This window comes from Oncorhynchus tshawytscha, linkage group LG26, assembly GCF_018296145.1.
Source record: "Oncorhynchus tshawytscha isolate Ot180627B linkage group LG26, Otsh_v2.0, whole genome shotgun sequence".
NCBI lineage: Eukaryota > Metazoa > Chordata > Actinopteri > Salmoniformes > Salmonidae > Oncorhynchus > Oncorhynchus tshawytscha.
Genome location: NC_056454.1, coordinates 29,976,876 through 30,121,054, shown reverse-complemented (window position 1 = coordinate 30,121,054; position 144,179 = coordinate 29,976,876). Strand labels below are relative to the sequence as shown.

Below are 144,179 nucleotides of genomic sequence, written 5' to 3'. Positions count from 1 at the left end.
GATGTTTTGGGGCTGTTGCTGGGCAACACAGACTTTCAACTCCCTCCAAAGATTTTCTATGGGGTTGAGATCTGGAGACTGGCTAGGCCATTGAAATGCTTCTTCACTCCTTCGTTGCCCGGGCGGTGTATTTGGGATCATTGTCATGCTGAAAGACCCGGCCATGTTTCATCTTCAATGCCCTTGCTGATGGAAGGAGGTTTTCACTCAAAATCTCACGATACATGGCCCCATTCATTCTTTCCTTTACATGGATCAGTCGTCCTGGTCCCTTTGCAGAAAAACAGCCCCAAAGCATGATGTTTCCACCCCCATGCTTCACAGTAGGTATGGTGTTCTTTGGATGCAACTCAGCATTCTTTGTCCTCCAAACACGACGAGTTGAGTTTTTACCAAAAAGTTCTATTTTGGTTTCATCTGACCATATGACATTCTCCCAATCTTCTTCTGGATCATCCAAATGCTCTCTAGCAAACTTCAGATGGGCATGGACATGTACTGGCTTAAGCAGGGGGACACGTCTGGCACTGCAGGATTTGAGTCCCTGGCGGCGTAGTGTATTACTGATGGTAGGGCTTTATTACTTTGGTCCCAGCTCTCTGCAGGTCATTCACTAGGTCCCCCCGTGTGTTTCTGGGATTTTTGCTCACCGTTCTTGTGATCATTTTGACCCCACGGGGTGAGATCTTGTGTGGAGCCCCAGATCGAGGGAGATTATCAGTGGTCTTGTATGTCTTCCATTTCCTAATAATTGCTCCCACAGTTGATTTCTTCAAACCAAGCTGCTTACCTATTGCAGATTCAGTCTTCCCAGCCTGGTGCAGGTCTACAATTTTGTTTCTGGTGTCCTTTGACAGCTCTTTGGTCTTGGCCATAGTGGAGTTTGGAGTGTGACTGTTTGAGGTTGTGGACAGGTGTCTTTTATACTGATAACAAGTTCAAACAGGTGCCATTAATACAGGTAACGAGTGTAGGACAGAGGAGCCTCTAAAAGAATAAGTTACAGGTCTGTGAGAGCCAGAAATCTTGCTTGTTTGTAGGTGACCAAATACTTATTTTCCACCAAAATTTGCAAATAAATTAATTAAAAATCCTACAATGTGATTTTCTGGATTTTCTAATTTTGTCTGTCATAGTTGAAGTGTACCTATGATGAAAATTACAGGCCTCTCTCATTTTTTTAAGTGGGAGAACTTGCACAATTGGTGGCTGACTAAATACTTTTTTGCCCCACTGCATGTTAAAATAACATGGCATGCTACAGTAGCTCGTCCTGGTGGGGCAGTGGACTAACTCCATGTATAAAGAAGAGAAGATCATAGGTTCAAATGTCACTGATGTGTCCACGGGTCCTATCTGTGGTTGGAGTTCAAAACAGTAAACCTAAGCTAGCAGTCTTATTAAAACATGTTGCCAGAACAGGCCACCTTGTTACTTCCATTCTCAGAACTTTTTACCAGTCAAGAAACAGCTTCATTCCTAGAACCAATTGGGAACCGAAAACGTACATTCCCACAACTTCCAAGAAACCAAATGTGCTAGCTCCGAAAGCAGTGTTCAAATAACAAAAATGGTCTCAAATAAGAAGTTGTGCCAATGCTGAGACAGATGAGAGAAGTTAGAACTCTTAGATGAAGTTCTAAATTCCTCAACATTCTGCCTGTCTGCACGGAGTAGCCAGGAAACAGTGTTTCTTTAGAGCGTTAGGTATTGTTAGACTTTCAACTTCCTCTTATATAGAACTTACTGTCTGCAGCCCTAACTCTATACCCTGGCTAGGCATCATACCCTGGGCTTGGCCTGACTAGAGAGAGAAGGTGGGCCTCACTGCAGTGTGGACCGGTAGAGTCTTGGACCGGGTACAGTGGTATAGATCTGTTGGCAGGGCTGCAGTGTGGATCTTTCCACTTCCCCTCTCTAACTAATGCTGAGGCTGTAGCTAGCAGCTTCAACACACCTGCAGGAGAAGAGCTGCCCTAACGACACACACTCAGACTGAATGTATAGATATAGAATTGGAATTTTATCGGCACATATTTGTCTTTTCCCTGGATGTCATATATCTAATTGAAGCGATGGAGTGTGCTTTCTCTAGTAAGTAGACCAGAAGATAAAACAGAAACTCTGGATCTGGTCCCAGAGAGACTCATCGTGTATGCACTGCTCACTGTCCTCGTCGAGAGGAGAGAAGGAAGGAGGGAGTAGAGCGAGGGGAAGAGAGAAGGAAGGAGAAAGAAGAGAGAAGGAATGAGAGAGGAGAGAAGGAAGGAGAGAGAGGAGAGAAGGAAGGAGAGAGAAGAGAGAAGGAAGGAGAGAGAAGAGAGAGAAGGAAGGAGATAGGAGAGAAGGAAGGAGGAAGGGGAGAGAGGAGAGAAGGAAGGAGAGAGAGAAGAGAGAGAAGGAAGGAGATAGGAGAGAAGGAAGGAGGAAGGGAGAGAGGAGAGAAGGAAGGAGAGAAGGAAGGAGAGAGAAGAGAGAGAAGGAATGAGAGAGAGAGAGAAGGAAGGAGATAGGAGAGAAGGAAGGAGAGAGAGAGAGAAGGAAGGAGATAGGAGAGAAGGAAGGAGATAGGAGAGAAGGAAGGAGGAAGGGGAGAGGAGAGAAGGAAGGAGAGAGAAGAGAGAAGGAAGGAGAGAGAAGAGAGAGAAGGAATGAGAGAGAGAGAGAAGGAAGGAGATAGGAGAGAAGGAAGGAGAGAGAAGAGAGAAGGAAGGAGAGAGAAGAGAGAGAAGGAATGAGAGAGGAGAGAAGGAAGGAGAGAAGAAGGAATGAGAGAGAGGAGAGAAGGAAGGAGAGAGAAGAGAGAAGGAAGGAGAGAGTAGAGCGAGGGGAAGAGAGAAGGAAGGAGAGAGAAGAGAGAAGGAATGAGAGAGGAGAGAAGGAAGGAGAGAGAGGAGAGAAGGAAGGAGAGAGAAGAGAGAAGGAAGGAGAGAGAAGAGAGAGAAGGAAGGAGATAGGAGAGAAGGAAGGAGAGAGAAGAGAGAAGGAAGGAGGGAGTAGAGCGAGGGGAAGAGAGAAGGAAGGAGAAAGAAGAGAGAAGGAATGAGAGAGGAGAGAAGGAAGGAGAGAGAGGAGAGAAGGAAGGAGAGAAAGAGAGAAGGAAGGAGAGAGAGGAGAAGGAAGGAGATAGGAGAGAAGGAAGGAGAGAGAAGGAGAAGAAGGAAGAGAGAGGAGAGAAGGAAGGAGATAGGAGAGAAGGAAGGAGGAAGGGGAGAGGAGAGAGAAGGAAGGAGAGAGAGGAAGGAGGAGAGAGAGAGAAGGAATGAGAGAGAGGAGAGAAGGAAGGAGAGGAGAGGAAGGAGAAGGAGATAGGAGAGAAGGAAGGAGATAGGAGAAGGAGGAAGGAGAGAGGAGAGAAGGAAGGAGAGAGAAGAGAGAAGGAAGGAGAGAAGAGAGAGAAGGAATGAGAGAGAGAGAGAGAAGGAAGGAGAGGAGAGAAGGAAGGAGAGAGAAGAGAGAAGGAAGGAGAGAGAAGAGAGAGAAGGAATGAGAGAGAGGAGAGAAGGAAGGAGAGAGAAGAGAAGGAATGGAGAGAGGATGAGAGAAGAGAAGGAATGAGAGGAGAGAAGGAAGGGAAGGAGAAGGAAGGAGAGAGAAGAGAGAAGGAAGGAGAGAGAAGAGAGAGAAGGAAGGAGAGGAGAGAAGGAAGGAGAGAAGGAAGGAGGGAGTAGAGCGAGGGAAGAGAGAAGGAAGGAGAAAGAAGAGAGAAGGAATGAGAGAGGAGAGAAGGAAGGAGAGAGAGGAGAGAAGGAAGGAGAGAGAAGAGAGAAGGAAGGAGAGAGAAGAGAGAGAAGGAAGGAGATAGGAGAGAAGGAAGGAGAGAGAAGAGAGAAGGAAGGAGAGAGAAGAGAGAGAAGGAAGGAGATAGGAGAGAAGGAAGGAGGAAGGAGAGAGGAGAGAAGGAAGGAGAGAGAAGGAAGGAGAGAGAAGAGAGAGAAGGAATGAGAGAGAGGAGAGAAGGAAGGAGATAGGAGAGAAGGAAGGAGAGAGAGAGAGAGAAGGAAGGAGATAGGAGAGAAGGAAGGAGATAGGAGAGAAGGAAGGAGGAAGGGGAGAGGAGAGAAGGAAGGAGAGAGAAGAGAGAAGGAAGGAGAGAGAAGAGAGAGAAGGAATGAGAGAGAGGAGAGAAGGAAGGAGATAGGAGAGAAGGAAGGAGAGAGAAGAGAGAAGGAAGGAGAGAGAAGAGAGAAGGAATGAGAGAGAGGAGAGAAGGAAGGAGAGAGAGAAGAGGAATGAGAGAGAGGAGAAGGAAGGAGAGAGAAGAGAAGGAAGGAGAGAGAAGAGAAGGAAGGAGAGAGGAGAGAAGGAAGGAGATAGAGAGAAGGAAGGAGGAAGGGGAGAGAGGAGAGAAGGAAGGAGAGAGGAGAGAAGGAAGGCGAGAGGAGAGGAGAGAAGGAAGGAGAAGAGGAGAGAAGGAAGGAGAAGAGGAGAGAGGGAAGGAGAGAGAAGGGAGAAGGAATGAGAGAGAGGAGAGGAGAGAAAGAAGGAGAGAGGAGAGAAAAGGAATGAGAGATGAGAGAAGGAAGGAGAGCTGGGGTACAGGTCATCAAGTTCGTTTTGGCAGACACAGTCCGGTGGAAAGCCCAGTAACTCAGCCATGTCTCCCCCCCTCCACACTGCAGAGAGGAGAGATACAGATAGGTGAAGTGTGTAGAGCGAGAGGGAATACTAAGGTGATGCTGCCAGGGCTTGAGTGAGTGAGTGAGTGAGTGAGTGAGTGAGTGAGTGAGTGAGTGAGTGAGTGAGTGAGTGAGTGAGTGAGTGAGTGAGTGAGTGAGTGAGTGAGTGAGTGAGTGAGTGAGTGAGTGAGTGAGTGAGTGAGTTCACGTCAGCTCTGCAATGAGGGTAAACACACCAGGGATGTTTTTCTCTAAATCCTGTTCCTTTCCCTCTCTCCTACCTCTCCTTCACTATCTCCATTTTTTTTATCTCTCTCTCTCTGTCAGCAGATCCTGCAGCACGAGACAGATGAGGGGGTGGTAGGTAGAGATGAAGGGACCACGGTGTTCCAGCTCTGTGACCTGGGCTGACACCTGGCATGGCCACATCTGGGGTTTGCCCATCTGGCCAGGCATATCATGGCTCTACCTTTTCCTCTCCTCTCTTCCCCAATTCACTTCCACAAAGAGTGTCACATGTGCTGTAAACCCCAAAAGAAACAGACCCACACACTGTAGTTTTCTTACATGTGATGTTCTCTTTTTGTAACGTAAGGTAAAGCAACTTGAGCCTCCATATTGAGGGTGGGGGTCCGCTCTTCTCTTTTCTGTCCCACAACCCTTATAGCGGCACCCCCTCCACCCCACGTGTGTGTGTGTAGTGGTCTGTTTAGGAATATCTAGGTCCAGACCCTTCACAACATACAATACACAACACACAACGCACAAAACACAACACAAAATACACAACACAAAATACACAACACACAATATACAATACACAATATACAATACACAACACACAACTGTCCACAGGCTCTACAGACAACAGTTCAGTTTATGCTTTACAACCACCTCTTTATGACGTGTGTGTGTGTGTGTGTGTGTGTGTGTGTGTGTGTGTGTGTGTGTGCGTTCCAGGGCAGGTCTATATCAATGTCATCTACTGTAATGAGTGCGAGTGTAATTGGAGGGAGAGCCTCTCTGATAAGGAGAGCAATCAGATTGATTAGATTCAAATCATATGAATCACTAGCATTACCTTGTTAGAGTGTCCATCTGTCTGCCGCACTGGGGAGGGAACTTTAGGGTCTGACGCATGAAGAATAGCACAGCCACATCGGGATTCCTTCGGGTGTGGAGGACAATAATGTACTTGTGTGTGTCTATGTTTGTGAGAGTGTGATTGTATCTATGCAACCAAAGTCAAAACTGTACCAAGGAATTTGACTTCAATGTAAAGACAAACAATAAATGATGTCATAGTCTCCACAGACACACAGGCCCTCATTTGAATGTTATATGAGAGAGAAAGAGAGGAAAGATAGTGAGGCAAACAGAAACTGGGCCACTCTGCACATACTGTAGCTGTCAATCATTGTCTAATTCAGGGAACACTAAATGATGTCACCATTAGTTATATAGTCACATCTATATTCTTCCTCTTAGGAAGAGGGAGGCAAAGAGGAAGAGGGAGCAGAGGGAGGGAGAGAGAGAGAGAGGGAGGCAGAGAGGGAGAGGGAGCAGAGGGAGGGAGAGAGAGAGAGAGGGAGGCAGAGAGGGAGAGGGAGCAGAGGGAGGGAGGGAGAGAGGGAGAGAGAGGGAGCAGAGGGAGGGAGAGAGGGAGAGGGAGCAGAGGGAGGGAGAGGGAGCAGAGGGAGGGAGAGAGGGCGAGAGAGAGAGAGAGAGAGAGGAGCAGAGGGAGAGAGAGGGAGCAGAGGGAGGGAGAGAGAGAGAGAGGGAGGCAGAGAGGGAGAGGGAGCAGAGGGAGGGAGGGAGAGAGGGAGAGAGAGAGAGAGGGAGGCAGAGAGGGAGAGGGAGCAGAGGGAGGGAGAGGGAGCAGAGGGAGGGAGAGAGGGCGAGAGAGAGAGAGAGAGGGAGGCAGAGAGGGAGAGGGAGCAGAGGGAGGGAGAGGGAGCAGAGGGAGGGAGAGAGAGAGAGGGAGGCAGAGAGGGAGAGGGAGCAGAGGGAGGGAGGGAGAGACGGAGAGAGAGAGAGAGAGAGAGAGAGGGAGGCAGAGAGGGAGAGGGAGCAGAGGGAGGGAGAGAGAGAGAGGGAGGCAGAGAGGGAGAGGGAGCAGAGGGAGGGAGGGAGAGAGGGAGAGAGAGAGAGAGAGGGAGGCAGAGAGGGAGAGGGAGCAGAGGGAGGGAGAGGGAGCAGAGGGAGGGAGAGAGAGAGAGGGAGGCAGAGAGGGAGAGGGAGCAGAGGGAGGGAGGGAGAGACGGAGAGAGAGAGAGAGAGGGGGAGGCAGAGAGGGAGAGGGAGCAGAGGGAGGGAGAGAGAGAGAGGGAGGCAGAGAGGGAGAGGGAGCAGAGGGAGGGAGGGAGAGAGGGAGAGAGAGAGAGAGAGGAGGCAGAGAGGGAGAGGGAGCAGAGGGAGGGAGAGGGAGCAGAGGGAGGGAGAGAGGGCGAGAGAGAGAGAGAGGGAGGCAGAGAGGGAGAGGGAGGCTGAGAGAGGGAGGCAGGGAGGGGCGGAGGGAGAGAGAGAGAGAGAGAGAGAGGGAGGCAGAGAGGGAGAGGGAGGCTGAGAGGGAGAGGGAGCAGAGGGAGGGAGAGAGGGAGAGAGAGAGAGAGGGAGGCAGAGAGGGAGAGGGAGGCTGAGAGAGGGAGGCAGGGAGGGGCGGAGGGAGAGAGAGAGGGGGGAGAGACAAACACAACGCATATTTATGTTATCTTCCCTTTTGTACTTAACTATTTGCACATAATATGACATTTGAGAGAGGGGGAGAGGCTGAGAGAGAGGGGGAGAGGGAGAGAGAGAGGGGGAGAGGGAGGCAGAGAGAGGGAGGCAGAGAGATGGAGGGAGGGAGACAGAGGGCAAGAGAGAGAGAAGGGGGGGGGGGAGAGGGAGGCAGAGAGAGGGAGGCAGAGAGATGGAGGGAGGGGGAGAGAGAGGGAGACAGAGAGGGAGAGAGAGTGGGGGAGGGAGGCAGAGAGAGGGAGGCAGAGAGATGGAGGGAGGGGGAGAGAGAGAGAGAGAGAGAGAGAGAGAGAGACAGAGAGACAGAGAGGGAGAGGGAGAGAGAGAGAGAGGGAGTATGATAAATAAAAGATCAGAGGCTGAACAGAAGGTCTGTGTTTTAGAAAGAGAGTGAGAGGGAGACAGAGAAAGGAGCTCCCGAGTGGCACAGCAGTCTAAGACACTGCATCTCAGTGCTTGAAGTGTCACTACAGAGACTCTGGTTCGAATCCAGGCTGTATCACAGCCGGCCGTGATTGGGAGTTCCATAGGGCGGCGCACAATTGGCCCAGCATCGTCCAGGTTTGGCCGGTGTAAGATGTCATTGTAAATAAGAATTTGTTCTTAACTGACTTGCCTCGTTAAAATAAAAGAGAAGGGGAGAGTTGTTGTAAGCAGGACAGGTGGGGATGTTAGTTAATCAGCTGTTCCCACACAATGTGCTTGTTAGGGTGATCAGTGACAGTGTCTGGTGTCACTAAACACAGGCCCAGGGACCACACACGCAGAATATCCCTCACACGCTACTATACACAATCCTACAATAAACTAGACTCACATACTATCCCATAAACACACACAGTGCTACCTAACCCTAAGACTCAGGTGTCAGTAGTGCTACATGATAAGAGCAGTGTGTTTGTTGGCTCTATCACCTATATTGCTGATAACTTATTAATGCCTTCAGCACTCTGTTCCCTCCCAAAGTATAGGTCTGGCTATGTGGTCCCTCCCTAATCTATCCCCATTGGACTCGTCTCTATGTGCTTTGTCTGTTGAAGTGAAACTACAGAGCAGTACCTGAGCAGGGCAGGGGGAGAGAGAGAACTGAGCACCAAAGAGCTACACATACACTACCGGTCAAAAGTTTTAGAACACCTACTCATTCAAGGGTTTTTCTTAATTTTTTACTATTTTCTACATTGTAGAATAATAGTGAAGACATCAAAACTATGAAATAACACATATGAAATCATGTAGTAGTAACTAAAAAAAGTTTATTTTACATTTTATTTTTAAGATTCTTCAAATAGCCACCCTTTGCCTTGATTACAGCTTTGCACACTCTTGCCATTCTCTCAACCAGCTTCATGAGGTAGTCACCTGGAATGCATTTCAATTAACAGGTGTGCCTTGTTAAAAGTTAATTTGTGGAATTTCTTTCTTAATGCCGTTTGAGCCAATCAGTTGTGTTGTGACAAGGTAGAGTTGGTATACAGAAGTTAGCCCTATTTGGTAAAAGACCAAGTCCATATTATGGCAAGAACAGCTCAAATAAGCAAAGAGAAATGACAGTCCATCATTACTTTAAGACATGAAGGTCAGTCAATACAGAACATTTCAAGAACTACTATACACAATCCTACAATGAAAGGAAGACCCAGAGTTACCTCTGCTGCAGAGGATAATTTCATGAGAGTTACCAGCCTCACAAAGTTCAAGTAACTGTCATGTGTCAGTTGTGCAGAGGTGAGTACGGAGTCAGGCGCAGGACACAGAACTGAGGAAAATAACGTACTTTACCCTGAAAAATAATCAGCCAATAAATCCACGCAGGGAATAACAAACCCTAACACAAAAGACTAACACACAACCAGGAACAATCACGCACAAAACATAATGAGAACCAGAGGGTTAATTAGGGAAATAATAATCATGTAATGGGAACCAGGTGTGTACAATCAGGACATCACAAATGGAAAAAGAAACGTGGATCGGTGGCAGCTAGAAAGCCGGTGACGACGACCGCCGAACAAACAAGGAGAGGCACCAACTTCGGCTGAAGTCGTGACAGTAACAGATACATCTCAACTTCAACTGTTCAGTGGAGACTGCGTGAATCAGGCCTTCATGGTCGAATTGCTGGAAAGAAACCACTGCTAAAGGACACCAATAAGAAGAAGAGACTTGCTTGGGCCAAGAAACACGAGCAATGGACATTAGACCAGTGGAAATCTGTCCTTTGGTCTGCTGAGTTCAAATCTGAGACTTTTGGTTCCAACCGCCGTGTCTTTGTGAGAAGCGGTGTGGGTGAACGGATGATCTCTGCATGTGTATTTCCCACCGTAAATCATGGAGGAGAAGGTGTTAAGGTGTGGAGGTGCTTTGCTGGTGACAATGTCTATGATTTCTTTAGAATTCAACGAACACTTAACCATCATGGCTAACACAGCATTCTGCAGCGATAAGCCATCCCATCTGGTGTGGGCTTAGTGGGACTATCGTTTTTTTTCAACAGGACAATGACCCAACACACCTCCAGGCTGTGTAAGGGCTATTTAACCAAGAAGAAGAGTGATGGAGTGCTGCATTAGTTTACCTGGCCTCCACAATCCCCGACCTCAACCAAATTGAGATGGTTTGGGATGAGTCGGACCGCAGAGTGAAGGGAAAGCAGCCAACAAGCGCTCAGCATATGTGGGAACTCATTCAAGACTGTTGGAAAAGCATTCCAGGGTGAAGCTGGTTGAGAGAATGCTAAGCGTGTGCAAAGCTGTCATCAAGGCAAAGGGTGGCTATTTTTAACACTTTTTTGGGTTACAACATGATTCCATATGTGTTATTTCATAGTTTTGATGTCTTCACTATTATTCTACAATATAGAAAATAGTAAAAATAAAGAAAAACCCTTGAATGAGTAGGTGTTCTAAAACTTTTGACCTGTAGTGTACAACTACACTACTACTGTAGTGTACAACTACAGAGGATATAGGTCTGTTTTACCTCAGGAGGATAATTAGCAGGAAAAAATGTTTGTGTGTTTGTAGCTTGTTGTCAACTGGTTGTCTATCAATGTGAGTGGCATCACCTTCCTGAGAACTCTTGACTCAATTGTCACTCCCAGAAAGAGAAACTAGTAACTAACTCTCTAAAATAATATTTGTTTATTGTGTTTTGAGAATGGTAATCCTGATATGGAATGGTGCATACATGTGTGTTCAGGTAAATATATACTTGAATTCTTGTAAGACTGGTTGTCAGAGTGTTGGGTTATGGGTAATAGGGTTAGTATTGTTGTGTCTGAAAGAGAGGACTGTGTGAAAAACCTCTCAGATGACTGAGCAGAGAAGACAATGTTCTGAGCACTCTTCCAGCTCACATACAATTACAATCAAATCCACAGGTGGCTGTGTGTGTGTTCTGTTCTGGTTCTTCCTGATACAACAGTCCATTAGCAGTTATAGCAGATGAGGATTCCTTCGGATGGAAACCAGCAGAGACAGCTCACCCTGTCTCTCCCTGCAGCCATATCAGTCCTTGGTGAACATTACCTGGCCATTCATATTGCAGTACATTCCACTACTGTTCATGTGGAAACGCTATGTGAGAATGTTTTTCATCGACTACAGCTCGGCATTTAACACCATAGTGCCCTCCAAGTTCGTCATCAAGCTCGAGACCCTGGGTCTCAACCCCGCCCTGTGCAACTGGGTACTGGACTTCCTGACGGGCCGCCCCCAGGTGGTGGGCAACAACATTTCCACCCCGCTGATCCTCAACACTGGGGCTCCACAAGGGTGCGTTCTGAGCCCTCTCCTGTACTCCCTGTTCACCCACGACTGCGTGGCCACGCACGCCTCCAACTCAATCATCAAGTTTGCGGACGACACAACAGTGGTAGGCTTGATTACCAACAACGACGAGACGGCCTACAGGGAGGAGGTGAGGGCCCTCGGAGTGTGGTGTCAGGAAAATAACCTCACACTCAACGTCAACAAAACTAAGGAGATGATTGTGGACTTCAGGAAACAGCAGAGGGAACACCCCCCTATCCACATCGATGGAACAGTAGTGGAGAGGGTAGCAAGTTTTAAGTTCATCGGCATACACATCACAGACAAACTGAATTGGTCCACCCACACAGACAGCGCGGTGAAGAAGGCGCAGCAGCGCCTCTTCAACCTCAGGAGGCTGAAGAAATTCGGCTTGTCACCAAAAGCACTCACAAACTTCTACAGATGCACAATTGAGAGCATCCTGTCGGGCTGTATCACCGCCTGGTACGGCAACTGCTCCACCCACAACCGTAAGGCTCTCCAGAGGGTAGTGAGGTCTGCACAACGCATCACCGGGGGCAAACTACCTGCCCTCCAGGACACCTACACCACCCGATGTCACAGGAAGGCCATAAAGATCATCAAGGACAACAACCACCCGAGCCAATGCCTGTTCACCCCGCTATCATCCAGAAGGCGAGGTCAGTACAGGTGCATCAAAGCTGGGACCGAGAGACTGAAAAACAGCTTCTATCTCAAGGCCATCAGACTGTTAAACAGCCACCACTAACATTGAGTGGCTGCTGCCAACACACTGACTCAACACCAGCCACTTTAATAATGGGAATTGATGGGAAATGATGTAAAATATATCACTAGCCACTTTAAACAATGCTACCTAATATAATGTTTACATACCCTACATTATTCATCTCATATGTATATGTATATACTGTACTCTATATCATCTACTGCATCTTTATGTAATACATGTATCACTAGCCACTTTAACTATGCCACTTTGTTTACATACTCATCTCATATGTATATACTGCACTCAATACCATCTACTGTATCTTGCCTATGCTGCTCTGTACCATCACTCACTCATATATCTTTATGTACATATTCTTTATCCCCTTATACTTGTGTCAATAAGGTAGTAGTTTTGGAATTGTTAGCTAGATTACTTGTTGGTTATTACTGCATTGTCGGAACTAGAAGCACAAGCATTTCGCTACACTCGCATTAACATCTACTAACCATGTGTTTGTGACAAATAACATTTGATTTGATTTGATACATCACGGCCCTATTATGTTTAAAAATAATTATTTTTAACTAGGCAAGTCAGTTAAGAACAAATTCTTATTTACAATGATGGCCTACTGGGGAACAGTGGGTTAACTGCCTTGTTCAGAGGCAGAACGATAGATTTTTACCTTGTCACCTTTTGGTTACTGGCCCAACGCTCTAACCACTAGGCTACCTGCCGCCTCTACACTCTAACCACTAGGCTACCTGCTGCCTCTACACTCTAACCACTAGGCTACCTGCCGCCTCTACACTCTAACCACTAGGCTACCTGCTGCCTCTACACTCTAACCACTAGGCTACCTGCCGCCTCTACACTCTAACCACTAGGCTACCTGCCGCCTCTACACTCTAACCACTAGGCTACCTGCCGCCCCGTGCCATCCCATGTATGCCATTCCAGGAGCTGGCAGGCAGGAGTGGGGAGGGGAGTGTCACATACCTTTGTCATGTCCCATTTACAAACATTGGTGCACCGTGTATGGTTCCCCTCTCACACCCCAATGAGGAATGGCCAGTTCAAACATTTCAAACACACACACACACATCAAGAGTGAGAGTGACAGAATCTGGTATGAGCCAGCCTGTGATCACAACCATCCTAACCATCTCATGACATCGTCACAATGTAATATTGTTTCCGAAATGTTTCAGACCGAAGGCGCAGTGTTGAGAGGGTCTAAGTCAGTTCTGTGTTTATGTTAGACTTGATTCAGGGAAGGTAAGCTGATCCTAGATCTGCATCTACAGGCAACTTATGTCTAGGGCTCTCCGGCATGAAAGATCTGGTCGACTGGTCCAGTAGACAGGATGGTGTGTGTTTTTAAAACAGTCTGAGAAGTGAGGAAGTTAAGCCTTGGTTCAGTCTCTGTGTAGCTGAGAATCCTTGAATGCAGGGTTAATAAGGGATATCTTTGGAATCAGCTTCCCTTTGTGTGTCCTGTTTTGAAAGGCTGGCACACACGCGTGTGTGTTGTGGAAACCTGCCTGGTGTGTGTGTGTTGACCTTGGCTGCTTGTAAGAGATCCAGCTGCCTTTGAACAGGCCTCAGCATTTTGCAGCAGGGCAGGGCCATGGAGGGAAGTCATTTACCAGTCTGTTTACCTAAAACACACCGACACACACAGGGACTGATTGTAATTCTATTTCTCCAATCTGATGCTAATTTTGTTATTGCTGCTATTTCTGTCTGGTAGAGAGGCTGCCTGTCTGATGTGTCTTTGAGCAAATCTAGGCATCTGATCATGGTGGGTTTGTGTGTACTGCCTCATGGCTGCAGAATGATGAGCAGGGTCTTTGAAAACACACACACACACGGTGACAAACTCAGACATGGTCACACACCTCCAGACGCACACATGCACACATAGAGATTCACTCAGATTTACACACACACACACACACACACACACACACACACACACACACACACACACACACACACACACACACACACAGCACACAGCGTGACAGGATACCGTTGCAGAATTAATGATGTTGCAGACTGCAAGAGAGGGGAGGGAGGACTGTGTTGAGCTGTTACATATTCATAAGGTCATTAAAACGAGACCAGGCCTTTAAAACCTTCCATTAACACAGGAGGGCACTGTAATATCTCAATCAAAGCTTGTTCCTTGACCAGTCATGCCAATGAAGCATATTTGATACAATAAAAGTGTTATTATTGTTAAGAGAAGGAATGTTAAACTGAACTCAGTGGTTGGATACTACTACAGGAGAAAAGGGGGCGGGGTAGAGGGGGACAGAGAGAAGGGGTGGGGTAGAGGGAGGGACAGAGAGAAGGGGTGGGGTAGAGAGAGATGGACAGAGAGAAGGGGCAGGGTAGAGGGAGGAACAGAGATAAGGGGGCAGGGTAGAGAGAGAGATGGACAGGACAGAGAGAAGGGGCGGGGTAGAGGGAAAGGGAGGGACAGAGAGAAGGGATAAGGGGCGGGGTAGAGGGAGGGAGGGAAAGAGATAAGAAGGGGGCGGGGTACAGGGAGAGACAGAGATAAGGGGGCGGGGGATGGGGTAGAGGGGGAGGGACAGAGAGAAGGGATGGGGTAGAGAGAGGGACAGGGAAGGGATGGGGTAGAGGGAGGGACAGAGATGGACAGAGAGAAGGGGGACGGGGGGATGGGGTAGAGGGAGGGACAGAGATAAAGGGATGGGGTAGAGGGGACAGGAGAAGGGATGGGGTAGAGGGACAGAGAGAAGGGATGGGGTAGAGGGAGGGACAGAGATGAAGGGATGGGGTAGAGGGGACAGGGATGGGGTAGAGACAGAAGGGATGGGGTAGAGAGAGGGACAGAGAGAAGGGATGGGGTAGAAGGAGGGACAGAGAGAAGGGATGGGGTAGAGGGAGCGACAGAGAGAAGGGATGGGGTAGAGAGAGGGACAGAGGTAAGGGATGGGGTAGAGGGAGGGACAGAGAGAAGGGATGGGGTAGAGAGAGGGACAGAGAGAAGGGATGGGGTAGAGAGACAGGGACAGAGAGAAGGGATGGGGTAGAGGGAGGGACAGAGAGAAGGGATGGGGTAGAGAGAGAGAGGGACAGAGAGAAGGGGTGGGGTAGAGAGGGACAGGGACAGATATAAGGGATGGGGTAGAGGGACAGAGAGGGACAGAGATAAGGGATGGGGTAGAGAGAGGGGACAGAGATAAGGGATGGGGTAGAGAGAGGGACAGAGAGAAGGGATGGGGTAGAGAGAGGGACAGAGAGAAGGGATGGATACTGGGAGGGACAGAGATAAGGGATGGTGTGAGAGAGGGACAGAGAGAAGGGGGGACAGGGATAGAGAGAGGGACAGAGATAAGGGGCGGGGGGGTAGAGAGAGAGGGACAGAGATAAGGGATGGGGTAGAGGGAGGGACAGAGATAAGGGATGGGGTAGAGAGAGGGACAGAGAGAAGGGATGGGGTAGAGAGAGGGACAGAGAGAAGGGATGGGATAGAGAGAGGGGGACAGAGAGAAGGGATGGGGTAGAGGGAGGGACAGAGAGAAGGGATGGGGTAGAGAGAGGGACAGAGAGAAGGGATGGGGTAGAGAGAGGGACAGAGAGAAGGATGGGGTAGAGAGACAGGGGACAGAGAGAAGGGATGGGGTAGAGGGGGATGGGACAGAGAGAAGGGATGGTGTAGAGAGAGGGACAGAGAGAAGGGATGGGGTAGAGGGAGGGACAGAGATAAGGGATGGTGTAGAGAGGGACAGAGATAAGGGGGGACAGAGATAAGGGATGGGGAGAGAGGGACAGAGATAAGGGGATAAGGGGTAGAGAGACAGGGACAGAGATAAGGGATGGGGAAGAGAGAGGGACAGAGAGAAGGGATGGGTACTGGGAGGGACAGAGATAAGGGATGGGGTAGAGAGAGGGACAGAGATAAGATAGGGTAGAGAGGAGGGACAGAGATAAGGGGCGGGGTAGAGAGAGGGACAGATATAAGGGGCGGGGGGAGAGAGGGACAGAGATAAGGGATGGGGTAGAGGGAGGGACAGAGATAAGGGATGGGGTAGAGGGACAGAGGGGACAGAGAGAAGGGATGGGGTAGAGAGAGGGACAGAGAGAAGGGATGGGGTAGAGAGAGGGACAGAGAGAAGGGATGGGGTAGAGGGAGGGACAGAGAGAAGGGATGGGGTAGAGAGAGGGACAGAGATAAGGGATGGGGTAGAGAGAGGGACAGAGATAAGGGGCGGGGTAGAGAGGGACAGAGAGAAGGGATGGGAGATACAGTGAAAACAACGAGAGGAATGCGGTTGTGAATACAGGTACGAAAGAGGCCATGTCTCATCTTACTGAGGGAGGAACATCAAAGTAGCAGACAGTCTCCCAGTTTATACTGGCACACACCCTGGATAGAGGGGGAGAAAGACAGGGTGAGAAACGCACACAGTAATGGCAAGCTTCATCCTTCCATATAATGCTGCGTGCATGCGTTTCAGCATTTGAGTGTGTGTGTGTGTGTCACATCTTCCTGAACTTAGATATCCTTGTGTGTGTGGTGTGTGTGTGTGTGTGTGTGTGTGTGTGTGTGTGTGTGTGTGTGTGTGTGTGTGTGTGTGTGTGTGTGTGTGTGTGTGTGTGTGTGTGTGTGTGTGTGTGTGTGTGTGTGTGTGTGTGTGTGTGTGTGTGTGTGTGTGTGTGTGTGTGTGTGTGTGTGTGTGTGTATCAGCGTATGTGCATCAGCGTGTGTGAGCCCTTGCCAATGCGCACTCTGGGCCCGCTGCCCCTCATTCTTGCGTTCTCTGGGTTTTTCAGGCCTGTGGTCATTGTAGTTCTGTTGTCCAGTGCTGCTTTATCCCGGTAAAGGTTAGCAGCTAAATCAGACCACAACGCTGGGGTTTTGCCATGCACTGCAGTGTAGAGAATGTGAGCTGAGCTGAGCTGAGCTGTGTGTGTGTGTGTGTGTGTGTGTGTGTGTGTGTGTGTGTGTGTGTGTGTGTGTGTGTGTGTGTGTGTGTGTGTGTGTGTGTGTGTGTGTGTGTGTGTGTGTGTGTGTGTGCGCACATTATGATCCTGTCTACACACACATAAAAAAACACTACAGTTTACTATAGAATACTACTGTACTAACTATAGAATTCTGTAGTAAAATGTAGTATACTGTAAAATACTATACTACACACTGTAGTGTTCCTCGGTCATGTGCAGTACTTACTATAGAATGTTGTAGTATCCTGTAGTAAATACAACAGTATAATCGGCAAAAAAAGCACTGTGGTAAATACTACAGTAATGTCAGAAAAAAATACTACACCTTTTTAAATATAGAAAATACTACAGTATTTAATTTGCATACACATCCTGCCCATTTCCCTCCCCCAAATCACAGTTTGTGTCTCCCATAAGTAAGAAACCTACATGCCAAGTATACACCATATATTCTGTTACTTACAGGTTATAGAAAAGAGCAGAAGTACTGAACAATCTGTTCAGACCCCAGTCTATGCTCGCTCTCTCTCTCTCTCTCTCTCTCTCTACTCACTATCTCTCTCTCTATCTCTATCTCTCGCTCTCTATCTCTCTCTATCTTTATCTCTATCTCTCACTCTCTATCTCTCTCTATCTCTATCTCTATCTCTCACTCTCTATCTCTCTCTATCTCTATCTCTCTCTCTATCTCTCGCTCTCTATCTCTATCTCTCACTCTCTATCTCTCTCTATCTCTCTCTCTCTATCTCTATCTCTCTCTCACTCTCTATCTCTCTCTATCTCTCTATCTCTATCTCTCTCTCTCTATCTCTATCTCTCGCTCTCTATCTCTCTGTATTAGCTGATTATACACTGCTCCAAAAGATAAAGGGAACACTTTAACAACACAATGTAACACCAAGTCAATCACACTTCTGTGAAATCAAACTGTCCACTTAGGAAGCAACACTGATTGACAATACATTTCACATGCTGTTGTGCAAATGGAATAGACAACATGTGGAAATTATAGGCAATTAGCAAGACACCCCCAATAAAGGAGTGGTTCTGCAGGTGGGGACCACTTCTCAGTTCCTATGCTTCCTGGCTGATGTTTTGGTCACTTTTGAATGCTGGCGGTGCTTTCACTCTAGTGGTAGCATGAGACGGAGTCTACAACCCACACAAGTGGCTCAGGTAGTACAGCTCATCCAGGATGGCACATCAATGCGAGCTGTGGCAAGAAGGTTTGTTGTGTCTGTCAGCGTAGTGTCCAGAGCATGGAGGCGCTACCAGGAGACAGGCCAGTACATCAGGAGACGTGGAGGAGGCCGTAGGAGGGCAACAACCCAGCAGCAGGACCGCTACCTCTGCCTTTGTGCAAGGAGGAGCACTGCCAGAGCCCTGCAAAATGACCTCCAGCAGGCCACAAATGTGCATGTGTCTGCTCAAACGGTCAGAAACAGACTCCATGAGGGTGGTATGAGGGCCCGACGTCCACAGGTGGGGGTTGTGCTTACAGCCCAACACCGTGCAGGACGTTTGGCCTTTGCCAGAGAACACCAAGATTGGCAAATTCGCCACTGGCGCCCTGTGCTCTTCACAGATGAAAGCAGGTTCACACTGAGCACGCGACAGACGTGACAGAGTCTGGAGATGCCGTGGAGAACGTTCTGCTGCCTGCAACATCCTCCAGCATGACCGGTTTGGCGGTGGGTCAGTCATGGTGTGGGGTGGCATTTCTTTAGGGGGCCGCACAGCCCTCCATTTGCTCACCAGAGATAGCCTGACTGGCATTAGGTACCGAGATGAGATCCTCAGACCCCTTGTGAGACCATATGCTGGTGCGGTTGGCCCTGGGTTCCTCCTAATGCAAGACAATGCTAGACCTCATGTGGCTGGAGTGTGTCAGCAGTTCCTGCAAGAGGAAGGCATTGATGCTATGGACTGGCCCGCCCGTTCCCCAGACCTGAATCCAATTGAGCACATCTGGGACATCATGTCTTGCTCCATCCACCAATGCCACGTTGCACCACAGACTGTCCAGGAGTTGGCGGATGCTTTAGTCCAGGTCTGGGAGGAGATCCCTCAGGAGACCATCCACCACCTCATCAGGAGCATGCCCAGGCATTGTAGGGAGGTCATACAGGCACGTGGAGGCCACACATACTACTGAGCCTCATTTTGACTTGTTTTAAGGACATTACATCAATGTTGGATCAGCCTGTAGTGTCGTTTTCCACTTTCATTTTGAGTGTGATTCCAAATCCAGACCTCCATGGGTTGATAAATTTGATTTCCATTGATCATTTTTGTGTGATTTTGTTGTCAGCACATTCAACTATGTAAAGAAAAAAGTATTTAATAAGAATATTTAATTCATTCAGATCTAGGATGTGTTATTTTAGTGTTCCCTTTATTTTTTGAGCAGTGTAGTATCTGAGCCCCTGTTGCTGCTCACATGGAATACTGCTGCTGCACATATGAAGATGCTACTGATGCTAACCACTTTTTCTCACCCTCATCTCTCCTCTCTCTCTTTCTCTTTCTCTTTCTCTCTCTTTAAGTGGCAGTTCAAAATCTGTCAGTTGTTCTGAGTAGCAGCTGAGGCAGTTTTGTTGCCTGTTATTAAATATTGTTTCCAGACGTGTGTGTGTGTTTTATGATCCACTGTGGTTTCATTAAACCCTGTATTTACTCAGATAAGTGAAGAGAGAGAGAGAGATAGAGAGAGGGAGAGAGAGAGAGAAAGGGGGAGAGAGAGAAAGAGGAAGTGGGAGGGAGAAACAAATACAGAGACAGAAACAGAGGGAGAGGGAGGGGGGGGGGAGGGGAGACACAGAGAGAGAGACAGAGAGAGACAGAGAGAGAGGGAGACAGAGAGAGAGGGAGACAGAGACAGAGGGAGGCACAGAGACAGACAGAGGGAGAGAAAGAGAGAGAGGGAGACACATAGAGACAGAGGGAGAGACAGAGACAGAGGGAGAGAAAGAGAGAGAGGGAGACACATAGACAGAGGGAGAGGGAGACACAGAGAGAGACAGAGAGAGAACGAGAGAAAGAGGGGAGAGAGAGAAAGGTAAAGAGGGAGGGAGAGACAAAGACAGAGGGAGAGACAGAGACATACAGAGAGGGAGACACAGAGACAGAGACAGAGGGAGAGGGAGAGACAGAGACATAGGGAGACACAGAGACAGAGACAGGGGGAGAGACAGAGACATAGGGAGAGGGAGAGACAGAGGGAGATAGAGACAGAGGGAGAGACAGAGACATAGGGAAAGACAGGGAGAGAGGGAGAGAGAAAGAGAGAAAGGGGGAGAGAGAAAGAGGGAGAGAGAGACAACGACAGAGACAGAGGGAGAGGGAGACAGAAACAGAGACAGAGGGAGAGACAGAGGGAGAGACAGAGACAGAGACAGAGGGAGAGGCAGAGGGAGAGACAGAGACAGAGACAGAGGGAGAGACAGAGGGAGAGACAGAGACAGAGGGAGAGGGAGAGGGAGAGACAGAGACAGAGACAGAGGGAGAGACAGAGGGAGAGACAGAGGGAGAGGGAGAGACAGAGACAGAGACAGAGGGAGAGACAGAGGGAGAGACAGAGACAGAGACAGAGGGAGAGACAGAGGGAGAGACAGAGACAGAGACAGAGGCAGAGACAGAGACAGAGACAGAGACAGAGGGAGAGGCAGAGGGAGAGACAGAGACAGAGACAGAGGGAGAGACAGAGGGAGAGACAGAGACAGAGGGAGAGGGAGAGGCAGAGGGAGAGACAGAGACAGAGACAGAGGGAGAGACAGAGGGAGAGACAGAGACAGAGACAGAGGGAGAGACAGAGGGAGAGACAGAGACAGAGGGAGAGGGAGAGGCAGAGAGAGAGGGAGAGGGAGAGGCAGAGAGAGAAAGGGAGGAGAAGGAGAAAGAAGAAGGGAGAGACAAATACAGAGACAGAAACAGAGACAGAGAGAGAGACAGAGGGAGACACAGAGACAGAGGGAGAGACAGAGAGGGAGAGGGAGAGAGAGAGAGGGAGAGACAGAGAGAGAGGGAGAAACAGAGAGAGAGGGAGAGACAGAGAGAGAGACAGAGGGAGACACAGAGACAGAGGGAGAGACAGAGAGGGGGAGAGGGAGACAGAGACAGAGGGAGAGACAGAGAGACAGAGAGAGAGGGAGAGGGAGAGACAGAGGGAGAGAGAGAGGGAGACACATAGACTGAGGGAGAGACATAGAGAGAGGGAGAGACATAGACAGAGACAGAGAGAGAGGGAGACACATAGACAGAGACAGGGGGAGAGACAGACTAGCCCATCTGGTTGTGGCTACAGAAGGAACCTGTTGATTCAGCCTCTGACTGAGGGAAGATAGTGAATCAGTAACTAATGAATAAGTAACTGAATCTACTAGAACACTGATCTCCTCTACCCTGCTGGCCTCTATAACGCTGACCTCAATCACCCTCTTAAACATCCCATCCCTCTTTCACCTCTTTCTCTCTCCCCCTTGTCACCTGCCCTAGGCCTTGTTTCCTCTACCCTTCTTAGTCTTTACCCCATATCCTGTTTTTCTTTCTTTTTCCTACCCTTTTTCTCCTCGCTCATGTACCTGTGTGACTGGTGTGAGGTGAGCTTCAGTCAAAACGTCTGGGGCCACTGGAGGGTGTGTATGCATGCCTGTGTATGAGTCCACGTGCACTCTTTTAAGATCAGCTGCGTTCCACTTTGTCACCCAGACAGCCTCAACAACTCATCATCGACAGCTTCAGATATCCTAACAATAACATTCACTAGCAAACCCTCTATTAACTAGGACTGACTGTCCTGTCTGTCAGCTGCCACATGTACATGTAGAAAGCTTTGTGTTTGTGGTTGCAGCCCCAGCTCCATCTCCAGTCACAGCACTAGCTCTACTCCAGTCAATCACCTGTAGCCAGACAAGCCCATTCCGGGTCCTAGTACAGGACATGGTGCATGTGTCCCGTACATCAGCCTGTCAGCTTTCTATTAAGTCCCTAATGGCCCTGAAAGAGAATAATCCACAGTGGATAGACACCCAAGGGAGGGGTGGGAGGGGGTCTGATGGAAACACTTGTCCCACTTTCCACTTCTGACCTAAATATCTGCTGCATCTGCTTGCCTTCTCTTTACTAGCCTGCTGCGTCCCAGATGTAACTGCCAAGAGACAATGGGAGAGAGACGGCGGATTCTCTCCGGATATCTGGCTATGCCCCTTACAAAAAAAATAACGGGAATTTTTCATGTGAGAAAAAAATGCATGTGGTTGTCAGACACGTTGTAACGGCTCTGGTGAAAAGGAGAGGACCAAAACGCAGCGTGGAAAGTGTTCATGATTTTATTTTCAAAAAACACTCAAACAAAATAACCAAAGTGAAAGCGTACAGCTGTCAGGTACAGACACTAAACAGAAAACAAGATCCCACAAAACCCAAAAGGAAAATGACAACTTATATGTGATCCGCAATCAGAGACAACGATAGACAGCTGCCTCTGATTGGGAAACACACGGGGCCAAAAACAAAGAAATAGAAAACATAGACTTTCCCACCCGAGTCACACCCTGACCGAACCAAACATGGAGAACAATAAGGATCACTAAGGTCAGGGCGTGACACACGTGTGGAGTTTTCGCATGTTCATGTTTTCATGTGTACGTTTTTAACATGGGAAAAAAATACATTCACGTTTTTTTTGTAAGGTCGCAGAAAGGTTTCTAGTTTTCAAGTTAGATGAACATTCAATCAAAGGATGTTGCCACAGTGGATGGCTGTGCCTGCAGGTACAGAGTGATTAGGTGGTCTAGCTCAGGATATTGTTGAGTGCCTTATGAAAAGGGATAATGACAAGTTGTGTCCTGTGGAAAACACTGTACATGAAGAGAGCAGTAGAACTTCAAACGTAGGCCCACACCAGAACCAAAACAGTCACTAGCTTATGTCATACCTGACACACGTGCATTGTTCCTTTCCTACTTCTCCCCTTACCTCTCTGTCGTTCTCTTCAATGCTTCCATGGGGTTAACTCAGTTCTCAATTCAGAAAAAAAATCTGAAAATGCACTTAATTAATACAAAAAATGTGGCATAGTGGGATGCAGAGCCAGTGTGGTAGTGTGGCAGGTTGAACCCAGGACATGAGAGTACTGAGAGACAGAATAGAACAGCAGCATGTAAAAGCTGGAGCTGCATTTATGTCATCTCTTATTCATCACTAGAGCAGAGTAGCCTACCATACAGGGTCTGGGGAGAGTGGCAGGGAGAGCAGCACACAGAGGCATGATGAAGAAGATTAGCTCAAACAATACAGCAGGCAGAAGCTGAGAAAGACTTTCTTCCTTCCCAATTACAATGCTGGATAGGAATTGGGAAAGTGAAGGAGAAAAAAACCCATTGTTTCTCTCAGATCATCATATAGCATTTGTGTAGGTGTGTGTGACATTTAAAATGTCATCTGAGTCACTGGGGGTATTATATGATCCCCAAGCAATTACTGTAGCATTTAGCCCTGGAGAGAGGGACAGTGTGTGTGTGTGGGTGTGTGGGTGTGTGTGTGTTGGTGTGTGTGTGTGTGTGTGTGTGTGTGTGTGTGTGTGTGTGTGTGTGTGTGTGTGTGTGTGTGTGTGTGTGTGTGTGTGTGTGTGTGTGTGTGTGTGTGTGTGTGTGTGTGTGTGTGTGTGTGTGTGTGTGTGTGTGCATCAGTGTGTGTGTGCCCTGTGTGTGCGCACTCTGGGGGTTCTCTGGGTTTTCAGGTGTGTGTGGGTGTGTGTGTGTGTGTGCCTACTCAGAGACCTAGCTTTCTGTTCATCTGACACCTTCACCCCTTTACCATCCTGTCACACACAAAAGCACCCACTCCCACACACACACACACACACACACACACACACACACACACACACACACACACACACACACACACACACACACACACACACACACACACACACACACACACACACACACACACACACATATCCTCCATATCTGCCTGACATTACCTGGATGCCTCTCCTGTTTCAGGCCTGTGTTCAGCTAGCAGTAGCTGCTATTTACCTTCCTCTCTGATCCTGTAGTAAAAACATAAACACTTGTTAAATCCACTTCATCAGTGTAGATGATGGATTGTGTATGTGTGCCATTCAGAGGATGAACAGGCAAGACAAAATATTGAAGTGCCTTTAAACGGGGTATGGTAGTACAAGGCTTGTGTCAAGACCTGCAACACTGCTGGGTTTTTCATCCTCAACAGTTTTCTATGTGTATCAAAAATGGTCCACCTCCCAAAGGACACATAGCCAACTTGACACAACTGTGGGAAGCATTTGAGTCAACATGGGCCAGCTTTCTACACATTGTAAAGTCCATGTCCCGACAAATTGAGGCTATTCAGCGGGCAAAAGGAAGGGGTTCTTAATGTTTTGTACACTCAGTGTACATATGCTGTGCATACATATACACAGATGTCTGTAGAATGGGGGGAGCAACAGCAGCATAATTAGGGGTAAAGTGGAGGTAAACTGGTCTGAAAGTGGGTCAGATATTCTCTCTGTTTCACTGCAGAAATAGATGGTGTACTATAGAGGGTGGAGTTGTCTTACAATGACAGGGTTTTACTGTCACAAAGGATGGGGTTGAACTGTATAGTGTGTTATTAGCTCTGCATGTCAACATTCCTGCGTGTATGTGTGTGTGTGTGTGTGCGTGTGCGCGTGGGTGCGTGGGTGCGTGGGTGCGTGTGCGTGCGTGCGGGTGTGCGTGCGTGCGTGCGTGCGTGCGTGTGTGTATGTGTGTGTGTGTGTGTGTGTGTGTGTGTGTGTGTGCGTGCGTGTGGGGTCTATGGGTCTGGGAGTGTACACTGTAACAGGTTGAGACTGCCGTCCACATACAGAAGCAAGGTAGACCACACACACTCACTACATAGTCACAATAAACACACAACAACACATCTAAGTGTGTCAAAGCTGAGTTGTTCCTATTGGAGGTTGTTGCGCTGCAATTTGGCTGAATATAGGCCTAGATACTCAAATAAAATAAAATACAATTTTACAGATACTGTGGGGAAGAGGAGACAAACTGTTGTTGCAAAGTGAACTGATGCATTTGACTTAACGATGTGCAGTGCTGTGCAACACCATTAATAAAAAAAGAGCCAAAATGACACTGTGAACAGAGAACACACAATTCATTGGTTGAAATGACTGGAAATCTTACATAGGCTGTAACAGACTTTTAATAGATAAGACAATGTTATCAGACTTTATTAATTGTATATAAAGTAAAGTAAATAGAATGGAATCCATCGGTGGGTTGAGCTATGTCTGAGTCCTCCCTGCCCAGGCACAGTGCTGCTGTGAAACCCTGGCTGGCCCACCCCTAGATGCAGTTGCTAGGCAACCACTCATTAGCACCATGGGTCCCATTGTACCACTGCTGACTACACTGACGTTATCTCAAACCAAATCAAATTTTATTTGTCACATGCGCCGAATACTAGAGGTGTAAACCTTACCGTGAAATGCTTACTTACAAACCCTTAACCAATAATGCAGTTCAAGAAATAGAGTTAATAAAATATTCACTAACTAAACTAAAGTTTAAAAAAAATATTTAAAAAATGAATGAAAAGGTAACACAAGAAAATTACATAACAATAGGGAGGCTATATACAGGCGGTACCGGTACCGAGTCAATGTGAGGGGGTACAGGTTAGTCCAGGTCATTTGGGGGGGGGGGTCAATGTAAATAGTCTGTGTGGCCATTTGATTAATTGTTCAGCAGTCTCATGGCTTGGGGATAGAAGATGTTAAGGAGCCTTTTGGTCCTAGACGTGGTGCTCCGGTACCGCTTGCCGTGCGGTAGCAGAGAGAACAGTCTTTGACTTGGGTGACTGGCGTGTCAGGAAGCTTGGCCCCAGTGATGTACACGGCCGTACGCACTACCGTCTGTAGCGCCTTACGGTCAGTTGCTAAGCAGTTGCCATACGAGGCAGTGATGCAACCGGTCAGGATGCTCTCGATGGTGTAGCTGTATAACTTTCTGAAATCTATTCAGTCTCCTGAGGGGGAAAGGGTGTTGTCGTGCCCTCGTTCAAACTGTCTTGGTGTGTTTGGACCATGATAGTTTATTGGTGACGCGGACACCAAGGATCTTGAAACTCTGGACCCGTTCCACTTCAGGACTGTCGATGTTAATGGGGGCCCCCTTTTCCATTAGTCTACGATCAGCTCCTTTGTCTTGCTCACATTGAGGGAGAGGTTGTTGTCCTGGCACCACACGACCAGGTCTCTGACCTCCTCCCTATTATCATTGTCGGTGATCAGGCCTACCACTATTGTGTCATCAGCAAACTTAATGATGGTGTTGGAGTCGTGATTGGCCACACAGTCGTGGGTGAACAGGGAGTACAGGAGGGGACTAAGCATGCACCACTGAGGGGTTCCTGTGTTGAGGATCAGCATGGCAGATGTGTTGTTGCCTACCCTTACCACCTGGGGCGGCCCGTCAGGAAGTCCAGGATCCAGTTGCAGAGGGAGGTGTTTAGTCCCAGGGTCCTTAGCTTAGTGATGAGCTTTGTGGGCACTATGGTGTTGAACACTAAGCTGTAGTCAGTGAACAGCATTCTCACATAGGTGTTCCTTTTGTCCAGGTGGAAAAGGGCAGTGTGGAGTGCAATAGAGATTGCGTCATCTGTGGATCTGTTGGGGTGGTATGTGAATTGGAGTAGGTCTAGGGTTTCTGGCATGATGGTGTTGAAGTGAGCCATGACCAGCCTTTCAAAGCACTTCAAGACTACCGACGTGAGTACTATGGGGTGGTAATTATTTAGACAGGTTACTTTTGCTTTCTTGGGCACAGGGACTATGGTGGTCTGCTTGAAACATGTAAGTATTACAGACTCAGTCAGGGAGAGGTTGAAAATGTCAGCGAAGTCACTTGCCAGTTGGTCCGTGCATGCTTTGAGTACACGTCCTGGTAATCCATCTGGACCCGCGGCTTTATGAATGTTGACCTGTTTAAAGGTCTTGCTCACATTGGCTATGAGTGATCACACAGTCGTCCGGAACAGCTGGTGCTCTCATGCATGCTTCAATGTTGCTTGTCTCGAAGCGAGCATAAATGGCATTTGCTCATTTGGTTGGCTCGCGGCACTGGGCAGCTCATGGCTGGATTCATCTGAGGGCATAGCAGGATTTCTTATAAGAGTCAGATTAGTGTCCCACTCCTTGAAAGTGGCAGCTCTATCCTTTAGCTCGGTGCGGATGTTGCCTGTAATCCATGGTTTCTGGTTAGGAAATGTACGTTCGGTCACTGTGGGGATGACGTCGTCGATGCACTTATTGATGAAGCCAGTGACTGAGGTGGTATACTCCTCAATGCCATTGGATGAATCGCAAAACATATACTCAGTATATGTTGTGTATACAAGCTCATTCCACAGAAAACGGCAGAGGGAAGCAGTACCACCCAGCAGTTATGTTATGGCTCAAATTGGCTATCGATAATGCTGCTCATCTCTTTCGTCACATCAGACTCGGCATATTGTATGTAAAAAAGGGCTTTGATGTAAAAAGGGCTTTATAAATACATTTGATTGATTGATTCCACAGTGTAATCAGCTATGCTGGGGCCGAGGCCACACTGCACTTCCTGGTGCCTGAAACAGTCATTGTTCTGGGTTTGGTCCTGTATAGTGCAGGGGCAAGTCTGGCGGCAGAGCCTCCTGAACAGGACGTTAGCATTTTCGTGGTGGCGTCCTGAATGATGTAAGTTATACTCCCCAAACTTCTCGAGCCACTTCGCCAGTTGACCTTCTGGTTCCTTCATCCTGGACGAGCCCCCGGTGTTACCTTTCCTGCCTCGCCTCCAGACCACAGTCGAGACGGCTCAGGGGAGCCTTCACTTGCTAGCTCCTGGGCCAGAGCAATTCACGGATGCTTTGGGGTAATTCCCACCTTTGTGGATCCGCTGCTAATGACGAGTTAGTCTGGAATTCCACTTAAGTAGTTAACATTTATTACATTTGTACACCGTGTGAGGTAGTCTGAATGACAAAATAAAATAGTGGGCAAACGGAGAAAAAAAGCGCGTAGCTCACAGTTTGGTTACATCTCTGCCACCACAACAACTGGGTCAAAAACTAAAGTTAAATTACTACGTTACCCATAATGCACTTCGGTATTTTAAATCTGTACCCCTACTTTACCAACATAATCACATCTAAAGATATTATATAATTTTGTGAGTATAAAAAAAACAGAAGCTGTTAGTTATATTGTAACGGCTTTCTTCTATCTCCTCCTCGGACGAGGAGGTGTAGCAAGGATCGGACCAAAATGCAGCGTGGCTATTGCAATCCATGTTTATTTAATAATAAAGAAACACGAACTTTACAAAAAACAATAAACGTAATGTGAAAACCGAAACAGCCTAAACTGGTGCAAACTAACACAGAGGACACTAAGGACAATCACCCACGACAAACTCAAAGAATACGGCTGCCTAAATATGGTTCCCAATCAGAGACAACGATAAACACCTGCCTCTGATTGAGAACCACTCCAGACAGCCATAGACTTTACTAGATACCCCACTAAGCTACAATCCCAATACCAACACCAAAACCCCAAGACAAACACACCACAATACAAAAACCCCATGCCACACCCTGGCCTGACCCAATACATGAAGATAAACACAAAATACTTCGACCAGGGCGTGACATATATGTTAGTTATAAATGGTGGAGAGGGTTGAAATTCAGACTTAAACTATTCTGTATTTAAAATATAAAAAAAACAGGTCACTTAAATGTTTCTAACCTAATTTTGCATCATTGTCTAGACCACCATAGTCACTGTCCTGTACTGTATGTAAGGTTTGTCAAATAAACACATGATGCTCTTTCTCCAGACACCCCAGGCATGTGCAGCTCATAGGCAAGGCCCTGACAACAGCTTCTGTCTGAGAAAGGTAGAATAACTTAATAGACCACTGATTGTGCATTGGTGACAACTGAGACTACAGTTAAAAGTGTTTTTCTCTGGCAAATAGCATAACTATTAATCCATTACATTTTTCAACAATAAATAGTTTGACTAAATGGCTGGTTAGATTGAGAGGTGAGGCAGAAAAAAAACAGTTTAGCAGAGCGCGCGCGCCCAGCTCCATGGAAGCGCACTTCCGTCCACGCGCACGTCAGCAGGTGCAGACAGAGAGAAGTGGGGTCTCGTGGCTTCATCATCACTGCATCAGAATAACGCCGGTATATAATACTTTTACATCAATATAACATTCTCAGAAGATGGTAGCAAAACAAAGGATCCGTATGGCAAACGAAAAGCACAGCAAAAACATCACGCAGAGAGGCAACGTTGCAAAGACCCTGGTGAGGCGACGCTTTTCTTCAGGCTGTGTGGGTTCCATCGTCAGACGAAAGGAGGTGCAAGCATGATGACACCGATTCAGTTAATCGTCACTTAGAATGGCATCATTTCAATAAATGTGACCCATCCATTTCATAATGATAAATTATTAATGATGTATCTGATGTTATGTTATGGCTCAACTTGGCTGTCGATAACGCTGCTCATCTCTCGTCACATCAGACTCAGCATGTCATATGATTCATTTTAAATCGTTCGGATCAATCACAAACCACAGGGCGCAATGAACGTGAGTTCAAGCCCTTCTCCATGTATTGTTATTCATGGACCATAAGTTAACGTGTTGGTATGTTGATCATTGATGGCTGTATGTTTCCTTTATGGTCTGGTGGTCTTCATGCCCAAACCTGTGGTTTGCCGCTCGGTTTACAGCCCGCGATTCTCCTGATCAATAATTTCTAAGAAATCAATGCCACGTAGATAACGGTCTAGATTGTCGATTTGGATGGTGTCATCATCTGGCTGTTCAGTCCATGAAGAGAGCCTGAGGTTGTTGATGAACTCTATGGTCCATCCTGACCAGGTCCCACACACACACACACACACATACACACATACACATACATACATACATACATACACACACACACACACACACACACACACATACACACACACACACACTTACATACATACATACACACACACACACACACACACACACACACACATACATACATACGAACACACACAAAGGATGTATGACAGATGGTAATACTGATTATTATGTAACCCTGGGATGTATGTTTCCCTTCCTGTTATGAATAGGTTACACTGTCCTGTATTAGTTTAGATAGAGATACTGTACACTTTTTAAATTGTGTGCTGTAATAACCTATAGCCTTAGAGAAATGGGAGGTGTGAGTAATTTTACTACGTTGTCATTAGGGATGCACCGATAGGACATTTCTGGCTGATACCGATGTCCGATATTGTCCTTGCCAAGAAAAAAACGATACCGATACCCGAAATGTAACATTTTAGCGCCCTTTTAATCATTCTAGTACAGTTAAATAGTTAACACACACATGGACGCAGCGGTCTAAGGCACTGCATCTCAGTGCAAGAGGCGTCACTATAGTCCCTGGTTTGAATCCAGGCTGTATCACATCCGGCCGTGATTGGGAGTCCCATAAGGTGGCGCACATTTGGCCCAACGTTGTCTGGGTTTGGCCAGGGTAGGCCGTCATTGTAAATAAGAATTTGTTCTTAACTGACTTGCCTTGTTAAATAAAGGTTACGCACACACACACACACCCACACACACACACACACACCCCCACACACACACACCCCCCACACACACACACACCCCCCACACACACACACACCCCCACACACACACACACACCCACACACACACCACACAGGCCAAATAGTTATTTTGTTGCCATTTACATATGTCCCCTTTACCAGTAAAACATCATCAAAACCTATTTCTTTCACTTACTTGCTGTGCTGTTTCGTTGTTAATTCGTTCAGTCGTTTCATTCTCAACCAGGATTTCATCAGACATGTCAAGCAGGGAAGGTTAAGCTCTGTCTGTCCGTGGCCTCTCTTCCTCGGTGCTCACAGCTGTGTATGTAACATTTCACGTAAACCCTGTTTCTTGTCTGCATCGAAGTAGCGGTCCTTGTACTTAGCATCTAGTATGGTGGCAACACAGTAAAGAGGCTTAGAGAGAATGCTACCAAATCGCTTGTTCACAGCCTTAAGTACTTCTGTAAGTTTTAACCCCATGGTCTGTATCGGCAGTTTTGTTGAACAGGCGTTTCAATGCCATGACAGAGGGTATCACGTCTGCTGCAGACGCAGTTGGTTAGCTTATTTCTCAAGTCAGTTGTTCAAATGGCGCTAGGAGTGTGTTCATGTTTCCAAGTTTCAAACATGTTCTCAAAAGCCACTGAAATGGCAGCAGCGGTATGAGAACCAGCACATTATTGAGCAATACGTCTTTCCTCAGTATGAAATCCTTGTGGACCCACTGTGCAGTCAAACTCAGCATGCTCATGGGGCTGACATCGCTGGTCCAAATGTCAGTCGTGAAGCTGATAACAGTTACGCCCATAGCAAGTAGCTCATAGATGTACGTTTCAACAGTACTGTGTAACTCCGGTAGGGCAACATCTGAAAAATAGTGTATGCCGGGGATTGACCAGTCGGCAAAAGCCAACATCATCCACGACAGAGGACGATTGACTGTAAAGGGCAATGAATTCCATTATCTTGGCGTTAGTGGATTTCGCCTTTGAGTTGTCTCGCTGAAATGTTCTTACTCTTTTAAATGACTGCTGGACTTGAACTTGTTTAGTTGTTGGACGTTGGCGCTTAGTATTTTTCTGCTTTTGTTCTGTGTAGCGCTGTATTTTCCGTGGCGTCATTACCTCATCTACCTACGTTATATAGGTATGTACCTCATCTACCTACGTTATATAGGTATGTACCTCATCTACCTACGTTATATAGGTATGTACCTCATCTACCTACGTTATATAGGTATGTACCTCATCTACCTACGTTATATAGGTATGTACCTCATCTACCTACGTTATATAGGTATGTACCTCATCTACCTACGTTATATAGGTATGCACTTCATCTACCTACGTTATATATGTACCTCATCTACCTACGTATGGTATGTACCTCATCTACCTACGTTATATAGGTATGTACCTCATCTACCTACGTTATATCATCTACCTACGGTATGTACCTCATCTACCTACGTTATATAGGTATGTACCTCATCTACCTACGTTATATAGGTATGTACCTCATCTACCTACGTTATATAGGTATGTACCTCATCTACCTACGTTATATAGGTATGTACCTCATCTACCTACATTATATAGGTATGCACTTCATCTACCTACGTTATATAGGTAGGTACCTCATCTACCTACGTTATATAGGTATGTACCTCATCTACCTACGTTATATAGGTATGTACCTCATCTACCTACGTTATATAGGTATGTACCTCATCTACCTACATTATATAGGTATGCACTTCATCTACCTACGTTATATAGGTAGGTACCTCATCTACCTACGTTATATAGGTATGTACCTCATCTACCTACGTTATATAGGTATGTACCTCATCTACCTACGTTATATAGGTATGTACGTAAGCTTTGATATCAGTTTTGCAGATCGGCATTAAACTAGACATTGGGCCAATGTTGGCATTGTTATTGAATATCGTCCTATTCCAATATGCTCACCGATATATCGTGCATCCCTAATTGTCATAACTGCTGAATATAAAGTTACAGTATTTGGTTCCCAATCTATCCACCCTCTAACATTCCTTTTAAGGCTGGCTGATTTGTTCTATTGGTGCTCCTTGAGATGCCTGCTTTTCTTCTGTCAACATTGAATTATGAAACTATACCAGAAATCTTTACCTGCCGTCAACAAGACTGCATTGTGTAAGGTGACACTGTATGGAATAGCTAGCTCACTGGGGGATACAGATTGTTGTCATTGTATGTATTAGAATGAAGGAATACTTGGGGTTTACACTGTATATTCTAGATAGCTATTGTATTTAGAGGTCGACCGATTATGATTTTTCAACGCCGATACCGATGCCGATTATTTGAGGACCAAAAAAGCCGATGCCGATTAATCAGCCGCTTTTTTTCTAGATGTATTTGTAATAATGACAATTACAACAATACTGAATGAACACTTATTTTAACTTAATATAATACATCAATAAAATCAATTTAGCCTCAAATAAATAATGAAACATGTTCAATTTGGTTTAAATAATACAAAAACAAATTGTTGGAGAAGAAAGTAAAAGTGCAATATGTGCCATGTAAGAAAGCTAACGTTTCAGTTCCTTGCTCAGAACATGAGAACATATGAAAGCTGGTGGTTCCTTTTAACATGAGTCTTCAATATTCCCAGGTAAGAAGTTTTAGGTTGTAGTTATTATAGGAATTATAGGACTATTTCTCTCTATACGATTTGTATTTCATATACCTTTGACTATTGGATGTTCTTATAGGCACTTTAGTATTGCCCGTGTAACAGTATAGCTTCCATCCCTCTCCTCGCCGCTACCTGGGCTCGAACCAGGAACACATCGACAACAGCCACCCTCGAAGCAGCGTTACCTATGCAGAGCAAGGGGAACAACTACTCCAAGTCTCAGAGCGAGTGACGTTTGAAACGCTATTAGCGCGCACCCCACTAACTAGCTAGCCATTTCACATCGGTTACACCAGCCTAATCTCGGGAGTTGATAGGCTTGAAGTCATAAACAGCGCGATGCTTGAAGCATTGCGAAGAGCTGCTGACAAACCGCACGAAAGTGCTGTTTGAATGAATGCTTACGAGCCTGCTGGTGCCTACCATCGCTCGGTCAGACTGCTCTATCAAATCATAGACTTAATTATAACATAATAACACACAGAAATGCGAGCCTTAGGTCATTAATATGGTTGAATCCCGAAACTGTCATTTCGAAAACAAGACGTTTATTCTTTCAGTGAAATACGGAACCGTTCCGTATTTTACCTAACGGATGGCATCCCTAAGTCTAAATATTGCTGTTACATTGCACAACCTTCAATGTTATGTCATAATTACGTAAAATTCTGACAAATTAGTTCGCAATGAGCCAGGCGGCCCAAACTGTTGCATATACCCTGCAATGAACGCAAGAGAAGTGACACAATTTCACCTGGTTAATATTGTCTGCTAACCTGGATTTCTTTTAGCTAAATATGCAGGTTTAAAAATATATACTTCTGTGTATTGATTTTAAGAAAGGCATTGATGCTTATGGTTAGGTACACGTTGGAGCAACGACAGTCCTTTTTCGCGAATGCGCACCGCATCGATTATATGCAACGCAGGACACACTAGATAAACTGGTAATATCATCAACCATGTGTAGTTATAACTAGTGATTATGATTGATTGATTGTTTTTTATAAGATAAGTTTAATGATAGCTAGCAACTTACCTTGGCTTCTTACTGCATTCGCGTAACAGGCGGGCTCCTCGTGAGGCAGGTGGTTAGAGCGTGTGACTAGTTAACCGTAAGGTTGCAAGATTGAATCCCTGAGCTGACAAGGTAAAAATCTGTCGTTCTGCCCCTGAACAAGGCAGTTAACCCACAGTTCCTAGTCCGTCATTGATAATAAGAATGTTTTCTTAACTGACTTGCCTCGTTAAATAAAGTTGTAAAATAAAGAATTCAACGTCCAAAAATACAGATTTCCGATTGTTATGAAAACTTGAAATTGGCCCTAATTAATCGGTCGACCTCTAATTGTGTTATCCACAATAATACACACCACCACCAGTAAGCACATGAGTGCTGTCCAACTGTATGACATCACCCAGACCAGACCTTGTAATAGCTTATGTTGGCGAGTCATGTGCTACAGGTCTAGACAGCCATGCTAACTCTGCATAACTCAGATTATTATTAGATACACTCAGGCCTATTCTGGTGTGACTGTGTAAAAAACACCTACACAGTGATGAGGGTTTAAAACCTGATCAGAAACTTGCCCTATTCAGCACTTACTCTTGATGTAAGTCTAGAGATAATAGCATTGTAAGAACCTTCCTCCCTTGGATGTTTGTTCAACCTGGTTGGTCTTCCTCCACCAAGTTCTGTTTCCTGCAGGGCCATATTCTGCCATGATATGACCGCCCTTAAACAACGTCTGACCTTGATCGTCATACTAACTTTAACCTTATGTCCAACCTTCGGTGTTCGGTGTGTGTGGCCAACATTAACCAACATTTTGGGGTTTTAAACAACTAATTGACTCACATAGGTTCAATTATTTGAATTCCATTTTTTTATATGAGCGCAATGTGCACATTACACAGTTTCTCTAGAGATAAATCAGATCATGCCCAACTGGGAATTGTAGTTTCCAACAGGCCAATATTCTACATAGAAAACGTGGTATTTAACTACAATGACCGTATTCCATTGCGCGCCTACTGGCCAGTCTGTGGGCGAGTTCATCATTGCAGCCGACTTTAAAGGCGAATTGAGACTGATTGATCTACAAATCATCTTGCATCCTAAATAACTACTCAATATTATTTGTAGATTAGTCAGTCTGTCACAATTTACCCATGATACACCACAGTTTTGAAGCTATCGAACGCGTCCCATGTGTTTCTTTTATGCCTGCTCCATTCGGTTAATGTGGGGAAGACACGGAGAGAGAGGAAAGTGGGATTGAGAGCTGTTGCTTTGCGAGGCGTCTACCTGAAAATACATGATCTAAGTGATTGGTAGTTGGTATTCAGCAGTCATGAAAATGTTCCTTATTTACTTTGAAGAACTACTAAAATAGAGATTTTGTCAGACATCATAGGCAGCCACTCTATAGAGACGATGACTTGGAATGAAATAAAGTCATCAAATAAAACATGCAATATACACAAAATAAATATTTTATTAAAGTAATGTGAATAACTGATGGTCAATTAGTGACAAGGAGTAAAGGTCAGATTTTCTACAGCAGTGTTGTGGCGAGTGTAGTGTGCTATTCCATTGTGTGCTGGAAAGGAAACGTAGCCAAGGAGGACTTAAACAACCTTGACAAAATCATCAAGAAAGCCAGTGCTACAATTTGCTGCAGCCTGGAATCAATGCGGGACATGTTTATAAAAAGGCTGCAAGCAAAAGCACACATGATCATGGACAATGACACACACCCACTCCACCCTAACGCAACACAGGAGGATAAGCTTCAGTAGCAGGTTCATCCTGCGCAGGAGTTCCACAGCGGATTAGATGGCCATTTTTACCCACAGCCATTTATAACGAGTGTAATTGATTAACAGTTTGATGTCTTCCTATTGTAAACAGTGTTTTTGCTTGTTTTTCCTCCTGAGTAAGATAGAAAACAGCACTTGAAATTGACTTTATTATTTTACAGATACTGAGGTGCATGTACTTTCATGTGTCAATGTGTTTTTTTTATGTGTCCGTCATTGTTGTTGTTGTCCTTGTAAGTTATTGATGATGCATGCTGTGATACAACAAGTTCCCAGTTTGGGATTACTAAATGAATACCCTACTCTACCATCATGGGACTTTTATGAAATGTTTTATTCTGTGTTGTTACAGCATTCAACCCACATAATACATAGTGCATGTAATGTTTAAAACAATTATTGAAACAAATCGAAAACCATGATCATTTGTAATAATCGAAACTGAACCGACCTCAAATGGCACTAATTGCTCAGCACTAAAGACAACCCATATCACATAGTGAAGTTTTTAATGACATTTGACCTATATGTCTCAGTGGTTGAACATTGTTGTTTTCTCTCCCCACTCCCTCTCAGCGACCTCAGGAGGAGAAGTACCCCGTGGGGCCGTGGCTCCTGGCTCTGTTCGTCTTCGTCGTCTGTGGATCAGGTAATGCCCAGATTCTGTGGAGATGTGTGAGAGAACTGTGGAAACTCATTCATTCAATCAGGAGTTCAACTTTCTGATACACATTAGCCTTGATATTACTCACGTAGGGAACTAACCAGATTTCAGTTTCTCTTCAGTTCCTGCTCAGTGACTTCACCTGACTGGATGTTGTTCTGTGTAACAGCAGCCACGTTCTCTCTCAGCCATTTTTCAGATCATCCAGAGCATCAGGATGGGAATGTGATCCAGAGGCCCCACCAGACTCCCCTTTCCCCCTCACACCCTTTCACCAGACCTGGGGCTGCTTGCCACCCTACGTTCCTAACACCTCCAGGAGGCCCGACTCAGGACAGCTCTTTGTCCATCAGGGCAGGCCTGGGAGAGGAATGGACCACCCCCCTTCCCCCCTGCCATCCTCGATCACATTTACAGAGTTCCAGGGCAGGAAGATGAAAGCTTTTCTACTGACAGTTTGAACCACAACAACTGGCTGGATGAACCTTGTACAGTGTGTCTTATACCTGCTCATATGTGTGAGTGTATGTGTGTGTGAGAGAGTGTGTGCAGTCCAAGATGTGACTGGCTGCTGACGATGTGCCATACTGCTGTGTTTCTATATTTATCTGTGTTGCGTGAGAACCTTTTTTTAAATAAATGTGACTTTGTTTGGGAAATGTCTGGTTTCAGTTCCACTTTGGCTGCTCCTATCCCAGTGCATGTTGTCTGCAAATGAAGCCTGTTTACAGTGTGGTTAATTTGGGGATTCCTAGCTATTTGTTTCCTGGTGTGTGTACAGTACGTGTTATATACAGTGCAATCGGAATGGATTCAGACCCCTTGACTTTTTCCACATTGTTACGTTAGTCTTATTCTAAAAAATGTTGTTTTTTTTAAATCCTCAGCAATCGACACACAATACCCCATAATGACAAAGCGAAAATTGGTTTTAATACATTTTTGCTAAATTAATTACAAATAAAAAACAGAAATACCTTATTTACAAAAGTATTCAGACCCTTTGCTGTGAGACTCAAAATTGAGCGCAAATGCATCCTGTTTCCATTTATCATCCATGAGATGTTTCTGTAACTTGATTGGAGTCAACCTGTGGTAAATTCAATTGATTGAATATGATTTGGAAAGGCACACACTTGTCTATATAAGGCCGGACAGTTGACAGTGTATGCCAGAGCAAAAACCAAGCCATGAGATCGAAGGAATTGTCCATAGAGCTCTGAGACAGGATTGTGTCGAGGCACAGATCTGGGGAAGGGTACCAAAACAATGTTGCAGCATTGAAGGTTCCCAAGAACAGAGTGGTCTCAAAATGAAATAAGTTTGGAACTACCAAGACTCTTCCTAGAGCTGACCACCTGGCCAATCTGAGCAATCGGGGGAGAAGGGCCTTGGGCAGGGAGGTGACCAAGAACCTGATGGTCACCCTGACAGACCTCCAGAGTTCCTCTGTCGAAATGAGAGAACCTTCCAGAAAGACAACCATCTCTGCAGCACTCCACCAATCAGGCCTTTATGGTAGTGTGGCCAGATGGATGCCACTCCTCAGTAAAAGGCACATGACAACCCGCTTAGTTTGCCAAAAGGCACCTAAAGGACTCTCAGACCATGAGAAACAAGATTCTCTGGTCTGATAAAACCAAGATTGAACTCTTTGGCCTTAATGCCAAGCGTCACGTCTGGAGGAAACCTGGCACCATCCCTTCGGTGAAGCATGGTGGTGGCAGCATAATGCTTTGGGGATGTTTTTCAGTGTCAGGGACTGGGAGACTAGTCAGGATTGAGGGAAAGATTAACGGAGCAAAGTGCAAAGAGATCCTTGATGAAAACCTGCTCCAGAGTGCTCAGGACCTCAGACTGGGATGAAGGTTCACCTTCGTGCAGGACAACGACCCTAAGCACACAGCTAAGACAACGCAGGAGAGGCTTTGGAACAAGTCTCTGAATGTCCTTTAGTGGCCCAGCTAGAGCCCGGACTTGAACCCAATTGAACATCTCTGGAGAGACCTGAAAATAGCAGTGCAGCGGCTCTCCCCATCCAACCTGATAGAGCTTGAGAGGATCTGCAGAGAAGAATGGGAGAATCTCCCCAAATATAGGTGTGCCAAGCTTCTAGCATCATACGCAAGAAGAATCTAGGCTATAATTGCTGCCAAAGGTCCTTCAACAATGTACTGAGTAGAGGGTCTAAATACTTAATGTAAATGTGATATTTCAGTTTTGTATTAATACATTTGCTAAAATTTCTAAAAACCTGTTTTTGCTTTGTCATTATGGGGTATGGTGTGTAGATTGATGAGGGGAAAAAACAACAATTGAAACAATTTTAGAATAAGGCTGTAACGTAACAAAATGTGGAAAAGGTCAAGGTGTCTGAATACTTTCCAAATGCTCTGTAACTTATCATCATGGAACCACACCCTTGCGGAATGCAGGTGTCTAAATTCTAGGTGCTAAAGTACCATGACTAATTACCAGGATTCTAATGTCATGCCCTTTCTCCAACTAACATACAGTATCTGTATGAACGGGTATGTCTTATTACTCAGCTTCTCAACCTTATATCTCCTTCTGGAGTGGAAAAAGTACCCAATTGTCATACTTGAGTAAAAGTATAGATACCTTAATAAAAAATAACTAAAGTAAAAGTTAGTCACCCAGTAAAATATCAGTTGAATAAAAGTTTTGAAGTATTTGGTTTCAAATCAACTTTTGACACTTAAGTTTATGCCATTGCTAAAATATACTTAAGTATCAAAAGTAAAAGTATACATAATTTAAAATTCCTTATATCAAGCAAGCCAGATGGCACAATTATCTATTTTTTTTATTTTAAATTATGGATAGCGGGGGGCACACGCCTACACTCAGACATAATTTACAAAGGAAGCGTTTGTGTATAGTGAGTCCGCCAGATCAGAGGCAGTAAGGATGACCAGGGATGTCCTCATGATAATTGTGTGAATTTGACCATTTTCCTGTCCTGATAAGCATTAAAAATGTAACTAGTACTTTTGGATGTCAGGGAAAATGTATGGAGTAAAAAGTATATTATTTTCTTTAGGAATGTAGTGAAGTAAAATTTAAAACAGTACAGATACCCCCCAAAACTACTTAAGTAGTACTTTAAAGTATTTTTACTTAAGTACTTTACACAATTGGTCTCCCCAAACCATCCTACTTCAAGGCAAGTGGCAGATCTTCATTTGAATGGAATGCTGTTCAGTGAGGTGTGGAGTTATACAATCGCTGTTTGTTCACATGAATCATCAGCCTGAGCAAGGTGCTTTTCATTCCCAGTTGTTCGGGAGTTGGGGTGATTTGTGGACCATGTAATCTATGCAGCTGCTAGCTAAGGCCGACCCTGGTGAAAAGCAGGAAGCAAGGAAGAGCTCAACCAATAGCTCGCAGTATACAGGCAGTGCAGCAGTCTGTTTCATATATTCTTCAGTGTACAGTAAGATGATGTTGCTCGAGTCCAGACACTGATCTAAGGCCAGTTTTACATTTCCCCTCCATAATGGTTGAAGGGTGACTTCCTGAGTTGGCCTCGTTTTAGATTTGGTTCATGCTAGCGGCCATGACTGAATTCAAACATGAGTTGGTTTCGGGGTGTGGTTTGATGTGGGTGTCTTGTGTGTGTTCGCAGCTGGGAATAGTTAACCAAATCATTTCGCCAATTAGCTTCAACCAGGCTGGTGTGTGACCGTGAAAAAGTTGGTTTGACTTTGGCAAAGTAGGTTACTTTCTAAATGTAATCCGTTACAGTTACTAGTTACCTGTCCAAAATTGTAATCAGTAACGTAACATTTGGATTACCCAAACTCAGTAACAATCTGATTACATTTAGTTACTTTTAGATTACTTTCCACATAAGAAGCACTAGAAGATGACAAATATGTATGTTACTAAGTGAACAACATCTATTGCAGGATAAATCAATGTTAAAGTTGACATAGCTGGCCATATATGGATGTTACATTTTACTTTATGGGTTGGTTATATAGACTTCTTCTAACCCATCGCTTTCTACTACATATAACAACACGATTAAATTATATCTTTACAATAAAAACCAAAGATCTTCAAGAATAGGATTTGGAATATGGAAGCATAGATAGGTCAAATTATTTTACCTGGGCATAACCCCAAAACGAAGGACTTATTTGCCAGTCCAACTCTGTTTATCATTTTGTTGTCATAGAGGACTGATTGGGCTCATTGCTTCGAGTTGAAAAATAAATGCTGCGCTCATGGAATGGCATGAGCTGAACACTACTGAAATTGTATATGTGAAATAATGATTTTACATGTGAAAAATGTATGCCATATGCTGCATTTGCTATAGGCCTATTGTTTACCTTTTTGTTGGTGACACTTTGATATCTTGATAATATGCAGCTATTTAAAGGGCAAATCCAGATGGAACAATAACAAAATGGGCGTCCCGCCTCTGAGGGTTGGCATTGGAGAAATGTAACCACTCTCAGATTAATAGACAGAGCTATGGATGCAAGGACTGACTGATATCAAAATGATTGTTTTAACCATGTTATGCTATGCATTTACAATGTTGGAGAAACATTGGAGAAAAACAAGGTTATATTTTGGGTTCTCGTGGAGTGTGACAGTTCAACTAAGCACGAGGCATTTATAAGTTGTATTCTTCAAGAATCAATGGATATATATACTGTATAAATAATTTATAAGTCCAAAAATGGATGTAGCAACTACAGATTGCCCCTTTAAATCTAGAAAGAGTTTGCAATTTTGAGTATGTGTCCATTAGGCCTATGGATTCATTTATTTTATCAGCATTAGATTGAGCAATAAAAGCCCCACTTTTATTCCATAGGCTGGGATCCGCACTATGCGGCTGTTGCAAGAGCACATGTTTCACTGGCTGTGCACTGGTTTCAAAAACAATGATTGATAGGCAGCTTAAACTTCTTGAATTCAACCATTATTCGGTTCAAATACACATTTAGATGTGTGAACAACCATCCACAACAACCACAAATAGTTAAATGATAGAACAGCAGTGTGATTCACATCAATGCGCTATGTGGTTACAGTTGAAGTCGGAGGTTTACATACACTTAGGTTGGAGTCATTAAAACTCATTTTTCAACCCCTCCACAAATTTCTTGTTAACAAACTATAGTTTTGGCAAGTCGGTTAGGACATCTACTTTGTGCATGACAAGTAATTTTTCCAACAATTGTTTACAGACGGATTATTTCACTTGGCTTTAGAAGCTCCAGGTTTAAGTCAAATGGAGGTGTACCAGTGGATGTATTTCAAGGCCTACCTTCAAACTCAGTGCCTCTTTGCTTGACATCATGGGAAAATCCAAATGAATCAGCCAAGACCTCAGAAAAAAAATTGTAGACCTCCACAAGTCTGGTTCATCCATGGGAGCAATTTCCAAACGCCTGAAGCACCAAGTTCATCTGTACAAACAACAGTACGCAGGTATAAACACCATGGGACCACACAGCCGTCATACCACTCAAGAAGGAAACGCGTTCTGTCTCCTAGAGATGAACGTACTTTGGTGCGAAAAATGCAATCAATCCCAGAACAGCAGCAAAGGACCATGTGAAGATGCTGGAAGAAACAGGTACAAAAGTATCTAAATCCACAGTAAAACGAGACCTATTTCGACATAACCTGAAAGGCAGCTCAGCAAGGAAGAAGCCACTGCTCCAAAATACTTATTTTCCACCATAATTTGCAAATAAATTCATTAAAAATCCTACAATGTGATTTTCTGGATTTTTTTCCCCTCATTTTGTCTGTCATAGTTGAAGGGTACCTATGATGAAAATTACAGGCCTCTCTTATCTTTTTAAGTGGGAGAACTTGCACAATTGGTGGCTGACTAAATACTTTTTTGCCCAACTGTATATCCGTATCGCAGTAGACTACACCACTGCATAATCTCTGGATGCTGACAGCAGTCACACGATTGGAAGACATAGCTTGGACTGTAGCCTACAAAAGCCTATTCTTTCTCTTTTCCCACAAATGATCACATTTGGTGTCATCATAGTTGTCTCTGACTTGTGGTCAGGCTCGCAAACATCCTTTCTGAATTTAAAAGTAATCCTCTCAGTACACATCTAGGTTTTCAAAAGTATCTGGAACCTGATTACAATATTTTTGCTGGTAACAGATTACAGTTCCTGTTTTTTTGTAAACCTTTACATGTAAGGCTTTACAAAAACAAAGTAACTGTTATCCATAACCAGCAAAAATATCCAACCCTGGACTTTAGGTAGCCCCTCTCTAGGGATAGTTAGGGGCCGTCAATACATTACACAATGTAAAATGGGACAATATTTTCATGTTGCACATCTTTTAGTTGTTTCATTAAACACTTTCAATGTTTGGATAAGAATTTCTACAATTTATAGTTGGTTTGATGTTTTTAAGTCATTGAAATGTGGAGATATTGACCTTTTAAAATATTGTAAATTGTGTCATTTACTGCTGGTTCCTAACTAGACCCATAGGGATATCAAATGTCCAACCAAATTGACCATGGACATTACCATCGGCTGCGCTCCTAATTGATTACTTGGGTGCTGCAAGCTGTGGGCAGGAATAAAATAAACTCACAAAAAACTGTTACACCACCTTTCATTTCATGACAAAAATATTTCTATCCTCTCGCAAACCTCACGAGACAGACTTTGACAAACAATATCCTACGGATTCAAAATGATTTAAACTACACATGTAAATTAAGGTTATCTATTTAACCATAGAAGCATGAATCGCAAGAAGAGACATGAACAAGTGGATTCTGATTCCTTTAACATTTTTATTGAAAGTTGTGAAGTGCAACTGTAATTGTGTTATGTATGTTTACAATAGCTCATCTGGTTTGAGGAAACATGCACAGAACATGAGCTTACAACTTATACATAGAATGCAAAAAATCTATTTGTTTTTCTTTATGATATTCCGAGTATGGTGTTTGTTAAGTTAAAGAGTTGATCAGGAAGTACTTCACTGTCAAAAAATGAAAACAAATGAAAAATTCACGAGGGGTGCAATACTTCAAATAATTTCAAGTGAACAATGGTTTACAGTAACCGTTAATGTTGTAACCCAGGATATGAATAGTGGATACAGTCGTCTGTCTGTTAAATAACCACCACAGCTCGCCATACTCCTGAATTACAGCATTATAAAGAGACTGCACAAATCTTCAGGCCAGCCCATTACTAGCTCCCTCTTCATTTGTACTTCACCTACATAGCATCTGGTCTTCTCTCCTTATATCACTATATTACACAGTACTTACACTAAATATACAGAGATATACATCATGTGGAAAGGCCATCAACTCATCTTTGAAAATGCAGCTTAGCCTAACATCTTAACCCCTCAGCTTCATTACATGAATAGAGAATCCACCAAGATAACAGGGTGCAAGGCTGAAGGGCTCAAACTTAAATACAGGGAAAAACCCTCATTATCACCATCCTTCCTCTAATAAGCAAATGTAGGCTACAACTCCCTTCAAGCTCAGCTAAAATGATGACGTCAATGGAAGTGTCGTGTTCTCCCTCTAGACCCTCTCGCCCCATGCCAGATGGGGACTATTACACGATGATAAATCCTCAGATTATTGAAGTTGTCACAATGAGAGATGCTCTATTCTCCGTCTGTCCCTCTCTGTATCGTGCAGAAAAAAAGAGAACAGCTGCATTTATTTACATTATTAGAATTCAGCGAAGCATGGTGACTCCCATCACTATCTCCCTCCATTGTTACCACTGAAGTCGACATCACCTGAAATACATTGATACAGGCACAGTGATTCTTTGAGTCATGTTCACTTTTTTGTTAAGTTTTTCTTCCATGTATTTTTGGGCAATGTTCATTCTCCTATAACAGCCTCCTTTTCTCCTCTCATAGGCAGATTGTCTTTGATAGTGTGTTTTAAAGCGTCTTGAAACGACAACACCACCTGCCGCCGCTCCCAGAGTTAAATATGTGCAAATTCTTGTCTTAACAGCGTAGCCTCCTGCAGTGGAGGCCTGGTTGTTCTGCAGTGTTAGAACAGAATATGTCTGAGGACAGTCAGTCAGACCCTGGTTGGTTGATAGGTTGCTTCATCCACCCCTCTCCCGGGGTAGGCGGTGATGCTATGCGGAGGGTCCAGAGTTGTGTGAGGTTGGCTGCAGTTGGGTTGGGGGTAGGGCTGGTGCCTGGGTCTGGGTCGGTGGCTGTGTGGAGGTGGGAGGGGAGCCCGCCTGGGTCTGAGCCTGGAATTGAGCCATCTGCTCTGGGCTGGCCAGGGTCTTTAGAAGGCTGTTCTCCTGCTCAAGCTGCGAGTTCCTCTCAATCAGCTCCTTGATCTGCTCCTTCAGAACCTCCACTTCCTCCCTCACTGCGTACATCAGGTGGCTCTTCACCAGGTCCTAAAGGCACAGAGAGGAACAGAAAACACTGAGTTTAACATGGCAATAATTACACATACAAAAAAAATACAAAGGCCGTATGGCTCAGTTGGTAGGGAATGGCACTTTATAACACCAGGATTGTGGGTTTGATTCCTGAAGCCACCCATAAATGAAATGCATAAAGTGACCATAATTACAAAAAAAAAAAACAATGTTAAGTTTGTGTTGTGTTTTTCAAATGACCTTAAACATATATCATACTCTTGATATGATGATAAAAATGTAAGCATAGCATTACTGCTGGCCTTTCTGAGAATTACTATGTAATACAACATATATTGTGTATTATTGTAGCTAGCTTCTGTGGTCTGTTTTAATATAAGAAGTGAGTCTGATGTTAACACAATCTGTTGAACATGTGGTGAAAATCAAAAGAAAGATTATGTAGATTATAAAACAAATAGTCCTAGGGTCTAACCCTCCCCTTCCTCTGAAACCAGGACGCAACGTCACCAAACACACAAAATGGCCGGCCCACATATAGGCTTTAGCCAATCGGAGCCCGCGATATTTATACCCAGGCGTCAAAGACTTTGTTTGCCTAGCAACAACGGCAAGCCAAGAACAGGATGGCGTGAGAGCGTCCTCAGCAGGCGGGGATCTAGGGACGATAAAATACTAGAACCATGAGGAACTGAAAATAAAAGTCTGCACGCACCCTCATCTCCGTGTGTCAACGAGTTTATTCAAATAAATGGTAGCTTCAGGTAGAAATCGAAACTGAATCCTTACTACAGATTACACAAATTTAAATAAAGCTATTGTGCTACCACGGTAAACTGGATGGTAAAAGTGCATGTCATATTGATACGACTTTCAATGATGATACCTGGCTAACGTTAATGCCCCCATAGATACACTTTGGCAAACGACGTATTAAACTGACGTCAAGGCACATAACACCATATGCTGCTACATAGTTGCCAGAGCATCAAGGTATTCACGAGCCATCATCTATGTAACAGCGCCAAAAAAAAGTGGTTACAAAGAAACGAGGAAATCAAGAGCGACATGTTTCAACTGCAGTAGTAGGCATTTTGCAATGATAACCAGCAATACGTCTGTATTTTGCGTGACTTCCCAGTTCTGCTCGGTTACGTGGTTATGTAATCCATTCATTAAACTGACTGATGCAACGTTTTCTTCTGAACTGATCATTCTCCGCATGTGTTCTTCGACATACGTTATATATGCATGTGATTTATGTAGTATAGATAGCAGACAAGAAAGGTGAGTTAATATAATATATCAACTTACCATAGCCTGTTCGATTTTGTTGTCTATGGCCACCACACTGGCTCCTGACGAACTGAAAGAATGAAAAGAAAAATGTCTTAACACTGCATCGGTAAGAATGCATGATTAAAAGGTAGGCATACTGTCGATGTTGCAGATCTAATACCAGTTATTTCAATACACAGTGGAATACAGTATAAATATCCTTATACAGGTGACCACTTCCGCTAAAGACCATTCTGGAGCAAAGTGTTCTGGGTGTACTGAAATGACCGTGAACAATATTCCTCCCAAATAATAAGAATGTTATTTCATTGTCATCCATGTAAAAATTAACCATGGGTGGTGTACACATTTAAGGAACAGCATCTCCCGAGCCAACAGTAAGCGAAGCCAACCCAGTAATGCATCATGACGACAAGTCACATTTTCTCTTACTGAACCCAATAAAAAAATGGCAGCATCATTAGGCTATACTTGTATTTCAATAATAATAGATTGATAATAGATTGACTCCGTGTATAAACGAAGGTTTCTTTCAGCATACAGACTATATAAACTGCCCACACTAAGCATCCTCCTTGCAGCAAGTCATAGCTATATTTACCTATTGTCGAGCCTGACAGGCGAACTATCCGCGCTCAGCAACGAAGATAAAAACGAAATAGAAAAATTCCTTAACTGGCAAACACCGAGATCCATCGCCACTGTTGTATAGCACGGAGTATTCATGCTATATCACAGATAAACTAAGCTTTAACCAACGGAAAACTCGACGATTATCGTGTATCACATTCTCTACTTCCGTGGTTCGGAGAGGCGGTATTAGGCACTTTGTGTCCCGTCAGAAAATCATCCTATCCCGGGGAGCCTGTACATCTTCCGCTGCACCACAAAGAATATCCAAGGTCAGTTCATCGCAGCAGAAAATCTGCAGCCTGGGACATTTGCATAATTTATCTAAGAAAAACAGGGCTCCGATGCTCCCCATTGGTGGTGAGATACTGATATTAGCATAATCTATGTAGGAACGCCCCTACCTGAGGCTCAGCCGATACATTATCATAAATTATTCAGAGATGCGCCCTCACCCGCCGAAACTGGGAAAAACCGGATGAGATGAGGAGGAACACAACAGTCCCTCCAAGACACAAAGGGATGTTTACTTGTCGAGAATTATGCTACAAACAATTGGCTGAATACCATGAATGATTGGCAGCCACAACACGAGAAAGGTGAAAATGAACGGATGTATTTTGTGCATTTACAACAACCAAATGACTGTAAACCGATAAACAAAATCTAAAGAATGCATTCACATATAGTAGAAAATAACCTTTCAAGACCCTTGCAGGTGCAAAAACAAAACACTTCAATGTTAACATACCACCCCCTGGCGGTTACTATGAGAACAAGAGTCCCACACAAGACAAGGATCAAATCAAATTGTCACATACGCTGAATACAACAGGTGGACTTTACTGTGAAATGGTTACTCGTGAGCCTTTTCCCAACAATGCAGAGTTCAAATGTATGAAAAGGATAACACTCCAGTGACAGACAGGGTTTACTCCAACAATTAAGAAAATACCCAATAACAACAAGTGAACAGATTCATTCAGATCTCTTCCAGCACAAGTTGTGTATGTGTGCCTGGGACACAGGATTGCCAGACAGACTATAGATGACTCAGACACTAACCCAATTCACGTGAGGGAAGCCCTCCATCCATCATGGCCCAAATTACTGAGACAAGCCAGAGACGCATGTGCTACATTTTTTAGTGCTTCAGAAATTAGGAGAAGAGATGTCGTGCGTCAGTCTCCAAACAAAAACAATGTAGCCTCACAAAAGACCTATTGACTGTGAGCAAATCACTAAGAAGTGGGTAAGTGACTTGACTGGCAAGATGGATAGTGGATCATTTTATAAATGTTCTGGAAAAGACAATGCTAGAAAAACATAGAAACTGAATCAGTGTTTTCCAAACATCTCATTGAGCACCCCCGAGCCTGTACACTTATTTTCTGTATTCCAGAACTAGCAAAGTTGATTCAAAGTGGTCACCTAATCGTCAATCACATCATTCGATAAATTAGCCATGTACAGTACATCACACGTTTTTTGCTGGAACAAAAAGGGGCTTAGGTGGCAGGTGTGGCACGGGGGTGGCTGAATTTTACAGAACATCTCTCTATGGAGCTGAGATAAATTTTTTCAGTTTTAAAGCACATTACCTGCAATTCTACACATTTTGCCATACAGCTGAGAGAAAATGTTGTAATTTTAAAACATTTCATGCAATTCTACAAATGGAGCCGAGAGAACATTTTTCAGTTTAAAATCAAATTTGTTTCTTTGCTCACTTCCTCGTATTTACAGACTCAGAAACTATGTTATAGGCTAGTGCCTGTGGCTTCTCCCTGACCCCAAACTATAGCTAGTCTTTAGATATTTTCAGTCTGAAGTAAGAGATGTCCATTAACTCTAAGGGGTTGGTTTTAAATAGCACTCGTTTAGATGCTCCAAGCACTTTTTATTGTATGGGGCAAAAAAACACCTCAGTGTAGCAAGCAACTGGGTGATGTCATGGTAGCCATAATACAACTGGTTGTTTGGATCCTGGATGCTGATTGGACAAGCAGCATTTCAAGCCATGGTGTATTGGCCATCACAGACACACCTATGCCTGCTAACAGTTCCATCTGAAAATTATCACTGTGCCTCCATAAGAATATCATGTTAATGTTGCGGTCTGAATCATCTCTTGTATTTATCTCAACTTCTACATTATTTCCCCTTGCTTCGGTACATCGGGGTTATTATAAGCCACGCTATCTGCCTGTCCGACCTCGGGAAACAAGGTTTCACTTTTGAATTTAGATCTCTGTAGTACCATACATGGAGTGAACGGTGCCAGACAACTTTTTCTGAGCCAATGGAAATTACACATCGTCATTATCATGGGACATATCCAAATAAATGCCAAAAGAAAAGAAAAAAACGGAAATGCAGCTAGTGTATACCGACATCCCAGGTTCAACTTTTGACGTGACTGAGTTAGCGGAATTTGGCTGGCTAGCGAGCAAGTGACAAGAACGATATCCAGCCTGCATACCATTTTGTTTAGAACGGACGACCAGTCTTTTTGCACAGCAACTATGCAAAAATAATTAGCGACTGGGTCGCATCTGTAGCAACATGACCAAGAAGAACTAAGGACCACATTTATGTCCATACTATATCTTCTGGTGAAGGAATTAAACGTTATTAGCTCATTTACTTATCAAATTAACATTTTGATGAAAATATGCAATTCATTGTAATTGTATATGTTGGGTAACAGTTCTATAAAAGCAATAAGGCTATCACGTTGGGCTGAATAACATCATTTACCTGGGATTGTATTGATGATACAGCATTGCCGCTTGTGCCTTATTACTTAATTTTACGCCGGAGAAAGCTCATCACACATCAGCCATCATAGGATAATATCTGTTCAGTGCTGCTGATACAGTGGATTCTTAACGACAGCAAACTACAGATATATATACTCAGAAATATACACTCAGTGGCCAGTTTATTAGGTACACCACCCCGTTCACAAAAATGGTTCTCTACCTACAGTGAGTCACGTGGATGTAGCTTGCTATATAAAGTAGGCCGACAGGCATTGATGCAATTCAGTTATTGTTTGATTGAACGTTAGAATGGGCAAAACGAGTGATTTAAGCAACTTTGAGCGTTTTATGATTGTTGGTGCCAGGCGGGCCGAATCCAGCATCTCTCAGAAACAACCGGTCACCTGGGCTTTTCACACACAACAGTGTCTCGGATTTACAAACAAAAAACATCCCGTCAGCGGCAGTCCTGTGGGTAAAAACGGCTAGTTGATGAGAGGTCGAAGGAGAATGGCAAGAATCGTGCAAGCCACAAACAGGAAAATAACGGCACAGTACAACAGTAGTGTGCAGAACAGCATCTCAGGAAACACACAACTCGTCAGTCTTTGTCATGGATGGGCTATTGCGGCAGACAACCACACTGGGTTCAACTCCTATCAGCTAAAAACAAGAAGAAGCTGCTCCAGTGGGCACGTGATCACCAACACTGGACAATTGAGGAGTGTAAAAACATTGCCTGGTCCAATTAATCCCGGTTCTTGTTGCGTCGGGATTTGACGTAAGCAGTATGATTCAATGGCCCCATCCGGCCTGGTGTCAATGATACAGGCTGGTGGCAGTGGCATGGGGAATGTTTCCCTGGCGCAAGTTAGGCCCCTGGATGCCAATTGAGCAACATTTCCATGCCCCGAAGAATTCAGGCTGTGTTGGAGGAAAAGGTGGGTTTGGCCTGGTACTAGATGGGTGTACCTCAAACTGGCCACTGAGTGCAAGTCAAATAAATATACTTTTTCTTGTTATACAACTTCAGTACTAAGATGTACAGAATACACATAGACATGCCTTGCTCATCACAGAAGTTACAGTAAAGGCCTAAAGGTTGTCTTTAAATATGACATTTGTGGTAATCCATCTACAGTAACTGTCAGTAAAATAGCCTGGAGTTAGTCAAAGAAAAAGCTTCTGTTCTTTGGCTAAAAGTTTTGTCTGAAAAAAATGATTGAGTGAACCATACAACGGTAGTGTAGAAATCCTAGTTTCTATATTCATTTGAATGCAAACCAAACTATAAAACGACAATGATGTGGATGAGCATTATGGCTGGCCTACATATGTGCAGCAGACAAGGACTTCAAGGCTTGAGTGTTGCCATCTTAACACTACTCGGGGGGGAAGAATAATGAAGTCATTTTTCCAACAATTGTTTACAGATTATTTCACTTATAATTCACTGTATCACAATTCCAGTGGGTCAGAAGTTTACATACACTAAGTTAACTGTGCCTTTAAACAGCTTGGAAAATTCCAGAAAATGATGTCATGGCTTTAGAAGCTTCTGATAGTCTCTTTTACATCATTTCAGTCAAATGGGGGTGTACCTGTGGATGTATTTCAAGGCCTACCTTCAAACTCAGTGCCTCTTTGCTTGACATCATGGGAAAATCAAAAGATATCAGCAAAGACCTCAGAATTTTTTTTGCAGACCTCCACAAGTCTGTTTCATCATTGGGAGAAATTTCCAAACGCCTGAAGGTACCACGTTCATCTGTACAAACAATAGTACGCAAGTATAATCACCATGGGACCACGCAGCCGTCACACCACTCAGGAAGTAGACGCGTTCTGTCTCCTAGAGATGAACGTACTTTGGTGCGAAAAGTGCAAATCAATCCCAGAACAACAGCAAATAACCATGTGGAGTTGCTGGAGGAATCAGGTACAAAAGTATCTAGGGACTGGTGCACTTCACAAAATAGATGGCATCATGAGGCAGGAAAATTATGTGGATATATTGAAGCAACATCAGTGAGGAAGTTAAAGCTTGGTCGCAAATGGGTCTTCTAAATGGACAATGACCCCAAGCATACTTCCAAAGCTGTGAAAAATTGGCTTAAGGACAACAAAGTCAAGATATTGAAGTGGCCATAACAAAGCCCTGACCTCAATCCTATAGAACATTTGTGGGCAGAACTGAAAAAGTGTGTGCGAGCACACTGACTCAGTTACACCAGCTCTGTCAGGAGGAATAGGCCAAAATTCACCCAACTTACTGTGGGAAGCTTGCAGAAGGCTACCCGAAACGTTTGACACAAGCTAAACAATTTAAAGGCAATGCTACCAAATACTAATTGAGTATGTAAACTTCTGACCCACTGGGAATGTGATGAAAGAAATAAAAGCTGAAATAAATCACTATTATTCTGACATTTCACATTCTTAAAATAAAGTGGTGATCCTAACTGACCTAAGACAGGGAATTTTTACTAGGATTAAATGTCAGGAATTGTGAAAACTGAGTTTACATGTTTTTGTCTAAGGTGTATGTAAACTTCTGACTTCAACTGTACCTCAAAAACACACATTACCCCTACATGCAGCCATAACACTTCTCAAACATGGATTCTATTCACACCTCAACCCAACCCACATCTTACATTCCACACACAAGAAATCTGACCTCGCTGTGTATAGGCTGAGCTGGGGTGATTTATGCATGCCCTCTTTTTCACACCCTACCTGGGAGGAAAGGAGGGAGAGAGGAAAGGTGGGTTCAGGGAGGGAAAGAGGGAGGAGGCTGCTGTTGAATGGTCAATCCTTTCAGCAGGGTGTAGCGATTAATACCAGAGACACAGAGTTACAGGCACACTAGAGCCAGAGCCTTGCACACAGCGAATATAATGTAGGGTAGTATGGTTTCATGTAAACACACCTGAGCTGTTGTCTTTCCTATGAAACCATACGGTTTCGTCACAAGCGGTGGTGTAATATCATCACAGGATATTAAAAAGGTGAAATACAGCAATTTTGATTTCAATATCAAATAATTTCAGGGTAATAATTAAGTACCTTACTGTGATTTTATTTTTTACCATACTAATTGAAAACAAAAATAGCTTTTTAGCAAAGAGCAACTTTTAAGCAATAATGTTACTAGTACTTTCTGGGAGTGGTCTGGAGGAGAATAGTGAAAACTAGCTGTTGGCAGAGGGGTTTGGAACGCTCTTTGTTATTTGGTCTATTATTAACTAATTAACCCTGGCCAAAACTCCATCCCACCATAGTACATTATCATTTTAACAGTATTATTTCAACCCCAATGTGGAAATATATATAAAGAACACAGGACAATCAAGTTTTTGACTGCACTAAGATCCAATACTAAATGTACAAAATAGGCTACTACATAGTAAGGCCACCATTTCATCCAGTTATTCACAGATCTATCACATCGCATTTTATGTCACATGTGCCGAATTACAGTGAAATGCTTACTTACAAGCCCTTAAACCAACAACGCAGTTTTAAGAAAATACCTAAAATAAATATTTAAAGAGGAGCAGTAATATAACAATACCCATACAGTGGGTAATAGTACAGGGTTGATGTGTGGGGGCACCAGTGTCGAGGTAATTGAGGTAATAAACTCAAAAAAAGAGACGTCCCTTTTTCAGGACCCTGTCTTTCAAAGATAATTTGTAAAAACCCAAATAACTTCACAGATCTTCATTGTAAAGGGTTTAAACACTGTTTCCCATGCTTGTTCAATGAACCATAAACAATTAATGAACATGCACCTGTGGAACGGTCGTTAAGACACTAACAGCTTACAGACGGTAGGCAATTAAGGTCACAGTTATGAAAACAAAGGACACTAAAGAAGCCTTTCTACTGACTCTGAAAAACACCAAAAGACAGATGCCCAGGGTCCCTGCTCATCTGTGTGAACATGCCTTAGGCATGCTGCAAGGAGGCATGAGGACTGCAGATGTGGCCAGGGCAATAAATTGAAATGTCCGTACTGTGATAAGGCTAAGACAGCGCTACAGGGAGACAGCACAGACAGCTAATCGTCCTTGCAGTGGGAGACCACATGTAACAACACCTGCACAGGATCGGTACATCCAAACATCATACTTGCGGGACAGGTACAGGATGGCAACAACAACTCAGGCAGTTACACCAGGAACGCACAGTCCCTCCATCAGTGCTCAGACTGTCCGCAATAGGTTGAGAGAGGCTAGACTGAAGGCTTGTAGGCCTGTTGTAAAGGCAGGTCCTCACCAGACATCACCGGTAACAACGTCACCTATGGGCACAAACCCACCGTCGCTGGACCAGACAGGACTGGCAAAAAGTGCTGTTCACTGATGAGTCACGGTTTTGTCACACTAGGGGTGATGGTCGGATTCGCATTTATCATCGAAGGAATGAGCGTTACACCGAGGCCTGTACTCTGGAGCGGGATCGATTTGGAGGTGGAGGGTCCGTCATGGTCTGGGGCGGTGTGTCAAAGCATCATTGGACTGAGCTTGTTGTCATTGCCGGCAATCTCAACGCTGTGCGTTACAGGGAAGACATCCTCTTCCATCATGTGGTACCCTTCCTGCAGGATCATCCTGACATGACCCTCCAGCATGACAATGCCTCAAAGCTTTTTCTGATAGTATTGTTGTTTGTTCTTTTTCTTGCACGAAACCTGAAAGATAATTTACTGCTCGTTCTGTGTGTGATTTCCTGCAAGACAGGAATGTCAGTGTTCTGCCATGGCCAGCAAAGAGCCAAGATCTCAATCCCATTGAGCACATCTGGGACCTGTTGGATTGGAGGGTGAGGACTAGGGACATTCCCCCTAGAAATGTGCGGAAACTTGCAGGTGCCTTGGTGTAAGAGTGGGGTAACATCTCTCAGCAAGAACTGGCAAATCTGGTGCAGTCCATGAGGAGGAGATGCACTGCAGTACTTAATGCAGCTTAACCAGATACTGACTGTTACTTTTGATTTTGACCCCCACATTATTCAATTTCTGTTAGTCACATGTCTGTGGCACTTGTTCAGTTTATGTCTCAGGTGTTGAATCTTATGTTTATACAAATATTTACACATTAAGTTTGCTGAAAATAAACACAGTTGACAGTGAGAGGATGTTACGTTTTTGTTGCTATTAAAGTGATTATGCATAGGTAATAACAGAGGAGCAGCAGCAGCGTGGGGGGGGGGCAATGCAAATAGTCTGGGTAGCCATTTGGCTAGATGTTCAGGGGTCTTATGGCTTGGCTTGGGGGTAGAAGCTGTTTAGAAGCCTCTTGGCCCTAGACTTGGCGCTCCGGTACTGCTTTCCGTGCGGTAGCAGAGAGAACTGTCTATGACTAGGGTGGCTGGAGTCTGACAATTTTTAGGGCCTTCCTCTGACACTGCCTGGTAGAGTTCCTGGATGGCAGGAAGCTTTGCCACGGTAATGTACTGGGCCGTTCGCACTACCCTCTGTAGTGCCTTGCGGTCGTAAGCCGAGCAGTTGCCATACCAGGCAGTGATGCAACCCGTCAGGATGCTCTCGATGGTGCAACTAAAACCTTTTGAGGATCTGAGGACCCATGCCAAATCCTTTCAGTCTCCTGAGGGTGAATAGATTTTGTCGTGCCCTTTTCAGTCATAGGAAAGGCGTTCATCTTTACACACAATTCACAAAACCTTATCAAGTTCTGCAGAACTTGGCTTGTGGTTAGCCTGAGGTGCTCAGTACTGTACTGAGTCCATCCAACAGTGATCCTAATTACAGCAGCACTGTTCCCACTGAGGCCCTACAGCTCAGTAAGAGGCTCAGTGCGCTGTTCTATCTTCCTGTCCTCTTTGACTGGAGGTGGCTTTAACCTATTACACAGACTCAAATATATACCTGGAAGTGCTCAGCCTGACCTCAGTCCACACAAACACACACACAGCGACCAAAGCTACTTAGCCCTGAGCTATACTGGGCTCCATTCATAAAGCACTAGGGCCATACTAGGACAGGCTTCCAGGAAGCTGTGCTTAACCAATGTTCTGTTCCCTCTCAGTGTCACTGACCTGTAGGTCCCTAGCCAATGACAAGCAACATATAACAGAGATCGGCGGTGACTACCTGGTCAACCGCATTTTCCAATCACAGAAGTGCTTTTTTCTACCTGGGGCAGCAGTACCCTAGTGGTTAGAGTGTTGGGCCGGAAAGGTTGCTGGATCGAATCCCTGAGCAGACAAGGTAAAAATCTGTCGTTCTGCCCCTGAACAAGGCAGTTAACTCACTGTTCCCTGGTAGGTCGCCACTGTAAATAAGAATTTGTTCTTAACTGACTTCCCATATCAGATCCTTAAATAAAGGTAAAAAATAGAGTTGAAGTCGGAAGTTTACATACACTTAGGTTGGAGTCATTAAAACTTGTTTTTCAACCACTCCACAAATGTATTGTTAACAAACTATAGTTTTGGAAAGTCGGTTAGGACATCTACTTTGTGCATGACAAGTAATTTTTCCAACAATTTTTTACAAACAGATCATTTCACTGTATCACAATTCCAGTGGGTCAGAAGTTTACATACACTAAGTTGACTGTGCCTTTAAACAACTTGTAAAATTCCAGAAATTGTCATGGCTTTAGAAGCTTCTGATAGGCTAATTGACATCATTTCAGTCAATTGGAGGTGTACCTGTGGATGTATTTCAAGGCCTACCTTCAAACTCAGTGCCTCTTTGCTTGACATCATGGGAAAATCAAAAGAAATCAGCCAAGACCTCAGAAAAAAATATTGTAGACCTCCACAAGTCTGGTTCATCCTTGGGAGCGATTTCCAAATGCCTGAAGGTACCACGTTCATCTGTACAAACAATAGTACGCAAGTATAAACACCATGGGACCACACAGCAGTCATACCGCTCAGGAAGGAGAAGCGTTCTGTCTCCTAGAGATGAACGTACTTTGGTGCAAAAAGTGTAAATCAATCCCAGAACAGCAGCAAATGACCTTGTGAAGTTGCTGGAGGAAACAGGTACAAAAGAATCTATATCCACAGTAAAACGAGTCCTATATCAACATAGCCTGAAAGGCCGCTCAGCAAGGAAGAAGCCACTGCTCCAAAACCGCCATAAAAAAAGCCAGACTACGGTTTGCAACTGCACATGGGGACAAAGATCGTACTTTCTGGAGAAATGTCCTCTGGTCTGATAAAACAAAAAAATAGAACTGTTTGGCCATAATGACCATCGTTATGTGTGGAGGAAAAAGCGGGAGGCTTGCAACCCGAAGAACACCATCCCAACTGTGAAGCACAGGGGTGGCAGCGCTTTGCTGCAGGAAGGACTGGTTCACTTCACAGAATAGATGGCACCATGAGGAAAGAAAATAATGTGGATATATTTAAGCAATGTCTCAAGACATCAGTCAGGAAGTTAAAGCTTGGTCGCAAATGGGTCTTCCAAATGGACAATGAGCCCAAGCATACTTCCAAAGTGGTGGCAAAATGGCTTAAGGACAAAAAAGTCAAGGTATTGGAGTGGCCATCACAAAGCCCTGACCTCAATCCCATAGAACATTTGTGGGCAGAACTGAAAAAGCATGTGCAAGCAAGGAAGCCTACAAACCTGACTCAGTTACACCAGCTCTGTCAGGAGGAATGGGCCAAAATTCACCCAACTTATTGTGGGAAGCTTGTGGAAGGCTACCCAAAACATTTGACCCAAGTTAAACAATTTAAAGGCAATGCTACCAAATACTAATTGAGTGTATGTAAACTTCTGACCCACTGGGAATGTGGTGATATAAATAAAAGCTGAAATAAATAATTCTCTCTAATATTATTCTGACATTTCACAGTCTTAAAATAAAGTGGTGATCCTAACTGACCTAAAACAGAGAATTTTTACTAGGATTAAATGTCAGGAATTGTGAAAAACTGAGTTTAAATGTATTTGGCTAAGGTGTATATAAACTTCAGACTTAAACTGTATATAAAATAAACCCTATCCTTAACTCCAAAAAATATATATAATAAAAAAAATTATAAGCAGTTCATGTCTCAGACAAGGCAAACTTACTGACTTAGTTAATGTACTCACACACCAATTCTGACAATATTGCTTCTCTTGTCCATTCAATGTGATGGTAGATGTTAAACACATATCTAAGATGAGCTAACCTTCATTTTGACTATGTACTTTGTGCCATATTGCTGTATCGTACATGGTTAGGTAGAAGACCTACTGAAGACACAGTAAGGATCTGATCTGGCCCCAATCCAATACACTCACCTACATCATGCATGCTACAACTACATACTGACAAATGCCATGCAACAGGCAAGCAACAACTTAGCAACCATCAAACTGTCAACTGACAAATAGTGACAACGTCAGTCCCCTAAACCATGCAACTATGAAAACAACTGAACAGGCACACAACTATCAACACACAAAAGCATAATATATCTGCCCTGCTTAAGTTAATTTTGTTCTGTAAAAAACAAGACAAACAATTAACCCTTACCCTACATTATATCTTTACTATGTACCATACATAGTTTTTCCATAACATTATCATACAGTCAATTGTTAAATACTGCCATGCGCACATTCCAATTCCACAACTGTATTAAATTTAATTACCATCCATGTTTCAAATGAAAACAGTAATACCAATCGTTAAACCAATGGTTAGACTGACAAAGCCAAGAGCAATAGAGACAATGCAGCTTAGTGTCTTCCATTGGCTTGTTTCCAGACTCCTGTACAGTTAGAGCAGACAGACAGAGTCTATACCTCTTCAGTTACAGTATTAAGAGACTAACCCTGTTGTTAGCAGACACGGTAGACAAAGAGACTAGGTAAGTATTGTCAACAGTAGACTAGCTCCAGTAAGGCATTGTTTAGCTCCAGTATGAGTCTTTCGTTTACCTCTTGAGGTGTTGCTCCAGTTCCCTGAACAACAGCTTCATGGCCATCTCGTCCCGGCTTTGCACCCGGACCACCAGCTCTCTCATCGGGCTGTCCGTCAACTCTCCTCCAATAGAATCAGATATATTCCTATTTTCTAGTCCCTCGGTCCCTTTCTCTCTCTTAAAATCACTGTATATTCCTTCTCTGAGTTCCACCAGTCTGGAGAGCATTGGTGGAGATGTGGGGACAAGCCAAGGCTGCGTATGTATGTCTTTAGCCTCTGTGTGCTTCTCCAAGGCATGCCAACTAGCGACTGATTGAGCAAAAACAAGAGTGGGGCACCTGTGACATCACAGTACTGCGTGCAGTCATGTGACCTAGTGTTACATAAACCATCAAAACAGATTAGCTTCTTCCCAGATGAGCACTTCTTCTCCTCCTCCTATCCTCCCCTTTCCCTCTCTCCTCCCCTCCCTGGTGAGCCCTGGGTCTACTACCCTCCAACAGACAAGAGAAGTGGTTACCATTCTCACACTACACCACCATCCTCCAAACATTCACCTATTTTCACTTGCCCTCTCCCTTCCTCCAGGGTGGTGTTGGACCCCCTCTGTGTTTAGGAGACCCCTGGCCTCCCTGTCCCCCCCCAAAAAGCAGGGTGTCAGGAGGGCCGAGTCCAGCCCCTGTATTTGAGCCGGGTCTTATCTTGTCACTTCTCATCAACAGGGTGGGCTAATGGGGGGCTTAACGCCTGCACACACAGAAAGAGTACAACACACACACGCGTCTGCAAACTTAGTCAGCCAGCAGCCTGGGTTAGGGGAATAACACAGACAAGGACAAAGCAGAGGGATTTACCTGTTCAAATACACTGAGGCCTGAGTCAGAGTGGGCTTTCTATTGTTCAGATGTCCAACTGGGGCAGTTTACATTAGCCTGGAGAATACGGACTTGACCCATGATGGGACATCAACCTCTTTCACACGCAACTGACTACACACACTATCTAATAACTTATAGCATATTGATAAACACATTTTATGTCTACAAGTGCTCTGATTGGTTGGTAAACTCAAGTGAAGGCCCACAGATGGTGATGGGGTGGAACACAGTATGTTATAGAGCAACATACTGTATTGTAATTGTGTTGCTGATTATGCCTGGTTAAATTAACCCTGAGGGGATTGATCCAGTCATTCTATTGTTTGGTACATTTGGGATTTGGGAAATAGTGGGCTAAAGATGCTACCCCTGATCTGCCAGTCTGATCCTTACCATCTGTGTGTGTGTTTGTATATGTCAACCCAACGTGTATGAATGTGTAGCCTACTTCATACACAACCACCCGTTTATAAATAGCAAGTCCTAAACCATTCACTGACAATGTGAGAGATTTTATTTTGTGAAAGAGATTTGGAGAACGTCCCTCAGCTTATACATGAAATATAGGTAGAAAGGGAGAAGGAGAGAGACAGGTGCCATTTGAATATTTGGAATGAGAGGAGCAGGTCACACAAGAGAGTTGAGTCCTGCTCTCTCCAGCTCTCACTCTCAACAGAGAAGAATGGACCAGAAACACAGCCTCAGCACGTTACACCATCTCAGAGAGGCAGAGAGAGAGAGATGTATATGAAGTACATGGATCCTGCTCCCGTGCGATGTGTTGGGCTGACCGCACCAGCCTCTGGAGAGCACGGTAGTTGCGGACGGTGCGATTGTTGCATCAGGCGGTGATACAGCCTGACAGGATGCTCTGAATGGTGGAAAAATGTATGAGGGTCCTAGGGGTCAAGCTGAACTTCTGGAGCCTCCTGAGGTTGAAGAGGCGCTGTTGCATGAAGGCACCATTTCAGGTTGTCAGTGATGTGCACACAGAGGAATCTGAAGCTCAGGACCCTCTCCACTGCGGCCCCGTCAATGTGGATGGGGTGTGCTCTCTCTGCTATCACCTGTAGTCCACAATCAGCCTCTTCATTTTGTTGATGTTGAGGGAGAGGTTCTTTTCCTGGCACCCTTCTGCCAGGGCTCTCACCTCCCCGTCTCATCATTGTTGGTAATCAGGCCTACCACTACTGTCTCGCCATCACCCACTGAATAACTTGTCATTTTTGCAGATTGAAAATGTTTGAGCTAGTATTACAGTAAGTCAATATTTATATTTAGGAATTAGCATGGCATTTAGTCAATTAATATAATGCACCTTTGGATTTTACCCTGGTCCCGAAAGCAAATGGTTAGAACGTTTGTAAAGTTAGGAGAACTTGTTCCGTGAAAGCAAAATTATAGAATGTCCTTTACGAAATTACCCTGTACATATAAAAATGACCAAATACACACTGTTTACAGCAAAACTACTTTCTTACTGTGAACCTGAACAACCTAAATAAAATCTGAATGAGTAAAAACGGTCAATTCCTAATATAATAATCCGTTTTCTGACCGCTGCATGCTTAATTTGGATTGGGCTCCCACAGACCTCTTAAATATTTGAACCGGGGACCAATGCAAATTGGTAAAATGTTACATTCCTAGTTTATAGAAATTCCCATATGTAACATGTGGTCAAGTGGATCCAATAGTTCATGAAAAGGTTCAGATGGCGTTTTACAGCTCACCATTCAACACATATCCCCAAACATTACTAAGATGCGTACAGGTTTACTAAGCTGAGTTCTCAAAAGGTGCTCTGCTATGTGGGTGTAAGGTCTGATAGGGATAAATGGATAGTCGTGATGGGGGGGAGAAATCGATAGTTTCATATCGTCATATTATTCTGGGATGATATATCAATATCTTACTCCAAGTATTGATTATTTAAAAAAAACAGATACAAATAATAAACTTGCTACTGTATTTAATATATATATATTTTTAACCCTTATTGTACCAGGTAAGTTGACTGAGAACACATTCTCAATTACAGCAACGACCAGGGGAATAGTTACAGGGGAGAGGCGATGAATGAGCTGATTGTAAGCTGGGGATGATTAGGTAGCGTAAGCTATTCGGCTGTACATGCGCAAAAACGGCAGTATTTTTCATCCTATATCTATATATACCTATATGTACTTCATCTTTTTAAATATGGAGCCAACATGTTTGCAGCACTTTTATTTGCTTCACTAATCAAAACTCGTTCTCTCATGCTCTCGTCTCTCATGCTCTCGTCTCTCATGCTCTCGTCTCTCATGCTCTCGTCTCTCATGCTCTCGTCTCTCATGCTCTCGTCTCTCATGCTCTCGTCTCTCATGCTCTCGTCTCTCATGCTCTCGTCTCTCATGCTCTCTCATGCTCTCATGCTCTCGTCTCTCATGCTCTCGTCTCTCATGCTCTCGTCTCTCATGCTCTCGTCTCTCATGCTCTCGTCTCTCATGCTCTCGTCTCTCTGCAACAGACATCGAGTGAACAATATGTTTGAAACATCAAATCGCAATATCGAGTTGCAATACATACGGAATCGAGAGAAACAAAATAAATATTGTATTGGCACCTACAGCTGAAGTCGGAAGTTTACATACACCTTAGCCAAATACATTTAAACTCAGTTTTTCACAATTCCTGACATTTAATCCTAGTAAAAATTCCCTGTCTTACGTCAGTTAGGATCACCACTTTATTTTAAGAACGTGAAATGTCAGAATAATAGTGGAGGAAATTATTTATTTCAGCTTTTATTTATTTCATCACATTCCTAGTGGGTCAGAAGTTTACATTCCCTCAATTAGAATTTGGTAGCATTGCCTTTAAATGGCTTAACTTGGGTCAAAAGTTTTGGGTAGCCTTCCACAAGCTTCCCACAATAAGTTGGGTGAATTTTGGCCCATTCCTCCTGACAGAGCTGGTGTAACTGAGTCAGGCTTGCTCGCACACGCTTTTTCAGTTCTGCCCACAAATGTTCTATGGGATTGAAGTCGGGGCCCTGTGATGGCCACTCCAATACCTTGACTTTGTTGTCCTTAAGCCATCTTGCCACAACTTTGGAAGTATGCTTGGGGTCATTGTCCATTTGGAAGACTCTCCCTTTTTCCTCCACACATAACGATGGTCATTATGGCCAAACAGTTCTATTTTTTGTTTCATCAGACCAGAGGACATTTCTCCAAAAAGTACGATCTTTGTCCCCATGTGCAGTTGCAAACCGTAGTCTGGCTTTTTTATGGCAGTTTTGGAGCAGTGGCTTCTTCCTTGCTGAGTGGCCTTTCAGGTTATGTTGATATAGGACTTGTTTTACTGTGGATATAGATACTTTTGTACCTGTTTCCTTCACAAGGTCCTTTTGATGTTGTTCTGGGATTGATATGCACTTTTCACACACCAAAGTACGTTCATCTCTAGGAGACAGAACGGGTTTACTTCCAGAGCAATGTGATGGCTGCATGGTCCCATTGTGTTTATACTTGCGTACTATTGTTTGTACAGATGAACGTGGTACCTTCAGGCATTTGGAAATTGCTCCCAAGGATGAACCAGACTTGTGGAGGTCTTGGCTCATTTCTTTTGATTTTCCCATGGTGTCAAGCAAAGAGGCACTGAGTTTGAAGTTAGGCCTTGAAATACATCCACAGGTACACCTCCAAATGACTCAAATTATGTCAATTAGCCTATCAGAAACTTCTAAACTTCTATAATTTTCTGAAATTTTCCAAGCTGTTTAAAGGCACAGTCAACTTAGTGTATGTAAACGTCTGACCCATTGGAATTGTGATACAGTGAATTATAAGTGAAATAATCTGTCTGTAAACAATTGTTGGAAAATTTACTTGTGTCATGCACAAAGTCGATGTCCTAACCGACTTGCCAAAACTATAGTTTGTGAACAAGAAATGTGTGGAGTGGTTGAAAAACGAGTTAATGACTCCAACCTAAGTGTATGTAAACTTACGACTTCAACTATAAGCATCGTGACAATATTGTATTTTGAGGTCCCTAGCAATTCTCAGCCCAATGAGAGGTGTCTGACAAAGCGTGTGCTGATCCACACAGCGGCAATTACATAGATGTGTGTGAGAAAAACAAAGGCTACAGGTATGACTAATGTGGAGTGAAACCAGGCATTAGCAGGTCTAACACACACAAAAAACACTCCCACACATTATTCTGGGGCACGATGCACCGCTCAAAGACAAAGCTGCAGAAAGACTAGAGATTCTTACATGAACCATGAAAAGAGGGGCAAAAGACAGAATACAGAGAAAGCAGAGAGGGAGAGGGAATGAGAGAAAGCAGAGGGAGAGGGAATGAGAGAAAGCAGAGAGGGAGAGGGAATGAGAGAATACAGAAAGGGAGAGGGAATGAGAGAATACAGAAAGGGAGAGGGAATGAGAGAATACAGAAAGGGAGAGGGAATGAGAGAATACAGAAAGGGAGAGGGAATGAGAGAATACAGAAAGGGAGAGGGAATGAGAGAATACAGAAAGGGAGAGGGAATGAGAGAATACAGAAAGGGAGAGGGAATGAGAGAATACAGAAAGGGAGAGGGAATGAGAGAATACAGAAAGGGAGAGGGAATGAGAGAATACAGAAAGGGAGAGGGAATGAGAGAATACAGAAAGGGAGAGGGAATGAGAGAATACAGAAAGGGAGAGGGAATGAGAGAATACAGAAAGGGAGAGGGAATGAGAGGGAATGAGAGGGAATGAGAGGGAATGAGAGGGAGAGGGAATGAGAGGGAGAGGGAATGAGAGGGAGAGGGAATGAGAGGGAGAGGGAATGAGAGGGAGAGGGAATGAGAGGGAATGAGAGGGGGACAGAGAGGGAATGAGAGGGGGACAGAGAGGGAATGAGAGGGGGACAGAGAGGGAATGAGAGGGGGACAGAAAGAGGGAATGAGAGGGGGACAGAAAGGGAAGGGAATGAGAGGGGGACAGAAAGGGAATGAGAGGGGGACAGAAAGGGAATGAGAGGGGGACAGAAAGGGAATGAGAGGGGGACAGAAAGGGAGAGGAATGAGAGGGGGACAGAAAGGGAGAGGGAATGAGAGGGGGACAGAAAGGGAGAGGGAATGAGAGAAAGAGGGGGACAGAGAGAATACAGAGACAGCAGAGAGAGTGAGGGAATGAGAGGGGGACAGAGAGGGAATGAGAGGGGGACAGAGGGAATGAGAGGGGGACAGAGAGGGAATGAGAGGGGGACAGAGAGGGAATGAGATGGGGACAGAGAGGGAATGAGAGGGGGACAGAAAGGGAATGAGAGGGGGACAGAAAGGGAATGAGAGGGGGACAGAAAGGGAGAGGGAATGAGAGGGGGACAGAGAGAAAGAGGGGGACAGAGAGAATACAGAGAAAGCAAGATAGAGTGGAGGGGACAAAAAGGGAGAGGGAATGAGAGGGGGACAGAGAGAAAGAGGGGGAAAGAGAGCCAGAGTCAGTCGTGCCTGCGGCTGTAACAGTAGTCTCCCTCATCAGTCTTTGTGTGGAGTCACTGGGCTGTTGATGAGAAGTGACACATGGGGGGGTGTGATGTTAGAAGCCTTTACTGGAGCCTAGAACCAACTGGATGTTCCCCTTCACACGCAACCACCAACACGGCTGGACCACTCCAGTGTGTGTGTGTGCGTGTGTGCGGTCACTGCAGTGTGAACTGGGGCTTATCCCCAGAGACAATAGCAGAGCTGTCCAAATTGGGGCGATGGGAGAGAAAGAGGGGGCAATGAGGATAGAGGAAAACGAAAGAAGGAAGTGAGGGGGATCTGTACATTGGCCTGGAACATGATGTTCTAGCTCCAGACGGCTAGTCAAGCCAGAACATTACTTCCACTCCAGCAGTTGAGTGAACTGGGAGGGCTGAGCTGGATGTATGATACTGTACACTCACCGGTGCTGTTTGGGTCAGTCACATAGTCATGTTATAGTGCGTTATATGGACCCCCGGAGTGAGTCTTAATCAAATAGGATTGGTTGGCCCTTTCACACTATTAACCTCAGGAGACACACACACTTCTCTTTAGGACTCTTACTGTCCGCACATACCCAAACACAGATGGGACATATGGGTGGTTTGATTGTTTCCAAACAGACCAGGACTTCACCCTACCAGATAACAGATCCTAATCCACCATCTAGTACATACTGTACACTATCAATAGTTTTTATTTCCTGGAATATAAACGCTGAAAAGTCATCAAAAAATAACAGTATTTGTAAGTGATGTAAAATAGCACAGGTCCTAAATCAATATACTGTCAGTAATCAACTGATAGGATTCACACAGACTCACAGACCAATGCACCACACACAGGCTCTCACACACACACTGCCAATAGAGGGTTAACCGGAGGGCAGACGTGTACAGTTTATGTAGAGTGTAAACCAGCCAACTTCTTTACCCACATCCACTGAAATGCAATAGAGACACGCGTCAAATGTCCTTTAAATCGGGGACATTGTGTTCCTGCATAAGGAATGTTTCTCTGTTAAATGAGATGTGTGTGTTCATGCATGTGTGTTCATGCATGTGTGTTCATGTTAGTGTGATGTGCTGTGTACTCCTGTGCAGCTCATGTTCTACTGAACAAGAGTAATCCCTCTTGGTAACAGAGAGCAGCTTCAGAGCATAAATACTGCACTAAAACACACAGCCCCCCTGACTGTAAAGTCTAAAGTCTGATATTTCAGAGAAGTGAGGCCAGTCCTTACAGAAGGTTCTAGTGTTGATCTGTAACCTCTTCAACTAGAACGTCCCCATTTTCATCGCTATTGTCCCAACACTTACTAAACTACCAGATTTACACTACCGTTCAAAAGTTTGGGGTCACTTAGAAATGTCAATGTTTTTGAAATAAAAGGACATTTTTAGTCCATTAAAATAACATCAAATTGATCAGAAATATAGTGTATACATTGTTAATGTTGTAAATGACTATTGTGTAGCTGGAAAGAGCTGATTTTTTAAAATGGAATATCTACAGTTGAAGTCGGAAGATTACACACATTTACATACAAGCCAAATTCATTTAAACTCAGTTTTTCACAATTCCTGACATTTAATCCTAGTAAACATTCCCAGTCTTAGGTCAGTTAGGATCACCACTTTATTTTAAGAATGTGAAATGTAGTAGACAGAATGATTTATTTCAGCTTTTATTTATTTCGTCATATTCCCAAGTGGGTCAGAAGTTTACATACACTCAATTAGTATTTGGTAGGATTGCCATCAATTTTTTTTTTTTTTTTTTACTTGGGTCAAACATTTTGGGGAGCCTTCCACAAGCTTCTCACAATAAGTTGGGTGAATTTTGGCCCATTCCTCCTGACAGAGCTGGTGTAACGGAGTCAGGTTTGTAGGCCTCCTTGCTCGCACACGCTTTTTCAGTTTTGCCCACAAATTTTCTATAGGATTGAGTCCAGGGCTTTGTGATGGCCACTCCAATACCTTGACTTTGTTGTCTTTAAGCCATTTTGCTACAAGTTTTGAAGTATGCTTGGGGTCATTTTCCAGTTGGAAGACCCATTTGCGGCCAAGCTACAAGTACATTAGAGAGTCACGCTTGAGAAACAGACACCTCACAAGTCCTCAACTGGCAGCTTCATTAAATAGTACCCGCAAAACAACAGTCTCAACGTCCTGAAGAGGCGACTCCGGGATGCTGGTCTGTTTTATTCAGATATCCTCTGTCCAGTGTCTGTGTTATTTAGCCTATCTTTTATTTTTATTGGCCAGTCTGAGATATGGCTTCTTCTTTGCAACTCTGCCTAGAAGGCCAGCATCCCGGAGTCGCCTCTTCAATGTTGATGTTGAGACGGGTGTTTTGCGAGTACTATTTAATGAAGTTGCCAGTTGAGGACTTGCGAGGCATCTGTTTCTCAAACTAGACCCTAATGGATTTGTCCTCTTGCTTAGTTGTGCACCAGGGCCTCCCATTCCTCTTTCTATTCTGGTAAGTTTGTGCTGTTCTGTGAAGGGAGAAGTACACAGCGTTGTACCAGATCTTCAGTTTCTCTGCAATTTCTCGCATGGAATAGCCTTCATTTCTCAGGACAAGAATAGACTGTCAAGTTTCAGAAGGTCTTTGTTTTTGCCCATTTTGAGCATGTAATCGAACCTACAAATGCTGACGCTCCAGATACTCAACTAGTCTAAAGGAGGACAGATTTATTGCTTCTTTAAAATCAGCACAACAGTTTTCCGCTGGGCTAACATAATTGCAAAAGGTTTTTCTAATGATCAATTAGCCTTTTAAAATGATCAACTTGGATTAGCTAACACAACGTGCTATTGGAACACAGGAGTGATGGTTGCTGTGGTTGGGGTTATATCCTGCCTGTTTGGCCCTGTCCGGGCGTATCGTCGGATGGGGCCACGGTGTCTCCCGACCCCTCCTGTCTCAGCCTCCAGTATATATGCTGCAGTAGTTTATCTGTCGGGGGGCTAGGGTCAGTCTGTTATATCTGGAGTATTTCTCCTGTCTTATCTGGTGTCCTGTGTGAATTTAAGTATGCTCTCTCTAATGATCTCTTTCTCTCCTTTTCTCTTTCTTTCTCTCCCTCTCTCTCTCGGAGGACCATGCCTCAGGACTACCTGGCCAGATGACTCCTTGCTGTCCCCAGTCCACCTGGTCGTCCTGCTGCCCCAGTTTCAACTGTTCTGCCTGCGGCTATGGAACCCTGACCTGTTCACCGGATGTGCTACCTGTCCCAGACCTGCTGTTTTCAACTCTCTAGAGACAGCAGGAGCAGTAGAGATACTCTCAATGATCGGCTATGAAAAGCCAACTGACATTTACTCCTGAATTGCTGACCTGTTGCACCCTAGACAACCACTGATTATTATTTGACCCTGCTGGTCATCTATGAACCTCTTGGCCATGTTCTGTTATAATCTCCACCCAGCACAGCCAGAAGAGGACTGGCCACCCCTCATAGCGTTGTTCCTCTAGGTTTCTTCCTAGGTTCTGGCCTTTCTAGGGAGTTTTTCCTAGCCACCGTGCTTCTATGCCTGCATTGCTTGCTGTTTGGGGTTTTAGGCTGGGTTTCTGCACAGCACTTTGATATATCAGCTGATGTAAGAAGGGCTTTATAAATACATTTGATTGATTGATTGCTGATAATGGGCCTCTGTACGCCTATGTAGATATTCCATTTTCTTTTTTTTCTTTTTTTAAATCTGCCGTTTCAAGCTACTATAGTCATTTACAACATTAACAATGTCTACACTGTACTTCTGATCAATTTGATGTCATTTTAAATGGACAAAAAATGTGCTTTTCTTTCAAAAACAAGAACATTTCTAAGTGACCCCAAACTGTTGAACGGTAGTGTCTGTTGTTTTCCCACAACCACTCAACAACCTCCCCCTGCTTCCCTCCCATCCTTCCCGCTCTTCAGCTGTCCATCTGTCTGAACAGCTGATGACTGCTCTGTCCATCTGTCTGAACAGCTGATGACTGCTCTGTCCATCTGTCTGAACAGCTGATGACTGCTCTGTCCATCTGTCTGAACAGCTGATGACTGCTCTGTCCATCTGTCTGAACAGCTGATGACTGCTCTGTCCATCTGTCTGAACAGCTGATGACTGCTCTGTCCATCTGTCTGAACAGCTGATGACTGCTCTGTCCATCTGTCTGAACAGCTGATGACTGCTCTGTCCATCTTCTGACTGGAACAGTAGTGGGGAACAGCTACAATCCGCTTTGGAAGAAGAGAGAGAGTAAGGGAGGGAGAAAGACACAGACAAAGAGCTTTCCAACCTACAGCTCCATGACATAGCAGAGAGCTGAGGGTAGAGAGGACATAGCTTCTGTCCACTGCCAGCTTATCAGCCAGCCCTACCCATCCATGCCCTCTCACAGAGACATGAACTGCCGGGGCTCAGTGCTATACACACTGACTATCAGACTATACTCATATACACACAGAGAGAACACGACCTACTGCCCAGAGCCACAAACACACATCCTATAATGTGCAGATAAAAAGCCAGAGCACGCAGAGCATGCGCACACAAACCTCTCTTCTGAGAGGATTTGAATATGGCTTTTTCCTCTCTGCTTCTCTGACATGCAACAGTATAGCCTAATGATGAGTAACTATCTGCACATTATAGGACAGGGACTTGACATGAAGTGGTTTAACTAAGTGCCTAATGCTAGTAGCAAATAGTGTACAGTAATAAAATAAGCGGTGGTCCATGTTATATAATAAGAGCTTAGCTCCCTGAACGATTTACTGATTACGAGCTCCAATACCCCCGTCTCCATAGGTGTCTGTCATCCCAGAATATAGGAGAAATTACATCATTTCCAAATTAGAGCCATTACTGCTCCCTCAAATCCTCCGGTATTCCACGTGTGTATCTGTACGTGTAAACCTAGAGTAGTTGTTAGTGTGACAACTGGTACACTTTCACTTCAACAACAACTAAAACATGTGAATAGCCCTTTCAGGAAATTGGATGATTGATGCTAGTTATAAAAGGTGTGTAGTACAGACCTCTAACCATTATCCTTTCTCTCAGTTTCTGGTCTTGAGTTAAAGACATAAGTTGAGCTTGGCACACCTGCATGAGGACTTTCTCCCATTCTTCACTGTAGATCCGCTCAAGCTGTCAGGTTAGATTGGGAGCACAGCTGTACAGCCATTTTCAGGTCTCTCCAGAGATGTTCAATAGGGTTCAAGTCTGGGCTCTGGCTGGGACACTCAAGGATGTTCAGAGACTAGTCCTTCCTGTTGGAAGGTGAACCTTTGGCCCAATCTGGAGGCCCTGAGCACTCTGGAGGATGTTTTCATCAAGGATCTCTGTACTTTGTGCCTTTCATCGTTCCCTCGATCCTGACTAGTCTCCCAGTCCCTGCCACTGAAAAACATCCCCCACAGCATGATGCTGCCACCACCATGCTTCACCGTAGGGACGGTGCCAGGTTTCCTCCAGATGTGACGCTTGGCACTCAGGCCAAAGAGCTTAATCTTGGTTTCATCAGACCAGAGAATCTTGTTTCTCATGGTCAGAGTCCTTTAGGTGTCTTTTGGGAAACTCCAAGCAGGCTGTCATGTGCCTTTTACTGAGGAGTGGCTTCTGTCTGATTGGTGGAGTGCTGCAGAGAAGGTTGTCCTTCTGGAAGTTTCTCCCATCTCCACCAAGAAACGCCCTTCTCTCCTGATTGCTTAGTTTGGCCGGGCGGCCTGCTCTAGGAAGAGTCTGGGTGGTTCCAAACTACTTCCACTTAAGAATGATGGAGGCCACTGTGTTCTTGGGGACCTTCAATGCTGCAAAAAAAAATGTGGTACCCTTCCCCAGATCTGTGCCGACAATCCGGTCTCTGAGCTCTACGGACAATTCCTTCGACCTCATTGCTTGGTTATTGCTGACATGCACTGTCAACAGTGGGACCTTATATAGACAGGTGTGTGCCTTTCCAAATCATGTCCAATCAATTAAATTTACCATAGGTGGAATCCAACCAAGTTGTAGAAATATCAAGGATGATCAATGGAAACAGGATGCACCTGAGCTCAATTTTGAGTCTCATAGTAAAGGGTCTGAATACTTCTGTAAATAAGTTAATGTTTTTTAATACATTTGCTAAAATTTCTAAACACCGGTTTTTGCTTTGTCATTATGCGGTATTTTGTGTAGATTGATGAGGACATTTTTATTTAATCCATTTTAGAATAAGGCAGTTAACGTAATAAAATGTGGCAAAAGTCAAGGGGTCTGAATACTTTCCGAATGCACTATTTTTGGACCACTAACACAGAGGAGAGTGAGTCCATCTCCGGATATGCTACTTTCACAGAAATCTTCAGAAATGTCTTCCTGTGCTAGTTAGCGCAGACACTGACCTGTGTCCTGGGCAGTAACACACAGATACAGATACAACCTCTAGCCTGGATACTACTGTTGAGGCCAATGGAGATGCTGTGTGCATTTGAGAGAGTGTTTATATTATGACATTGAGAGCCCAGAGGTCAGAGGGACAACAAGAGAGAGGAACAGAGAAAGAGAAAGCTAGAAGGATAGAGCGAGAGATATAGCTGTGGTGCGGGGGCAGATGCAGAACAGAACAGGTTTGAACCAGTCAGCTGTGACTGACTGTTCTAAAGGACAGGCCCTATTACAGCATCACAGCACTGCAGGCCAGTTAGGATGCTTTAATCAGATGCCTGCAGCAGTAAGTAACAGCACAGGGCAGGATGGGGCAGGTGGCCATTTAGGGCCTACCATCTAATGCCATCAATGGTCAACCCGGCCAAACTACAGTCGAAGGGTTAAAGTGAAGTCTTAACATTACTGGGTCATTTCACCAATTTGGTGTCTTTTGAGAAGTGTAAAAAAATATATGTTTAATTTCACCTATTTTAACATTGTCATGAGCTGTGTTCGAATACCCATACTGTATTCTACATACTTGATATATACACTACATACTATTAGTTCATTTTAGTATACTGTAAACAAACAATATCCTTTCAGTTGAGTGTACTAGCGATTCGCCTGTCAACTGGAAGTTGATGCTGTTGCTATGCAACTTCTTGCTAGCTTGTTACCATAACAAATTACTAGCTAGACATCTTACGACTTCATTAACAATGTCCATTGAGAACGCACAACAAATATACCACTTAGCTAAGCTAAGAATTACGTGAATATTCAACTCAAATGTTGGGTAGCTAGTTAGATAGCATATAGTTAATAAACTGGCAAGTTCGATGTATTGGTAGCCAACTAACGATGGGTACGTAGCCAACTAACGATGGGTACCTAGCTAACATACCAGGCAACTGCTGTAATGACATGCTATGCAGTTTGAATGGCTAGCGTAGCTAACAAATTGTCAGTCAACATAATGTAACTTATTTCAAAAGTCATTAGTTTATTTCATTGCTTAACATTTTCTTAACATTTGTCATAATTAGTCAAAGCAATGAATTTCTATCCGCTCTCATTGGACTTTGGCTGCATATTTACCTCAATTTTCTTCAAATCCCCAAATATTGCAAAGCTATGCCCATTGCCTGAAGAATTGCATTATGGGCCCTTAAAAGCACGGAAATATAGTGTCCACTGCTTGTATATGTAATACGACATCCGGGAACTTTTGGCATACTTACTATATCCATACTATGACCAATAAGCATACTACATACTCAATTTAGGTGACAAATAGTAAGGTTAGTGCAGTTAGCATGATTATACAAACACAGCTATGGTCAAAAAATGAAATTGTTTAAACATTTCTAGCCTGTATCTACGGGCAACAGATTTGACTTGTAATGCTCGACCCGCTCAGTTTTCCACCACAAAATTGCCGAAAAGCATAAAACCAGCTCACCTGCTTTTACTCAATGATTAGACTATAATATGTTCGATGTTTCTTTTCAATTTCCTTTTTAAAAATGTATAGTTTCACCATATTAAAACGAGAGTTCAGTTCACATAACAGGGTTGACCTTAAAATAAGGGACAGGCATAAATGAATCACTAAATCGTATTAAATAATTAATAATCTTCAGAAACGACTGTCAAAGCAACAAAATAACTAAGGCTTTACAATGACGGTCAAACTTGGAGACATTTTGGGATTAAGTGGATTAAAATATTTTTAGAAGTGACAGGGTTGATGGAGGGACATGTGAAATTGCTGCAATTTTTGCACTTTAGCAAGCATTTGTTTATATATTGAATATTGAATATTGGTCTATATTAAAAGGGCACTATTTAATATAACAGGCTTTTGGAATGGAGTATTTGTGCACAATTTCTATTTATAATATCAAAGGAACACAAAAGGCACTCATTTGTGAAATGACCCTACTAACTACATATTTCACTGTTTAATGTAATGGCATAAGGGAACTCACCTACAGGTGGGCAGCAAAAGGGCAGGTCAGGAGAGAACATGGGGGGGAAGGGAGACAAAACAACAGATTAACATACAGTATAGTACATGCATACATCCACACATGATTCACAGTTCAACAAGGGTGTGACTGCCACAAGTCACTTCTGAACAGCATTTGGTATACGGTGCATTCAGAAAATATTCAGACCCCTTGCATTTTTCCACATGATACGTTACAGCCTTGTTCTAAAATGGATTAAATGTCATTTTTCCCTCATCAATCTACAGGTTTTTAGGAATGTTTGCAACATTAAAAATTAAAAACAGAAATACCTTATTTACATTCAGACCCTTTTGCAAAGAGTCAAACTTTCCGGTAAATTTCTGTAATTTTTCCAGAATTTATTGATGGGAAGTTAAGCCCAGGAATATTGCTTACGTTCATCAAAAAAGTTTACTTATAATAGTGAACCTTTTTTGAGGGATACACATAAATTCTAGGTTGTTGCATATTTTGGTGAAACTATCCCAAATTCAATGGAATTGCAACCCTCTGCATGCACAGTGCATTCTTCCATCACATGTACAACTGATTCTCAAGATCTTCCACACAAATGAGATGCTATTGAGCCTACACTACTACACTGTCTGAGCCAAGGACTACATGCTTTCTGGTAAGTTTTGATTACAATACTGGGTGGGGTGAATATATTTTATATGACATACATGATTCTTTGTTAACTAGTAAATAGTAGCCTACAGCAAAGTGTGTTTAAATCATTTCTAACTTAACCATTTCTGCTAGTTAGTTTTTGCTACCATGTGAGTTTTCACTGGCGTCAGTCTGCTAACTGAGGAGTGTTAATTCACCTGTTTCCATACATGTTTAATTTTAAAACATGTTACAAAGGAGTTGTTTAATCTAACTGTTTAACTCATTTATCTGTACATGGAAATATATATATATATTTTTTTAAACCATTTTTTTTACTAATCTTTACAGGAAAATGCCACGGGCACTATCTGATGTGTGGAGACATTTCACTGCAGCTAATGTACAAGGAAAAGCTGTGTACATTTGCAAATACTGTGCCAAATCATATGTGAAGAACGCAACAAAGATGCCGAATCATCTGGCCAAGAGCATAGGTCCCTCAGTGCTCACAACAACCAACCTGACAAAATTCCCTCTCATCATTTTCATCTAGAATAGAGGTAATTGGACACCTTATCGATAGCAACAGCTCATGGTCCTCCTAGAATCAGAATTCTCTTTTGACTCAATAGAGGAACGTAGTCAGAGAAATGCTGATGAATGTCTTGCTCGAGCTGTGTATGTAACTGGTTCACCTCTGATGCTCACAAGCCATGTGTATTGGAAGAGATTTCTGAATGTTCTTCGCACAGCATACACCCCTCCAACCAGAGATGCTTGATCTATTAATTTGCCGGATGCAGAGTTCAACAGAGATCAAGTGAAGGTCAAGCAAATCAGAGAAAGCAGCCTATTGTAATCATCTCTGACTGGTGGTCGAATGTTCGTGGGCAAGGAATTATTAACTACATCATCTCCACCCCTCAACCAGTATTCTACAAGAGCACAGACAACAGACACCGGTTTCCACATTGCAGATGAGCTGAAGGCTGTCAATGACCTTGGACCACAGAAGGTATTTGCACTGGTGACAGACAATGCTGCGAACATGAAGGCTGCTTGGTCTAAAGTAGAGGAGTCCTACCCTCACATCACACCCATTGGCTGTGCTGCTCATGCAGTGAATCTGCTCCTCAAGGACACCATGGCACAGAAAACAATGGGTACACACTACAAGAGAGCCAAGGAAATGGTTAGGTATGTGAATGGTCATCAAGTTATAGCAGTAATCTACCTCACCAAGCAAAGTGAGAAGATTAAGAGCACCACATTGAAGCTGGCCAGCAACACCCGTTGGAGTGGTGTCATCATGTTTGACAGTGTCCTGGAGGGGAAGGAGTCTCTCCAAGAAATGAGGGTCCATCAGGATGATGTATTTTGTAGAGAGTGGTAAGCAGCCTAAAACTCCTGAAACCTATCACAGTAGCAATTGCACGGATTGAGGGAGACAATGCCATCCTGTCTGATGTTCAGACACCGCTGCTTGCAGATGTAAGGTAAGAAATCCGTACTGCCCTGTCCACTTCACTGTTGCTCAAAGCAGAGGAAACTGCAGTTCTGAAATACATCAAAAAGCGCGAAGACTTTTGCCTGAAGCCTGTACATGTTTGACCCCAAGTCTGCTGGCAAGAGCATCCTGTTTGGTGCAGAGATCAACAAGGTCTATGGTGTCATCACTACCATGTCTCACCACCTTGGCCTGGATGAGGGCAATGTTCTTGGCAGTCTGGCAAAGTACACTTCCAAGCAAGGGCTTTGGGATGGAGATGCCAAATGGCAGTCATGCCAACATATATCATCAGCCACCTGGTGGAAGGGACTTTGTGAATCTGAGGGTCTTTCCCCAAATCCCAACAGCATCCGTCGCCTTAGAGCGCAACTGGTCCTTGTTTGGGAACACACACACCAAACCATGGAACAGGCTGACCAATACAAGGGTTGAAGAATTGGTGGCCATACGGGCAAATTTGAGGCTTTTGGAGCATGACAATCTGAAAACAAGAAAACAAGACTCCCTAAATTTTATCAGCATATCGATTGCGCAACCAGGGGTGGAAAGACCCTGGATCATTGTTACTCTAACTTCCGCGACGCATATAAGGCCCTGCCCCACCCCCCTTTCGGAAAAGCTGACCACGACTCCATTTTGTTGATCCCTGCCTACAGACAGAAACTAAAACAAGAGGCTCCCACGCTGAGGTCTGTCCAACGCTGGTCCGACCAAGCTGACTCCACACTCCAAGACTGCTTCCATCACGTGGACTGGGAGATGTTTCGTATTGCGTCAGACAACAACATTGACGAATACGCTGATTCGGTGTGCGAGTTCATTAGAACGTGCGTTGAAGATGTCGTTCCCATAGCAACGATTAAAACATTCCCTAACCAGAAACCGTGGATTGATGGCAGCATTCGTGTGAAACTGAAAGTGCGAACCACTGCTTTTAATCAGGGCAAGGTGTCTGGTAACATGACTGAATACAAACAGTGCAGCTATTCCCTCGCCCTCAGAGCAAGCATACTTGTTCGTTATTACTGCATTGTCGGAACTAGAAGCACAAGCATTTCGCTACACTCGCATTAACATCTGTTAACCATGTGTATGTGACAAATAAAATTTGATTTGATTTGATTTGACAACAAGCCATCCTCAACAAGGTTGGAAAGTGACAGTGAAGATGAGGCCTCAGAGTCTGATGTTCAAGAGGTGGACATTGAGGAGGTCCAGAAGACATGGAACATCATTTTACAGATGTTAACATTTGGATAGACCATTGGGGATCATTCAATATTCCCTTTATTTTGTTATTCAGTGAAATCATCCCATGTGAATAGTCAACTCATTTAAATAAATTTCAATTCGTAACTTAATTGTTTATTTCTATTGTAAGGATTTAATAATTTGCAATTATGTCTACTTAAGTTTTTGCTTATGTTTGTCTCCATATGAAATGGTACATATATTCAATGCAAAAAACATCTACATTTAAATGGTATTAATATTAATTTGCATATATCTCCATTAATTCCCATATATTCACGGTAATTCCCATATATTCCCGTTAATTCCCACAGAAAGTTTCCACTTCAGAATATTCCCCAAAATGTGCAACTCTAGCTATGAGACTTAACATTTATCTCAGGTGCATCCTGTTTCCATTGATCATCTTTGATATGTTTCTACAACTTGATTGGAGTCCACCTGTGTTAAAAACCTATTTTTGCTTTGTCATTATGGGGTATTGTGTAGATTGGTGAGGGAAAAAAAAAACAAATCCATTTTAGAGTAAAACTAACGTTACAAAATGTGGAAAAGACAAGGGGTCTGAATACCTTCCGAATGCACTGTAGGTTTACAATGAATGTAGGCTGTGTGTGTGTGTGTGTGTGTGTGTGTCTCAAATCAAATCAAATTTGATTTTGTCTGTGTAAGTAATACACAGGTAAATAGTGAGGTTAGGCAAGGTGAAGGTTAGGGCAGGCACAGTGAATAGGCCAAAAGGGAGGGTAGAGCAAAACAATTATTGGTAGAGCCTGTGTGTAGGCTACATTATACGGTTACACAATAGAAAATATCTTCATAATAAATGCCCATAGTAGTATAGATTCCTGTGCCACAAGTCACCCCACACACGCACACCCTCTTGCTCCCTCTCTCGGTTTCTCTATAGTCACCAAGCCTGCTGACACATTCAACCCAGAGCCATAGGGCCTATCCTCACCCAGCCTAATCTAAATCGACACTACACCATAGCCATAAACAGGCCTATACCTCTAGGCCATGACTAGGTAAGGCTGTGTGTTCCATACATTCAGAGGCCGGGGTGTGGTGTTGTCATTGTTACTCAAAGTAACATCATTAGGTAACTGTCCACTGGTCTCCTCCCACTTCACACCAGTACAGCAAATCTCTAACCATACTTAAATAAATACATCTATGCACACATGACCAAAACGCTTAAGAGTCTGCTAAATGGCATACATAATTATTTATTTTTTTTATAAACCACCAACAGACCCAGTGGGGAATATTTTCACAGAATAAGTCTACGGTTTTCTCTCTCTCCCTCCCCAAAACCAGCAGGCAAACTCAACCCATCAGGGAAATTCTTCAGAGAACAGCAGAGGGAGGAGGCTGATTAAAGGAATGACACAGACATCTGGTGGACGTTAGAGGTAACTGCACAGTTTAGAGTTTTCCGATGACAGCAATGACTGTATGTATATACAGTATATACAGTGGGGCAAAAAAGTATTTAGTCAACCACCAATTGTGCAAGTTCTCCCACTTAAAAAGATGAGGCCTGTAATTTATCATAGGTACACTTCAACTATGACAGACAAAATGAGAAAAAAAAATCCAGAAAATCACATTGTAGGATTTTTAGTGAATTTATTTACAAATTATGGTGGAAAATAAGTATTTGGTCACCTACAAACAAGCAAGATTTCTGGCTCTCTCAGACCTGTAACTTCATCTTTAAGAGGCTCCTCTGTCCTCCACTCATTACCTGTATTAATGGCACCTGTTTGAACTTGTTATCAGTATAAAAGACACCTGTCCACAACCTCAAACAGTCACACTCCAAACTCCACTATGGCCAAGACCAAAGAGCTGTCAAAGGACACCAGAAACAACATTCTAGACCTGCACCAGGCTGGGAAGACTGAATCTGCAATAGGTAAGCAGCTTGGTTTGAAGAAATCAACTGTGGGAGCAATTATTAGGAAATGGAAGACATACAAGATCACTGATAATCTCCCTCGATCTGGGGTTCCACGCAAGATCTCACCCCGTGGGGTCAAAATGATCACAAGAACGGTGAGCAAAAATCCCAGAACCACACGGGGGGACCTAGTGAATGACCTGCAGAGAGCTGGGACCAAAGTAACAAAGCCTACCATCAGTAACACACTACGCCGCCAGGGACTCAAATCCTGCAGTGCCAGATGTGTCCCCCTGCTTAAGCCAGTACATGTCCAGGCCCGTCTGAAGTTTGCTAAAGAGCATTTGGATGATCCAGAAGAAGATTGGGAGAATGTCATATGGTCAGATGAAACCAAAATATAACTTTTTGGTAAAAAATTCAAATCGTCGTGTTTGGAGGACAAAGAATGCTGAGTTGCATCCAAAGAACACCATACCTACTGTGAAGCATGGGGGTGGAAACATCATGCTTTGGGGCTGTTTTTCTGCAAAGGGACCAGGACGACTGATCCGTGTAAAGGAATGAATGAATGGGGCCATGTATCGTGAGATTTTGAGTGAAAACCTCCTTCCATCAGCAAGGGCATTGAAGATGAAACGTGGTTGGGTCTTTCAGCATGACAATGATCCCAAACACACCGCCCGGGCAACGAAGGAGTGAAGAAGCATTTCAAGATCCTGGAGTGGCCTAGCCAGTCTCCAGATCTCAACCCCATAGAAAATCTTTGGAGGGAGTTGAAAGTCCGTGTTGCCCAGCAACAGCCCTAAAACATCACTGCTCTAGAGGAGATCTGCATGGAGGAATGGGCCAAAATACCAGCAAGTGTGTGAAAACCTTGTGAAGACTTACAGAAAACATTTGACCTCTGTCATTGCCAACAAAGGGTATATAACAAAGTATTGAGATAAACTTTTGTTATTGACCAAATACTTATTTTCACCATAATTTGCAAATAAATTCATTAAAAAATACTACAATGTGATTTTCTGGATTTTTTTTCTCATTTTGTCTGCCATAGTTGAAGTGTACCTATGATGAAAATTACAGGCCTCTCATCTTTTTAAGTGGGAGCACTTGCACAATTGGTGGCTGACTAAATACTTTTTGTCCCACTGTGTGTGTGTGTGTGTGTGTGTGTGTGTGTGTGTGTGTGTGTGTGTGTGTGTGTGTGTGTGTGTGTGTGTGTGTGTGTATATATATATATATAGCATTCGGAAAGTATTCAGACCCCTTGACTTTTTCCACATTTTGTTTTGTTACAGCCTTATTCTAAAATTGATTCAATATTTTTTTGCCCCCAAATCAAATCTACACACAATACCCCATAACGACAAAGCAAACACTGTTTTTTAGAAATGTTTGATAATTTATTCAAAATAAAAAAACTATAAAATTTACCTAAGTATTCAGACCCTTTACTCAGGATGCACCTGAGCTCAATCGAGTCTCACAGCAAAGAGTCTGAACACTTATGTAAATAAGGTATTTCTGTTTTTCTATTTTTAATACATTTGCAAAACACTAAAAACCTGGTTTTGCTTTGTCATTATGGGGTAGTGTATGTAGATTGCTGAGGATATTTATTTAATCAATTTTCGAATAGCTGTAACGTAAAAGAATGTGGAAAAAGTCGAGACAGAATACTTTCCGAAGGCACTGTAGATGGGATCAGTGGCGACCAGTCATTTGAGCACCATATTTTTAGCTAAAAAATTAAAATGTTAACGTATTAATGTTATTTTGGCATTAATACGCGTCACATATCAGTTTGCAAACAATGTAAAAAAAAAAGTTATCATTATTGAGTTTTAATAAAGCCCATACCAACCATGGTCTCTTTTTTTGCTTTCTTGAATAAGGCAGCTACAAAATGCAGGTGTTCAGCCTAGCTCCATGCTTTCTGTGGTGTTGGGGCAGCCAGCGGAAAATACAGAGCGTAGGTGTTGGTAATGTTCTCTAGTTGCGCCGTGATTGGCTCAATGTTCTGTCACTCATGGAGACACTGTCACCGCCAAGACTAAGGGTAGAGCTCAAAAATTCAAGCCCCTTGGGTGCTGCCATAGTTACATTAGAAGTGCCCACCCAAGAAAGCTCAAGGTCATTGGCCACAGATACAATTAAGTCAAATCACATATCTACAGTAGCTTTGATTGGAGTTGATTGGAGTGAAGTAAGTTCACACTGACATCTACTGGCAAATCCTTTTTAATAGTTGTCATATGAAGAGAAATAATGAAGAGAAATATAGATTTCGGTGCTCATCGGCCATTAACATTACACAATAAGTTGGAAATCACAAATTCAACAATGAGTTGTTTGGAAGGAATCAGTGGCTAACTGCAAGCATTGCAAAGCAATCACCAGCCTGCTATTCAGTGGAGTGGCTGTGTGGTCCTAAATCTGGGATTAAGGGTCTCTTTTCCAAGCTTAAAATGATAAACATTCAACATTGGCCATAAATTGTGCCGTGCTCAAAACAACTTCACTCGGAACTGTGAAATCTGACTTCAGTGAGTTCAAGATGAATAAGAACTCTGGCGAAAAAACGAGTTCCGACTGGGAACATACATTTTGAACGGTCCTCCAACTCGGAAATGGAAACTCGGGCCTCTTTCTAGAGTTACGACTTGAAGATCACTGACGTCATCATGATTCAACCTTGCGCGGCCCCCCCACAGAATTCCCGGTTGTCTGGAAAGCACCATAAATACAGAGAACGCCTGAGATTAATGAGTGATGACAAAATTTGCCCACGAGGGATCGCCGTGCCACCTTCCTGTTCAAGTGAGCACGAGGTGTAACAGTACTGACAGACAAGATCCTGAAAAAAATTAAGATATAATCACCTTGTCTGATGATGTGAAAGTGGCAGGGGAGGTCCTCCAGGTGCTCAAACCGGTTACAACCCTATAGAGCACTGAAACTGCACCGTCTTTGTCCATGATCCTACCTCTGAAAACAAGGATTCTACAATTCATGGCCCCAAGTGAGGAAGACCGCACCATCACAAGACATGTCAAGGCTGCCATTAGAGAGCCCTGAACCCCAGATACCCCCCTAATGTACAGGACTACCTTCATATATCTACTGCACTGGATCCAGGGTTCAAGTCCCTGTCTCACCTAGACCCTGCCCTATGGCGGAGGACATACACCGACCTCACCACTGAGGTTGTGGCCACTGAATAAGTAAAAAACAAAAACATGAGTGAATTACTTAAATAATAAATATACTGTTGTCTAATCTTAGTCTATGCTATTGCTATCATTTTATTTGAAATTGTATTAAATGTTATTTCCATAATTATAGTTCTATGAAATATGAAAATAAATAATTAGTTAGTTTAATAGATCAAGTAATTTTTCTGCAGGGTCAAGCCACAGAGTCGACAGGAGCAGACTCAGAGGCATCTCCTCCACAAAATAATTGTGTCATGAAGGAGCTTTTTGGGGAGACCTTTGCGAGCAAAGACACAGACAATATGTTTGCCAACACCATCAACAGGAGGTGGCATCCTACAAGGCAGCAAGCGGCGTTCCAGTGGATGGTGATCCACTAACATGGTGGAAAAGCAATGGAGTGTAAATACCCTCACATTGCCTGCCATGATGGCAAGATGCTACTTGGCTGTGCCTGGCACTTCAGTTCCTAGCGAGAGGGTATTCTCCACAGCAGGGGACATAGTGACTGCAAAGAAGTCTAACCCCTCCCCAGACAATGTAGACATCCTCATCTTTTTGAAAAATTATTTGAAGTTATAAAGCTCAGGTCTGCTTTGCTTTGTTTTTTTTTATGTGAACACAGGCAATTTTTTTCATTCACTATTGTTCAAAGGAAGAAGGTATCATGCCTCATATTGCACTTTAATTTAACAATTGAGTATTGAATACTTTATTTTAAGATTTTATTCAAACATCAAAAAGTTCCTTGCTGTAAGTGTTCTTTAAGTAATAAATGGAAAGCAAAGTTATTTGTCTCCCTTTTTTTCTGATCCAAAACATTATCTGATCTGTGACTCAAAACCATGATCCGATCCATGATCCGTTGCACCACTACATGTAGCCTTTAACCTGTTTTAGAGAAATGCAATCATTGAATATTCTAAGAGCTTTCATTGTCTGCTTATATGCCCCCTTTATTTATCCGATGGTTCTGACTTGGTGTACAGGGAGAACACTAAGAACAGCCCATGTTCTGAATTGTCGCTGTACGTTTCAAAAGTGCTGAATAAATAGTTGTATTGTCCATGATTGTCCTAGCTAGCTCATTAATGTCTTAATCGAAACAGATTGCCTCTTTTCCGCTTGTTGTCCCCTTATGTCATAGTTTGTACATCTCAATTGTCAGTAGAAAGCACATTTGTTAAAGCAAGTCAGCCTTATCAGCTAAGTTTTTTTGTTTTAAGGAAGTAAATTAAGTTGAATGAACTACTTCGCTGCCAGACAACGCTCCGCTGATAGCCAGGTGCAGCAGTGGTAAGATGTTGGGACTGCTGTTGGGACAGCTTTATGAAGGCCCTAACAGTTTGTGGGCACCGTTTGGCACCGTTCTAGAGCAATTCATGTATTGTATAGTGTTGTGTAGTGGCTTTGCTGGCATGCATCCCACATTATTTTTTAAATGTTTGCCCCACCATGATTTACATGCTAAAATCGCCAATGGATTGGATAGAGTCAATGAAAACGATGTGCACACTTCAATGGGGTAGAATTCTGTGTGTTGAGCGATTGTTGCTAGCTATCTGGCCATACAGAATGACAAGAAGTTGTCATATGGGGAATCGTAGGTGGCTTGTTTCAACTAGTTTTATCTTGTTTTCAGGTGTTTTGAATGATGTCACATTATGCCAATATGGCTCAGATTTGTGAGCTAGCTAACCAACAACTAATGTATGAGACAAGTGCTCATTGTGCATATTTATGTTTTCAATAAAACAGTTTACATATTGTCAACAATCTGAGCCAACCTCATCTGTTTTGCCCAATAGTTGAACGAGTCGTTTTTGTTGCTAAACAACCAACCCATCTATATGAATGGACAATGCCACAATTTATTCCTGTGAAGACTCAATAGCGTATTGAAGCTAAATTAAAGTTGGCTAAGGTGTATCATGGAGACATAACATGCGCAGTTTGAGCTACTCCAGGAAGTGACGTTGCAGGCTAGCTCAGTGCCCCCCCTCTCATTGAGTAACTCAAGCTGAAGGTTGACCAGGGTACTGCAGACTGCCATTAGCAATAAATTACCCTTTTAACTTCTTCTGTGTACGATTTTAAAATAAAATTGGTTCAAAGACATACATCTGGTATATTGGAAGCAATTATTGATACCATAATAGTCTTAAAAATAAAAAAAATGTACATGAAGAGTGCCATTTTTCCATTCACTATACTGCGGGATTCCGTTTTCTGCTAACAATGCCTGCAGTACCGCGGTTGGCCTTGTACACCCGTGGCTTCAATGAGAGGGGGCCGTCGTTCTCCCCAAGATGACAATGACACACACGATGGTTGTTCTGCCAACATCAACTTGATCTCTCAAGCTCAAGATTTCTGCCAGTGATAAAAACCGAGGTTTTAGAAGATGATGGAAAACAAAAATAATCATATAGGTACAGTTATGTAAGATAACATTACCAATTCACGTAAAAATATTACCAGGGTAACAATTACAATCACTTATACAAACAGTAATAGCGCTTGAACAACAGTCACTGATTCATTCAGGTGGTGAGACATTTATGGCTTCAAGCTTTGACTAGGAACATTAGATGAGGCACAATGCAGAAATGTTTGAGAACCACTAACTTAAGCCAACAATGTATTTTGCTTGCTTAGGGGGAAAAAACGAATCCTGACAGCCACATAACCACTAGATGTCGCCAGAGACTACCAAACACACGTTTCAGTAGAGAAGTGACTCATGGCTGAAATGAGACCCATTACCTTGGTCTCTCCTCAGTCCTGCCTTGTCATAGATCCATTACCTTCCGAGTCTCTCCTGAGTCCTGTCGAGTCTGCAGATAATACTGACCTTGTACCTAAAAGCTCTACTGACCCTACATACCCAGTCCACTCTACACATTAGCAAAAATGCTCCTCTCTCCAAAAATACATTGTGAACCATGATACATTTTACCCAACCTTTATCAAATCAATGTCACATGCTTTGTAAACAGGTGTAGACTAAAAGTGAAATGTTCACTTACATTAGGTCCTTCCCAACAGTGCAGAGAAATATGTATATACATTGAACAAAAATATGAACACAACACGCAACAATTTCAAAGACTTTACAGAGTTACAGTGCCTTGCAAAAGTATTCACCCCCCTTGGCATTTTTCCTATTTTGTTGCATTACAACCTGTAATTTAAATTGATTTTCATTTAGATTTCATGTAATGGACATACACAAAAAAATTGTCTAAATTGGTGAAGGGAAATTCAAAAAATAACTTGTTTCAAAGAATTTAAAAAAAAACGGAAAAGTGGTGCGTGCATATATATGTATTCACCCCCTTCCCTATGAAGCCCCTAAATAAGATCTGGTGCAACCAATTACCTTCAGAAGTCACATAATTAGTTAAATAAAGTCCACCTGCGTGCAATCTAAGTGTTACATGATCTCAGTATATATATACACTTGTTCTGAAAGGCCCCAGTCTGCAACACTACTAAGCAAGGGGCACCAAGCAAGCGGCACCATGAAGACCAAGGAGCTCTCCAAACAGGTCAGGGACAAAATTGTGGAGAAGTACAGACCTGGGTTGCGTTAAAAAAAAAATCCCAAACTTTGAACATCCCACAGAGCACCATTAAATCCATTATTAAAAAATGGAAAGAATATGGCACCACAACAAACCTGCCAAGAGAGGGCCGCCCACCAAAACTCACAGACCAGGCAAGGAGGGCATTAATCAGAGAGGCAACAAAGAGACCAAAGATAACCCCGAAGGAGCTGCAAAGCTCCACAGCAGAGATTGGAGTATCTGTCGATAGGATCACTTTAAACTGTAAACTCCACAGAGCTGGGGTTTATGGAAGAATGACCAGAAAAAAGTCATTGATTATTGAAAAAAATAAGCAAACACGTTTGGTGTTCGCCAAAAGTAATGTGGGAGACTCCTCAAACATATGGAAGAAGGTACTCTGGTTAGATGAGACTAAAATTGAGCTTTTTGGCCATCAAGGAAAACGCTATGTCTGGTGCAAAGACAACACCTCATCACACCCGAGAACACCATCCCAGCATGTGAAGGGGGTTGGACGTACTGACAAAATTGACGATGGAGACGGCTTATGGTAGAGAAATGAACATTAAATTCTCTGACAACAGCTCTGGTGGACATTCCTGCAGTCAGCATGTCAATTGCACGCTCCCTCAAAACTTGAGACATCTGTGGCATTGTGTTGTGACAAAACTGCACATTTTAGAGTGGCCTTTTTGTCCCAAGCACAAGGTGCACCTGTGTAATGATTGTGCTGTGGATGGATTATATTGGCAAAGAAGAAATGCTCACTAACAGGGATGTAAACAAATTTGTGCACAATTTCTGGGATCTTATTTCAGCTAATCAAACAATGGACCAACACTTTATATGTTGCGTTTATATTTTAGTTCAGTGTAAAAATAAAACAAATAAAAAAATGTGGAAGAAATACACAATGAGTAACGAGAACTTGGTAATATACAAGGGGTATCAGCACCGAGTGCAGAGGCCTCAAATGGCAGCTTCATTAAATAGTACCCGCAAAACACCGGTCCTAACTTCAACAGTGAACAGGCGACTCCGGGACGCTGGCCTTCAAGGCAGAGTTCCTCTGTCCAGTGTCTGTGTTATTTCACCCATCTTGATCTTTTATTTTTATTGGCCAGTCTGAGATATGGCTTTTTCTTTGCAACTCTGCCTAGAAGGCCAGCATCCTGGAGTCACTGCTTCACTGTTGACGTTGAGACTGGTGTTTTGCGGGTACTATTTAATGAAGCTGCCAATGTGAGGTGTCTGTTTCTCAAACTAGACACTAATGTACCTGTCCTCTTGCTCAGTTTTGCACCGGGGCCTACCACTCCTCTTTCTATTCTGGTTAGAGCCAGTTTGTGCTGTACTGTGTAGGGAGTAGTACACAGCATTGTATGAGATCTTCAGTTTCTTGGCAATTTCTCACATGGAATAGCCTTCATTTCTCAGAACAATAATAGACTGGATGAATTTCAGAAGAAAGTTTTGTTTCTGGGAATTTTGAGCCTGTAATTGAACCCACCAATGCTGATGCTCCAGATACTCAACTAGTCTAAAGAAGGCCAATTTTATTTCTTCTTTAATGAAAACAAGTTGTTTTCAGCTGTGCTAACAATTGCAAAAAAGTGTTTAACGATCAATTAGCCTTTTAAAATTATAAAGTTGGATTAGCTAACAACGTGCCATTAGAACACAGGACTGATGGCTGCTGATAATGGGCCTCTGTATGCCTATGTAGCTATTTCATTGAAAATCTGCAGTTTCCAGCTACAATAGTCATTTACAACATTAAATGTCAACAATATTTCTGATCAATTTGATGTTATTTTAATGGACAAAAAAAACATGGTTTTCATTTTTTTTTTTAATGAAATTTCTAAGTGACTTTTGAACGGTAGTGTACATATAGGTAGGGGTAAAGTGACTACGCAGCAGGATAGATAATAAGCAGTAGCGTATGTAATGAGTGAAAAGAGTTATAGTAACAGAGACCTAGCAAGATTCAGCAAGGTAATGCATCACAGTACCTTTATAAAACTCACTAAAAGTTTATTAGAGTTGTTGTGCATTTACACTTAGTGTACAAAACATTAGGAACACCTTCCTAATATTGAGTTGCACCCCCCGTTTTGCCCTCAGAACAGCCTCAATTCGTCAGGGCATGGACTTCACAAGGTGTAAAAAGCATTCCACAGGGATTCTGACCCATGTTGACCTCACTGCTTCCCACAGTTGTGTCAAGTTGTCTGGATGTCCTTTGAGTGCCTGGGTGGTGGACCATTCTTGATAAACACGGGAAACTATATATTTTGTCTTGCCCATTCACCCTCTGAACGACACCCACAATCCATGTCTAAAATGTCTCAAGGCTTAAAAATCCTTCTTTAACCGGTCTCATCCCCTTCATCTATACTGATTGAGGTGGGTTTAACAAATTACATCAATAAGGGATCATAGCTTTGACCTGGAATCACCTGGTCAGTCTATGTCATGGAAAGAGCAGGTGTTCTTAATGTTTTGTGTACTCAGTGTAGGTGATGCATGAATGTTTTGAAGAACTATAATTCCCTGACTATTCATGTGAGCATGAGTAAGTACAGGATGATGTAATGTACCCTGAACTAGCTGGTTCCAAAACAAAAATAAAGTAATAAGGCTGTGACAATACCAGTGTCACAATATTGTTTCAATGGCAAAAATGAAAACAAAGCAAATCTTTTGCTCTTTAAAAACCTGCTTTATGTAAAATAGTGTGTGATACAGCTTGGAAAATAAATAAATGGATGACGTTTATGTTCCGCGATTGCTGGAACCGTCCCGGCCCTAAAAAGTCTAATGTTAAAACGTCTCCTTGTTCTGAACACAACACATCCATCCGAGACATGAGGGGGAATCCTGCTCCTCTACTACATACACCTCTCTATTACCACAGGGCTGTGTGGGTGTGTGTCCAATCCATGCAGCTTTAGAAAAGAACCCAGCACCTTCAGTGTGCTCTATGCCTGTGGGTGTGTTCTGTCAGCTGAAAAGACATGTACAAACAAAACCCATTCTCACTCACACCACTAAGAATGAACCAGGTTGGGACATATGATTTCTGACAATGGATCTGTGTAATATTAGGACTTTAACGAGCTCTGACTGAGGTCAGCACGACTCACTGCCAATGACGTCAGTGTGTGGTTGAGACTAAACAGTAGCTTTAAGAAAACCTGTATTGTGGTTATTGCAGGACATAGCCTACATACACCCTGTTCGTAGTCATGTGTATCTGATGCAACACTAAACAGTTGTGAAAGAGCAGCCCTGAGTTGAGGTGATGTATATTTTATTTCTGTTGATATCTTCACCCCCCTCATCAATACTGCATGATACCGGCACTGGAGCTCTGAATGTCAGTGTGTCTGCGTATGTATGTTTACGATGTGGTACAAGCGACTGGGTACCATGAAAACTAGTCATCATAACAATAAACTGATAGTAAATTAACAGAACTAACATGTGGTTTTATACATTATAAATATGAAGAGCTCCGGGACCTGGGTACAGCCAGACAACACCTGCTATGGAACCAGAAACGATGACAATTGATTGAAAAGTTCCTATCTCAATTTATGACCTAGCCCCCCTCCCCTCCCCTGCAGTGCAAAGATCAGAATGACTGTCATGCCTTCTGTTATTCAGAAGCGGTCACCACCCTCTTAATTTAGATAATAACAAAGCTGTTGCGGTTGCAGCGGTGGAAAGCACCGGAGTGAAAGAACAAATAAAAAGGGAATTACAGGATGTGAGGAAGTATGGGAGAAACAAACTCGGCAGAGAGCCCAGATAAGCAGGTACGGTAAGATGTACCCGGGGCAACGCTACAGTAAATGGCACCTGTCAGAGAGACCTATGCCGGCATAGACAGACAGAACAGCCCTGTCATCATCATCAGAGGCTGGTTAAACCTGCTGACTCACTGAACAGGCTTCTGAAGGGTTGGAGTTTAGATGGGGGTCAGATGGCTGACTGAAGCCCCAGGCGATCCCCAGGCGATTGAAGATATACTGTAAAATAGAAGCTGCCACACTTTTAAACTTCAAACATACCATGGTAGAACACACATAAGTTTCCCTGCCTTCTTATGAAAACAAGCAGCCAACAAATCCCTGAAGCACCTCTCTTCACTCCCCCTCTCCGTAACAATGTATTTGAGACAACAAGTGATCATTTTGCAAATGTATTTTTGGTTTCAATACAGATTTGGAGAGGAAATAGTTTACATGTTTTCAACAGTCCTTCCACGCTAAGCCAACCGCGCCTGTTTTTCTCCACTGTTGTGCACGCATCGGTTTTGTTGCTAAACAACCCACCCGTCTATACACTATTCATAAACATAATCCAGGAGATTTTCCATTCTGCATGAAGCGTGATTGGGACATTGAGAGGTGGTGTTGCTGCCTGTGTGTGTGTGTAGAGAGGCTTGTTGAGGGTGATGCAGTCACTCTTGGCTGGAGAATGGCTGTGCTAGGGGATTTAGGCCAGCCAGTCAGTCAGACAGACAGTCTGTCCCACTGCCATCTTACTTCATTCAGACAGGCTGAAAACTCATAATGACTAGCTATCCCTCATATAGTGCACAAAATGTTTTGCCCTATTTGGCTCTGGTCAAAAGTAGTGCACTATATGTCGAATAGGGTGTCATTGGAGACACAGACAAAGGGGTATGGAGAAGTGCTGGCCAGCCAGGGAGAGAGAGGGGGTAGTCAGTGGTGTGGTGAAGGGTGAGGACCTAGCAGCCACAGCACTGATACTAAAACAATGACTGAATGCTAAGCTAAGGGCTAGAACAAGGGCTACTCAGTGCTGAAAGCTAGAACAAGGGATGAGCATGCTGCAGAGGGGTAAGCTAAAGGCTAATGTAGGTTGCACTGTATGATAATGCTGACATGCTAAAAAATACGTGTTTTAAGAGATTTTAAATATGTCCAGTTTTGGCCCCTTTCAGGTTCTCTAGCAGCCTATTCCAGAGGCTGGGGGCACAGTAACTAAAGGATGCCTCTCCATGCCTCCTTGTCCTCGGCTTTGGGATAGTTAAAAGGCCAGAGAAACGGCTGCACCTTGGCAATGTTTCTCAGGTGGTAAAAATATATTCCTAATGTGGGATTCGAAATGGAGTTCAGAATCTAAAATAACGACTAGGTTTTTTACCTGGTGTTGTGTCTTTATTACCCGTGAATTAAAACGTGCGGCCAGATTCTCTCTCTCTGTGCTTTGGCTCCAACAGTAAGTACCTCGTCTGGTCTTGATTTAGAGGAAGTTGTGAGCCATCCAAGTATTTTAAATCACTAATACAGTCTAATAATTTATACGTGGTGCTAAAATCCTCTGGTGACACAGAAATGCAAAGTTGTGTATCGTCTGCGTAGCAGTGAAAATCAATGCTGTGCTTTCTGATAACGGAGGCAAAGGGTAACATATAAACTGAACCATACCGGACCCAAAATCAAACCTTGTGGAACGCCACGTGATTTTTTTATTTTCTCTGAGTAATGTTCACCAAGGGTGACAGGAAAATCTCTCGACCGGTTATAGGTCCTAAACCAATTTAGAACTGGACCAGAAGGGCCAACACACCTCTCCAGTCTGTCCAGAAGGACATGATCAACAGTGTTGAATGCAGCACTTAAATCCATGAGCACAAGGACAGAGAGCTGTTAGGCCCCTGTGTTGGCTCTAAAATCATTTTCCACTTTAAGAGCTGAATAATCTAGATTACTTTTCTTCAGGAAGGGGTTTCACCTTAGACATTTTTAGTGCAGTGGGGAACGTGCCTGTGAAAAGGGAGTGATTAACGGTAGTTGCACTTCAGATATGCAATTAAAAACTGTTAAAGTGGGTGAAGGGAATAGAATCAAAAAAAGACAGGTAGAATGCTTAATTTGTGATATCACCTTGCTGAGCATGTCTGTGTCAACCAGGGAAAATAAATACATAGTGCCTTTGCGTGGTAGGCTAGGGCAGGTCTTGGTTGACTGATACCCAGCCGAATGTTTGTCATCTTATCTCTGAAATATGCCGCAAAATCATTACATTTAGATGTGGAGGAAAGTTCACATAGGTTTGCGGGGGAAGGACTTATCAGGACATCAATGGTCGAGAAGAGCACTAATTATTTAGAGTATGAGTGAAAAATGAGCCCGTCTGGCATTTCTAATTGCCTTGTTATACAGTACCATTCATAAGTATGGACACACCTACTCATTCCAGGGTTTTTCTTTATTTTTTACATTGTAGAATAATAGTGAAGACATCAAAACTATGAAATAACACATGGAATCATGGAGTAATCAAAAAAAAGTGTTATAAAAATATATTTAAATATTCTTCAAAGTAGACACCCATTGCCTTGACAGATTGACATTATCTCAACCAGCTTCATGAGGTAGTTACCTAGAAGGCATTTGCGTTTGAGCCAATCAGTTGAGTTGTGAACAAGTTAAGGGGGGTATACAGAAGATAGCCCTATTTGGTAAAAGACCAAGTCCATATTATGGCAAGAACAGCTCAAATAAGCAAAGAGAAATGAGAGTCCATCATTACTTTAAGACATGAAGGTCAGTCAATACGGAACATTTCAAGAACTTTGAAAGTTTCTTCAAGTGCAGTTGCAAAAACCATCAAGTGCTATGATGAAACTGGCTCTCGTGAGGACCGCCACATGAAAGGAAGACCCAGAGTTACCTCTGCTGCAGAGGATAAGTTCATTAGAGTTACTAGCCTCAGAAATCTCAGCCCAAATAAATGCGTCAGAGTTCAAGTAACAGATTTGGCATGAGTCCAAATTTGAGATTTTTGGTTCCAACCGCCGTGTTTTTGTAAAATGGCGAGTAGGTGAATGGATGATCTCCGCATGTGTGGTTCCAGCCGGGAAGCATGGAGGTGGTGTGATGGTGATTTGCTGGTGAGACCGTCTGTGATTTATTTAGATTCCACAGCATTTTGCAGAGATACGCCTTCTCATCTGGTTTGCGCTTAGCGTGACTATCATTTGTTTTACAACAGGACAATGACCCAACACACCTCCAGGCTGTGTAAGGGCTATTTGACCAAGAAGGAAAGTGATGGAGTGCTACATCAAATGGCCTGGCCTCCACAATCACCTGACCTCAACCAAATTGAGATGGTTTGGGATGAGTTGGACCGCAGAGTGAAGGAAAAGCAGTCAACAAGTGCTCAGCATATGTGGGAACTCCTTCAAGACTGTTGGAAAAGCATTCCAGGTGAAGCTGGTTTAGAGAATGCCAAGAGTGTGCGAAGCTGTCATCAAGGCAAAGGGTGGCTACTTTGAAGAATCTAAAATCGGATGTATTTAACCCTTGTTTGGTTAGTACATGATTCCATGTGTGTTATTTCATAGTTTGAGGTCTTCACTATTATTATACAATGTAGAAGTAGGTGTCCAAACTTTCGACTGGTACTGTATATGCCAAGTTGCTTTCTCAGAATATCATAATGGACCTGTAACTGACTTTCTCCACTTCCACTCTGCTTTTCTGCAATTTTCTCTTTAATTGATAAGTTTCCTCACTCATCCAAGGCGTCTCCGTTTGGATGTGTCCTTTTTCAACTTTACTGGAACTATGGTATCAACAGTTGCCTTTAATTCCTATTAAAGTTAACTAAATCATCACAAGAGGAAGGCAGAATAGGTCATGGAGTATTGTTCATACACTCAAAATCTGTAGTACCTTCAGAGGTAAGATAGCGTTTCTTAATAATGTGTTCAGTAATACCCTGTGCTATGGGTTACAAGCTAGTAAAAAACACAGTGGTGATCAGATAAAGCAACATCAACAATAGAGGATATGTCAGTAGAAAGCCCCTTTGGTAATAACCACATCCAGATTTTGGCTGCGGTTATGGGTGGGCCCAGTAACATGTTGGATAAAGTCCATAGAGCTCAAAAGATGCATAAATCAATGGCCTTGCAGTCAAGTCTCTTTGTCAACATGAATATTAAAAATCGCCCAACAATGATTTCATCATAGTTCTCAGAAATCAATAAAGAAAATGGGCAGTGCTTTGGTGGCCTATACAAGGTTATGGTCAGCAATGGTGGCTGATATTTAAACAGTAAAGCAAGATGCTCAAAAGATCCAAAGTCACCAAATGAAAAGCCCTTAAAGCAGAGAGCACTAGTAAAAATAGAGGATGATTATCCTGCAATCCATGTGGTTAGGATGAATCCAGTCTTTTAAAAAAGTGCTGGTTGCTCCCACAGCAAATCAAAGTTGACATAAAAAGAGACATTCCTGTCATTCCAAAGTTTCTTTAGGTACTCGTTTAAGGAAAAGAGTCAGCTAAAGCGTTCCAAACCCCTTCGGTAGCACGAGTGGGGGCCAGAAAAAATGATTCCCTGTGCTAGCGAGGGTCGTTAAAAAATATGTTTGTAGTCCTCCCTCAGATCGCCTAAAACAAAGGTTGTTAAAACCCGTGTGAGTGACGATGGTGTCAATATCGGAGTAGTTGGTCAGGCAGGCCAAAAGGGTGCCACTGGGCGGCTGGTATAGACCTAGGATTCGTGCTGACTCCTGGGGCTGGTAGGTTCGTCTCAAGCCAGGCAAGGATGTTTGATAGCTGGACCGGATCTTCTTGGATAGATGGGTGGCCAAGACTGCCTCCCTGATCTCCTACGGCTTGCGAGTGTCCAGTCTCCCATGGCTTAACATCTGAGCGTTTGATTGGGACAGACTCAAAATCTTTGCTATAGGAGGAATTTAACTGAGATTGGGTTTGCCTGGGTTACAGCAAGGTCGGTGTACTTAGAAAGCAGGTTTTCTTTTTCTCTCAGCCGAGCTAACAGCCGGAGGACCTCTCCCTAAGATGTTTGATGGTGGTGCATTTAGGGCAGACACATCCCTGTCCATTTTCCACTTCCACCTTATCTGCATCTTGTGATTGTGTGGAAATCATCTCACACCTGAAGCATTTATGCCCAGCCGTGGATAAAAACACTGGTGGGCTAGGACAGATAGCCATCATGAAAATGGAGCAGGCTAACAGCTAACACTAACTGCTACTTAACAGGAATCCCGGACACAAACCTGCGTTCCCAGCTGTAAAGGCGGTCCACGTCGCAGAACCAGTAGCAATACAAACTTCAGCTATGATTCAAAACCATTCAATTAAAACTATTTCATAAAAACAACAAACCGAGTGTAGACAGTACACTGTTCTGTTGCGTGCTTTGCTGAAATCTGTTGCTTGATGACATGGTAGCTAATATCTAAATGGCAGCTAAAACAGGTCTTCAAGAATGTGTGACTACATACTAGCAGCTCATTTAGGAAGGAAAATATGGGAGTTTGCAAATTCAGAAGAACTTTCTTGGACTATTTTAGGCAATGAGAGACAAGAGTGGGAGAGGAAGAAAGTGGGGGATAAAATCATTTTGTCCCAGACCAAGCCATTGTCGCCCAGTGACCTAATTTCACATTGCTGGGCCGGGCAGGCCGTTAAGGAGGGCTCCCTGGCTTGGTTAGACAGGGCCTGTCGGGCCAGTGACACAAGGAGGAGAAATGTAATTGTGCCTGCTCTCTAGAGCAGCAGAGCCACATGAGCACTCATTTAAGGCTGCAGCACATCCACAGAGGGGGGGGGTCGAGACAGTGTGTGATGTGCAAAGTCATTAAATCGCAGGTGTGTGTGTACATTCCTGGTCCTGACTTGACAGCGTATTGGTCACAGGAATTTCAGGCATGATTCAGCACATTACAGCATGTTTGGAAAGCTGACAGACTAGTAGAGTCCATCAACACCTCTCAATACTAATATAAGGAGAGAAAGAGACAGACAGCGAGACAGAGGGCATGGGAGACAGAGAGCGCAAGACAGAGAGCGCGAGACAGAAAGCGCAGAGAGCGCGAAACAGAGAGAGCGAGACAGAGCAGCTCATTTAGGAGGTTAATTTGGTCTCTGAGACAGAAGGAGTGCACAACCACAAGACAGAGTGGACCACCACAGACACAATGACAGAGCGCAACCTCGACTGAGTGAGAGCGCAACAACCAGACAGAACGAGAGCATGATAGAACGAGACGGAACCAGAGCGCAACAGAACGAGACAGAACCAGAGCGCAACAGAAGGAGAGACCGAGACAGAGTGAGACAGACACGAGAGAGGGGACAGAGCGAATGACTCACACATGAGCTTTATTCACAATAACTGAAGTTTAAATAAAACGCTGCTCAAATTAGAAGAGCTCCAATACAATGTGATCAAACCCAGTCAACAAGGTAAAAGGCTAGGCCTAAAAGGAGGAGCTGTGCCTGTTGAAAAGCTTGACTCTAAATGGTGTCCCACATCTACTTGATATAAAAGGTGGTTCCTCCTACTCCTATCCATTGGTGAAGGAGGGTGTTATGCTATCTAAAGCTCTAAGGCCTCTGAGATGAAAGGTCAACTACAAACACAGGCCATTATTGTCCATTATAAGCCATTAGCATTAACAAGGCCTACACACGCGCACACCAATTGATCCCCTTAATGGCTAGAAAAATAAAAATAGAAATCATCAAAAGAGAGATAAAACATCAGAAAGCAAAGGCACATCTGCACCTGGATCAAACAGTGGTATTAATTGTCCACTAATACTATGCAACACAGACACACACGTTGCTGCTCTGCTGTGTTCTCTGGGCTGTGTTGTATAGGAGAAGAGGGAGAGAGACGACAAGAGAGAGAGGCTTCAGCATAATAAATGTTGTTTACATTGAAGCGCTTTCCAAAGAGAGAGGCTGGCTAAGTCTGAATCTATTAACAGAGCCCTGCAGCAGCACAGACAGTGGAGTATTATAACAGGACTTGGGGCTCAGACACACCAATGGCGTTTCCTGGCCGAGAGTACTTAGTAGGTTTGGGCGGTATGCACATTTTCATACCGTTTCTGTACCATACCGGGGTATACGGTTTTACCGAATGTGCAGACAAGAGGCACCATTATTACTATTTTTTGTGGAGACGCACAAAACTATTTAGGCAACAGGGATTTCGATCCAGGTGGTGATTTGTGTAGAAGGTGGCGAATGCATAGAATTAAGAATTAGAATACTAATTTAATAGGATCTCTGATTTAATTTCTCTGCTGTAATCAAGAAGCTTGACATCGAGCCACGTAGCCAGCAAGTTAGTGCAGGGGTTCTTAAACTAATTCAGCCTGGGACCCAAATTAGAAATTCAGTGTTTTCCTGGGACCCAAGCTTAGGAAAATAAGCAACTATACATAAATCAGTACATTTCATTGCACTTACACCTAAATTCAAAAGGCACTCGCACATCTGAGCAATCATTTTTGCAGGTGCATGGTAACAGTTGAACAAGATGAAGGAGAAAGGAAACCGCACACTGCTCTTAATAGTATCACTGATCTTTAATAAGCGTACGTATCGGCCTTAGCACTTATTTGTTTTTCCTTCGCCTCCAACCCCTTTCGATGCGTGGAACGGATGTGGGTGGGGCTAGGTCTTCATAAGGGTGCACATTTCTTTTTTAACTCACAAAAGCTCAGACGAAGGCCGTGAGGCCAATACGTAAGCATATTAAAGATCAGTGATACTATCAAGAGCAGTGTGCGGTTTCCTTTCTCCAACATCTTGTTCAACTGTTAATGTAAACTCACTCACTTTTGTACATCGCGCTGGTCCATACAATTTACCTTATTGAAAAACGTAATACTTCCAGATCAACTAATACCATTGTAAAACACAATTTCTCCCCTTTCCAACAAAATCCAACAAAATCAATGACAAGGCCTTCATGATGCCCATCTCTGCATGATTCAAGGCAATGAGCTCCGTCGGGTCTTTTTTTTTTTTTTTTTTTTTTAAATGGCGGGTGGGGAAGCGAAACCTATTGCATGATAGTGAGAAGGAGAGATGTCGTGTGGGGCAGATAGTGAGAAGGAGAGATGTCGAAATGATAGTGAGAAGGAGAGATGTCGTGTGGGGCAGCGAAACCTATTGCATGATAGTGAGAAGGAGAGATGTCGTGTGGGGCAGCGAAACCTATTGGGTGAGAAGGAGAGATGTCGTGTGGGGCAGCGTGTGGGGCACCTATTGCATGATAGTGAGAAGGAGAGATGTCTTGTGGGGCAGCGAAACCTATTGCATGATAGTGAGAAGGAGATGATGTGGGGCAGCGAAACCTGCATGATAGTGAGAAGGAGAGATGTCGTGTGGGGCAGCGAAACCTATTGCATGATAGTGAGAAGGAGAGATGTCGTGTGGGGCAGCGAAACCTATTGCATGATAGTGAGAAGGAGAGATGTCGTGTGGGGCAGCGAAACCTTGATATCAGCTCATGATTTGTCCAACCTTATGATAGTGAGAAGGAGAGATGTCAGCCCTTATGATAGTGAGAAGGAGAGATGTCGTGTGGGGCAGCGAAACCTATTGCATGATAGTGAGAAGGAGAGATGTCGTGTGGGGCAGCGGCTTTTATCACTCGATTTGTCCAACTTATCACCTTATCGCCTCTAAAATGTAAATAATACACTATAAAGAGATTATATAATGTGTTATTACATACCTATTTGAAGGTGTGTGTCAAATTTGAGTCGGGTTTTTAGGGCGGTGCCAAAATGATCTTCAGAAGTAAACATTGTCTTTTGAGTCATGATCGCTTGCAGTGACGACACAAAGAATTACTCGGTAACCCGCTTACCCTGTCGCTTTCTTGTTTTTAAACGGTGAGAGAAGTGCTACACCTGGTGGAGAGAGGCTGTAAGACAGAATTAGTTGCTTTATGCGTGCTGTATGTTACGCCATGACAGGTCACGATGTAACGTACAGCGTCAGAGGGGTCAGTTCTCAAATACTATATAGAGCCATTACCATGTCAATCAACGCTTGAATAGAAACGTAGTTCACACCCCAGATTTTGATGTCAACACAGTTGCTACAGTCCCATTAGTTGTTTTCTTTGCAGCCTCGTTTGAATGTCGCGGTTACGCACATTTGTACAGAACGGGGTTAGCGTACGTTACCATGCACCTGCAAAAAAGATTGCTCAGATGTGCAAGTGCCGTTTGAATTACTGTTTTTCACTCTGAAATCTTGTAAGTAAACGCAAAAAGAAAAAGTAGTACCAAGTATACAATGGATCCACTACGAGAGATCAACTCACTTAACACGCATTGTGCGAGTACCCTTTCATTCACACAAGACACCAACAAGATTATTTTCCCTACCTCCAACATGGACTACCCAGTTCCGCACTCGACTGTCGAACTTCAATTCCAACTACAGAGACTCCGGAAAAAATAAACTTGTTTGTTCCTGCATGGCACCACTCTTAGCGAGTATTGGCGCAACAAGCACATTCCAAGAGGACTGAGAATACAGAAAGAGCCTACAATAGGGAAAAAAGAAAACTTTTGTTCAGAAATGGGGTGAACTCCTCAAATGTTCTATAGATTTAATGCTATTAATCGTTGAACATGTGTCGAAGGAAGTAAAAGTTGAAGTTAAGATTAGCGAACATGAGGTTATAATAGAGATTCTTGGTAAAAATTTCACAGCCATAGACGACAAGATCAATCAGTCCATTGGGAAATACAGAGACTTTCTACAAACAACAAAGATCAAGAAATATCAGCGAGACACAGAGGACTACCAGCTCAACCAGGTGGGAAGGCCCAAAGACAGGAGCACAGAGAGGCCGACTTAATGACTCACCACTGATCGGGGGACGAAGAAGCAGGAGGACAAGGAAACTTGGACACAGAGGCATCCACTAAGAGAGAATTCCCTACAGACAGCGACTCCAGCTACCGTTGCACACAAATCTTTTTAGCCCGGAAGCAACACAAGGCTCCACGAAAGGAAAGAAACGATGTAGGAGAGGTAAGCGGTCGAAGAGGGGACCAGGAACACAGGCCGTGGACACGGAGCTACAGCAGGACACGGTAATTAACCTCTCCAAAAAAAGACCTTACTGAGGGACAAGTCTCAGTCTTATCTAAGGGCCTCTCTTTTCTACCTATATGTACAGATAAGCAGATCTACTTTCGTATCGAATGGTTTAAATTCTTTCGCAAGACAATACGAGACAAACAAACCACATTCAGAAGAATCTCACTAGAACAGAAGAACAGGTACTTAATTAATGAAAGATTCATCTTTGGTTATTAAACCTGCAGATAAGGGGGGTGCGTGCGGTGGTTGTTTTAGACTATGAAAATAAAGAAATTCAGAGACAACTCAGTAATGAACGTTTCTATAGAAAACGGAGTGTTGATCCCACACAGGTATTCCAGAGGGAAATCTGCTCTAATCTAGAGCCCTAGTAAAACAACCTTTTCAAAACCTGAACATCTTTGCTGCAAATCTGCCATACGTTCATGCCTGTACATTTTACCAAAATTATACAAACCTAAAACACAAGGCAATTTTCCAGGCAGACCAGTGGTTGCAGGAATAAGCTCAATGCTAGAGCCCTTGTTGATCTTTGTAGACTCTTTTATTAAAACTCATGTGCAAGCATTGCCATCATATGTGAAAGACTCCATAGACAAGATCTCACCAATAACGGGTTTAACAGGAGACTGTATTTTGGTCACATTAGATGTCGAGAGTCTATACACCAGCATTCCCCATGTGGGGTGGCTGGCAGCTCACTATTTGGGAGACAGAGATACTTATGAATATCCACCAACAAACTATTCTAGAGGTGAATATGTTTTGACATCACTATTTCAGGTTTGATGATGAAAACTACCTCCAAACGATGGAACATTGATGGGGCTCCACAACAGAGAATCAGTGAACATAAAAGTTCAAATCAGGAGAAACGACAGGGATTATCCAGTCGCAGTACATTTTAATGACCTAGAGCATGAAATGTCTACCTCTAGATTTTTTGGCGTAGAGAAAGCTAAGATATCAGACAGGGGAGGTGATATCAATAATACTCTGAGTAAAAGAGAATATTTGGGGATTTTTGTCCTCCAGAGATTATTTCCTAAAGGTCTTAATGATGAAATGTCTATGTATGTTATGTTGTGAATTTGAACATGAATTATGTCCCTATTTAAGATTACTCTGATGTTTTTCGTACGATGTACCCAATGATTAATGAAAACTTGATATGTCCTCATTGTGGTTTTACAGACGTGTTTAATACATCTTATTTACACACTATTCGAATATTTATGAAATGCATATTGTTATATTTGGTAGCTTTTCCTTCGCCTCCAACCCCTTGATGCGTGGAACGGATGTGGGTGGGGCTAGGTCTACATAAGGGTGCAAAAATAAAAGTTTACTCACAAAAGCTCTGACAAAGGCTGTGAGGCAGATACGTAAACTTATTAAAGATCAGTGATACTATCAAGAGCAGTGTGTGCTTTCCCTTTTCCTTCATCTTGCACTTCTGCCTAAAATTAATGCATTATAGACAAAAACAAATAACAATGAAATGAAATATCCATATAAATAAATAGATAAATAAATATATATATTCATGTTTATTTCCCCCCATTAAAAACACTAACACATCTGTCTAGGTTGGAACTGTTGCTGTTAAAATACAATAAATCATTTTTGTTCTGAACTGGAATAAACTGAAAGATCACATTACACAGATGAATAACAGCACACACAGGCTTTTTGACAGTGCAACCCAAAGTAACAGTACAGGTGAAAAATGATCAGGCATACTGTACAGCTTACTGTAAAAATGATTGTTGAAAGAAAGTCTAGGTTGGAACTGTTGCTGTTAAAATACAACACATTTTCTATTCTGAACTGGAATAAACTGAAAGATCACATCACACAAATGTAGACCAGACACACATGACACAGTCCTAATGAGAGGTGTGTGGCTGGTTTAAGTTCAACAAGCATGTCTATTCTGAGCTCTGTTTTTGACAGTGCAACACTGACTCGCATAGGTATGTGGTGCCAAACTGTATCAGAACATCTACTGCTTTCTCAGTCAGGAGACCGCTTCCTGCTGTAGATGAGCAACCCAGAACTGTGCGAGTGGGTTTGCCTCAAAAAGCATTTCACTTCAATCAGTTTATTCCAGTTAAGAACCAAATTTACTTTTTATTTTAACAGTATTTTAACAGCAACAGTTCCAACCTAGACTAGCTTAACAATAATAATTGCTACAGAAACATCTACAGTAGGCCTGATCATTTTTCATCTGTACCAATACTAAGGGTTGCACAGTAGCTAGCTTGCTTTGGCTAATGTTAGCTATTAGCTGTGTACAAGGCCAGGGGATTGTTTGAAAGAACTCACATCAACTACTATGAGAGTTAGTACTCCCTTAATTCTGCTTATCATCACCTGTTAAAATGACAACGCCTTGCTAGCTGACTTACTTATCCACTGTCGACTACTAAGCACTTGTGGGCACTAAGTTTGTATGAAAGAGAGAAACATTTCCCAATTGAGCTCAGTCACAAAACACATTGTGGGCACTGACAGCGCATCATCTGCTGCTGAATAAGTTTGTATGAAAGAGAGAAACTAAAGAGACGGCTCGCTGTATTTGTAATAAATGAAATAATTATGAATTTACGGTTCATGACAATTGAGCTCAGTCAAAAATAACAATAAATTATATCAATATATCACATTAAAAAATAACAATAAATTATATCAATATATCACACACACAGAGAACAAAAATAGAAACACATAGTAAAATCTTTGAAAGTCACAGTAGATAAGGAAATATGTCAATTTAAATAAATTTATTAGGCCCTAATCTATGGATTTTTTATTACTTTGAATACAGATATGCATATGTTGGTCACAGATACCTTAAAAAATTAAAACCAGCTTATGGTAGAGAAATTAACATTAAATTCTCTGGCAACAGCTCTGGTGGACATTCCTGCAGTTAGCATGTCAATTGCACGCTCCCTCAACTTGACATCTGTGGCATTGTGTTGTGTGACAAAACTACACATTTTAGAGTGGCCTTTTATTGTCCCCAGCACAAGGTGCACATATGTAATTATTGTGCTGTTTAATCGGCTTCTTGATATGCCACATGTCAGGTGGATGAATTATCTTGGCAAAGGAGAAATGCTCACTAACAGGGATTTAAACAAATACGTTACCAGTCAAAAGTTTGGACACACCTACTCATTCAACGGATTTTCTTTTTTTAAACTATTTTCTACATTGTAGAATAATAGTGAAGACATCAAAACTATGAAATAACACATATGGAATCATGTACTATCCAAACAAGTGTTAAACAAATTAAAATATTTCTTCAAAGTAGCCACCCTTTGCCTTGACAGCTTTGCGCACTCTTATAATAATAAGAACGGTCCACCAACCAAAAGACATCCCACTAACTTGATACATCTGTGGGAAGCATTGGAGTCAACATGGGCCAGAATCCTTGAGGAACACTTTCAACACCCTGTAGAGTCCATGCCCAGACGAGCTGACATGCTGTGTAGACCGGGAACTCGTGCCTGTCCGCATGTTGTTTTGTCCATCCACACCAGATGCAATCAGGACACGCAGATTGAAATATCAAAACGAACTCTGAACCAACTATATTAATTTGGGGACAGGTCAAAACGCATGAAACATTCATGGCAATTTATCTAACTTGCTGTTGCTATAAACATCGGGTCATTATTTTACCTGAAATGCACAAGGTCCTCTACTCTGACAATTAATCCACAGATAAAACGGTAAACCTAGTTAGTTTCTAGTAAACCTAGTTAGTTTCTAGTAATCTCTCCTCCTTCAAATCTTCTTCTTTGGACTTTATATGGCGTTCGGCAACCAACTTTAAGGTGCATTACCACCAACAACTGGACTGGTGTGTGAAACTCAGTTCAACTTTCAAAATCAGCCACATGGATATATGCTCCTAAAAATCTATGAGGAGATGGGAGAGGCGGGACTTGCAGCGTCAAAAATATAACAAAGAACCATTTTAGCGCTTGGCTACGCAGATGCTCATTGACACACGCAAGCAGTTTGGATGCAATGATTGAATAACCTGTGTGGTGAGGGGGTAGAAAGAGAGGATATCTAATAATAGGCTACTTTGAAGCAAGGTAAGACATGCCACATAATATGTATGAAAACATGCAGGATTCAAACAAATTAGTCTACTTTTTCAAAATGCATAGCCTACTGCCACCAGCTCATTGCACAGTGGTGTGTGACGCATTGATGAAGACTACCTTCTGCTGCTATTTGAGATGCTGCAGCAGCTCTCCCACTGTCTGACACATTTTCCACTCAAAGGCTCTGTTTGCTGTATGGGTGTGAAGTAAGATACACTGTTGCCTACACACACACCAATTTAATTCCACTAAATTGTGCAAATTAACCTATAGACTGATAAGCATGACCAATCAAATGTATTTACATCGACTGGCGTTTCCATCAATTAATAGGCAAAAAAGCATTATTTTGCAATTGGATTTTTTCTTCTCCCGGACAATTGACCGGCGGCAATTTAATTTGTTTGCTATTCTATTTAAAAATATTATTAATTAATAGGCCAAAAGCCGGCTATTACTGGCAAACGGAAACTGGTAGTATACTTACACAGAGAGTAACACGTACGCTGCATGAAGATAAATAATCCAAAACTATTTCCCAACTAGGACCATAAATATAGCATTATAGAGTCTCTCTCCATTCCACCCTGTATTACCAAGCACAATGTGCATGCTGCTATGGTAGTCTAGTAGGAGGCCTATAATCAATGTTTGCAGACCATGACAAGTTTTTTAGCATCCAATAAAGCAGAGGAAATAATTAGCATAAAGCCAGGGATCTAAACACAAGCGGTAAACACATAAATCAGTTTATAAAATCCAATACTGCGGTCCACACACAGCTGGGACAAGACAGTCAGGACAGGTGACAGCAAGAGACTGCTGATGCCATTTTGGGTCCCAGATCATGTTTCAGTCCTGATAAAGCAGTCGTTTGTCCTAGAGCGCTCCAGGAACAAAGACACAAAGCCAGACACATACCATGGGTTGTGTTAGCCTAACTCAGGATTCTGTGTTTCCAAGCTGAAAAGGAAAGATAAATCGCAAGAAAAAAGATCTTGCTGCGTTTGATAAACGCAGCTCTAAAATGCTTCTTATTGTAAATTCTACTCTGCTTCAGTCTCCAAATTTTGTGCTTCAGTTGCACATTTCCACTCAGATGAAATATATTTTCTCTCATCATTGGATCACCAGACCGCGCTCAGACTGTGCAGGCTAGTTTTCTCCGGTAGCAAGATAAAATGCAATATTAACTTCAAGGAAACATTAGGACATGGAGCTGGCTACATTCTTTATGAAAAATGATGGCCATGCACTGTTTTTGTGAAGAACGCCAAATAGCATTGCACTTCTGTTGTCATCTTATGAAAAGATTTTCTGCCAAATGTCTTTCACTAATGTATTAGAAAAACTAGTTGCATACGTCTTATCACTCTATTGAAGCAACAAAAAACACTTGACTTTCAATATGAAACGCAAGTGAAATGTTTTTCTGATGGTCTGCATTTTGAAAATGTTGATTTCTGAAAGCTAATGGAGCGCATGAACACACACCTCAGAGCAGCGGGAACAAAAGACACCAGGAAGAGATGGACCTAATCCCAATGACATCATTGAAAAGCAAAGGCTCCTGGGAGAGCAGAGACAGGAAGCTCTTTTCAGACCCAGAAAGATCACAGATCCCACGGGAGAGTTTCTCTGTAGCGGGGATGACATCAACATGGACACACATTCAGACACACACACACAGTCAGATTTGCATCATTGGGAGATGACTTCAACCCCCTATGAGTGAAACAAATGTGAATATGACTGAAAACATTCCCATTGACTAAAAAACAGATATCGCTGCAGAGATGGTTAGCTGCCGTCTTACGGGCTTCCTAACCAATTCTGCTATTTTGTGTTTTTTACGCTGATCAACTTTTTAGAACATAATATTTCCACTATAATTTTCTATGACCAAAAACAGCTTCTGGACATCAGATCAGCGATGGCTAACCTCGATTTGGTTTCTACTTCAACGATTCGGCAGTTGTGGATGTACTGCTCATCCTGGACCAGGCCCTAATCCCTAGGACTCGAAAGGACTCGAAAGAGATGGAGCGAGAGAGGCAAACAAGTGGGCTCCCTGACGAGACTACTTTGAGTAAAAATATTGCCTCCGTCTGTTCTGGTGAACATACAATCACTAGAGAACAAACTTGACGAGCTCCGTTCAAGACTATCCTATTAACGGGACCTGAAGGAACTGTAATATCCAATGTTCCTCAGAGTCGTGGCTGAACATGGAAATGGAAAATACACATCTAGCTGGTTTTCTATGTCTCGTCAGGACTGAACGGCAGCTTCGGGTAAGGTGTGTATTTCGTTAACAAAAGCTGGTGCTCAATCTCTAAAATTAATGGTCTCACAGTTTTGCTCGCCTGAATTAGAATACGTCACGATAAACTGCAGACCATAATATTTAAAGAGAGATAGATTTTTCAAAGCCGTCTATTTACCACCACAAACAGATGCTGGTACTTAGACCGCACTCAATTACGGCGTAAGCAAACAAGAAAAATCACATCCAGAGCCACTGCTCCTGGTGGCTGGTGATTTTAATGCAGGGTGTTACGAACCCCCTTTTCCCAGCAGTCTGGGGGGAGGGAAACGAGACCCGTAACATATCTCATGCAAATCACAACAATGAAAAGAAACCGTGAGAACTAAAAGAAATCCACAGAAAAAATAAAAATCTACCGTCAAACACTTTAGGTTTATTGTCAAACAAACGGTAATGGGGTGTGGGAAAAAGGGGCTGAGCTGGACCCAAGGAAAGAAATAATAAATATCCAAAAAACCCTAAGCTAGTCTTACTGGGTAAAGAACAGCTAGCTAACTAACCAATAAAATACAGGGGGTGGTCCACCCAGTTCTAACTAGGGTATTTAGACAAAGTTTTCCTATGGGTAATGTATGCCCAAGTGCGACTTGGCTGGTTATCCCCTTTTCCCACCAACAAACCAACAATAATACACCACAGCAGAACATACTCACATGATAACAGACAATGTGAGACGTATCCACACAAACTAAACTGTGGGGTATGAAAGAATGTGGTCTTCAGCAAATCCAAAGAGCGAGAGACTCTGGGGAAAACTGACTGGGTTTTTAAACCAAAGGAAAGGGGATGTGATTGGGTAAGGGAAACAGGAGAAGGTGTCTTCAGATTGATGTGACTGATGATTGCCACCTGTTACTAGGACAGAGGAGAAATACAAATACCCCACAGGATACCTGTATCCGTAAGACAGGGAAACTGAAACCTGTCGTACCTCACTTTTACCAGCATGTCACCTGTGCAAAGAGTTGAAAAATAATCTAGATCACCTTTAATACACACACAGAAACGCATACAAAGCTCTCCCTAGCCCTCCATTTTGCAAATTGGCCATAAATCTATCCTCCTGATTCCTGCTTACAAGCAACAAAAAAATCAAACAATAAGAACCAGTGACGCGATCAATATGGAAGTGGTCCGATGAAGCAGATGTTAAGCTACAGGACTGTTTCGCAAGCAGAGACTGGAATATGTACAGGGATTCATCTGTTATAATCTGCATTTCAATTGGCACCCTATTCTCTAGAGTGTACTACTTCTGAGGTACTTTAATAGCTTCAGACAGAACTGGTGTAACAGTCAGGTTTGTAGGCCTCCTTGCTCGCAAATCAGTCATCGGTGCCTCGACCCACAGTGACCGTACGTACAGTTGAAGTCGGAAGTTTACATAAACTAGTTTAATTGACTCCAACCTAAGTGTTTCAACCACTCCAAAAATATCTTGTTAACAAAACTATAGTTTTGGCAAGCAATTCAGGACATTGAATTTGTGCAAACAAATCATTTTTCAAAGAATTGTTTTCAGACAGATTATTTCACTTATAATTAACTGTATCCCAAATCCAGTGGGTCAGAAGTTTACATTCACTAAGTTGACTGCCTTTAAACAGCTTGGAACATTCCAAAAAATTATGTCATGACTTTAGAAGCGTCTGATAGGCTAATTTACAGCATTTGAGTCAATTGTAGGGGTACCTGTGGACGTATTTCAAGGCCTACCTTCAAACTCAGTGTCTTTTTGCTTGATGCTTCATGGGAAAATCAAAAGAAATGAGCCAAGACCTCCACAAGTCTGGTTCATCCTTGGGAGCAATTACCAAATGCCTGAAGGTACCACGTTCATCTGTACAAACTATAGTATGCAAGTATATTGGTAGCATTGCCTTTAAATTGTTTAACTTGGGTCAAATGTTTCGGGGAGTCTTCCACAAGCTTCCCACAATAAGTTGGATGAATTTTGGCCCACTCCTCCTGACAGAGCTGGTGGAACAGTCAGGTTTGTAGGCCTCCTTGCTCGCAAACGCTTTTTCAGTTCTACCCAAAACCTTCAATAGGATTGAGGTCAGGGCATTGTGATGGCCACTCCAATACCTTTACTTTGTTGTCCTTAAGCCATTTTGCCACAACTTTGGAAGTATGCTTTGGGTCGTTGTCTCTTTGGAAGACCCATTTGCGACCAAGCTTTAACTTCCTGACTGATGTCTTGAGATGATGCTTCAATATATCAACATACATTTTCTTTCCTCATGATGCCATCTATTTTGTGAAGAGCACCAGTCCCTCCTGCAGCAAAGCACCCCACAACATGCTGCTGCCACCCCATCATTCACGGCTGGGATGCTGTTCTTCGGCTTGCAAGCCTCCCCCTTTTCCCTCCAAACAACGATGGTCATTATGGCTAAACATTTGTATTTTTGTTTCCTCAAACCAGAGTACATTTCTAAAAAAAGTATGATCTTTGTCCCCATGTGCAGTTGCCAACCGTAGTCTGGCTTTTTTATGGCGGTATTAGAGCAGTGGCTGCTTCCTTGTTGAGTGGCCTTTCAGGTTGTCGATACAAGTCTCGCTCTACTGTGGATATACTTTTGTACCCGTTTCCTCCAGCATCTTCACAAGGTCTTTTGCTGTTCTGGGATTGATTTTCACTTTTCACACCAAAGTATTTTAATCTCTAGGAGACAGAACGTGTCTCTTTCCTGAGCGGTATGACGGCTGCGTGGTCCCATGGTGTTTATACTTGTGTACTATTGTTTGTACAGATGAACGTGGTACCTTGAGGCATTTGGAAATTGCTCCCAAGGATGAACCAGACTTGTGGTGTTGGCTGATTTCTTTTGATTTTCCCCGTTATGTCAAGCAATGAGGCACTGAGTTTGAAGGTAGGCCTTGAAATACATCCACAGGTACACCTCCAATTGACTCAAATTATGTCAATTAGCCTGTCAGAAGCTTCTAAAGCCATGACATCATTTTCTGGAATTTTCCAAGCTGTTTAAAGGCACAGTCAATTTAGTGAATGTAAACTTCTGACTCACTGGAATTGGGATACAGTGAATTATAAGTGAAATAATCTGTCTAAACAATTGTTGTAAACATTACTTGTGTCATGCACAAAGAATATGTCCTAAATGACGTGCCAAAACTATAGTTTGTTAACCTGTTGCGACGAGCAATCCCGTATCCGGGAGCGTAATTATAGCCTCAAGCTCATTACCATAACGCAACGTTAACTATACATGAAAATCGCAAATGAAATGAAATAAATATATTGGCTCACAAGCTTAGCCTTTTGTTAACAACACTGTCATCTCAGATTTTCAAAAAATGCTTTTCAACCATAGCTACACAAGCATTTGTGTAAGAGTATTGATAGCTAGCATAGCATTAAGCTTAGCATTCAGCAGTCAACATTTTCACAAAAGAAAAGCATTCAAATAAAATAATTTACCCTTGAAGAACTTCGGATGTTTTCAATGAGACTCAGTTAGATAGCAAATGTTCAGTTTTTCTAAAAAGATTAATTGTGTAGGAGAAATCGCTCCGTTTTGTTCATCACGTTTGGATAAGAAGAAAAAAAACGAAAACTCAGTCATTACAACGGCAAACTTTTTTCCAAATTAACTCCATAATATCGACAGAAACATGGCAAACGTGGTTTAGAATCAATCCTCAAGGTGTTTTTCACATATATATTCGATGATAAATCACTCGTGGCAGTTTGGTTTCTCCTCTGAACAAAATGGAAAAATGCACGCACCTGGAGATTACGCAATAGTTTCGACGGAGGACACCGAGCGGACACCTGGTAAATGTAGTCTCTTACGGTCAATTTTTCAATGATATGCCTACAAATACGTCACAATGCTGCAGACACCCTGGGGAAACGACAGAAAGTGTAGGCTCATTCCTTGCACATTCACAGCCATAGTAACCAGAAGGTTGCAAGTTGAAATCCCCGAGCTGACAAGGTACAAATCTGTCGTTCTGCCCCTGAACAGGCAGTTAACCCACTGTTCCTAGGCCGTCATTGAAAATAAGAATTTGTTCTTAACTGACTTGCCTAGTAAAATAAAGGTACATTTAAATAACATTTAAATATAAGTAGACATTGGAACACAGCGCATTCAAAATCTGGCTCACTTCCTGTATGAAATTTCATCTTGGTTTCACCTGTAGCATTAGTTCTGTGGCACTCACAGACAATATCTTTGCAGTTTTGGAAACGTCAGAGTGTTTTCTTTCCAAAGCTGTCAATTGTATGTCGAGCATCTTTTCGTGACAAAATATCTTGTTTAAAATGGGAACATTTTTCATCCAAAAATGAAATACTGCCCCCAGAGGTTCAAGAGGTTAACAAGAAATTTGTGGAGTGGTTGAAAAAAACTAGTTTTAATGACTCCAACCTAAGTGTATGTCAACTTCTGACTTCAACTGTATATCTACCTCAATTACCCCGTACAGCAACTCGTTACTGCTACCTCTTGTATACATGTTTTTCTTACTCTGTATTTATTCCTTGTGTTATTATTTTTTTCCTCCATCACTGTTAGTCTACACTTGTTTACAAAGAACATGACAAATACATTATTTTGATGGATCAGCATTTTAAAAGGCAAACAGATGAGGCTGTGGCCTCAGTCAGACAATTACTGCTGCGTCAGATCATCTATTCTTATCTGTTGAATGACAGAGTGGGAGTGATTCAGAGCTAGGTGGTAGGTGAAGACGCAAAGCTTCATGGTAGGCAACAGCCACCAACTAGTAGGCTAATAGTAGGATGGCCAGATAGTGACCGGTGACATGCTCCAACATGTTTTCTCCAAGTCATAACTTAAACATTCTCAAGGACCTGCATAAAGAATCATTGGATGTCTGAGTGCTTTTCATATTTCAGTTAGTGACCATCTGATGACATGCTCCCCACTTCACTCCAGTCTGTTCCAAGTTCTCAGTACTGGTCTAAACTGGTCCAAACTGGGCTGACCCGAGCCACTTTCGCTCTGTCCCTGGTGCTAATCTAGATGATCTCCACACAATGACAGCCTCACACAGACTCACTTCTATGGCTCCCTGCCCTACTGCCACATCACATTCACAACAGAGACAACACAGATAAGCATCTCCCTATTCAACACCATAGTCCCCTCCAAATTTGTCACCAAGCTAGGGACCCTGGGACTGAACCCCTTTATCTGACACTGGATCCTGGACTTCCTGGCAGGTCGGACACAGGTGGTAAGAGTAGGTAACAACAACTCTGCCATGCTGACCCTTAACACAGGGTCCCCTCAGGGGTGTGTGCTTAGTCACCTGCTATACTCCCTGTTCACCCAGGACTGTGTGCTGACAACGATGAATAAGCCTACAGGGAGGAGGTCAGAGACTTAGCAGTGTGGTGCCAGGACAACAACCTCTCCCTCAACGTCATTAAGACCAAGGAGCAGATCATGGACTATAGGAGAAAGAGGTTAGAGCACGCAACCATCTACCAACTATCAACTGGGATGTTGTGGAGAAGGTAGAGAGCTTCAAGTTTCTTAGTGTCCACATCGCTGCTAAGGACTTAGCATGGTCCACACACCCCCGCACAGTTACGAAGAAGGCACGGCAGCACCTCTTCCTCCCCAGTAGGGTGAAAAGATTTGGCATGGGCCCTCGGATCCTCAAAAAGTTCTACAGCTGCACCATCGAGAGCATCTTGACTGGCTGCATCACCGCTTCGTATGGCAAATTCACTGCCCCTGACCGCAAAGCATTACAGAGGGGTGCAGACAGCCCAGTACATCACTGGGACTGAGCTCCCTGGCATCCAGGACCAATATAGCAGGCAATGTCAGAACATTTCTAAAGACTCCAGCCACCCAAGCCATAGACTGTTCACTCTGCTATAGTCCGGGAAACAGTACAGAAGCATCGGCCCTTGGACCAACTGGCTCCGAGAAAGCTTCTACCCCCAAGCCATAAACTGATAAAGTAAATTAATGGAACCCAAACTATCTGCACTGACCATCTTGCACTGGACCTACACACTCACTAGACCAGGGATCTCCAACCTTCTCTAGCATGGAAGTTACTTTTAAAAAATGAAACGTCGCAAGCTACTTATTTGTATCTAGCTTTCAAATAGGCACATTGTTTTCTTCTCCTCTGCATCTCTTCCCAGGTCCTTAATGTACAAGAGAAAGTAGTGCACTGTTCTGTTAATATACCTAGTAAAAGAATGGTTAATAAACTACTACTAAGGGGGCCCTAGGGCTGGGCAGTATACCGTACTTTACTATATACCGGTATTGATGCACGGACCTGTATGGGTTTCTACTTTACCTTCTACAACGGTATTTTAAATGTTTGGTTTGTTAAATGTGATACTACATGTGTAACGTCCATTTTTATAGTTTACGCTACTTGAGTCATCCCTCTCCGCACTCTCCCTTGCCAAGCAGCTTTCCACACAGACCTAGTTCCACCTCATCACTCAAGGAGCGCATGTTGTTGCTTGACCACAAGACACTTTCGTTCAGTCTGCATGGTCAATGCCGCACATGCAATAATGTTGATGACAACGATGTGGTTTCTACTTTGATCTTAATATAACGCGATAAGCGTTCTATGATTAAAATATTAGTTTGGGTTTCTTACATCTGCAAACAGCTAGATGGTATTTTCTTAGCAAGTTAAGCCAAATCGTGTTAGCCACTAATGCTAATCGCTGGCTAGCTAATAAAAGTACTGAGTCAGAGCAAACGTAGCTAGCCAATACAGCAGTACTGGTGGAGGCCTAAAATCAGCAGGTTGTTTGTGAAACGGTATCTTCTAAATCAGAGTAATAGGCATAGCATGAATAAAAATGTAATGTAGCCAAAGACTATAGGGTCCCATAGGAAACACTGAACATAACTTTGGTTCCTACCCTGTCACAATAACTCATCCATGGTATTTTTATTCGTTCTCATGTCAAACACTGTATTCAAAGTGCCCACTATTATTTATATTCTAACTATAGAATTAAAATAAACATATTTCCATGACTCCAAAAGTTCACCCAAGTGTTTGATCTAAATCGCAATTGCAACATTTGGTTAAAAATAAGACCTAGTGTTTTTGCCCATATTGTGGCAGTGTGGAAATTATCTCAAATGAGTGCAGGAAATGCAGAAATTGTTGGAAATGTAGGAAATTATTTAAGGTTGAAGTTGAATTGAACAGTATAAAACAATCGGAATGGAGAAAGACCCATTGAAATCATTTAGAATTTATGTGATGCCACCCTAGGGTCACGCACTATTCATAAAACAAATGTATAACTTTTATTAATCAAAAACATAAAATACCATCAAATTTAAAAAATACCATATATTTTGGCAATATCGCCCAAAAAAAACTTACATTTTTACTGAACATATTTTGGGAAAATATATATGGTTTTAGATTTTGTTTTTCACTCTTAAAATTACAAATTGTTCATAGTGAAATGTTCTGATTTCATGTCAACGCTGACATTTATTTATTTATTTTTTGAGGGGGGGTCTGGAAGAAAACAAATACATTAAGATTTTTAAGTGTAATTCCATGATTAAGTGTAATTACATGACCCTCCAGCATGACAATGCCACCAGCCATTACTGCCCATTCTGTGCGTGATTTCTTGCAAGACAGGAATGTCAGTGTTCTGCCATGGCCAGCGAAGAGCCTGGATCTCAATTCCATTGAGCACGTCTGGGACCTGTTGGATTAGAGAGTGAGGGCTAGGGCCATTCCCCCAGAAATGTCCAGGAACTTGCAGGTGCCTTAGTTGAAGAGTGGGGTAACATCTCACAGCAAGAACTAGCAAATCTGGTGCAGTCTATGAGGAGGAGATGCACTGCAGTACTTAATGCAGCTGGTGGCCACAACAGATACTGACTGTTACTTTTGATTTTGACCCCCCCTTTTGTTCAGGGACACATTATTCCATTATGTTTGTCACATGTCTGTGGAACCTGTTCAGTTTATGTCTCAGTTGTTCATACAAATATTTACACGTTGGGTTTGCTGAAAGTAAATGCAGTTGACTGTGAGGACGCTTCTTTTTTTGCTGAGTTTACATACCACTTTCAGTCTACAACATCTTCCATTAACCACCTCTTATTGTAGTATTAAGAGTCACACACATCATGCAACACTCACAAATCTACATAGTGGCTCAGAGGAGGGCTAAGATGGCATGTTTCCTGCTGTCTCCCGGAAGAGAGAGAGAGCACGAGAGGAGATCCCCCCCACATGAAGACAAGACACTGACAGTGGACTGTATATGAGCTACAGTGAGGTTAGAGCAGGCCATTAAAACAAACATTACAAGCTGCCTGCAGTGTCCTGCCTGGCTGTCTAGCAGTCATTAATCTGTTGGACCGGACAAAGACCGAATGGCCTGGCTCTGCTCATTAGAACAAAGAGGAGTCCTAGCCTTTGACACAGTGTTGCTGGCTGCTCTACGACAGTCATTTATAGTCCACATGGAGAAAAACTTGCATCACAGAGTTCTTCTTCAGGTGACCTTTTCTTCTTATGCCTTAATTGGTTTTCACAGCACCATTAGCCTACATCATGACTGCCCAAACCTCTTCCTGGAGATCTACTGTCCTGTAGGTTCAGTCCAACCCTAATTTAACACACCTGATTCAGCTAGTTAAGATCTTGTTGAGCAGCTAATTAGTAGAATCAGGTGTGTTAAATGAGGGTTGAACTGAAAACCCACAGGACAGTAGATCTCCAGGAAGAGGGTTGGGCAGCCCTGGTCTACATGGAAGAGGAGTGACATGTCCTTTACAAAACAATGACTGCCACTTGTATCAGTCATGGTGAACTAGAAGAAACAACAAAATAGCCCAACCTAACAACACCGCAATTCACTGTGAGAGGTTATCATCATTATGTCCAACAACAGAGTTAGGGCTGTGAATGTTGTGAAAAAACTCCTGGTCCTAATAAAGTGATGCATATCAGTGAAATTGAGAAATCTGCCGGCATAAGAACAATCCAATGTGTCTATTATTGGCTAAGGACAAGTGCTGTGGGTACTTGCAGGGTTTGCAACCAAAAGGATAACGCGATGAAACCTTGTGTTATGAATGGGATCCAACTAAACAGAAAAAAAAAAAAATCAGCAATATGACTCCATATGCCTTGCATTTGACAGTGGTAAAAATCAGGCCACTATGAGCATTATGAGGACAAGAGGGAAAACGGTGGAAGGCATGTTGTCAATTAGCCTAGTACAATCGAGGCAGAACAGTCATTCAGAACAGTCATCTAATACAATAGAGACAGAACAGTCCTAGTAGGCAGTCATTTTCTCTCTCTCCCCTAACACTGACACCCTGGTTGAGTGTGCAGCAAATGTAAATGAGGTTACGACTGAGCTAGGGTTAAACAATATTATGGTAGTTTCAGATATCAAAAATGATTGACAGCCATTGTCGATGGTGACGAAATTGTGATGTGACAGACGATGAACAGCCTATTTCAACTTGACTGGCACCAAGCAGTAAAGAGCAGAATGCAACAGAACAATGTACTAAGATTTACCAAAGCAGCGTAAAATTTCCAGTCAGAAAATGTGTTCCGTTTTTTCTCTCAATGTCAGATGTCCTGGGCCATATAGTTGGAATCTTATTTATGTTTGTTTTGTGGGCGCTCAAGTGTCTACTTATTTTTAAAGTCAAATTTTGTATTTTATCTCCACTGGATATGAATATGACTTCAGTTCTTATGCATCCCGACTTTCTCCAGCCGTGATACTTTATGATCAAACAATACATTAATCTAACGGCGAGCTAAGCGCTCTCAGAAAGTTAAGTCGCTTTTGAATAACCTAAAAACATAATAGGCAGATAGCCTAGTGGTTAGAGTGTTGGGCCAGTAACCAAAGGTTTTCTGGAACGAATCCCCGAGCTGACAAGGTAAAAATCTGTTGTTCTGCCCCTGAGCAAGGCACTGTTCCCAGGGCACTGAAGACGTGGATGTCGATTAAGGCAGCCACCCACACATCTCTGATTCAGAGGGGTTGGGTTAAATGCGGAAGACACATTCCAGTTGAAGGCATTCAGTTGTACAACTGACTAGGTATCCCCTTCCCCATAATAATGAGAGAAGTAGAACAAACACCAGAAAGACAGAAAAAACGAATGAGTAGTTTGAACAAACCTTAGTTGAGCAAAGCATAGTCTACCATACAAGTAATGATGCATGCATCCCTCTTACTTGTCATTGCAAACCAAATGGCCAAAAGCCATACTAATTAAAATAGCTTATCAAAAGCATTAGGACAAGGTAAAGCTATTTCCCAAATAGGCTATTCTAAGTGTTTAGTGTCTTAATGTTGCAGCTTTCAAATGGGAACAATTGTGTAAGTCAGTCTATAGGCGATTCTCTATCACAGCTTTATTTTGAATGACAAATATCACATGCAACAAGATGTGAAATTGAGCAAAAAAATATCAAGAAGGAAAAATATATGGACACGTAAAAGCTGAGCAAAGCTTATGAAGCAAAGCTTAGACTATAATAAAAATGACAAAACTAGGCATTTAAAATAGACTCTGGAGTGTCCACTATAAACATTTTAAAAAGTAATAGGTTTTGGCTATATGGCCCAGATCAACAGACATTGAGAGAGGGGGGAAAAAATCCTAACATTTGCAAGGCCGCGGGCCAAATGGAATACCAGGATGAGTACTTGAAGCATGTGCTGACAAGCTTGCAAGTGTCTTCACTGACAACCTATCAATGACCCGGTCTGTAATACCAACTTGTTCAAAGCAGACCACCATAGTCCTTGTGACCAAGAACATCAAGGTAACCTGCCTAATGACTATCACCCCATAGCAATCACATTTTTTGCCATGAAATTCTTTGAAAGGCTGGTCATGGCTCACAACACCATCATCCTGGACACCCTGAACCCACTCCAATTCCCATACCGCCCCAACAGAGCCACAGACGACTCACTCATTCCACATGCTTTCACCCACCTGGAAAAAAGGAATACCTATGCAAGAACGCTGCTCAGCATTCAACACCATAGTCCCCTCCAAGTTCATCACTTGCTTAGTCCCTTCCTGTACTCCCTGTTCACCCACGACAGCATGACAACACGGGACTCCAACGTCATCATCAAGTTTGCTGACGACGCGACGGTGGTAGGACTGTTCACCGATGACGAGGAGGCCTATTAAAAAAAAGTGGTCAGAGACCTAGCAGAGTTGTGCCAGGACAACAACCTTTCCCTCAATGTCAGCTAGACAAAGGAGCTGATCGTGGACTATAGGAAACGGAGGGGCGAGCACACATCGATCGGGCTGTAGTGGAGCCGGTAGAGAGCATCAAGCGTCCACATCACTAAGGTCCAAACTAGAGGTCGACCGATTATTTTTCAGTGCAGACACCGATAATTGGAGGACCAAAAAAGCCGATACCGATTAAATCGGACGATTTTTATTTACTTATTTGTAATAATGACAATTACAACAATAGTGAGTGAACACTTATTTTAACTTAATATAATACATCAATAAAATCTATTTAGCCTCAAGTAAATAATGAAACATGTTCAATTTGGTTTAAATAATGCAAAAACAAAGTGTTGGAGAAGAAAGTAAAAGTGCAATATGTGCTATGTAAGAAAGCTAATGTTTCAGTTCCTTGCTCAGAACATGAGAACATATGAAAGCTGGTGGTTCCTTTTAACATGAGTCTTCAATATTCCAAGGTAAGAGGTTTTAGGTTGTAGTTATTATAGGACTATTTTCCTCTATACCATTTGTATTTCATTAAACTTTGACTATTGGATGTTCTTATAGGCACTTTAGTATTGCCAGTAACAGTATAGCTTCCGTTCCTCTCCTCGCTCCTCCCTGGGCTCGAACCAGCAACACAACGACAACAGCCACCCTCGAAGCAGCGTTACCCATGCAGAGCAAGGGGAACAACTACTAGAAGGCTCAGAGCGAGTCACGTTTGAAACAATATTAGCGAGCGCTAACTAGCTAGCCATTTCACTTCGGTTACACCAGCCTCATCTCGGGAGTTGATAGGCTTGAAGTCATAAACAGCGGAATGCTGTTTATGCAAGATTGGATCCCCCGAGCTGACAGGGTGAAAATCTGTCGTTCTGCCCCTGATCGAGGCAGTTAACCCACCACTCCTAGGCCGTCATTGAAAATCGCACCTAATTAAATCGGCCAACCTCTAGTCCAAACACACCTACAAAGTTGCGAACAGGGCACAACTGCGCCTCTCCCCCTCAGGAGGCTGGAAAGATTTGGTATGGACCCTCAGATCATCCACACTTCTACAGCTGCATCATTGAGAGCATCTTGACTTGCTGAATCACCACGGCAACTGCAAGGCACACGCCCGCAAGGCGCTACAGAGGGTGGTGAGTACGGCCCAGTAGATCACTGGGGCCGAGCTCCCTGCCATCCAGAACCTCTATACCAGGCGATGTCAGAGATTGTCAAAGACTCCAGTAGATATGGCCTGAAAATCATATAAAAATTTTTTTTTTCCAATTTATGAGTAATTCACAATATATACAGTGCCTTCCGAAAGTATTCACACCCCTGAAATGTTCCACATTTTGTTGTGTTACAGCCTGAATTTAAAATGGATTAAAATAGATCCCTTTGAGCATAGTGACGTGATTATTTACACTTTGGATGGTGTATCAATACACCCAGTTACTACAAAGAGACAGGCGTTCTTCCTAACTTATTTGCCGGAGAGGAAGGTAACCGCACATTGATTTCAATCGTGACTTTAAAACAGTTAGAGTTTAATGGCTGTGATAGAAAACTGAGGACAGATCAACAACATTGTAGTTACTCCACAATATTAACCTAATTGACAGAGTGAAAACAAGGCCTATACAGAATACATATATTCCAAAACAGGCACTAAAGTAATACTGCCAAAATGTGGTAAAACAATTTCAAACAGCATTTCAAACAGTCAGGAATAATGTAATGAATTCAGGGCTTGTAAAATTATAACTAGGCTAAATATAACCCTTCAACTATAAGACGCACTAATCATTTCATGATTTTATCAAAATAGCTTAACCTGCTTTTTTGCAATAATCACTCATCTTAAGTCTATGAAAAGGACAATTTTTGTTACAAATTTAACCAGAACCATGCACATCCACTAATGGTGACCAAGGTCTTGTAGCAGGCATAGAAAATTAACACAGGTCTTAAACAATCTCTCAAGCACAAGCTAACGTGCTAGTGATGGGCCAGCCAATCTTTATATTTAAAGTCAAGCCAACTTTGATATATTCGCTTGCTAACAAAGTAGAACAGTTGAACTGTTACGAATAGGCTTACATCCTCCTGTCGGTCTCCAACTGTTCGAACCACATAGCATGTTCACTTTGTTTAGATTGTTGAAACCAAGTGGCCTACCTGGATAAGAAGATGCTTATTTCTCAGAATTAGAACAGATTGCCAATTCCTGATATAAATTAGTATTTTATTGCTCATTGCACATTTATAAAAAACAGACTAAACAGCTAGCACATAAGTCTGTTGCAAAAATGCTGCTAGTGGTACGTGGTACCGCAATACCACGCGCAACAGAGACTGAGCGTACATTTTCCACAATCATGTTCATTCATACTCTCGTTTTGGTATGGTCTGCTCTACATAAAAAGGGTATCATTAGAAAGGTTAACTTCTCTATTACAGTAAAATAGTATCTCTGTTTCAGTGTCCATATGATACATTCTGTTGGACCAAACCTCAAATGCAAATAGAGAGTTTAAACTGCTTGTGGTCAGAGAGGAAGTAGTGATCTTTCATCGTGGTTGTTGATGTGAGTGACAGAGTAAGGGGCTTGGTGTCTGTGTGTGAGTGGGAAGGTGCGGCGTACAAATTAATTGAATATATTGCCCAGCCCTAGACTCCAGCCACCCATGCCATAGACTTCTCTCTGCTACTGCACGGCAAGCGGTACTAATGTACCAAGTCTGGAATCAACAGAACCCTGAACAGCTTCTAACCCCCAAGCCATTAGACTGCTAAACAAGACTGCTAAATAGCTAATCAAATGGCTATCCGGAATACCTGCATTGAAACACATAACATGCGCACACATGCATACTGACGCCACACACACATTCACCACATACGCTGCTTCTACTTTCTATTATCTATAGTGTATTCAGAAAGTTCAGACCTTGACTTATTCCACATTTTATAACATTACAGCCTTTCTCTGAAATTATTCTTATTTTTTTATTTCCCCCTCATCAATTTACACACAATACCTCATAATGACGAAGCAAAAACACATTTACACATTTTTGCAAATGTATTAAAAAAAATAATAATAAGCACAAAAGAGTGAAATATCACATTCACATAGGTATTCAGACCCTTTGCTCAGTACTTTGATGAAGCACATTTGGCAGGGATAACAGCCTCGATCTTCTTTGGAATGATACAACAAGCTTGACACAGCTGTATTTGAAGAGTTTCTCCCATTCCTCTCTGCAGATCCTCTCGAGCTCTGTCAGGTTGGATGGGGAGCATTGCTGCAGAGCTATTTTCAGGTCTCTCCAGAGATGTTCGATCGGGTTAAAGTCAGGGCTCTGGCTGCGCCACTCAAGAACGTTCAGATACTTGTTCCGAAGCCACTCCTGCATTGTCTTGGCTGTGTGCTTAGGGTCATTGTCCTGTTGGAAGGTGAACCTTCACCCCAGTCTGAGGTCCACTCTGGAGCAGGTATTCATCAAGGATTTCTCTGTACTTTGCTCCGGTCATCTTTACCTCGATCCAGACTAGCCTCCCAGTCCCTGCCGCTGAAAAGCATCCCCACAGCATGATGCTGCCACCACCATGCTTCACCGTAGGGATGGTGCCAGGTTGCCTCCAGACATGACGCTTGGCATTCGGGCCAAAGAGTTCAATCTTGGTTTCATCAGACCAGAGAATCTTGTTCCTCATGGTCTGAGAGTCTTTAGGTGTCTTTTGACAAACTCCAAAACAGGCTGTCGTACCATAAACGCCTGATTTGTGGAGTGCTGCAGAGATGGTTGTCCTTCTGGAAGGTTCTCCCATCTCCACAGAGGACCTCTGTCAGAGTCATCATCGGGTTCTTGGTCACCTTCCTGACCAAGGCCCTTCTCCCCAGATAGCACAGTTTGGCCGGGCGGCCAACTCTAGGAAGAGTCTTGGTGGTTCTAAACTTCTTCCATTTAAGAATGATCAAGGCCACTGTTCTTAGGGATCTTCAATGCTGCACTGCCAACTGTGTAATAGAGGTCGACCGATTAATCGGAATGGCCGATTAATTGGGGCCGATTTCAAGTTTTCATAACAATCGGAAATCGGTATTTTTGGGCACCGATTTGGCCATTTTTTACGTGTTTTTTTAACACCTTTATTTAACTAGGCAAGTCAGTTAAAACACATTCTTATTTTCAATGACGGCCTAGGAACGGTGGGTTAACTGCCTCGTTCAGGGGCAGAACGACAGATTTTCACCTTGTCAGCTCGGGGGAGCCAATCTTGCAACCTTACAGTTAACTAGTCCAACGCTATAACGACCTGCCTCTCTCTCGTTGCACTCCACAAGGAGACTGCCTGTTACGCGAATGCAGAAAGCCAAGGTAAGTTGCTAGCTAGCATTAAACTTATCTTATAAAAACAATCAATCATAATCACTAGTTAACTACACATGGTTGATGATATTACTAGATATTATCTAATGTGTCTTATATAATCTGACTGAGCATACAAGCATACAAGTATATAAGTATCTGACTGAACGGTGGTAGGCAGAAGCAGGCACGTAAACATTCATTCAAACCGCACTTTCTTTGCGTTTTGCCAGCAGCTCTTCGTTGTGCGTCAAGCATTGCGCTGTTTATGACTTCAAACCTATCAACTCCCGAGATGAGGCTGGTGTAACCGAAGTGAAATGGCTAGCTAATAGTGTTTCAAACGTCACTCGCTCCGAGACTTGGAGTGGTTGTTTCCCTTGCTCTGTATGGGTAACGCTGCTTTGAGGGTGGCTGTTGTCGATGTGTTCCTGGTTCGAGCCCAGGGAGGAGCGAGGATAGGGACGGAAGCTATACTGTTACACTCACAATACTAAAGTGCATATAAGAACATCCAATAGTTAAAGGTTATTTAAATACAAATGGTATAGAGGGAAATAGTCCTATAATTCTTATAATAACTACAACCTAAAACTTCTTACCTGGGAATATTGAAGACATGGTGGTTCCTCATGTTAAAAGGAACCACCAGCTTTCATATGTTCTCATGTTGTGAACAAGGAACTTAAACGTTAGCTTTCTTACATGGCACACTTTTACTTTCTACTCCAACACTTTGTTTTTGCATTTTTAAACCAAATTGAACATGTTTCATTATTTGAAGCTAAATTGATTTTATTGATGTATTATGTTAATATAAGTGTCAATTCAGTATTGTTGTAATTGTCATTATTACAAATTTTAAAAAATATATATTTTTTTTATATAAATCGGACGATTAATCGGTACCGGCTTTTTTTGGTCCTCCAATTATCGGTATCGGCGGTGAAAAATCATAAAATCGGTCGACCTCAACTGTGTAACCTTATATAGACAGGTGTGTGCCTTTCCAAATAATGTCCAATCAATTGAACTTACCACAGGTGGACTCCAATTAAGTTGTAGAAACATCTCAAAGATGATCAATGGAAACAGGACGCACCAGAGTTACATTTCGAGTCTCATAGCAAAGGGTCTGAATACTTACGGAAATAAGGTATGTTGTTTTTTTAAATCTAAAAACATGTTGTCATTATGGGGTATTGTGGATATATTTCTGCGAAAAACAAAATGTGGAAAAAGTAGTGGTCAGAAGCCTTGATGTTTTCCACATTTTACGTTACAGCCTTATTCTAAAATGGATTTAAGAAAACTATTGCCTCTGCAATCTACACACAATACCCCATAATGAACCCGTCTTTGCTTTTTTATACATTTTTGCAAATGTATTTAAAAAACATTTGTCATTATGGGGTATTACATTATTGATTTTTTTTTTATATCCTCATCAATATACACATGCCATTTTGACAAAAAAAAATGTTTATATATTTGCAAAAAGGCGTGTGAATACTTTCTGAAGGCAGAGGTACCTCAATTATCTCGTACTCCTGCACATCGACTCAGCTATTCGTTATTCACTGTGTATTTATTCCTTGTGTCACTATTTCAATTATTATTTTTTAAATCTTTACTTTCAACTCGTAAGTAAGCATTTCACTGTTAGTCTACACCTGTTTTTTACAAGCATGTGACAAAAAAAAGTATTTGATTAAAGGCCTACTCTACACAGCCTATGTCCATCGCCTACTATTAGTAATATAGGCTACAACCTACCTACCACGTATAGAATTAGGTAATAAGGCCTGATAAGAGAGGAAGATTAGGCAAAAATGCAAATCAATGAAAAATTATCCAGTTCTGGGGAAATCAGAGTTGTTTGCCTGCAGCCGGGACCTTGATGACTTACAACCCATCACACAGCCAGCTAGGCTTCTTGACTGTCACTTGCAGGTCGGCACACACAGACACACACCTCTTTCGTGCCATAGCTCCAAAAGAAGGAAGGCAAATAAAAAAGATTTAGCTCCAAAATATATTTTGTCATGATTTCTCTAGTCCCGCCCTTAGCATGCGAGCATGTGCTAGCGGTCCTTTTAAGACATCTTTTTCTGTTTCGTTTTTAACCAAACAAATATTGGCCAATATAGGGCGATACCTTCATATATCAATGTTTTATGGGTACTTAAATCACAATAGGACAAAGTTTGACATGGCCCAACCCTACACTGAGTGAGCATTTATTCCTTCCCGCTGCCTGGGCTGGTTGGCTGTGCTGATTAACTCTGACAGTGGAGCTGCCTGGGCTGTTTAGGCGTGTCACTGACACAGCCAGTCATCATTATCAAACATCATCCTACTAACATCTGTTACAGCAAGCTGTCAAGTACTGAAAAAAACTAGGCCTATACATCTAACCAACATCAATGACCATACTACCCCCATTTGCAGAAAATGTAATTGTATTTGTCAAAAACTCCTTGATTATCCTGAGGTGACTAAGGCTAAACTCAATACAAGTCAATGTAAAGTTATTAATTATTTAAAGAAGGTAAACAGCTGGTTAGGAGGCTAATTCACCAAGACAATCTGCTCATTTGTGAAAAGGGATTTGGGCTGCGAGCTCAAATGCTGCATTTATTAAAGACTATAATCCACATTATCCTCCTAGATTACACATTCCTCAGAGTACACCATCATGTGACAGGAGTAGCCATCCCTCAGGTCCAATATAGCTACGGCTGGGGAGGTGAGCCGCAGCCCAGGGGTTTCTAACAGTAGCAAAGACCTCCATATGACCACGTCTAGCTGGCTGTAGAATACTCAAAACGATTAAGACAAAAGTTATTGTTGGTCCAAAACCCTGGTTCACTACACTTCTCTACAAAGTTGGTGTGCTCTAAACTGATCACAGAGGTACCATATTCCAGAACCTTCACCTCCAGCTCTAGACAAAGTAAAAAAAGTTTAAGAACGTTGGTAACCTAAAAGCTGTTAAATTTCAGCTGCAAAGCACATAAAAAAATAATTCCGCACCAATCTCAAACACGGACTTCTAAACGTATTAAAGAGTGAAATTCCATTTACTTTCCCTCAGTCTCATAGCGCTGCCACTGACCAATGGTCAATTAAATAAAATTAAATTAAATGGTCTTCTAGATAAAGCATGAAAGATTGTCTGCCAGTGTGTAATGCTTTACATTCAAATGAACAAGTTAACATTACATTATTTAACATAAGTAGCAAGTTTCCGTCCAGTATTGCATCCACCTGCATTATCCTACCTCTATCAGATCATTAAATGGCTTGTATCAGATCATTTTGGGGCGGCAGGGTAGCCTAGTGGTTAGAGCGTTGGACAAGTAACCGGAAGGTTGCAAGTTCAAACCCCCGAGCTGACACGGTACAAATATGTCATTCTGCCCCTGAACAGGCAGTTAACCCACTGTTCCTAGGCCGTCATTGAAAATAAGAATTTGTTCTTAAAACCTCTTGAAGCTAGGGGGCACTATTTTTCATTTTTGGAAAAATAATGTTCCAAAAGTAAACCTATTTCTCAGGACCAGATGCTAGAATATGCATATAATTGACAGCTTAGGATAGAAAACACTAAAGTTTCCAAACCTGTAAAAATATTGTCTGTGAGTATAACAGAACTGAACTGAATTGCAGGCGAAAGCCTAAGAAAAATCCAATCAGGAAGTGACTCATGTTTTGAAACCATTGTGTTCCTATGCACCCTTATTGGCCATTGAAAGGGATATCAACCAGATTCCTTTTTATACGTATTCCCTAAGGTGTCTACAGCATTTTGACGTAGTTTCACGCCTTTATGTTGAAGAATGAGCGTAAACGACTACATTGCGTAAGTGGCCGGTGGATTTCTCAACATAATGTGACCAACAAACGGAGGTATTTTGGGTATAAAAATAATCTTTATGGAACAAAAGGAACATTTGCTGTCTAACTGGGAGTCTCGTGAGTGAAAACATCCGAAGCTCAAAAGGTAAGTTATTAATTTGATTGCTTTTCTGATTTTCGTGACCAAGCTTCCTGCTGCTAGCTGGACATAATGCTATGCTAGGCTATCGATAAACTTACACAAACGCTTGTCTTGCTTTGGCTGTAAAGCATAATTTCAAAATCTGAGATGACAGGGTGATTAAAAGGCTTAAGCTGTGTTTCACAATATTTCACTGGTGATTTCATGAATATGAATATTTTCTAGTTATATTTTTTGACCGTTGCGCTATGCTAATTAGTGTAGTTGATGACAATTCTCCAGGATCCGGGATGGGTAGTTCCAATAGGTTTTAACTGACTTGCCTAGTTAAATAAAGGTCAAATTAAAAAATTAATTAAAAATGAAAATGTTCATGAACCCTAAACCACCTTTTCCCTGCAGTAAGACATCAAAGTGCTGAGTGTGTATGGCAATCCAGCCTCTCCTTGTTTCCTCTCATCTGCACTGATTGGAAAGGGTGAAAACAATATTGTGGTAGCAGAAAGTGGTCTGTGCAGCAGACAAGGATGGATCTGTGCGACATCTGTCAAAAGCTGACACAACTGGGGCACTGAGAGTGTGTGTGTGCACGTAAATATATATATCACACACTAAATGCAGTCACTGCAGTCTGAAGTAGTCAAAATGTCACCTCCAGCTGAGCACTGCACTGTCTAGTGTCTAAGGTGGAGGAGGGGCAGATTAGCATACAGCTCTCTCAGACAGTGGGTGCGCACACACACACTGTTTTGTCTACCATCTCACCAGCAGTCTGGCATCCCATTCACCCACACACGGTGCTGCCGTGGCGACCTCGATTCCCCCAATCCAAACTAGCTCAACCACCACAGCACAAGTCCTAGCAACCACAGACACTCAGCTGGTTGCACCATTCCATTAGGAAGTCCCCAATGATGTAAAGTGCATTCAGAAAGTATTCAGACCCCTTGACTTTTTCCACTTTGTTATGTTACAGCCTTATTGTGAAATGGATTAAAAACATTTTTTCCCCTAAAACTACACACAATACCCCATAATGAGAAAGCGAAAACAGGTTTAGAAAAGTTGGCACATTTATTAAAGATAAAAAACAAATAACTTTACATAAGTATTCAGAACCTTTGCTGAGAATCAAAATTGAGCTCAGGTGCATCCTGTTTCCATTGATCTTCCTTGAGATGTTTCTACAACTTGGAGTCCACCTGTGGTAAATTAAATTGATTGGAAATTATTTGGAAAGGCACACAGCAGTTTATATAAAGGTCCCCCAGTTGACAGTGCATGTCAGAGCAAAAACCAAGGCATGAGGTCGAAAGGAATTGTCCTTAGAGCTCCAAGACAGGATTGTGTCGAGGCACGGATCTGGGGAAGGGTACCAAAACATTTCTGCAGCATTGAAGGTCCCCAAGAACACAGTAGCCTCCATCGTTCTTAAATGGAAGAAGTTTGGAACCACCAAGACTTTTCCTAGAGCTGGCCGCCAACCATCTCTGCAGCACTCCACCATTCAGGCCATTATGGTAGACCGGCTAGACAGAAGCCATTTCTCAGTAAAAAGGCACATGACAGCCCGCTTGGAGTTTGCCAAAAGGCACCTAATGGACAAGATTCTCTGGACTGATGAAACCAAGACAATGCCAAGCATCACACCTGGAGAAAATCTGGCACCATCTCTACGGTGAAGCATTGTGGTGGTGGCAGCATCATGCTGTGGGGATGTTTTTCGGTGGCAGGGACTGGGAGACTTGTCCGGATCGAGGGAAAGATGAGCGGCGCAAAGTACAGAGAGATCCTTGATGAAAACCTTCTCCAGAGCACTCAGGATCTCAGACTGGGCGAAGGTTCCAACAGGACAACAACCCTAAGCACACAGCCAAGACAACACAGGAGGGGCTTCGGGACAAGTCTCAATGTCCTTGAATGGCCCAGCCAGAGACCTGAAAATAGCTGTGCAGCGACACTCCCCATCCAACCTGACAGAGCTTGAGAAGATCTGCAGAGAGGAATGGGAGAAACTCCCAAAATACAGGTGTGCCAGGCTTGTAGCGTCATTCCCAAGAAGTCGAGGCTGTAATCGCTTCCAAAGGTGCTTCAAAGTATTAAGTAAAGGCTCTGAATACTTATGTAAATGTAATATCATTTTCATTTGATTAATTTAATAAATTTTAGAATAAGGCTGTAACGTTAAAAAAAATTGAAAAAGTCAAGGGGTCTGAATACTTTCCGAAAGTACTGTATTTTAACCCTGGATTGTCAATGCCATGTATTGGCCATTGAGAGGCTTTGAAACCACCGGTCAGGCATATTGACACTCCCCAGTAGGAATGAATGGAATTCTACAGTATTTCAGTTCAACATTTAAAGGACAAAATTACATGTATTTAAGTATTTGTTATTGTATTGGGGACAGTAACAAAAAAATAAACCTTTAAGGAAAATGATATTGTATATTTTTGTGTGTTTTATTTGATGTTTAGCTCACATTATATCATTTTAAAGAATGCATTAAGGTAGGGGAGTGCCAAAATGGAGGCACGTGGCTTCAAAACAGCGCCCCCGATCAGTCATCTAGTGTATATATACATAATTGGTAGTACCATGGTTCCCCCGATTCCTCCCTAAAAAGTGCATTCACTGCTACAATGCTAGAATGCAACGTCATGTTCAAAACACTGTGTTTTAAGGCCAACACTGACTAAACATTTCATGGTCTGAATGCCATTCAGCACATCAGAAACAACATTAGGGAACAAACTGTTTGCTGCGGATAAATGAGAAAACATTTATTTAAAACATGGGATCTCTTTAGTTATATGTATCAGTCTGTATCAGCAGGCCTACTACTGTAGTGGATTAGTGGATATGTTTAAGAAATATTGTTCTATACCCCAAAATCAAATCAAGCAATCAATTGATCAAAAACCTATACTAATGGCTTAGATTTGGGACTCACCCATCATCGTCTCCGTCCACAGCTTTGAAGAGTCCGGCAGAAGCGGTTAAGGCACTGACCGCGGTGGCGGCAGGGTTACTTTCAGTCCCCAGCCCTGTGCCTATCTCAGAGCCACCCCCAGCCAGCTTGGGCAGGGCCTGTGCCAGCAAGGCAGACTGGTGCTGGAAGAGCAGGCGCTGGGCATCCTCCAGCTGGGTGGTGGTGAAAGAGGGCAGGCTGGCATACAGGGCGCTGGCCTGGGCAGCCACAGCCTGGGGCATGCTGACCCTGGGTGGCTGGGACTGGAGTTGAGATTGGGCCAGTCCACTGCTGTTCTGGGGCTGGGGGTCATTCTGGGGGTTAGAATGAGGCACAATGGAGGCTAGGCAGCCCTGGTTAGGGGGGACAGGAAGCTGGGTGGCAAGTCCTTGGGCTTGGCCCGGGAGTGATTGCTGCTGTTGTTGATGTTGGTGGTCCTGGGGGAGAGGGTGTCCTTGTGGCTGCTGCCCAAAACCGGGCACTCCTGGGCCCATCTGAGGCATTAGCCCCGTTCCTGCCGCAGAGGCCTGGAGAGAGGTCTGCTGGGGCTGCTGTTGGAGAAGACCCTGGGGTTGGAGCATGGAGCCAACCACCTGCTGCTGCGGGACTCCCATCTGCCCAGGTCCAGACAGGGCCTGTGGGAGAACAGGTTGGGGTAGGCCTGCCTGGGGATGAGGGTAGTCTGGATGCATACCTCCAACCTGGCTCAGCCTGTGCACTGGGGCTGCATGGGAAGGGACAGAAGGCTGCTGGGGAAGAGCATAGCTCATCTGCTGCTGATGCACCCCCACTAGTCCCTGAGCTGAGGCTGGGGCTGGGATAGAGGCTGCCTGGGCGTAGGTGAGCGGCTGTTGGGGCATGGGAGTGGTAGGGTGGCCTAGGGTGGTCTTGAGGCCAGCCATGTTGATTGGGGCAGGCTGATGAGCACTGGCGGGGACTGAGGGAGCCACAGTGGTCAGCAGGTGAGGCTGGGACACCCCAATGGGGAGGCTGGGGTGGGAGGTCTGGAAGGCCTTAGGGGGGTTGGAGTAGTCCTGGTAGTGAGACTGAGACTGGAGTAATGGGGTGCCTCCGGCCTCTCCACTGCCAACGTTATCTGTGTAGTGACTCAGTGTGCTGACTATGCTGTTCACTGAACTCCCACTGATGCCCTCTCTCTCCGACCCCCCTGTCACAATCTCAGGCCCGCACGGTCGCATGCTCTCCACACCCCATCCACTAGGAAGAGAAACTTCTGAGAAAGAGGGGGCAGGGGCTGAACCTGGGGTCTCCTTGTCATAGTACTCAGTACATGTCCATCTGCCCTTTTTAAAAGGCTCCGAGCTGGAGTCAAGCTTGACCACTCTGAAACGGGAGCTGGTAGTGGCAGGAGCTAGGGTTGGGGCTGGCTGGGAGGAGGGGACTGAGGCCGAAGCCATGCCAGAGCTCTTTCCTGGCTGGGGCATGGCAGCTCCTCCACCCTGGGTGCCACTGGAGGGCCCCAACACCACAGAGGCAGTGGCAGCAGCAGAATTCATAGTGATGCTCGAGTTCACAGTTCCAGAGCTTTGATTTTGTATCAAATTGATATTGGGGTTGTTGTTGCCAAAGCCACTCCCCATCAAACCTCCAACCCCACCACTGCTACTCATCACACTGGGGGGGAAGCCACCACCACTGCTGCTAGCGCTGGTGCTAACACCCCCCATCACAGGCACATTGGAAGAGATGTACATATCCACAATACTAATATTGCTGGTCAGGGGATTAGCTATGCTAATCGTAGCACCAGCAGTAGAGCCATGCATTCTAGGGAGAGGGACAACTGCTACAGGCTGAGCAGCAACATTGGCAGAACCCACTGAAACATTTTCCAGAAGGACCCCCATGGCAGAAGGCATCTTTGAGACACCACCAACTCCTCCAGACGTGGGGGTTGAGTGGGGGGCTGAGGAAGGAGGCTGAGCCAGGGCCTGGTGAGGATGATTATGTTGCCCCTGCTGATGGTGGTAGTGGTGATGATGATGGTGGTGGTGCACATTCCCGTTAACCATCCCGCCGTGCTGGGGACCCTGGATTAAGGAGTGGGGGGGCTGGTTGGGGGAGACTGCCCCGGGGGTGACCGCCTCATGGAAGTTATTCAGTGTCTCCTCTGAGGAACTCCTCTCACCCCCAGCCATGTCGTTGGCCTTAGAGAGGGAGACATCCAGGATCTCTGAAGAGGAAAGATCCTCCGTATGAGACTCATCCAGATCATCATAGCTCTCGGTGTCTTCTGCTATGCTGTTGTTGGTGCTCACAGAGATCTGGGCTGGGGTCACGCTAGTGATCTGGAAGCCGCTTTTCTTCTTCACCTGTGACCCAGAGGACAGAGCCTGGGGCTGTGGCTGGGAGTGCAGGTTCAGGCTGTGGGGAGGGTGTGGAGGCCCGGGGGAGGATGATCCAACAAGGGGTTGAGACTGCATCAGGAGGGGGGATTGGTAGTCTTCAGCGGGGACGTGGCTGTTGCTAACAGCCGAACTAGCTGGTGTTGACATGGGGCCACTCCCGGCGCCAGTGTTAATGTTACTACCCCTTCTAGGAAAATTCGCCGGGTGCGCCATCTTTCTGACGCTGCCAGAGTCTCCTGCAGAATCAGGATGGTGCATTTTGAAAGATTCCAGGGGGTAGCGGCTAGACTCTGATAGTCTCGTCTAACGTTACAATGTTTTGGGGCCGCCGTTTTGACAAAGATTAGGTCAAAAGACTGATTTTTAACAATAGAATATCAGCTGACAATAAATAAATCCGTCTTAAATACAAGGTTCGATTATTTAGCTTTTAGGGGTAGATAAACGTCCCCTCTCGTGACGGAGAATGCTCGCGTTTGACAGTCGATTGGCGAGCAGAAATGCTAACAAGCTAGTTGGCTAACATCAGCTGATGGGCTTGTTATCCAGTCACATACGCGTATTTTCTCACACACAAGCCAGCATTTCGTCGTTTAATATCTTATCTCAATAGGTAGCTATCTAAAATAAATAGCTATAACAACACAAAGAGAGTATGCAGTACACATCCAAAGCGAGAGCTAAGATAGAAGTGTAACGTTAGCTCGCTCCATCACTATCCACACACTGTGGAGAGTCGCATTATTTAATTTCTCAGAAGCCCCAAAAAAATAAACAAGCAATCCTTCACCGATATAAGGTTATCCTTAGGAGAATATATCCACTTAAATGTCTCGCAAAACAGTTTAATCCATTCAGACAAGTCTTTGTTATAGTCCAATGTTTGCTGTATCACTCCCTGTTCCAAGAGGCATCTACAGCCAGTCCGCCTTCTTGCACTGTGACTCGAGCTGTCGGAGTGTGACGAGACCGAAGGGGGAGGAGAGAACTTGCTAACATGGCGACCGCGCATGCTCACTGACGCCCAGACTAGCCAGACATAAAGCAGTCTGGGGATAAGAGGGTGGGGGAGAACAGACAGGCAACTCGCAAAAACTAGCTTCAGAAGACCTAGAAGAGATCATGTTCCGGAAAATACCGATGGACACAGACGATGTAACTAAATGACTCTTGCAGAATATTCCCATTATCCTTGGGCAACTTTACTGCATACATTTTATGTGGTTAACATCATTTCAAATAGGCTTATGAGATGGATAGGGAAATGTGTTATTATCCGTGTCATCATGCCAATCACATTATTTTCATGAACAGTAGACAAGAGTATCAACATGTGGTGAGCAATCACTCAAAGTATATATGTGTTCCATCAGCCATGTATAGTTATGCAGTTATCATAGGGCCACAGACTTCTGTTTTCCCTTTAATGTCTGACCAAAAGGAAATGTTTTGGTCTGAACAACACAAACATCAAGATCAGTTGTGTTTTCACTGTGAAACAAAAGGCATGCAGAGAGGTACTGGACTATTCTGCAGACAAAATGGAGCTACCAGACACATGTGTTCACTGCATTGAGGATTATTCTACATGCAGGGCTGCAACCTGGTCTCAGAGCATTTCGTATTATTCTGTACCTAAATCCGTGAAATACTATTTAGTATGATATGTTAAGTTTCGTATTGTATGTATTAATTTGTGGATGTCCATCACCCATTACGTATAATATATTACGAATTCGCAAAAGTACTGTTACAAATTTTGAAAACGTATCATATGTTACGAATTCTAGCTAGATTGCTAACGTTAGCTAGGCTAGGGGTTAGGTTTAAGGTTAGGAGATGGGCAACTCCAAAGCAGAGGTGGGCAACTCCAGTCCTCGGGGGCCTGATTGGTGTCACCTTTTCTCCATCCCTAGCAAACACAGCTGATTAATCAAATTGCATTCTAAACTGAAGATGATTAGGTGATTATTGGAGTCGGGTGTGTTAGCTGGGGCTGGGGCAAAACTGTGATACCAATCAGGCCCTCAAGGACTGGAATTCCCCACCCCTGGGTTAAAGGGTTAAGGTTAGGGGAAGGGTTAGCTAAAAGGGTTAATGTTCGCTAACATGTAGTTGCAACGTCGCAAAAAAGTAATAAGTAATAGAAAAGTTGCTAATTAGCTAAAATGCTAAATTTGTCCGTGATGAGACTCACACTTGTTTTTATATATATGTATATATATATGTTTAAATGTAACCTTTATTTAACTAGGCAAGTCAGTTAAGAATAAATTCTTATTTACAATGACAGCCTTCCCTGGCCAATGCTGGGCCAATTGTGCGCCGCCCAATGGGACTCCCAACCACGGCTGGATATGATACAGCTTGGATTTGAACCAGGGACTGTAGTGATGCCTCTTGCACTGAGATGCAGTGCCTTAGACCGCTACGCCACTCGGGAGCCCAGCAGGAGCTTATGTAACAAAACCAAACGTAACATATTCTAATTTGACCATCTCGGATTTACTATGTTACGTCTAGTCTATGAGTCCAGGCTGAGGTATTGTGTGTATTGTGTTGGTACTCCAGGTCAACAACCCCTCCCATTTCCAGGAAGTGTGTTCTGGTTGTGTGTGTATTTGTGCCTGTGTGTGTGTGTGCCTCAAACTCCCTGCGTTCCTGTGCTTTCTGCTTTATCAGAACAGACCCACCTGTTGTTGTGAATGTCTTCGTGAATAACAGCAGATAGTCTGATCCCATCTGGATGTGCTTTGTTTGGCCAACCCCTCTGACTATTGTTTCGTCAAGACATTCTCCTCTCCTCCTATTCCCTCTCCTCTCCTCCTCCTATTCTCTTTCCTCCTCCTATCCCTAACTCCTTGACTCAGTCACAGCCACCAACTAGTTAATTAAAACACCAGAAGGCCTTTCGGATTGTTACACTGTGGGATGCTTTATGGAGTATATGAGAGAGTTGTCGAGAGAGAGAGATACTGTATGTGTTTGGAGGGGAGAGAAGAGAGAGGAAGATTTAAGTGAGTGAATGAAATAATGAGAGAATCAGAGAAATGCGATATGGGGGAGATAGTGAGACAGAGACAAAGAGAGAGAGAGGGAACATGTGCCCATTGTGGGTGACTGGCAGGCAGGCAACAGCAGGCTATGACCAAACCGTGCAGGCAGACAGACTGTGTCCATCCATACAAATGACGGAGGGAGAGAGAGAGCCAGTGAGAGGCGAGTGCAATGTAAGCGTCTGGTGCAGTCAGCAGCTTTAAATCACACTGGCACTTCACAACAAAACACACTGAGCACTATTGTCCTGCCCTAACAATAATGCTCAATGTATACACCTGGCACGGCTTTCATTTGGTAAACACTAATTTCTCTGATAGGAATGCCAAAGGTGTTCCTGTACTGTACATGTATGATCTCTCTGTGATGTATTACTCAACATGCAACACAACAGTAGGTCTACTGTAAATTGGGCACCTCTGTAACCCAGGTTTTTAACCTTCATAGGACAGTCAGTCAATCAACACGTTGCTGGACACAATAAATAACACCTCAATGTGTTCAAAGGCAAACCAATAGGCTATACTGCATTTCACAGCTCTTGATATTAGGGAGGCTGTTGTGGATGTAGTTCAGTTCAGCATACTGGTGAACAGAAGAGGAATTTCTGAAACAACAGGGGCTTAGGGTCGGGAGAAGAGCGGGCAATGCCCAGTGATATGGTCTAGAGTGCCAGTCCCAGTCCCTCTGTCTGGACCTTGTGTCCACTCAACCTCCCGTGTGTGTGTGTGTGTGTGTGTGAGTGAGAGAGAGAGAACCAATGGCTTATTTGTTGGACAGTCCGCCTACCAGAAAATATGTCTGTTGTACTCAGTACTTTAAATACCCTATGGCCCCGCATATTCATTCATTACTTTTTCTTCTCACGTAGGCTATAGCCCTGGCTAGTGTAGTATATAGAGCCACAGTGCTACAGAATATACTAAAATATTTGGTATCTTTATCAATTCTTTAGTTGAATAGCACAGGGGCGGACTGGGACAAAAATTCAGCATTTTATCTACACCATCCCATATCAATGTGTGCACCGTAAACTCATATCACCACCATACCCCCCGGTGGGCCACCAGCCAAACACAAATACACCCTGACCCTATACGCCTTTAGACACAGGCAGTAGTGCTGCCACTTAAAATTACTGCACAGTGTTTCTCAACCATTTCTGTACATGTGACTAGTGAGAGGGACCTCCACTTTTTTATCTAGCTCATGTTTAAAACGAATACAATATGTAAAAACACCACTGGAGATACAGCTCACCACTATAACTGATCCTCTGCTCTAGACAGCATATTCTCTGCTGTCACTATGTACTTCTTCTTGTTCTCTGCCTGTCTGCTTAAGCCTAGTGGTTAGAGAGTTAGACTAGTAACCGGAAGGTTGCAAGTTCAAACCCCCGAGCTGACAAGGTACAAATCTGTCGTTCTGCTCCTGAACAGGCAGTTAACACACTGTTCCTAGGCCGTCATTAAAAATAAGAATTTGTTCTTAACTGACTTGCCTTGTTAAATAAAGGTAAAAATAAAAATATGTTATCAATGTCAAGCTAACAACTTTGGCTATATTGCAAATTAGTGCCTGTCATATATGTTCCCCTGAATCAACACCTTCCATCAGTGTTAATTACTATTACAAGGCTCCAGACTAACATTTTCCACTGGTATCACCAACTTTTACACTTGGTGGTACCAGAACATGATTTGGTCAGACCCAAATCATGAGTAATTCATAGTGCTTTAAAGGCCCAATGCATCGGTTTTTATCTCAATATCAAATCATTCCACAGTATTATTCCAACCTCGTAGTGTGGAGGGGGGTTTCTACTAAACTAACATATGGAATTGTTTAAAGATGGTCATACCATGGATCATTAAGCTATTTGATTTGGAATTTTAGGACCAATGTAGGTATAAAAAAAAAATATTTACTACTATAGCCCATAGAAACACATTGAATAACACATTCATAAATTAAAAACAGACAGTCCAAAAAAAATCATAAGGAATTGAAAATGTATGAACTAATTATTTTTCTCACCCATCTACACACAATACTCCATAATGGCAATGTGAAAACATGTTTATAGAATATTTTGCAAATGTATTGAGAAGGAAAGAAAGATCTAATTCACATAACTACTTTGTAAGCACATTTGGCAGCGATTACTGCTATGAGTCTCTAAGAGCTTTCCACACCTGGATTGTAAAATATTTGCCCATTGTTCTTTTCAAGCTCTATCAAATTGGTTGCTGATCATTGCTAGACAACCATTTTCAGATCTTGACATAGATTTAAGTAAAAATTGTAACTCGGCCACTCAGGAACATTCACTGTCTTCTTGATAAGCAACTCCAGTGTAGATTTGACCTTGTGTTTAAGGTTATTGTCCTGCTGAAAGGTGAATTCATCGCCCAGTGTCTGGTGGAAAGAAGACTGAATCAGGTTTCCCTCTAGGATTTTACCTGTGTTTAGCTCCATTCCATTTATTTTTTATCCTGAAAAAATCCCAAGGATACCCATAACATACTGTTTTATGTGACTTGTTAAGCAAAGTTTGACTCCTGAACTTATTTCAGCTTGCCATAACAAAGGGGTTGAATACGTATTGACTCAAGACATTTCAGCTTTTCATTTTTAATTAATTTGTAAACATTTTGAAAAACACAATTCCACTTTGACATTATGGGGTATTGTGTGTAGGCCAGTGACAAAAATCTCAATTCAATCCATTTTAAATGCAGGGTGTAACACAACAAAATGTGAAAAAAGTCAAGGGGTGTGAATACTTTCTGAAGTCACTGTATTTAACCCCTTTTTTTTGTTGGCACATAAACTATCTCTATATTTCCATTCATTATTTCTAAACCGGTACCAGGTTACCTTCAGACGAGTCCCGTGAGAGTTGTGGGGGTCGTGGAGCAAAATGGAGAATACAATCATATTCGTGAGAGTCTCCCGTGTCCAAAGTCGGGTCATATTAAACTTTTGTACTTTTTCTCCCCAATTTTTCATGATATCTAATTGGTAGTTACAGTCTTGTCCCATCGCTGCAAAGCCAGCCAATGTGTCGGAGGAAACACCATACAACTGGCAACCATGTCATGCGCATGCGCCCGGCCCGCAAAAGGAGTCACTAGAGCGCAATGGGTCAAGGACATGTACTGCCGCGCCAGCTGTGCCACCAGAGACTCTGGGTTCGCGCCCAGGCTCTGTCATAACCGGCCGCGACTGGGAGGTCCGTGGGGCAACGCACAATTGGCCTAGCGTCGTCCAGGTTAGGGAGGGTTTGGCCGGTAGGGATATCCTTGTCTCATCGCGCACCAGCGACTCCTGTGGCGGGCCGGGCGCAGTGCGCGCTAACCAAGGTTGCCAGGTGCACAGTGTTTCCTCCGACACATTGGTGCGGCTGGCTTCCGGGTTGGATGCGCACTGTGTTAAGAAGCAGTGCGGCTTGGTTGGGTTGTGTATCGGAGGACGCATGACTTTCAACCTTCGTCTCTCCCGAGCCCGTACGGGAGTTGTAGCGATGAGACAAGATAGTAGCTACTAAAACAATTGGATACCACGAAATTGGGGAGAAAAAGAGGTCAAATTCACACACACACAAAAAAAAAATGTTAGCAAATTCATAACAAATGGGGAGTGTCACTACACAGCTATATTCAGGTCTCTTCAGAGATGTTCGATTAGGTTCAAATCCGGGCTCTGGTTGGACCACTCAAGGACATTCAGAGACTTGTCCCGAAGCCACTTCTGCATTGTCTTGGCAGTGTGCTTAGGGTCATTGTCCTGTTGGAAGGTGAACCTTCGCCCCAATCTGAGATCCTGAGCACTCTGGAGCAGGTTTTCATCAAAGATCTCTCTGTGCTTTTCAACATTCATCTTTCTCTCGATTCTGACTAGTCTCCCAGTCCCAGCCGCTGAAACATATCCCCACAGTATGATGCTGCCTCAACCATAGTTCTCTCTAGGGATGGTATTTGCCAGGTGATGAGCGGTATCTGGTTTTCTCCAGATGTGACTCTTGACGTTGAGGCCAAAGAGTTAAATCTTGGATTCATCAGACTAGAGAATCTTGTTTCTCATGGTCTAAGAGTCCTTCATGTGCCTTTTAGCAAACTCCAAGAGGGCTATCATGTGCCTTTTACTGTGGAGTGGCTTCTGTCTGGCCACTCTACCATAAAGGCCTGATTGGTGGAATGCTGCAGAGATGGTTGTCCTTCTGGAAGATTCCCCCATCTCCACAGAGGAACTCCGGAGCTTTGTCTGAGTGACCATTGGGTTCTTGGTCACCTCCCTGACCAAGGCCTTCTCCCCCGATTGCTATTGGAAGAGTCAGGGTGGTTCTAAACTTCTTCCATGGAAGAATGATGGAGGCCACCGTGTTCTTTGGAACCTTCCATGCTGGAGAATTATTTTGGTATCCTTCCCCAGATCTGTGCCTTGACAAAATCCTGTCTCGGAGCTCTACGGACAATTCCTTTGAGTTCATGGCTTGGTTTTTGCTCTGACATGCGCTGTCTACTATGGGACTTTATATAGACAGGTGTGTGCCTTTCCAAATCATGTCCAATCAATTGAATTGACCTACAGGTGGACTCCAATCAAGTTGCAAAAACATCTCAAGGATGATCAATGGAAACCGGATGCACCTGAGCTCAATTTTGAGTCTCATAGCAAAGTGTCTGAATTCCTACGCAAATAAGGTATTTCTGTTTTTATTTTAAATACATTTTCCAAAAATATATATATATCTGTTTTTGCTTTGTCATTATGGGGTATTGTGTGTAGATAGATGAGGATTTGTATTTTATAATCCATTTTAGAAGACGAAGGAGATCCCGTAACCAATTGTGCTATTTTGTATGTTTTTTCACATTATTTGGAACTTATTTTGTACATAATGTTTCTGCCACCGTGTCTTATGACCAAAAATAGCTTCCTGATATCAGGGCAGCGATTACTCACCCTGTACTGGAGGAATTCTTCTTCTTCAACGAGTCGGATGGGAAGGATTTACTCCAGACAAGGCCCTCATCCCTGTCATTCGCAGGAGGAAAAGACAGAGGTATCGTGGACGACAGTCCGGGTGATTTGTAAGGATCTGTCGCTAAGAGGGTAATCTACCTTTCCATCGGTCCTATTAGCCAACTTACAATCAATCAATAATAAAATAGATGAACTATGAGAAAGTATATCCTACCAACGGGACATTAAAAACTGTAATATATTATGTTTCACAGAGTCGTGGCTGAACGACGACATGATTAACATACAGCTGGCAGGTTTTAAGCTTTTTTGGCAGGATAGAACAGCGGTCTCTGGTAAGACAAGGGGTGGTGGTCTACAGTGGGGCAAAAAAGTATTTAGTCAGCCACCAATAGTGCAAGTTCTCCCACTTAAAAACATGAGAGAGGCCTGTAATTTTCATCATAGGTACACTTCAACTATGACAGACAAAATGATTAAAAAATTACATTGTATGATTTTTTATGAATTTCTTTGCAAATTATGGTGGAAAATAAGTATTGGGTCACCTACAAACAAGCAAGATTTCTGGCTCTCACAGACCTGTAACTTCTTCTTTAAGAGGCTCCTCTGTCCTCCACTCGTTACCTGTATTAATGGCACCTGTTTGAACTTGTTATCAGTATAAAAGACACCTGTCCACAACCTCAAACAGTCACACTCCAAACTCCACTATGGCCAAGACCAAAGAGCTGTCAAAGGACACCAGAAACAAAATTGTAGACCTGCACCAGGCTGGGAAGACTGAATCTGCAATAGGTAAGCAGCTTGGTTTGAAGAAATCAACCGTGGGAGCAATTATTAGGAAATGGAAGACATACAAGACCACTGATAATCTCCCTCGATCTGGGGCTCCACGCAAGATCTCACCCTGTGGGGTCAAAATGATCACAAGAACGGTGAGCAAAAATCCCAGAACCACACAGGGGACCTAGTGAATGACCTGCAGAGAGCTGGGACCAAAGTAACAAAGCCTACCATCAGTAACACACTACGCCGCCAGGGACTCAAATCCTGCAGTGCCAGCCGTGTCCCCCTGCTTAAGCCAGTACATGTCCAGGCCCGTCTGAAGTTTGCTAGAGAGCATTTGGATGATCCAGAAGAAGATTGGGAGAATGTCATGTGGTCAGATGAAACCAAAATATAACTTTTTGGTAAAAACTCAACTCGTCATGTTTGGAGGACAAAGAATGCTGAGTTGCATCCAAAGAACACCATACCTACTGTGAAGCATGGGGTGGAAACATCATGCTTTGGGGCTGTTTTTCTGCAAAGGGACCAGGATGACTGATCCGTGTAAAGGAAATAATGAATGGGGCCATGTATCGTGAGATTTTGAGTGAAAACCTCCTTCCATCAGCAAGGGATGAAACGTGGCTGGGTCTTTCAGCATGACAATGATCCCAAACACACCGCCCGGGCAACGAAGGAGTGGCTTCGTAAGAAGCATTTCAAGGTCCTGGAGTGGCCTAGCCAGTCTCCAGATCTCAACCCCATAGAAAATCTTTGGAGGGAGTTGAAAGTCCATGTTGCCCAGCAACAGCCCCAAAACATCACTGCTCTTTAGGAGATCTGCATGGGGGAATGGGCCAAAATACCAGCAACAGTGTGTGAAAAACTTGTGAAGACTTACAGAAAATGTTTGACCTCTGTCATTGCCAACAAAGGGTATATAACAAAGTATTGAGATACACTTTTGTTTTTGACCAAATACTTATTTTCCACCATAATTTGCAAATAAATTCATTAAAAATCCTACAATGTGATTTTCTGGATTTTTTTTCTCATTTTGTCTGTCATAGTTGAAGTGTACCTATGATGAAAATTACAGGCCTCTCTCCTCTTTTTAAGTGGGAGAACTTGCACAATTGGTGGCTGACTAAATACTTTTTAGGATAAAAAGAAATGGAATAGAGCTAAGCTCAGGCAAAATCCTACAGGAAAACCTGGTTCAGTTTGCTTTCCTACAGACAGTGAGAAACAAATTCACCTTTCATCAGGACAATAACCGAAAACTCAAGGCCAAATATACACTGGAGTTGCTTACAAAGACGGCATTGAATGTTCCTGAGTGGCCTAGTTACAGTTTGGACTTATATCGGCTTGAAAATCTATGGCAAGACATGAAAATGGTTGTCTAGCAATGATCAACAATAGACTTGGTTGAGCTTGAAGAGTATAAATATAAAAATGGGCAAATATTGTACAATCCAGATGTGCAAAGCTCTTAGACATACCCAGAAAGACACACAGCTGTACTCGCTGCAAAAAGCACTTCTATAAAGTATTGACCCAGGGATGTGAATAGTTGCCTGAACAAGATATTTCTAATTCATCATCGATAAATGTGCAAAAATCTCTCTAAAAACAAAAATGCATTGCGTGTAGATGGGTGGGGAAAAAAATCAATTTAAACCATGTAGAATTCAGGTTGTAACACATGAAAATGTGGAATAAGTCAAAGGGTATGAATATTTTCTATAGGTACTGTATGTATCACGGTTTTATTGTTCATTCATCTTTTTAAATATTTTTTAAAGGAATTTTTCTTAGACATTATAGAGTATTTTGTGTAGATCGTTGAGATTTTTTTTTACATTTCTAACACAAAAAAAAAAAAGTCAAGGGGTGTGAGAAATTTCTGAAGGCCCTGTAAAACATGTGTTTCTGACTGCACTGGGCCATTACGTATAATAAACAGACTACTGGTATTCAAGAAATAACTTGTTTCATGTAACATGTAAAAGCAGTAATCCAGGATTCAAGATATTTTGATGTGCATCCTAATCCAGTGATTGTCATGAATTTTGGTTGAATAATTAGACTATAGTTGCTATATTTTACTGTCAAAATGTCATTATTTCTTGTATGTGTGGGGTACAGCAATGAGATAGTCTTTCAAAAATCATGTTTAACCAGAGACTCTGGGTTCGCGCCCAGGCTCTGTCGCAGCCGGCCGCGACCGGGAGGTCCGTGGGGCAACGCACAATCGGCCTAGCGTCGTCCGGGTTAGGGAGGGTTTGGCCGGTAGGGATATCCTTGTCTCATCGCGCACCAGCGACTCCTGTGGCGGGCCGGGCGCAGTGCACACTAACCAGGTCGCCAGGTGCACGGTGTTTCCTCCGACACATTGGTGCGGCTGTCTTCCGGGTTGGATGCGCGCTGTTTTAAGAAGCAGGCGGCTTGGTTGGGTTGTGTTTCAGAGGATGTATGGCTTTCGACCTTCGTTGTAGCGATGAGACAAGATAGTAACTACTAACAATTGGATACCACGAAATTGAGGAGAAAAGGGGGGTAAAATTCTTTAAATTAAAAACAAACAAATAATCATGTTTAAACTCACTAACTGCACTTGCTTTCCAACTCCCTGCGTCTACGTTACAAAGGCATTGATTCAAAGGAAGGCCCCAAATATATTGGCAGATTAGACTTCCGGCACACTGTCCATTGCATCCAGGAAGATCCTTGTGAAGATAAGTGTCTGTGATCATGTGGAGAGACAAGGCTTGTAAGTTAAGTGTAGTTAAATGGTTCAAATAGTTCAATTGTGGAGGACAGGTTCAAATGGAGTGGCGTCATGCATGTCACATTTAACATACTACAATCACTAGGGTGAGAAAATGAATTATAAAATAAAAACAAGATGTTTATTAATGAGCCATCCCTCCTCAATTCATCTCCACCATCCTATCAGAGAAGAGCTATTGGATTGTCATTTTACTGAGCACATTGTCAATGTTAACTTTCAGTTTTGGAGTGGCCATTACATGCCCAGAATGTTTTGATTTGTTTAGAGCAGGGCTGCCCAAAGTGTGGATTGAAGCTGATTACTGAAATCCAAAAGCTTGGGCATCCCCTGGTCTGGAGGTTAATGTGAATTATTGGTCATCAGAAGTGGTTTGGTAATTACTGACTCTGGCAAAGAACATGATCACTGTCTTCCCTCCATTCACACTATTATTTCACACAGAGTGAGTCCATGCAACTCATGTGACTTGTTAGGCACATGTTTACTCCAGAACTTATTTAGGCTTGCCATAACAAAGGGGTTGAAAACTTATTTACTTTAATTTTTTATTTGTAAACATCACTGAAAACACAATTCCACTTTGACATTATGGGGTATCTAATTTTAAATGCAGGCTGTAACACAACAAAATGTGGAAAAAGTCAAGGGGTGTGAGAATACTTTCTGAAGGCACTGTAATCCAGTCATTTACACATACTGCTATCACAAATCAGGATATGACCCAGGAGGCGGATGGTTCAGTTCTCAGATCATTTATTATAACACGGGGAGCAGGCAAAGGGCAGGTCAAGGACAGGCAGAGGTTCGTAACCAGATCAGAGTTCGACAGGTACTGGACGGCAGACAGGCTCAGGTCAGGCAGAAGTTCATAAACCATGTCAGAATCAGGCAGGTACAGAACGGCAGGCAGGGTCAGGGCAGGGAGAAAAGTCAGAACTGGAAATGCTAGAACACATTGAAAACCAGGAAACACGCTGGGACGAACTGACAATACAAGACGAACTGGCAACAGACAAACAGAAAACGCAGGTATAAATACACAGGGGATCATGGGGAAAATGGGAGACACCTGGTGGGGGGTGGAGACAAGCACAAGACATGTGAAACCGATCAGGGTGTGACAACTGCTCTATTCTTGCCCATTGGTCCTGTCTCTCTAGCCCAGAGGAAGGAAGGAGCTTATCTGAGTGACAGAGACAGGGAGATATTACATCTTTGTTAGATGATCCATGAACAGGGGTACGTTGAACACACATGAAACAACCTTTTAAAGCTCCTCTATGGTGCCACTTCATAAACACACATCTCTTACAGCTAACAGAGCAGCACTTATACATTTCACATATCACTGACTTGTCAAGCACAGCCCACTGTCAATGACTTGGAGCAACGAAAAATAAACAATATCTGACTGATAGTTTTTAAAATAACAAGACTATTACAGTTAACAGTGCCAAACAGCGTACTAAACAAATATTTAGTTGTGTTAAACAACACTGCTCTCCTTTTAACAGTAAGTTAAGTGGCCAT

General features: G+C 43.2%; 2 protein-coding genes across 5 annotated transcripts; one reads left to right on the top strand and one right to left on the bottom strand.

Annotated features, from left to right (window-relative positions):
* Positions 1–29,009: 29,009 nt before the first annotated feature.
* LOC112224944 (stress-associated endoplasmic reticulum protein 2) lies at positions 29,010–37,387 on the top strand. Of its 2 annotated transcripts, none has more exons than XM_024388537.2 (3): positions 29,010–29,285; positions 36,643–36,715; positions 36,919–37,387. In XM_024388537.2, the coding sequence occupies exons 1-3, from the start codon at positions 29,148–29,150 to the stop codon at positions 36,957–36,959; spliced, it is 252 nt and encodes an 83-aa protein (XP_024244305.1). In that variant the 5' UTR covers positions 29,010–29,147; the 3' UTR covers positions 36,960–37,387. The 2 variants fall into 2 exon arrangements, with proteins under 2 accessions (XP_024244305.1, XP_024244306.1); XM_024388538.2 differs by having other exon boundaries at positions 29,017–29,231.
* Positions 37,388–43,539: 6,152 nt separating this feature from the next.
* Positions 43,540–132,012, bottom strand: LOC112225517 (TSC22 domain family protein 1). 3 transcript variants are annotated; one of them, XM_024389540.2, is made up of 3 exons: positions 128,649–132,012; positions 46,468–46,519; positions 43,540–45,168 (listed from the first exon to the last, which is right to left on the bottom strand). In XM_024389540.2, the coding sequence occupies exons 1-3, from the start codon at positions 131,291–131,293 to the stop codon at positions 44,893–44,895; spliced, it is 2,973 nt and encodes a 990-aa protein (XP_024245308.1). In that variant the 5' UTR covers positions 131,294–132,012; the 3' UTR covers positions 43,540–44,892. The 3 variants fall into 3 exon arrangements, with proteins under 3 accessions (XP_024245308.1, XP_024245309.1, XP_024245310.1); XM_024389541.2 differs by lacking the exon at positions 128,649–132,012 and adding an exon at positions 58,771–59,056; XM_024389542.2 differs by lacking the exon at positions 128,649–132,012 and adding an exon at positions 47,054–47,404.
* Positions 132,013–144,179: the final 12,167 nt, after the last annotated feature.

Excerpts from the sequence above, each read along its gene's own strand:
- LOC112224944 (XM_024388537.2), top strand. The coding sequence starts at position 29,148 with ATGGTAGCAAAACAAAGGATCCGTATGGCAAACGAAAAGCACAGCAAA. Across the intron at positions 29,286-36,642 it reads CCATCGTCAGACGAAAGGAG|CGACCTCAGGAGGAGAAGTA; the intron begins GTGCAAGCATGA and ends ACTCCCTCTCAG. Across the intron at positions 36,716-36,918 it reads CTTCGTCGTCTGTGGATCAG|CCATTTTTCAGATCATCCAG; the intron begins GTAATGCCCAGA and ends GTTCTCTCTCAG.
- LOC112225517 (XM_024389540.2), bottom strand. The coding sequence starts at position 131,293 with ATGCACCATCCTGATTCTGCAGGAGACTCTGGCAGCGTCAGAAAGATG. Across the intron at positions 46,520-128,648 it reads GTGGACGGAGACGATGATGG|TTCGTCAGGAGCCAGTGTGG; the intron begins GTGAGTCCCAAA and ends TCATTCTTTCAG. Across the intron at positions 45,169-46,467 it reads ACAAAATCGAACAGGCTATG|GACCTGGTGAAGAGCCACCT; the intron begins GTAAGTTGATAT and ends CTGTGCCTTTAG.